This window comes from Chiloscyllium plagiosum, unplaced genomic scaffold (genome assembly GCF_037043375.1).
Source record: "Chiloscyllium plagiosum isolate Xiang-an unplaced genomic scaffold, Cpla_swu_hap1 HiC_scaffold_43, whole genome shotgun sequence".
In the NCBI taxonomy this organism is placed as follows: domain Eukaryota; kingdom Metazoa; phylum Chordata; class Chondrichthyes; order Orectolobiformes; family Hemiscylliidae; genus Chiloscyllium; species Chiloscyllium plagiosum.
Window position 1 is genome coordinate 23,091,565 of NW_028270181.1, and position 144,179 is coordinate 23,235,743.

Below are 144,179 nucleotides of genomic sequence, written 5' to 3' on the forward strand. Positions count from 1 at the left end.
GAGCTAATACGTTTAGGAAGTGCTGACTAACAAACCCAGGCAGGTTGTTGCATTGTATCCAATAGATAGAGGACACAGCTCCCAAAATATAGTTGGGAGTCTCTAAATCACACACGTGGTCCAGGAATCAAACTCCCATTAGATTTTGGTAACACGATGCATCATTCCAATGATGTGATTCTGTTTTCACCAGCATCCAGCCCAGGTATCAGTGTTCTCCATCTGGTGTCTTCGAGCTTTGAATAATATATAACAACTTCAAAAAGGAAAACCAAACACTTGGTGGGCAGATTCTAAAGCTTTATTTAAATTGAGACTTACAAAGCCATCCACTTTGTCGAGAAACCCACCTCCTTTACAGTTCTGTCTGCAATGCACCCATTTGCTCCCTGTCAGCTGCTCCCCGCTCTCAAACTTGGTGGATTTAGGCAAATGCAAGTTCAAGTGTAATGGCATTAACCCCCTCCATAAAGGGAGAAAAATTAAAGTTCAAAAGTAGCCAACAAATGTTCTAGTCAAGGAGTGACTCCATGCTCCTTATAACCCAATGATTCTATCGATGAACTGAGAACCCTTTCCGAAGATGAATTAAAATATAAGAGCAAGCAAACCAGGATGTATTTCTGGGAGAGGAAGTTGCTTGATAGGCCTCACGCAATACTTTACTCTCAGAAACCGGAGACTCTATGCAAAGCCTGTTGGCACTCCCTGGTTTTGTTTGTAGGCACCGCACACTGTATTTCAGACTTGCTGTCCCTGTTGTTGTGCACCAGCAAGTCTCATTTGCTTCAAAGCACAAAAAGACAACCCATCCCCATGCCCTCAGCTGCAAAGGAATGAGCAGTGATAGAGGCAGAAAACCTAGAGACTTCCACCATTCTCTGTCATGCTGTAACCAGCAAAAAAAAATCAGTTTCCTTTTTACTGAAGTGACGTGCCACATGTAAAATTCATGTCCTTAATGCACATCAGAGGCAGTTTAACTAATTCACCACTCTACGTAAAATATCCAAATTGACTCCAGAGTTCCAGCACTCCAGAGAAGGGACAGAGCCTTTTCAGAAGTTTATTAATTTGCATTGTCACCATGTTACATGGTACACCGTGTACCATGTTGTGAAGATGCAATATTTTAGAATCCCTACAGTGTGGCAACAGGCCCTTCGGCCCAACCAGTCCACACTGACCCTCCGAAAAGCAACCCACCCAGACTCATTTCCCTCTGACTAATGCACCTGACACTATGGTCAATTTAGCATGGCCAATTCACCGGACCTGCACATCTTTGGACTGTGGGAGGAAACCGGAGCACCTGGAAGAAACCCACGCAGACACAGGGAGAATGTGCAAACTCCACACAGACAGTTGCCCGAGGCTGGAATTGAACCTGGATCCCTGGTCAGTGCTAACCACTGAGCCACCGTGCCGCCCCATGATCAGGGAGGGCAAAGTTGAGTCTGTTAACACTGTAGAACTGTTGGAGATCGGGGTGAGTTTATGAGAGAATTTGACCCCAAATTAAAGGACTGGTGAGCACGTTCCTTATAAGAGAGTGCGAGTGGTGGAAAATGAATAAAGGTTTGTAAACCTGTTGATTGTCACTGTGTCCTACACCTGCACACACACAACATGGGTGCTGGGGAAAATATAAGCACTACTGCAGTCAGGCGGTAGTGTGTGTGTGTGTGTGGGGGGGGGGGGTGGAAGAGAAAAAGAAAAATAAATCCAAAAGATTTAGAATCTCCTCAGTTTAGGGCACTGACTCTCTTAAAAAAAGATAAAAGAAAGCGAGGAACGAATTGCAGAGATTAGAAAGCCAGGTGGAGTAAAGTGGAAAAAAAGGAACTCAAAATGGTTTAAAAAGGTAGAAAACTCAACAACTGTATTTCTTTTATAATGTATTCATCCCTGTGCTGTGGGCATCGTAAGGCAGGAATTGATTACGGATCCCAGCTTACCCTTGAGGAGATGGTGGTGTTCTCCACCCACCCCAGCCTATCTGGTGCAGATAGGGCCACAGTGCTGATGGGACGGGTGTTCCAGGATTCTCACCCAGCGACAGTGAAGGAATGGTGATCCACATTCATTCAGGACGCAGTGTGATATGAAGGAAAACTTGCAGGCCATGGTGCTTGCACCCACTTCGGATGTTCTTCTCTGCTTGGTGGGACAAAGGCACGCAGGTTGGGGTGGATTGGCCAGGCTAAATTGCCCAGAGTGTGTCCAGGGACGTGCAGACTAGGTGGGTTAGCCAGGGTAAACGCGGGGTGAGATAGGGATAGGGTAGGGGGTGGGCTGGGTCTGAGTGGCACACTCCTTGGAGGGTCAGTGTAGACACAATGGGCCAAATTGCCTCCTTCCACTGTCGGGATTCTCTGGTGGAGAAAATGAATGCTTAAGCCGGTGGATTGAGTGCTTTATGTTAGGATGTATTTGGGTGAAAGTGTCAGCTGATGGAAGGAGTACTCCATTCCAGATACGTTGTTAGATAATGTATTACTGTCATCCAACTGATTTTAGGGAACATTACCTATTGTATCAGCAAGGGAGCTGGTGGGGTGGGGGGGGGGGGGGGGGGGGGGGGGGAGGAGTGGGAGAGGAAACATTAACCAGGGTCCAAGCTCCCACTCACAATGACTGACGAGGGCAGTGGACCAACCAGTGGATAATCAGCAAACAGAAGGGTGATTCCTTGTGCAATGTATCACCAAGCACTGGGGAGGTTGGGGGCACCCACTCCCAGGCCAAATGGAAGAGGAAGAGAAATAGCTGAGGGAGATGGAGAGATTAGACAGGTCGTGAGGTAACTAATAGAGATGAAGACCAACATTCTCATGGCACTGTCCCTGCTCCCCCGCCCAAAGCAAGGAAGTCTGTCCAGCAGTCACAGCAATGATGATTTAGTGATCAACATATTATTTGTTAGTTAGGAATCTCTCAATTATTCAGGCTGTGAGATAATTCTTCTGGCTTCTTTCAGGGAAGTCAGAGTTAGGAAGCAGTCACTTATCTGCCACTACGATGGTAACAGAGCAAAGAGAAATGAAATTGTATAAAATTCAAATTACCTTCTTTAGATTAGATTCCCTGTAGTATGGAAACAGGCCCTTCGACCCACCCCGATCATCCGAAGAGTAACCCACACAGACCCATTCTCCTGCACTATATCTACCCCTGACTAACGCACCTAACACTATAGGCAATTTAGCATGGCCAATTCACCTTGCCAGCACATATTTTAGATTGTGGGAGGAAACCAGAGCACCCAGACAAAACCCACACAGACACAGGAAGAATGTGCAAACTTTACACACACAGTCACCTAATGTGGGAATTGAACTCAGGTCCCTGGCACTGTGAGGCAGCAGTGCTAACCACTGAGCCACCATGCTGCCCAAAAGGAAGAGGGAAGAGGGGTTAAAGGTTAGTACATTGAATAAGGCAGTGGCACAAGCAAAGGAATATCTATTAAAAGTCCCGTGTGGATTAGTTTCCAAAGAATAATCTGGATATAATGCTAAAAATCCCACAACACCAGGTTATAGTCCAACAGGTTTAAGTGGAAGCACTAGCTTTCGGAGCGCTGCTCCTTCATCAACCACCCGATTGTCCAAATAAACCTGTTGGACTATAACCTGGTGGTGTGTGATTTTTAACTTTGTACACCCCAGTCCAACACTCCAAATCCTGGCATCTCCAAATCCTGTATATAATGCAGCATGCTTTTCACTGTTCAGGCAGCAGACAGCAAGAGGGACCCAAAATCAGCATAAATGTAGGTCAAGAAGATAAGGATTTTTAAACCTACAGAGAAACCTGGCAGTTACATCATGCAATGATCCTAGGGGCAAAGAGTTAGAATGAGGAGGCAGCTTTATGAATCCAGTCTCCCGGTTTGATGCCTTACAGGCAGTAGCACATTATCGATAACGCTGCACTTGTGCTCCCCACGGTTTTCCTGCACAGATAAAGTCTGCATTGACTGGAGGAGATTGACACCCTCTGTCCAGGGTCCAAATTTCATCAAGGACCTCTTAAGTGCAAAACGCTGGCAAATAGGACTGGATTAATTGAGGATATCTGGTTGGCATGGACGTCTGGGACTGAAGGACCTGTTTCCGTGCTGCACATCTCCATGATTTCAGCATTTCAGCATTCCCAAGTTTATTCAACTATCACTCGAGGTCTCCCGCACTCCTCAGTGGGAAAAGTAAACAGCAGTGGCAAAGCATGGAATTAACACAAAGATCTGGCAACAAATTTAAGTCGAGAGAGCTGACACAGACACAAATTCCATTTCCCAGCCGCACATTTGCGTTAGTCTCACAAAAATCACCACCATGTCAATGAAGTTTTCAAAAAATACTGCTTCTGCTACAGTGGCTAAACAATTTGGTATGAAAGAGCTTTAAAAATGCCCTAAGCATTAGAAAATAATAGACTAGAAAATTATTCCGCGCCCCATATGATTGAGGCCAGTGTATTCCCGGATAGTTTCATTATTTTTGTTGACCAAAGAATTCCTGTTGCCCAAAAATACAAACTAAGAGTAAACTGTGCGTTGTCTGTGAACATTGCTCCCAGTAAGGCGAACACGGCCTCCAAACAGTGGATACAGTCTCTAGCCATCGCGCTGACTCACAAATCACGCGCCATCTCACATCGGCACGTAATCTGCTTCAATCTTCCTCAGTCGCTTGTTGTCGTCCACCTGGAGAGGGTAAAAGGTGTTGGAAGAGAGGTGTGTGAGAGGAAAACCACCAGGCTTGGATCACTCATGTAAAAAAAGATTAAAAAAAAAACATTCAGAATGTGAGCCTTCGAGTGAATCATTCGAAGCCAGCCTTCCTTCAGAGAGTGTACTTGCCAGGCCACAAGTGTCTTTACAATGCGTGGGAGATTTTGTTTACACAAGAGAGATTCAAGACTTATTTTTCTTTGAGGAAAACTCTGCACTTCAAATCTCTAAGGCAAAGCGAACGATGCTGTTTCAGCTCTTCCTGATCCCTGCTTGAGGGAATGCTTCACTTCTGCAGCCACCTTCATATGGGCTGCTGTTAATTACTTGCTCAGAGCCCAACCCGAAGCACATTGGGATCCATTCTGCTCCAGTGTTGGAGTTGGACTAGCCCCCAGAGTTACAGCCAAACTTCCATCACTGAAGCCAAGTGTTAAGGTGGGAAACTCCCAAGAGGATCTAAGGCTGCCCACTCATTAGACAGAGACAATTGGTAGCGAGTTTAACCCGAGGGTTATCACGCCCCAGGTGAGGGGCGTGGTTGAGAAAATGGGGCTTCCAGGGTAACCGCAGCCAGCATCAGAATTGAACCTATGTTGTTGACGTCACTCTGCATCATAAATCAACTGTCCAACTAGCTGAGCTAACTGACCTCCAATATTTCAACACCGGCGATAAAATTTGCTACCTCTTGGGTCACACGTGATCTTTACTAGTTTTGAGCATGATAAAAACCCTCTTCAGGGGGGCCCTCCTGCAGTACAGTGGTAGTGTCCCTACTCCCGAACCGAGACACCCGACGGGGTTCAAGACCCACCTGCTCCAGAGGTGGAAAATGATATGTCCATTAGAAAATTAGGTTAACTAACAAAAAAAAAACCACAAGTCTCTTGATTATTCATCCGTTCCATGAACCGATAGCGTGTTATATTTTGAGTAAAGCAACAACTCACGTCATAGCCTCGGAGGACAGCGAGGTGGAAGGCGAGAAGCTGGAGAGGGATAACACTGAGGATTCCCTGCAGGCAATCCACTGTGTGGGGAACTTTGATCGCACGGTAAGCATTCTTCATCGTCTCCTCATCGTTCTTCTCACAGATCAGGATGGGCCGCCCCTATGGAATACAAACTACAGAGTAAACGTCACCCAATCCCTGCCCTGCCTGTCCTACCAGCCACACCTTTCCCGATTATGATCCCAATCCCAGGAAACAGCTCACACTCCACAATTACAGGAACCATCCCAAAATCTTCAAGGTTACGAATAGCAAAACAATTTAGGAGATGAATCAGGTTTACCAGGATGTTGCCGGCTATGGAAGGTTTGAGCTATAAAGGAAGGCTGATAGACTAGGACCTTTTTCTTCATTGGTCAGAAGTCACACAACACGAGGTGATAGTCCAACAGGTTTATTTGAAATCCCAACTTTTGGAGGGCTGCTCCAAACTGCACCTGACGAAAGAGCAGCGCTCCGAAAGCTTGTGATTTCAAATAAACCGGCTGGACTATAATCTGGTGTGGTGTAGCTTCTGACCTTGCCCACCCCAGTCCAACACTGACACCTTTTTCACATTTTGCCACTGGAGTGCAAGAGGTTGAGACTGTCAGAAGTTTATAAAATAACAAGGGGTTATTGGTACGAGTTAATGGTACTCGTCTTTTCCCTAGGATAGGAGATTTCAACATGAGGGGGCACAGTTTTAAGGTGAGAGGAGAGAGATTTAAAAAAAGACATGAGGGGCAATTATTTTCTTTACACAGAGAGTGGTTTATGTGTGGAATGAACTTCCAGAGGAAGTGGTGGATGTAGGCACAATTACAATGTTTAAAAGACATTTGGATAAGTACATGAATAGGAAAGGCTTAGAGGGATATGGACCAAGAACAGACAGGTGGAACTAGTTTGGTTTGGGATTATGTTCAGCATGGACTGGTTGGACCAAAGGGTCTGTTTCCATGCTGTATGACTTGATGATGACTCTACAAGTGCTGGGTAAATTCACCCTGGCTAATTCATACATGATCAAGGTACATACAATGTCACATTGGGTAATTAGGGGCGGCACGGTGGCTCAGTGGTTAGCACTGCTGCCTTACAGTGCCAGGGATCCAGGCTCGGTTCCAGCCTTGGGCGACTGTCTGTGTGGAGCTTGCACATTCTCCCTGTGTCCGTGTGGGTTTCCTCCAAAGATGCACAGGTGGATTGGCCATGTTAAATTGCTCATAGTGTTCAGGGATGTGTAGGTTAGGTGCATTAGTCAGGGGTCAATGTAGAGTAATAGGGTAGGGAAATGGGTCTGGGTGGGTTACTCTTCGGAAGGTCGGTGTGAACTTGTTGGGCCAAAGGGCCTGTTTCCACACTGTAGGGATCCTATTCTATTCTAATTCCAATGTTCTGGACTGACCACCAGTCAGCAGAATGATGGCTGGTCTGTCAAGGATTAAAGCAGGTCTGGTCGGAATTTTACATGGAAACATAGAAAATAGGTTCAGGATTACACCATTCGGCCCCTCGAGCCTGTATGACCATTCAATATCATCATGGCTGATCATACAATTACAGTATCCTGTTCTCACATTCTCTCCATACCCCTTGATCCCTTGAGCTGCAAGAGCCATGTCCAGCTCCCTCTTGAATATATCTGATGAACTGGCCCCAACGGCTTCCTGTGGGAGAGAATTCCACAGGTTCACAACTCTCTGAGGGAAGAAATTCTTCCTCATCTCAGTCCTGAATGGCTGACCCCTTACCTCTGGTGATTTTGACCTGCATTCACTGTTAATGCTCGACTGGAACTGACAACAACTTTGGGAGTCAGCGCATATGCAGAATAACACGGAAATCCAGAAGCTGCTGTCAGTGATTCCATGGGATTCCAACAGGGGAGACTCTGCAGTTGTCCATCCAGACTGCTAACCTGAGGCAGCATTGACGTCACATAAACCTTTACTTTCACATTGTCAGTCTGGTTAGAAGCAGCTTGGAAAACATTATATCTGATCAAATAAGTCAAAACTGGGTTTTTAAAACAACATTCTAAGTTAATAATTTCTACTAAGCAGTCTCGTTGATCCTAAAACCTAATTTCAGATTAGGTGCGGCTGAGCTATGACCCTACTGAATGGCCTACTCATCCCTACTTCTTAATCAGGTCTCAAGGCCTGTCAAATTATCCTTTGCAGTGGACGGGTGGATGGTGTGGAGGGATATCGGGTAAAGGCAGGAGATTAGCACTAGGTATCAAGAACCAGCACAGGCATAATAGGCTGAATGGCCTCTTTCTGCACTGCAACAATTCTGTAAAGTGCCATAACTTTTAACAACCCACACTTTTATGATATGATAATATCAGCGTTTCACTATCTAAAGTCATGTAATAAAACTGAAGGATAGTCAGTGCTTTTAGTGACAGAGTTGCAGTCTGTGGGAGTATCTCAATGTGATTGGTGGCTCAGCTTTCTCATTGACATCTCTAAGCTGTTGCTCCAATAGGGCAAATCCAAGCCTGAGAGATTGTTAACTCCTTTCAGGCAACTGGCTTTGGCTTAATGACTGCCCACAAAAGTCAGCTGTTGGGAGTCGAAGACGTTGCTAGATTGGTTACATGAGGCTGGAATCTGCACACTATCCCCGATTTTGAAGTCCACGGTGCCTGATCAATTTTGATAATTCTACTCCCCGCCCCCCCTCTCCCCCTTGCACTCCTCCTAATAAAGGAAACGCATCTTGCCCAGTCTCTCCAGCGCCACCTTCTGAACACTTCCACCATTGTCTGGTGGACGTTTCAACTACACGGTAAAAACAATGACTGCAGATGCTGGAAACCAGATTCTGGATCAGTGGTGCTGGAAGAGCACAGCAATTCAGGCAGCATCCGAGGACAGGCAAAATCTGTTTCAACTACACCCCCTACCTCAGTTCCTCCAACAGCCCCCTACAAACTGTCACTATGTGGACAACCACAGACATTTCCTGCAACCTACTGCCTGGAAATGAGAGCAACACGTGTCTATAAACTTGTGGGTTGACATGTGACAGGTCCAATGGGAGGTAGGGTCTCACAGTCATGGAGCTCCCAACCCCTCACAAGACAGCACAGGGCACCTTCAATGGGTATCATTTAGGATAAGCTAGTTTGAGGTGGAATGATGCATGAATACTGAGAAATGTTGGAGGTTTGATCAGTAGGTTCACAAATGACACGGAAGTAAACACGGTGAGGGAATACATGGACGATGGACAGTCAGACCCTAAAAAGTGTAGAGGATTTACAGGATCTTGGTATGCATATCCATTGACCCTAGAGGCAGCAGGACAGATAGATAGAGTGATTAAGAAGGCACGTGGGATACATGTCTTGAACAGTCACAGAATCATACAGCTTGGAAACAGACCCTTTGGTCCAACTTGTCCATGTTGACCAGCTATCCTAAGCTCTGCAATTTTGAAGGAACAGAATGCTGAGGCACTGAATAGAAAAGCAGGAAGGTTGTGAAGGAACTGTGTAAGATGTTAGCGAGAGCATAGCAAAGTATTGTGTCGTCACATTATCGGAAGGATGCGATGGCATTAGAGAGACAGTAGGAGATCAGCCATGATCCAGATAAGTAGTTGTACAGATTCAAGAGGCAGAATCGGCCAATCCCTGCTCCTATTTTCTTTATTCTACATTGCGAAGATGTGATTTGATCTGGGAGTGCAAATCTGTAACACTGTAGAAGTGTCGGAGATCAAGGTGAGTTTATGGGAGAATTTGACCGCGAATTAAAGGATCATTGAGGATGTCGCTTATAAGGGATTAGAAAGCCATGTGGAGAAAAGTGGAAAGAAAGGATCTCAAGATGGCAGAATCACCTATCCCTGCTGCTATTTTCTGTGTTCTATGTTGCAGATGTCACCCTGCAGCTGTACAGGACTGTAGAGGTTTATAAAATCGTGAGGGGCATGGATATGATGAATCACAAAGGTCTTTTCCCCAGGGTAGGGATGACCAAAACTAGAGGGCATAAGTTTGGGGTGAGGGGGAAAATATTTGAAAGGGACCTGACAGGCAGCTTTTATATGCAGAGGGTGGTGCGTGCATGGGATGAGCTGCCAGAGGAAGTGGTGGAGGCTGGTACAATTCCAACATTTAAAAGGCATCTGGATTGGTACATGAATAGGAAGGGTTTACAGCGATATGGGCCAAATGCTGGCAAATGGGACGAGATCAATTTAGGATATCAGGTCAGCATGGACGAGTGGGAGCGAAAGGTCTGTTTCTGCCCTGGCTAACACTGTGACTCTAAATTACAAGGGACAAGGGCACTCTCAGAATCTGCTCTCTCAACTGCTTTGTTTTGTTAAACACAAAGCCACACAAATTTCAGGAAAAGAAATCCAAACGTTGGAAAACCCCTGGACAGCTGCAGTCACTAAAATCGCAATTCCATCTCGGAGCCTACTCTCTTGGACTTGGCAGGTCAGACCATGGAAATGGTTTCAGCCATCTTTGCTGAATGGGGAGCAAGCTTACACAGATCACGGAGGGCTCGAATGTCTTTCCTTCTCCAGACTTTGTGAATGGTTCTGGCATGGTGTGAGCTCACTGTTGGCTGCCACATGCCTGGATCGCATGCAGTCAAGCAAAGAAGAGATTTTTGAAATCCTGCTCTGACATCAGTCACTAAGTTGCCAAGGCACGTCAATGATCGGAGGGAGGATTGTGGTAAACTTTAGGCACCTCTGACTTTCCATCTGTTCATTTTATATGGATGTTGGGTGGGTGAACATTACACAGTTGTCATAAACATGTTGAGGGTCATACAGGCCGTTTCCTGTGCTTTAAACAAACAAGAGGCATTTTGGGTAAAAACCCTGCCTCTTACTGATAAACTCTGATTTCTGGGAGGCGTTCCATAACATGGCCAATTAAATTGAGAATCAAACTGCAAATCACATGGCAACAATGGATGGCAAGAGCATGAGAGATTCTCAGAAAAGACACATAATGGAAAGTAATCAGAACTCGGCCATCACTATCCACAGCTCCCGATTACAAGCTTAAAAAATGCCATGTTGCCACAGCAACCCGAGTGACGTGTACCACTGCAGTTTCGGAGAGGTGATGGGTTAGTGGCATTATTGCTCGATTATTAATCCAGAGACTCAGCTAGTGTTCTGGGGACCCAGATGGTGAAATTTGAATTCAATAAAAATTCAGATATAGGTCCTAATGATGATTGACCATTGACAGGAACAACCCATTTGGTGTACTAAGGTCCAGCAAGGAAGGAAATCTACCATCCTTACCCAGTCTGGCCTGCATGTGACTCCAGGCCCACAGACTCTCAAACTGCCCTCTCGGGATTGGCAATATTCATAGAATAGAAGAATCAAACACTCCTTACTGTATGGAAGCAGGCCATTCAGCCCACTGAGTCCACACTAACCCTCTGAAGAGCGTCCCACCCAGACTCACCCCAACCCTGAAACCCTGTATTGCTCATGGCCAATCCACCTAAGCTGCACATCTTTGGACTGTGGGAGGAAACCAGTGCACCCGGAGGAAAGCCATGCAGACACGGGGAGAATGTGCAAACTCCTCACAGACAAGACACCCAAGGTGGGATTGAACCCAGGTCCCTGGCATTGAGCCAGCAATCACGTTCCCAGCGATGCCCACATCCCATGAATGAATAAAATAATTCCCTAGCTGGGAGAGCTTGGAGCCCCTAGCACACAGCCAGCCCCCCTCTGTATCCCCCAAACCACCAAAACCAAACGTTACCTGACGGGCCACCACTTGCTGCAATGCATTCTGACACTTGACGAAGGTGGGGTCTCTCATGACCACCATGATGACAGGCATCCGATGGTCCACCAGTGCCAAGGGCCCGTGCTTCAGCTCTCCGGCCAGGATTCCCTCCGAGTGCATGAAAGTAATCTCCTTAATTTTCTGCAACACATAGTCATAGAGTCATACAGCTCAGAAACACAACCTTCGGTCTAACTCGCTGACATCCCATTCTGACCTAGTCCCATTTGCTTGTATTAGGCCCATATCCCTCTCAACCCTTTCTATTCACGTAGCCATCCAGATGCCTTTTAAACATTGTAATTGTACCAGTTTAAAAAGAGCCAAGCGTTCATTTCCACGGTGTATACCGGTGACACTGAGAGAGCCTCACAGTACCATGTAAAAGGAAATACATGACTCATACTTATTAGTGATCAGCCGAGGACAAAATAAGGCATTTAATAAATTTGCTGCTCTTCAGCATTATCTTTATCATGGCTTGAAGACAACACCTACACTAACAAGTCCTCTGACTTAAGAATATCACGGCAGAGATTTTAACATAGATATTACACCAACTCAGCTGAGCTATTGAAAGGTGTTACCCACAGTGGAATTTGTCTCTCTGCAGAATCGATTGGCCCTGACTGAAACTTGAGCGTTACTCACCAACGCCCCCTCCAGGCAAGTGGCATAATGATAACCACGGCCCATAATGAGCACGGACTTCTGCTGATACAGCTCGCTTGCTAATCTCTGGATCTCCTCGTCTGAGCTGAGAACTTCCTTTATTTGCTCTAGAAAAACAGCAGTCAGGGAACAAAAACAGTAATCAGGATTACTGTCAAGCAGCAGCTGATGTTTCTGTCTGAAAAGCAAAGGGAAGGGTTCTCTTTAACATGAGATGCAGCAGCGCACTCTCAGCAGCAGTATGGGGCATTGTAATCTGCCAAAAAAAGGTTTCGACCACTGAGTATTGATATGCATCCAAGGCTGCAAAATATTATTATAACAACTTGCAATTATATCATCCTGTTGCAAAGAATCCCAAAAAGTTTACTAACTCTCAATCCAACAGTTCCCAAACAAAGTGAGTTTTGGAAGATTAAACCAATGCATCAGCTATCTCACTCGCCACTTATTTTAAGACCCTCGGATGAAGCCCATCAGGACTCATTGCTTGTTAACACTTAGCTCCAACAATGCAGTAAGTGTCACTTCTCTGGTGATTGTGATTTTTCTGTGTTCCACCCTCTCTTCCACTTCCCAGAAGCAGCAGGAAATGGGAGGGATGAACTCTACAAACCCGGGGCTTTAACTTCTGTCAGAGGGAAAGTGTTAGAGGTTATCACAGGGCATGTAGAGTCATGTTGAAGTTGTACAGGATGTTAGTGAGACTGCTTCTGGAATACTATGCCGAGTTATAGTCACCCTGTTATAGGAAGGATATGATTAAAATGGACAGGGTTCAGAATGCGCTTCACTAGGATGTTGCTGGTAATGGAGAGTTTGATTTATAAAAATAGGCTGGGACTTTTTCCACTGGAGAGTAGGAGGCTGAGGGGTGACCGTATAGAGGTTTATAAAATCATGAGGAGCATGGATAGGGTGAACAGCCAAGGTCTTTTCCCTAAGGTAGGGAATTTCAAAACTAGGTGGCATTGTTTCAAGGTGAGGGGAGAAGGTTTTAAAAAGGACAATGTGGGGCAATTATTTTTTTCCAACAGAGTGATAGGTGTTATCACACAAAAGGTAGTGAGTTTGGAATATTGCATACAGTTCTGGTCACCACTCTACCAGAGGGAAGTGGATACTTTGGAGAGGTTACAGGAAAGGTTTACCAGGATGTTGCCTGGTATAGAGGATTTGAGCTATGAAGAAAGGTTCTGGATCAATGGTGCTGGAAGAGCACAGCAGTTCAGGCAGCATCCGAGGAGCTTCAGCAAAATCGACGTTTCGGGCAAAAGCCCTTCATCAGGAATAAAGGCAGAGAGCCTGAAGCGTGGAGAGATAAGCTAGAGGAGGGTGGGGGTGGGGAGAGAGTAGCATAGAGTACAATAGGTCAGTGGGGGAGGAGATGAAGGTGATAGGTCAGGGAGGAGAGGGTGAAGTGGATAGGTGGAAAAGGAGCTGGGCAGGTCGGACAAGTCCGGACAAGACAAGGGGACAGTGTTGAGCTGGAGGTTTGAGACTAGGATGAGGTGGGGGAAGGGGAAATGAGGAAGCTGTTGAAGTCCACATTGATGCCCTGGGGTTGAAGTGTTCCGAGGCGGAAGATGAGGCGTTCTTCCTCCATGCGTCTGGTGGTGAGGGAGCGGCGGTGGAGGAGGCCCAGCACCTCCATATCCTCGGCAGAGTGGGAGGGAGAGTTGAAATGTTGGGCCACGGGGCGGTTTGGTTGATTGGTGCGGGTGTCTCCGAGATGTTCCCTAAAGCGCTCTGCTAGGAGGTGCCCAGTCTCCCCAATGTAGAGGAGACCGCATCGGGAGCAACGGATACAATAAATGATATTAGTGGATGTGCAGGTAAAATTTTGATAGATATGGAAGGCTCCTTTAGGGCCTTGGATAGAGGCGAGGGAGGTGGTGTGGGCACAGGTTTTACAGTTCTTGCGGTGGCAGGGGAAAGTGCCAGGATGGGAGGGTGGATCGTAGGGGGGCATGGACCTGACCAGGTAGTCACGGAGGGAACGGTCTTTGAGGAAGGTGGAAAGGGGTGGGGAGGGAAATATATCCCTAGTGGTGGGGTCTGTTTGGAGGTGGCGGAAATGTCGGCGTTCTGTCCTTGTTACGTTGGAGGGGTGGGGTCTGAGGGCGGAGGTGTGGGATGTAGACGAGATGTGTTGGAGGGCATCTTTAACCACGTGGGAAGGGAAATTGCGGTCTCTAAAGTAGGAGGCCATCTGGTGTGTTCTATGGTGGAACTGGTCCTCCTGGGAGCAGATACGGCGGAGGCGGAGGAATTGGGAATACGGGATGGCATTTTTGCAAGAGATAGGGTGGGAAGAGGTGTAATCCAGGTAGCTGTGGGAGTCGGTGGGTCCGTGACTACCTGGTCAGGTCCACGCCCCCCCTACGACCCACCCTCCCATCCTGGAAGCAGACACAATAGCAGCATTCAAGCAGCACCTGGACAAACACATGAATAGGAAGGGAATAGAGGGATACGGATCCTGTAAGTGAAGACAGTTTTAATATGGAAGGGCAAAATGTTTGGATGTGGGCTTGGAGGGCCGAAGGACCTTTTGTGGTGCTATATTGTTGTGTGTGTGAAATGAACTGGCAGCGGAAGTGGTGGATGTGGGTACAGTTACAATGTTTAAGAGACATTTGGATAGGTACATGAATATAGGACATAAAACACCGAACAGTGTTTGGTACAGTGGTTAGCACTACTGCCTCACAGTGCCAGAGACCCGGATTCAATTCCCGCCTCAGGCAACTGTCTGTGTGGAGTTTGCACATTCTCCCCGTGTCTGCGTGGGTTTTCTCTGGGTGCTCCAGTTTCCTCCCACAGTCCAAAAATGTGTAGGTCAGGTGAATTGGCCGTAGTGTTAGATGTAGGGGAATGAGTTTGGGTGGGTTTCTCTTTGGAGGGTCGGTGTGGACTTGTTGGGCCAAAGGGCCCGTTTCCACACTAAGTAATCTGATCAGTACAGCACAGGCCCTTCAGCCCTCAATGTTGTACTGACCTTTTGTCCTACTCTAAGATCAGACAAACCTACATACTCATCATTGTACTATCTAAGAGTCGCTTAAATGTCCCTAATATGTATCTGACTCTACTGCCACCACTAGCAGTGCATTCCACGCACCCACTACTCTGTGTAAAGAACCCGACCTCTGACATCTCCCCAAAACCTTCCTCCAATCACCTTAAAATTATGCCCCCTTGTGATAGCCATTTCTGCCCTGGATTATAGAGTCCTGGAAGGAGATGAAAACTGAAATTATTGTGAAAGCCTTCAAAAATGTGGAATTTCTAATGTTTTAGATGGGACGGAAGATGATTATTTATGGTCAGATGGAAGGGATGACAAATCAATTGATGATCCCCTTGAGAGTGCAGATGAAAATGATCCATACAATGAGATGTTTGACCCAGACAACGGGAATGAATTATTCAGTGGTGCAACTGAGGAGGACAGTGAATCTGAAGGATTCCAATGGACTTTTACGTGTACCGGTAACTTTTGTTTTAAGCAACTATCCCTGAATATTTGGGGGATACGGTGAGAAGAGCTTTTTGCTGCAAACATTAGTGTTTTGATGTCAAGTGTTTATCATATATTATTAACAGCTTCATGTGGTCTTTGTTTAATAAAATAATATCAAAATATTTTTCGGTTTTTACTGCTCCTCTGATTTTATTTCATGAACCGTGTGTTGTACAAATACCCCGGTAGACAGCCTGACCACTTACAAATATGCCTATTAACCTTTGCACGCATGTGTAGACCTACATGCACTTTATGGTACTGGCAACTGAATCCAGTATGACCGTACTGTTCTACTGCAGCAGGCAAAATGGAGACAGTTATTTTGTAGATAAATGGCCATAATTCTTTTCCCTTTTGTTGTTTATTATTTTATAGTGTGTTCTGGCTCTTGTTTGTCCATTTTTTTGACTCATTCCAAACATGAATTTCATCCTCTCGAAAACAATACCTCGTGTATAAGTCGATCCCCTAATTTCAGCCTTTTAAGGGTTAGACAAAGGGATGGAAGATACGGGTGCAAGGTTTGCTGATATAAACGTAAGTAGTGAAGAGGGCACAAGGACAATGCAGGGGAGATACAAACAAAGTAAGCGACTGGGCAATGAGTTGGAGTATGTGGGAACATGTGAAATTGTCTACTTGGAAGAATAAAAAAAAAGCATATTATCGAAATAGAGATTGCAGAGGGATATGGGCGCCCTAATGCCCTAGACTCCAAAGGTTCGTGTGCAGGTACAGCAAGTAATTAGGAATTGCCATAGAAGGTTATCTTTAATGCAAGAGCAATTGACTACAAATGTGGGAAGGTTACCGTTCAGTTGAATAGGACATGGTTGAGACCACATCTGCAGTTCTGTGCACCCATTTTTAAGGGAGGATATCGCTATATTAGAAGCTCAGGGAAGGTTTGCCAGATGAATACCTGGATTGGGAAGGTTGGCTTATCAGGAAAAATTGGGAGAGACTTGCTTGCATCTGCTGCAGTTAGAAAATTAATGAATGACTTGATTGATGTGCACAATATCCTAAGGGGGTTTGACAGGTTGGATATTGAGATGTGAAAACAAAAATAAATGCTAGAAATCATAGCATGTCAGGCAGCATCTGTGGAGGGAGCGCATTCTAATGATTCGAGTCTGCTCAAAATGTTAGTTCGCTCTCTCTCCATGGATGTTGCCTGACCCGCTGTGATTTCCAACATTTTTTGTTTTCAGTAGAGATTCCAGCATCTGCAGTAATTTGTTTCTGCCAGATATTAAGGCATAGGGGTCACTGTTCAAAAACCAGTGGTCACCTATTTAAAACAGGTGGGTTGAACTTTTTTACCCCCCCTCTCAAGAGTTGAGTCTTTTGACCACTCTTCCTGGAAACACTGGTGGAAGCCAAGGGCTTGACTATTTTTAAGGCAGAGTGGAGAGATTCTTGTTAAGTAAGGAGCCTAATCGGTTTCAGGAGTAGGAGAGTTTGAGGTTGCAATCGGATCAGCCATGATCTTATAGAGTGCAGAAGGATTGAGGGGCAGAAAGCCTACTCCTAGCTTTATTGTACATTCCAAAGGTGCTTCATTCAAATGAAATCAAATAAACAATAACATCAAATCAAAGCAACTATTAAGAGGGATGACATGAACTTTGGTCAAAGTTGTAGGTTTAAACAGAACTACAGAGGCAGAGACTGTGGGGTGGGACTGCTAGAGGTGGGGGTGGCTTTTCCAAAGAGCAGGGCCGGTATAATCGATAGAGCAACAGAAAGGTTGGAATGCAGAATAATCAGAGTCTTAGAGTCATACGGCATGGAAACAGACACTGTAGTGTCCAACTCGTCCCCACTGACCAGACATTCCAATCTGACCTACTCCCATTTGCCAGCATTTGGCTCATATCCTCGAAACCTTTCCTATTCATATACCCATCTGAACGCCTTTTAAAAGGTTAATTGTACCCGCCTCTACCACTTCCTCTGTCAGCTCATTCCATAAGCTATTTAAAACTTCTGGCATTGTTCAACCGTTTGCTTCTCATTCACTCAGCCTTTATCGGTGTTTACTTAAGTTTTGCACTTTTGTTTCCAACCCATGTTTCTCACTCTCAAACTGAATACTAAATTCATGGTCACTGGTCCCGAGGATGATCTCTTACTCGGTGATAATTGATTAAATTGGTCACATTACATAACACCACAGCCAAAACAGCTGATCCTATTTGGATTCAGGAAATGGTTCCAAAGACAGTCAATGAATTCTTCCCCATCACTACCTTTGCCAATTTGATCTTCATATAGACTGGGAAAATCAAAGTCACCCACACATGCTGCCTTATTGATGTGTCAACTTTGATGTCTTTGTAACCATATCTCCATAATGGCTATGACATCATAGCTTTATTCATGCTGTTCATTCATTTATTTTATTTTCAGCACTTCGAACATTTACGCAGACAGCCATTAATTTTGCCTTTTCATCATTTCACCCCCCCTCCTTCTTTCGATTCTATTTGCAGCTGTTTTTTTCTCCATGTTGTAGTAGAGTTGTAGGAGGATACCAACACAGGAAGGGGGGTGGTGAGGATTTGGATGGCTTTAATAAGAATTTTAAAAGGAGGAAGAGTGCTGGATGCCTAGAATAATGGCCTCAACTGTAAACTGCAAAGAAAACATGCAGCCAAATATCTGCAAATATACCTGACTAAAATTGTTATAGGAGGAATATGATTAAGCTGGAGAGGGTTCAGAAGAGATTTATCAGGACATTGCCAGGTATGGAAGGTTTAACTTATAAAGAAAGGCTGCGACTTTTTTTCACGGGAGCGTAAGAGGTGACCTTATGGAGGTTTATAAAATCATGAGGTGGATAGATAGGGTTAATAGTAGTTGTCTTGTCCCTAGGATGAGGGATTTCAAAACTCGGGGGCACATTTTTTAAGGTGTGAGGAGACAGATTTAAAAAAGACATGAGGGGCAAATTATTTTTATACAGGTAGTGGTTTGTGTGGGGAATAAACTTCTCAAGCAAGTGAAGGATGCAGGAACAATGACAACATTTAAAAGACATTTGGATAACTACATAAATAGGAAAGGTTTGGAGGGATATAGGCCAGGAATGGGCAAGTGGGACTAACTTAGTTTGGGATTATGTTCGACACGGACCGGTTGGGCCAAAGGGTCTGCTTCTGTGCTTTATGTGTGACTCTACATTGCAACAGCAACCAAGAAATGTACACATTCAGAGGAAAGATTCCACTGGGAACGTCGAAGCTAGTTAACGTTTTTTTGACAAATGCAGGGTTATAGCTGAATTCCTTTCTAACATTGCTGCAAAATATGGAATTGCAGCAAGTTTTACCCCTACCCGAGAAACACAAGCAGGATTAGAGAACGCTGGGTGTTCTTGCAGGCATTCGTTACCTGGAAGATTCTGTAGGCCCTGAATAATCTCCTTGCGTCGCTGCTGCATGGAAATCCGATCCTCAGACATCATGAGGGCAAACATCACGAGAGCCACAAACTGGCTTGTGTAAACCTGGAGAGAATAGAATGTGGTAATAAAGTCACTCGTTTAGTTTCACAATTTATCAGGAATAGCACTTTCTAACCTGATTTCAGTTCCCAGCAGTTAAAAACAAATCACGTTCTTGAGAACGATAAAATACCCCATCTGGTTAAGGCATTTGTCACAAACTTTGAAAATTTATGCCTTTTTTTTCTCAAAAAAAGACTACAGTTAAAGCCCAAGGCATGGTGGCTCAGTGGTTAGCACTGCTGCCTCACAGCACCAGGGACCTGGCTTCGAATCCAGCCTCAGGCAAGTGCCAACATGGAGTTTGCACCTTCTCCCTGTGCACGCATGGGTTCTCTCCAGGAGCTGTTGTTTCCTCCCGCAGTCCAAAGATGTGCAGGTTAGATGGATTGGCTGGGCTAAATTGCCCAAAGTGTCCAGGGACGTGTGGGCGAGGTGGATTAGCCTTTGGAAATATAGAGAGGGGGTAGGGATGCTCTTTGGAGAGTTAGTATAGAGTCGATGGGCTGAAACACCATAGGAATTCTATGTACCTTTCTGGAGGGGAGATCAATGGGCACAATTTTTGCATTTTTTTTGTATTCCAAAAGGTTCAGGGAAGATTTGCTGGCACTGGAGGGTTTGGGATCGTGAGGGGCATGGATAGAGTGAGTAGCAGGGTCTGTTCCCTAGGGTGGAGCTTCATGGGACACCCTCAAAGTCTCAGTGGGTGGGGCGTGACATTCCCACAGACACCTGGGAATCACCGGCCCAAGGCCGTCCAAAATGGAGGAGGAGAATCTGGGAAGGCGTGGGAAAAAGCCGGACGCAAACAGCGAAAGGAGTGCACCGCCGCACCAATGCCCCACCCTGTGCCCACCATCTGTCCCAGGTGTAACAGAGCCTGTGGTCGCCGCATTGGTCTGTACAGCCACATAGGGACTCACCCTGGGAGTGGGAGAGAGTCATCCCTGTCTGTGAGGGACCGCCGATGAATGAATGAAATTCTCTAGGATGGGGCAGTTCGAAACTGAGGGGTATTTTTAAGGTGAGAGGAGAAAGATTTGGGGAAGACATGGGCAGGGGTCACTTTTTCCACACAGACGGTAGTTTGTGTGGGGGCTGAACTGCTAGAGGAAGTGGTAGATGCAGCTACATTTACATTTAAAAGAACTTGCGTAGCTTCGTGGAAAGGTTTGAGGGATATGGGCCAAATGCAGGCAAGTAGGACTAGTTTAGTTTGGGGAACTAGTTCGGCATGGACAAGTTGGACTGAAGGGTCTCTGTCATAATGCACTGATAGAGTGGGAGCACTTCCACACACAACGGGGGGGGGGGGTAGATGTTTGGAACTCTCTTCCACAAATATTTTTTTTTTTTAAGATTCCCTACAGTGTGGAAACAGGCCCTTCAGCCCAAGTCTACACCGACCCTCCGAAGAGCAATCCACCCAGACCCATTGCCCTACATTCACCCCTGACTAATGCACCTAACAATGCAGGCAATTTAGCATGGCCAATTCACCTAACATGCACATCTTTTGGAATGGGGGAGGAAACCGGAGCACCCGGAGGAAACCCACACAGACACGGGGAGAATGTTCAAACTCTACACAGACAGTTGCCCAAGGCGGGAATTGAACCCGGGTCCCTGGCACTGTGAGGCAGCAATGCTAACCACTGAGCCACCATGCCACCTCGGCAGTGGATCAATTATTAATGTTAAATCTGAAGTAGATACATTTTTGTTAAGCAACATTAAGGAATATGGGCCAGAGGTAGATATATGGAATTAGTCCAGAGGTGAGAAACAGGTTCAAGGGGCTGAATGGCCTACTCCTGTTCTTATGATCCTATTGGTTTATTTGGCAAGCTCCTGAACCACAACAGCATTCAGGAAGCATAGCCTTTGAAATGTGATCAATAAACTGAGAGACCCCCAGGCTGGCATTCTCCACTTGTTTTGGTTAGAAATCTACACTCTGAATATCAATCAACCCAGATCCCCTTGGTGGCACTACCAGGGGAGGCGGTGCACACAGTGTAGCTGGGCAGTGGTTGCAATTAGTCAAAGCTGGAAGAATCATCCTCATGGTTCGGAAAACACGTGTTTTACATTACGACCTTCATATTCTTGGAACAGTGCATATTTTCCGAAAAATGTCATCACCCGGATGCCTCTGCTCATCGAGTGATCCTGAGACAGAAAGGTGGAAGTGAGCAACTAGGAAAGAGTCGCAAGACCAAACTGTAGTGGGTTCCCTTTGCAAGCTCTGGGTCAGCTTTCTGCTGGTGTTACTAACTAACGGTGCTCTGCATGGGAAAAGGAAACCATTAGCCCGAGAACTGGGACTAAGTGTTGTGAAGGGCTACTGCAAGTCACAATAAAGAGAGATACAAAGCTGTAAATATACTGGAGGCTACCATAAACAGAAATTTAACTGCAAGCAGATGTGCTCAGAGCGGTCAGAACCCTCACTGGGATTGAACCACCAATCAGCCTCTGTTTCACATTAAATACAGGAAGCCAAATCTTGCTGAATACGGTCTTTATTGTGTAATCTTCTGTGCAGTCACAAACTCCTCACAACACCAAGTTCACATCGACTGAAGTTATTTTTAAGCAACCCTTTGCTCCCTCCCAATTACTGGCAAAACTGATCTCAAACAAAAGTTTAAAAAAAAAGCCAAATTTTCTTAATTCAAGACTGAGAATTTACACCAGAACATGACGCCAGAATGACTGTAACAACCACATTTACGTAACTGACCAGAAACTAGTCGAGTAGAAACTTAGCTTACTGCTCTGTCTCTTTGAAACCAGATGATGATGGGTTCAAACTACCAGACCAGAGCACATTAATCAATGTGGACGGTACGACAGCACTGAGGGAATGCTGCATTGCCCAAGGTGCTAATTTTTTGTAATGGAACAATGAAATGCCTTCTGTTTGGTCAGGTAGGACGGTGGAATTCTAGCCGATGGGTGGCAGAATGGCTGAGTGGTTAGCACTGCTGCCTCAGTGCCAGAGACCCGGGTTCAATCCCATCCACTGTCTGTGTGGAGTTTGCACATTACCCTACAGTCCACGTGGGCTTCCTCCCACAGTCCACATGCAGCTTAGGTGGACTGGCCCTGCTCAGCTGTCCCATTGTGTCCAGGGACGTGCAGGCTGGGTGCGTTAGCCATGGGAGATGCAGAGTTACAGGGATTGGGTTGGAGGCTGGGTCTGGGTGGGATGCTCTTCGGAGGGTTGGTGTGGACTCGACGGGCTGAATGGCGTGCTTCCACACTGTAGGGATTCTATGATTCCTCCCTCAGCCACCACCATCCAAAGTCACACTGGAAGAACGGTGCTTATGTATCAAACAGCTTGACTAGTTTACCAACATTGCTTGGACAGTGAAAAGTTCAAGCATCTCAAAACAAAAAGCTTTTCTTTAAAATCAGGAGCTTTTAGCTTCCACCCCAGTTCAGATTTCAGGAGGGGAATTTCTCTCTGACATTCTCTGCTACTTTCGCACTCGATTAATTAGTTCCAGCCTCCATATTCTGAAGTCCCACTATCTCAGGCCAGCCTGCTACTCGTCTGTTGCCATGGTGACATACCCCACACTGCACACGGCAACACAAGTGTCTCTCTGAGGCTCTGCCAGATCAGAACATGCAATGACTCTGTGCACTCCCAGTGTTAACTGGGAGCCCAGAACTCCTGTAGCACGTTAGGCAGCCAAGGAGGAGATGGAGAGTTGATTCTGGATTTGCAGAGAACATAGTGTAACCAAGGGTTATCATCAAAAACGTCGAATCTCCTGTACCCTGGATGCTGCCTGACCTGCTGTGCTGTTCCAGCAATAAAGTTTCAACTTTGATCTCCAGCATCTGCAGACCTCACTTTCTCCTCCTTATCATCAAACACTAAGTTACTGCAAACGTTAGTTTGGACTCCGAATCGTGTAGATTACATGAGAAGGTAATTACCTCACTGCACACGGGTTTCTGAATTAGACACTGGCTTAGATTCATTTTCCTGTCCCTGCCATTTTAAATACAAAGGTCACAGAGATTTAGACAAACAGCTTGCCCCGTCACTGGGATTTACACAAACAACGTGCCCCGTCACCGGGATTTACACAAACAACGTGCCCCGTCACCGGGATTTACACAAACAACGTGCCCCGTCACTGAGATTTACACAAACAACATGCCCCACCACGGGGATTTACACAAACAACGTGCCCCGTCACCGGGATTTACACAAACAACGTGCCCCACCACGGGGATTTACACAAACAACGTGCCCCCTCACCGGGATTTAGACAAACAGCTTGCCCCGTCACTGAGATTTACACAAACAACATGCCCCACCACGGGGATTTACACAAACAACGTGCCCCGTCACCGGGATTTACACAAACAACGTGCCCTGTCACCGGGATTTACACAAACAACGTGCCCAGTCACCAGGATTTACACAAAGAACGTGCCCCCTCACCGGGATTTACACAAACAACGTGCCCCGTCACTGAGATTTACACAAACAACATGCCCCACCACGGGGATTTACACAAACAACGTGCCCCGTCACCGGGATTTACACAAACAACGTGCCCCACCACGGGGATTTACACAAACAACGTGCCCCGTCACCGGGATTTACACAAACAACGTGCCCAGTCACCAGGATTTACACAAACAATGTGCCCCATCACCGGGATTTACACAGTGTGTCCCGTCACCAGGATTTACACAAGCAACGTGCCCCGTCACCGGGATTTACACAAACAATGTGCCCCCTCACCGGGATTTACACAAACAACGTGCCCCGTCACCGGGATTTACACAAACAAGGTGCCCCGTCACCGGGATTTACACAAGCAATGTGCCCCGTCACCGGGATTTACACAAACAATGTGCCCCCTCACCGGGATTTTCATAGTGTGTCCCATCACCAGGACTTACACAAACAACTTGCCCGTCACCGGGATTTACACAGTGTGCCCCGTCACCGGGTTTTACACAGTGTGTCCCGTCACCGGGATTTACACAAACAACGTGCCCCATCACCAGGATTTACACAAACAAGATGCCCCGTCACCAGGATTTACACAAAGAATGCACCCCATCACCGGGATTTACACAGTGTGCCCCATCACCGGGATTTACACAAACAACGTGCCCCATCACTGGGATTTACACAAACAACTTCCCCCGTCACCGGGATTTACACAGTGTGCCCCGTCACCGGGATTTACACAAACAACATGTCTCGTCACTAGGATTTACACAAACAACTTGCCCCGTCACCAGGATTTACACAGTGTGCCCCGTCACCAGGATTTACACAAACAACGTGCCCCGTCACCGGGATTTACACAAACAACGTGCCCCGTCACCGAGATTTACACAAACAGTGTGCCCCGTCACCGGGAATCACACAAACGTGCCCCGTCACCGGGATTTACACAATGTGTCCAGTCACAGGGATTTACACAAACGACGTGCCCAGTCACCGGGATTTACACAAACAGGATGCCCAGTCACAGGGATTTACCACAAACAGCGTCCTCCATCACTGGGATTTACACAAACAGGATGCCCCGTCACTGGGAGTTACACAAACAACGTGCCCAGTCACAGGGATTTCCACAAACAGCATCCCCTATCACCGGGATTTACACAAATAGCGTCCCCCATCACTGGGATTTACACAAACAGGACACCCCATCACCGGGATTTACACAAACAACGTGCCCCATCACCAGGATTTACACAAACAGTGTGCCCCATCACTGGGATTTACACAAACAACGTGCCCCATCACCAGGATTTACACAAACAGTGTGCCCCATCACTGGGATTTACACAAACAAGATGCCCCGTCACCGGGATTTACACAAACAACGTGCCCCATCACCAGGATTTACACAAACAGTGTGCCCCATCACTGGGATTTACACAAACAAGATGCCCCGTCACCGGGATTTACACAAACAACGTGCCCTGTCACCGGGATTTACACAAACAACGTGCCCAGTCACAGGGATTTACACAAACAGCGTGCCCAGTCACAGGGATTTACCACAAACAACGTGCCCCGTCACCGGGATTTACACAAACAACGTGCCCCGTCACCGGGATTTACACAAACAACGTGCCCCGTCACCGGGATTTACACAAACAACGTGCCCAGTCACCGGGATTTACACAAACAACGTGCCCCATCTCCTGGATTTTCATAGTGTGTCCCATCACCAGGATTTACACAAACAACTTGCCCGTCACCGGGATTTACACAGTGTGCCCCGTCACCGGGTTTTACACAGTGTGTCCCGTCACCGGGATTTACACAAACAACGTGCCCCATCACCAGGATTTACACAAACAACGTGCCCCGTCACCGGGATTTACACAAACAACGTGCCCAGTCACCGGGATTTACACAAACAACGTGCCCCCTCACCGGGATTTTCATAGTGTGTCCCATCACCAGGATTTACACAAACAACTTGCCCGTCACCGGGATTTACACAGTGTGCCCCGTCACCGGGTTTTACACAGTGTTTCCGTCACCGGGTTTTACACAGTGTGTCCCGTCACCGGGATTTACACAAACAACGTGCCCCATCACCAGGATTTACACAAACAAGATGCCCCGTCACCAGGATTTACACAAACAAGATGCCCCGTCACCAGGATTTACACAAAGAATGCACCCCATCACCGGGATTTACACAGTGTGCCCTATCTCCGGGATTTACACAAACAACGTGCCCCATCACTGGGATTTACACAAACAAGATGCCCTGTCACCAGGATTTACACAAACAACGTGCCCCATCACCGGGATTTACACAAACAACTTCCCCCGTCACCGGGATTTACACAGTGTGCCCCGTCACCGGGATTTACACAAACAACATGTCTCGTCACTAGGATTTACACAAACAACTTGCCCCGTCACCAGGATTTACACAAACAACGTGCCCCGTCACCAGGATTTACACAAACAACGTGCCCCGTCACCGAGATTTACACAAACAGTGTGCCCAGTCACCGGGATTTACACAAACAGTGTGCCCCGTCACCGGGAATCACACAAACGTGCCCCATCACCGGGATTTACACAGTGTGTCCAGTCACAGGGATTTACACAAACGACGTGCCCAGTCACCGGGATTTACACAAACAGGATGCCCAGTCACAGGGATTTACCACAAACAGCGTCCCCCATCACTGGGATTTACACAAACAGAATGCCCCATCACCGGATTTACACAAACAACGTGCCCCGTCACCGGGATTTACACAAACAACGTGCCCCGTCACCGAGATTTACACAAACAGTGTGCCCCGTCGCCGGGATTTACACAAACAGTGTGCCCCGTCACCGGGAATCTCACAAACGTGCCCCGTCACCGGGATTTACACAGTGTGTCCAGTCACAGGGATTTACACAAACGACATGCCCAGTCACCGGGATTTACACAAACAGGATGCCCAGTCACAGGGATTTACCACAAACAGCGTCCTCCATCACTGGGATTTACACAAACAGGATGCCCCGTCACTGGGATTTACACAAACAGCGTTCCCCATCCCTGGGATTTCCACCAACAGAATGCCCCATCACTGGGAGTTACACAAACAACATGCCCCGTCACTGGGATTTACACAAACAACGTGCCCTGTCACCGGGATTTACACAAACAGTGTGCCCCATCACTGGGATTTACACAAACAAGATGCCCCGTCACCGGGATTTACACAAACAACGTGCCGTGTCACCGGGATTTACACAAACAACGTGCCCAGTCACAGGGATTTACACAAACAATGTGCCCAGTCACAGGGATTTACACAAACAGCGTGCCCAGTCACAGGGATTTACCACAAACAACGTGCCCAGTCACAGGGATTTACACAAACAACGTGCCCCGTCACCGGGATTTACACAAACAACGTGCCCAGTCACAGGGATTTACACAAACAACGTGCCCAGTCACAGGGATTTACCACAAACAGTGTGCCCAGCCACTGGGATTTACACAAACAGCGTGCGGCCACATGACCTGAACATATTGCACAAATGAATTGTCCTGACAGGCAGTTTGTTTCAGGTCTGAGCAGAACACTGGTGGGAACCCTTTCTGTTGCTGACTACTGGATTCAAGTCTGAAAGCGCCCACTGGACAGACAGCTCAGACACAAGACTTCAGTCAAAAACTGTCTTCAGCTGAGCTGACACAATGAAGTGAGAAATCAGACAGAAATTCCCAAGAAATGCAAGGGGGAGCAGGAAGTAAAGGGCAGGACTAGAAAGCAGTAAGTAATAAAGAGTGAAAACATTCTTCAAATGGTTTGGCTATGCTTGATTCTCCGAAACACATTAAGGCCATAAACACATCAGTTTCTTGTCTTGACATAAATCATTTTTCAGCGAGGGTTGTATCTTAAATCTAAAACTTGAGTTTCTGGTGGGAAGTGATTAGTCCATGGTGGTTGGGCAACCGCAGAGCAAAACTATAATCGAAATGCAACGAAAATAGGCAACTTTACTTTCCATTTTAAGTTTATAACGTACTTATTATTTAAAAAGGGCATTAAATCAGACAGAGCACTTACAATACAGTCACCAGAATGATACCCATGGCGTGAAAGGTATGGTTCTAAGGAAAGCTTTACAGGAAGATAGTCGCATGCAGGCAATGTCACGACATTAGCAATTCAAAGGCCCAGACTAATTCTCTTCGACAAGGAGTCAAATTCAAATCAAATCCAGAAAATAAAACTAGTTGCAATAATGGGGCCTTGACAAGTACCAATATTTGATCCAAAGATGTGCATGTTAGGTGGGTTGACCATGCTAAGTTGCTCCATAGTGTCCAGGGGTATGCAAGCTCGGTGGATTGGCCGTGGGAAATGCAGGGCTACGGAAGTAGGGCAAGCGGCCAGACCTCTTGAGATGGGATACTCTTCGGAGGGCTGGTGCAGACTTGAGGAGGCCATTTGGCCCAATCTGCACTGTAGGGATTGTATGATTTGTTGTAAAACTTCCAGGAAGGACGTACGCCATCTTGTATGGCCTACATGTGATTCCAGATTGACAAAAACACGGCTGATTTTCATCCTCCCTCTGAAATGAACGTGGTTTATATTTGTATTTCAATCTTATATCTTAATATCTTCTGTAAGTAAAAATGGCTCGAAAACATGGTGATATATTACACTTTTCACTGTATTTATTTGTTAAGTGACAATAAATCACTCAATTGAATAGTGGCTGAACATGCCTCTCAATTCAAGGTCAATTAGGGATGGGCACAAAATGCTGGTCATGATAATGAATAGGGAAAGACTCCAATAGGAAAGAATCCATCCAAAAGGTTTTTCATTTAATGTTATTACAAAGAATTTGGGGTCAGCACAAATTTCCTCACAGAGGGTCACTGTTGCTCAGGATAACACCTTGCAGCATTTCAGAATTGCACATAATCAGAATGAGATATGCCCTAGGACAATTTTGCAAAGCTCCATTAGACTAGTACCTCTGGGCTGAGGTGACCCTGATGGAGTCAAAAGGATGTGGGGGTGGGGAGGGGGGCATATCTGACTGAAACTTACAGAATGGGGCCTGGACAGAGTGGACGTGAAGACAATGTTTCCACTGGTAGGAGAGACTAGGACCCGTGAGCACAGCCTCAGAGTGAAGAGATGACACTTTAGAATGGAGAGGAGGAGGAATTTCTTCAGCCAGAGGGTGGTTGGAGCAGAGGGCTTTGGAGGCCAAGTCATTGAGTGTATTTAAGACAGAGATAAAATATGTTCTTGATTAGTAAAGGTTATGTGGAGAAGGCAGGAGAATGTGGTTGTGAAACATACCTGCCATGGTTGAATGGTAGAGCAGATGTGATGAGCTCCTATATCTTATGGTCTTACTTGTCAACGTAGCTCAAATGCCTAAGATTCAGTTCTTTGCTGCCAATGCAAAGAATCTCCAATTCTTACAGCCTGCCTCCACCGAGCACCTGAGTGTAACAAGTTAATGGTGCACAGCAGCCTCTAAATACAGCCTTCCATCAGTCCTCTCAGTCAGTGGTCAGAGACTGACTGTTGGGCAAAACATTAAAGGCCTCCGCTCCCTCACAAGTATGCATTATGTTACTTGGCTTGGCGTGTTGTCAGGGAGGAGAACGTGAGGACGGCAGAAGCTGGAGATCAGAGTCAAAACGTGTGGTGCTGGAAAAGCACAGCCGGTCAGGCAGCATCCAAGGAAGCAGGAGAGTCGACAATTCAGGCATAAGCACATTCCTGATGAAGGGCTTATGCTCAAAACGTTGACTCTCCTGCTCCTCGGATGCTGCCTGACTGGCTGTGCTTTTCCAGCACCGCAGGTGTTGGCACACTGATGTTGGGTTTGGAAGACACTGATGTGTACAGACCTCAGAGACCTGCTGATGACCAACACTATTATCATCCTTCGGGTTACCATGGCCAGAAACTGAACTGGACTAGCCATACAAATACTGTGGCAATAACAGCAGATCAAAGGCTAGGAATCCTGCAGCGAATAACTTCCCTCCTACCCTCCCCCCTCCAAAAGCCTGCCCACCCAGGAGTGTGATGGAATACTCCCCACTTGCCTGGATGGGTGGTGCTTCAACAACGTTCTATCACCTTATACATTCACTCTCTCCATCACTGACACACAGTGTGACATGGGTAGCTTATACTGCAACATCACAGCAAGCTTCCTTAAAGAGTCACTTCCAAGCCTTTGATCTCTATCACATCTAGAATGACAAAGGTAGCAGATGTACAGGACCTTGGTGAGGCCTTTTCTGGAGTACTGTGTCCAGTTCTGGTCATCCTGCTATAGGAAGATTATGAATAAACTGGAGAGGGTTCAGAAGAGATTTATCAGGATGTTGCTGGGAATAGAAGGCTTGAGTTATCAAAAAAGGCTGGATAGGCTGCGACCTTTTTTCACTGGAGAGGTTGAAAGGTGACCTTATAGAAGTCTATAAAATCTTGAGGGGTTTCGATAGGGTTGACAGTAGGTGTCTTTTCTCAAGGATGGGAGATTTGAAGACTGGGGGAGGTGCATATTTGTAAGGTATGAGGAGAGAAACTAAAATTAAAGACATGAGGGGCAAATGTTTTTACACAGAGGGTGGTTCCCAAATGGAATGACCTTCCTGAGGAAGTGGTGGATGCGAGTGCTATTGCAACGTTTAAAAGACATTTGGATAAGTCCATGAATAGGAAAGGTTGGGAGGGATATTGGCCTGGAGCAGGCAGGTGGGACTAGTTTAGTTTGGGATTGTGGTTGGCATGGACTGGTTGGACCAAAGGGTCTGTTTCCGTTGCTGTATGACTCTATATATGGAAACACTACCAGCTTGCCCTCCAAGCCACACATCATTCTGACTTGGGAATAGATTGCAATTCCGTCACTGTCACGGGGTGAAAATGTTGGAACTCCCATCCTAACAGTATTGCAAGTCACGATGGCTGAGTGGTTAGCACTGCTGCCTCAAAGCGCTAGGGATCCGGGTTCGACTCCATACTGGGACAACTGTCTGCGTGGAGTTTGCACATTCTCCCCATGTCTGCTTGAGTTTCCTCCAGGTGCTCTGGATTCCTCCCACAATCCAAAGATGTGCAGGTTAGGTGAATTGGACATGCTAAAGTTGCCCATAGTGTTCAGGGATGTGTAGGTTAGGTGCATTAGTTAGGGGTAAATGTAGAGTAATAGGGTAGAGGAATGGGTCTGGGTGGATTACTGTTCACAGGGTTGGTGTGGACTTGTAGGGCTGAATGACCTGTTTCCATACTATAGGGATTCTATGATTTTTTTCAAACAAACATGGAATGCACTCCCTTCTCAAGGGCATCCAGAGATGGGCATCAGATACAATCACATTTCATTAAGGAAAAGCACAGAGGGTAATTGTCATTACAGGGCAGTTGGAAACTTTACATGTTGTCTCCAGCAATCCTGCAATTTTCATTCAACCCTGTAATGGGAATGAAAAAACATTAAATCTCCCTGTACTGATGTCCTTTGTCTAATACAACAGCAGGAAACACTCCTCTATTTTCTGAAAAACAACCATGTACAAAGTTGCATCACGTGTATGGAATGAGCTGCCAAAGGATGTGGTGGAGGCTGATACAATTGCAACATTTAAGAGGCATTTGGATGGGTATATAAATAGGAAGGGTTTGGAGGGATATGGGCCGGGTGATGGCAGGTGGGACTAGATTGGGTTGGGATATCTGGTCGGCATGGACGGGTTGGACTGAAGGGTCTGTTTCCATGCTGTACATCTCGATGACTCTATTACAATATAATGAGGATTGATACAGGAAATTTTATGATGACATTTTGCCTTTGTAGTTCACCCCAACAGTTCTAAGTAACAGGGAACCCTGGAGAGGAGACAGAATTTAGAATGTGGTTCATGGTATCAGTCAATGAAGAACAGGGGTTTTGAACACTGAACTGAGAATAGCAAACTGACCGAAAATTCAAGCATTTACTTTAGAGCTGCTGGTAAAAAAGAATAACAAGTAGGACTTTATGTACAGTGACATTTAAACAACAGCGAGTTATAGTAAATAGAAAATTAATCATGGGTTAGACTGCAGCTATAAACAGTGCCCAGTTCTGGGCATCATACTTTTGGAATGACGTCAAGTTCTTGGTGAGAGTGTAGAGATTTACTCGAGTTAAAATAGGGGTCATAGAGTCAGAGGTCTGCAGAACAGAAAAAGGCCCTTCGGCCCATCGAGTGTGCGCCAAAGGCAACCATCTAACTATTCTATCCCCATTTTGCAGCACTTAGACCCACAGCCTTCGCATTGCACCTGTATATCTAAATACTTCTTAAATGTTGAGGGTTTCTAACCAGCCATACCATGAACCACATTCTAAACTCTGTCTCCACTCCAGAGCTCCCTGTTACTTAGAGTTACTATGAATTCCAAATTCCCACCACTCTCTGAGATGCTTCAGTAACAGAGATAAGTACAGAGGGTAAAAGGGTTATTTGACTGAAGGGCTCAAACAGATAATGCTTTGTGGCAGAGTTTGTGGGCGTAATGACTCCATTAGATAGAATCGGTAATGAAAGCAGCAGATAGACAACAGATTGAACATAAACAATAGAAGAACCAGAGGTCCAATGGCTCAGTGGTGAGCACTTAAGGGAGTAGTGATGCGTCTTGTCTTTCACAAAGATCAACAGAACCAAGATTAGTGACTGCAGTTTTGAAGTGATGTCGCATTAACTACAAGAAAAGTGGGCATGGGTTTTATGAGGAATCTATTCTATTAAAGAGGACATGTGAGACAATTCTACTGTGAGCTCGAGAGAAGGTAGTCCCTAGGACACGACAGTAGATAGTCTGGGATATTTGGCGGCATGATAGCACTGCTGCCTCAAAGTGCCAGGGACTCTGGTTTGGTTCCATCCTCGGGTGACTGTCTGCGTGGAGTTTGCGCATTCTCCTCGTGTCTGCATGGGTTTGCTCCGGTTTCCTCCCACAGTCCAAAGATGTGCAGGTTAGGTGAACTGGCCATGCTAAATTGCCCCTAGTGTCCAGGGAAGTGTAGGTTAGGTAGAATAGCCATGGGTTACAGGGATAGAGGGTTCTGGGTGGGATGCTCTTCGGAGGGTTGGTATGAACTCAATGGGCCGAAAGGCCTGTTGCCACACTGTGGAGATTCTAAGATTTTCGGGAGTAGAGAACAAATTTATTTTTGACATGCAGCAATTTACCAACCAGGTAAGGACAGTGGAAGCAGATTACATATTAACTTTGATAAGGGATTTAGATAGGTGCTTGCAAGAAATTCAGGGCACTGAGACAAGGCAGGAGGAATAGGACCAACTGGATCATTTCTTTGAAGTGCAGGCAAAGGCAGAATGGATTGCATGGCCCCTACTGTGCTTTAAGATTCCAACCCACAAACAAATTAACTGGAGCCAAACATCTCCCAATTGCATCGAGGTGACTGGTTTAACCGGTCATCCTGCCTGACCACACAAGAGATATTTGTGTGTGCAAAGCCCCATACCTTGGTACTCGCCACACCGATTTCTGGTCCAGCGTTGATGTGGACACCACAGTCGGTCTCTCGGGAGATCGAACTGCCCACTGTGTTGGTGATGCCAACAGTCAGGGTGCGTCTCCCTTTGCAGTATCTCAAGGCCATTAAAGTGTCTGCGGTTTCACCTGGAGAACAATAAAGTGCAGGTTAACCAGCCGCCGTGCTGAGAAATTAATTAAGATCGCTCTCCACAGCATCCCATCAGCCTCAAGACTGCATCGATAAAGACACTTTAAAACATTAGGCAGCAGTTCAGCACACAAAAACAAACTAAGATAGATCTTTATGTCTCTCTTTTAGCAACTTACATTTATATCGTGCCATTACTGCAACAAGACATCGCAAGAAAACACATTGACACTGAGCCACAGACAAAGAAGTATTGGGACTGGAGATCAAATATATTTATACAACACTTAAAAGATGAAAAAAAATTACACAAAGGAACTTCAAAGGAGCTCTATAAAGCAGGATTTGATGCTAAGTCACACAAGGCAATATTAGGCAAGGTGACTGACATCTCGGTCAAAGGATAGACCTTAAGGAGCATTTTAAAGTGAGTCTTATGGAGGGATACTGGGGGTTCAGACTCTCAGCAGCTGAAAACATGGCCAAAATGAACTAATTAAAATCTGTGATGGGCCAGAATTGGATGCGTACAGATATTTTGGACAATTGAGTGGCAGAAGGAGATTACAGAGATAAATAGCAATGGGCAAGGTCACAAATAGACAAGAAAACAAGAACGAGAATTTTTTAAAAAACGTGTTGTGCAGGAGCCCGAGAGCAGAAAGGTAAGGGGGTGTACAGTAGTTTTGGAGAACATACAGTCTGAGGGTCTGTGCACAGTTCGCCCTGTTGACTTCTGAGCCGAGGTTGCTGCTGCTGCTGCGCACAGACTTTGAATGTAAGCATTTTGCAGGTATGCTGCCGTGGGTGAACAGGCTCCTGCACAGTGCCAAGGAGGGGAGGATCCCATGGTGTCAAAGTTAAAAACCACACAACACCAGGCTGTAGCCCAACAGGTTTAACTGGAAGCACTAGCTTTTGAAGTGCTGCTCCTTCACCAGGTCGAAGGAGCAGTGCTCTGACAGCTAGTGTGTCCAAATAAACCTGCTAGACTGGTGCCATGGCCCAACCCATGGTGTCAGCAAGTCTTCACTGAGCTGCACACACAGCCGTAGGAGTAAATGGGCAGGTTTATTCAGGGGGCACTGGGCTTCCCAAAGGCTGGAGGCAGCAACACCACTGGGAAGCTGGAGCGCCTGGCCGAGTGCGAATGGACCTGCAACTCCATTCCCCTCACCTTTGGGTCCAACAAACAGTGAGGGCAACAGGGGAACAAGGAATGTTGTCCTCACTGAGGCAGCCGTTCCTCATGAGGAGGCAGGACAGTGTCAGCAGATATACAATCAGAGGTGGAACCACATGTATGCACTGCCCCCACCCAACCCGTCCACCCCTGCCCGCCTCTGAGCCAATGTGGAAGGTCAAGCTGAGGAGGGTGCCCACCTCAGGACGCCTGTGCCCCCTCAACACACCACGCCCCTGGGATCAAAACTCAATTTGCAAAACCGTATGCCCACTATTACACAGGATTCCACAGTTGGTCAGAAATTGCTGAACAATCCCAAGTGAACAAGCAATTTCAGACAAGCTCATAACATGGAGGAGAAAGTGAGGACTGCAGATGCTGGAGATCAGAGCTGAAAATGTGTTGCTGGAAAAGCGCAGCAGGTCAGGCAGCATCCAAGGAGCAGGAGAATCGACGTTTCGGGCATGAGCCCTTCTTCAGAAATGAGCCATTCCTGAAGAAGGGCTCATGCCCGAAACGTCGATTCTCCTGTTCCTTTGATGCTGCCTGACCTGCTGCGCTTTTCCAGCAACACATTTTCAAGCTCATAACATGGCTCATTTCTGGTCGGAGAAAGTGAGGACTGCAGATGCTGGGGATCAGAGCTTAAAAATGTGTTGCTGGAAAAGCGCAGGTCAGGCAGCATCGAAGGAAAAGGAGAATCGACATTTCGGGTATAAGCCCTTCTTCAGGAAGGGCTTATGCCCAAAACGTCGATTCTCCTTCTCCTTTGATGCTGCCTGACCTTCTGCGCTTTTACAGCAACACATTTTTAAGCTCATTTCTGCTCGCCAAGAGCAACATACATTCATGCACAGGGACCCATTCAGCACCTTTTCCTCCTGCAATATAAAAATTGTTGTGATCTATTAAAATTTAGCATTCTTGCATTTGCCCTGATGTAAGACAAAAACATTTCAAATAAATATCTCGCTTTTCTACAGTATTCAACTTCTTTCAATGTAACTTGTTTTATTCATTTGGTTCCAGGCACCTTGAAAATGGACCAATTTACATAAGCCTAAATTCGTGTTGTGTCCAAAACGCAAAATCCAAAAGCTTTTTAATCCAAAGAAAGCACATGATAATCACAAGGCCATTAAATATATCAAACCTGCTTTCACCTGGTTAGGTTTTGACATGATTAAACGAGGGGTATAAATCGAGTTAATAGTCATTGCCTTTGCCCTCAGATGAAGGATTTCAAGATTGGGGGCACATTTTTAAGGTGAGAGGAGAGAGATTTAAAAAAGACAAAAAAGACAGGTATATTTCCCTCCCCACCGCATCCACTTTCTGTAAAGACCATTCCCTCCGCGACTCCCTTGTCAGGTCTACGCCCCCTACCAACCCACCCTCCCCTCCCAACACCTTCCCCTTCCACCGCAAGAATTGCAAAACCTGTGCCCACACCTCTCCCTCACCTCCATCCAAGACCCCAAAGGAGCCTTCCATATCCATCAGAGTTTTTCCTGCACTTCCACACACATCATTTACTGTACTTGTTGCTCCTGATGTGGCCTCCTCTACGTTGGGGAGACAGGACGCCTACTCGCAGAGCTTCAGAGAACATCTCCGGGAAACCTGCACCAACCAACACCATCGCCCCGTGGCCGAACATTTCAACTTCCCCTCCCACTCCGCCGAGGACATGCAGGTCCTGGGCCTGCTCCATCACCAAATCCCTACCACCTGACACCTGGAGGAAAAACGCCTCATATTCCGCCTTGGGAACCTCCAACCCCAAGGCATCAATGTGGACTTCACCAGTTTCCTCATTTCCCCTCCCCCCACCTTATCCCACTTCCAACCTTGCAGCTCAGCACCGTCCTCATGACCTGTCCTACCTGTCCATCTTCCTTCCCACCTATCCGCTCCAAACTCCTCTCCGACCTATCACCATTACCCCCACCTCCATCTACCTATCGGACTCTCAGCTACCATCCCCCCCAGTCGCAACCCCATCCCATTTATCCCTCCACCCACGAGGCTAACAAGTCTCATTCCTGATAAAGAGTTCTTGCCCGAAACGTTGATTCGCCTGCTCCTCGGATGCTGCCTGATCTGCTTTCCTTTTCCAACACCACACTCTTGACTTATATCTGCTGCAGCTTAGAAGTGACTTGAGTGGAATGTATGACACGGAGGGAGTCTTGTCATGATAGATGTGGACTGGATGGTCTCCTTTCCCAGCATTATCAAAACTGCGATGTCACGGTTTAAAAATCAGGGGGAGCCCATTTTAAACAGAGATAAGGTGAATACTTTCTTTCCGAGGGCTTTAGACCTTTCATTCTGAAACAAAATTCTAAAATATCTTAAAGGGAAAGCTGAATGGATTATTTTTAAATAAGGGAATGTAAAGTTATCAGGAGTGGCGGGAAGGTGGATTTGAGGTTATAATCAATTCAGCTAGGTTGAATTTGAGGTTATAATCAATTCACCCTTTATTCTTAAATTATTCAAAATGGCACCATTTTGTGGTAACAAATGAATGCTTTTCACTGTATTTTGTTGTACACGTTGTTGTATGTCATGTACACATAACAATAAGATCAAAACAAGGGGCTGAATAGACTACTCGTAGTTTGTGTGCGCGCAGAACAAATGCACAGCAGAACTTCGAGTAGGGTCTGCCGTCACATTCCCAGGGAACGGAGGACGGGCAATAAATCCTGCTTTTACCAGCCATGAGCAATTCTCGGAAAATCTATGCACGGAGAAAAGTCCAGGAGTGGTCCAGTGCCGGATAACCTTCATAAATGTGGACCATCCGTGTTGAAAACCAGCACCTGTCTCAAAGACTGCATTATAAATGCTGCGCGGTACCTGATTGGCTGAGGAAAAAGCACACGTCATCCCGGAATACGGGCATACTACGATCCAGGAAGTCGCTAGAAAGTTCCACCGTGACTGGCAGCTCCGTCAGCTCCTCCAGAATTTGTCGTGTCTGAGAGAGGAACCAAGGCATAGAGAGAGAAGTTAGGCCAAAGCCTTCAGGTCCAGGACAGGACACACATTTTGCATGCTCTGCACCATCCCTCCCCTTCTGAAGAAGGGGACATCTGAATCATAGAATCCCTATAGTGTGGAAACTGGCCATTTGGCCCATTGAGTGCACACTGACCCTCCAAAGAGTATTTCACCCAGGCCCACCCACTACCCTATGCCTGTAATTCTGCTTTTCTCATGGCTAACCCACCCAATCTGGATACTATGGGTAATTTAACATGGTCAGTCCACCTAACCTGCACATCATTGGACTGTGGGGGGAAACTGGAGCACTCTGAGGAAACCCACGCAGACATGGGGAGAATGTGCAAACTCCACACAGTCACAGAATCCCGACAGGAAACAGGTCATTTGGCCCATTGGGTCCACACTGACCCTCCACAGAGCATCTCACCCTGACCCACATTTACCCCTGACTAATGCACCTAACCTACACATCCCTGAACACTACGGGGCAATTTAGCATGGCCAATTCACCTGACCTCGTTGGATTGTGGGAGGAAATCGGAGCACCCAGAGGAAACCCACGCAGACACGGGGAGAATGTGCAAACTCCACACACACAGTCACCCGAGGATGGAATCAAACCCATGTCCCTGGCGCTGTGAGGCAGCAGTGCTGACCACTGAGCCACCGTGCTGCTAAAACCTACAATATCCCAGACTATCTACCGTCCCGTCCTAGGGACTACCTTCTCTTGAGCTCACGGTAGAATTGGATCACATGTCCTCTTTAATAGAATAGATTTGCTCATATAACCCTTGCCCTTTTTTTTTTGCAGCTAATGCAACACCACTTCAAAGCTGCAGTCACTCATCTTGGTTCTGTTGATCCCTGTGAAATACAAGGGGCATTACTACTCCCATAATGCCAGGTCTTTTAAAAAAAGGTTTCTGACTTTTTTCTAAAAATGTAGCACGTGCAAACTTTAAGCAGCAAGTCCTGCCCCAAAAGCGAAAAAACATAACCCAAGCTAACACTCCAGTGCTACAAGTGTCACTAGAATACTCAGTGCATGCTACACTGTTAATACCATATCTGAAACATGGTGTTTTTTTTAAGTTGGGGTCACCCAGCCCCTAAAACCAGGAGGAGAAAGTGAGGTCTGCAGATGCTGGAGATCAGAGCTGGAAATGTGTTGCTGGAAAAGCGCAGCAGGTCAGGCAGCATCCAGGGAACAGGAGAATCGACGTTTCGGGCATAAGCCCTTCTTCAGGAACCCTAAAACCAGGAACCCACCATGATACTTGTACAAACACTCCACAGAACACTCACAGGTACTTTGCAACAGCGGGTACGCTGAGAGAGAGAACCTTAGCTGTAACTTCAGCAGCCAGGCTCTTTGAAGAATACCAGTGACGGGCATTACCTCCAGCCTGGCACTTGCTGCCAACTGTGAGATTGGCAAACCAGTCATCCAAACTGTGTGGCTAAGGTTTGGTTTGGCAGTGCCGCATCAGCTGGGAACTGGCAGGACTGTATTGATTTGCAGTTTCTTGGCACCCCAGGGTGGGTGGGGATGGGCACCTTTCTCAAGTGGGCACATTCCACGGGCTGTGAGACAAGCAGGGCTGTGGGCAGAAGCATGCTAAGACACCTCTTCTCGGGAGACGATTTGCTCTCCCTGATTGGCCAAGATCTTCAAGGTCTGACAGTTGGCATGAAACACTTCCTGCCACACAGATATCGTCAAGAGTATTCCCAGCACTTTCTGGTTACACTTTATAAATACAGAGCCCAGTCCAGTTCAGCGAGTGGCTGCTTTCGAGTTAGCAAGTCCTCAGGGATCGCTCTTGCTGCAGGAAGTGTGTCTGACATCACTCTCCCAGCAACACTGCTAGAGAAACACTGGATAAAAGGTGGAGGAACACAACAAGTCTTCACTGACATTAACATAGAGCGTTACAGTGCAGTACAGGCCCGTCAGCCCTCAATGTTGCACCGAACTGTGAAATTAATTTGAAGCCTAGTTAACCCACACCGTTCCATTATTATCCATATGTATGTCCAATGTCTATTTAAATGCCCTTAATGTCAGTGAGTCTACTATTACTGCAGGCAGGCCATTCCACACTCCTACTACTCTCTGATTTTGTGTGGTTCCCAGCCATGGGGAGACAGTGGGAGACAGTGGGAGACAGTGGGAGACAGTGGGAGACAGTGGGAGACAGTGGGAGACAGTGGGAGACAGTGGGAGACAGTGGGAGACAGTGGGAGACAGTGGGAGACAGTGGGAGACAGTGGGAGACAGTGGGAGACAGTGGGAGACAGTGGGAGACAGTGGGAGACAGTGGGAGACAGTGGGAGACAGTGGGAGACAGTGGGAGACAGTGGGAGACAGTGGGAGACAGTGGGAGACAGTGGGAGACAGTGGGAGACAGTGGGAGACAGTGGGAGACAGTGGGAGACAGTGGGAGACAGTGGGAGACAGTGGGAGACAGTGGGAGACAGTGGGAGACAGTGGGAGACAGTGGGAGACAGTGGGAGACAGTGGGAGACAGTGGGAGACAGTGGGAGACAGTGATATATCCAGGAAAACCAGTGAAGAACAAAACTTAGCCAACCTCAATTCCTATAGAAAAGATGTTGTGAAACTTGAAAAACTGCAGAAAAGATTTACAAGGATGTTGCCAGGGTTGGAACTTTTGAGCTATCGGGAGAGGCTGAATAGGTTGGAGCTGTTTTCCCTGGAGCGTCGGAGGATGACAGGTGACTTTACAGAGGCTTATAAAATCATGTAGGTCTTTTTCCCTTGGATGAGGGAGTCCAAAGCTAGAGGGCATAGGTTTAAGAGTGAAAGTGGTAAGATTTAAAAGAGAGCTAAAAAGCAACTTTTTCACACAGAGGGCGGTGCGTGTATGGAATGAGCTGCCAGAGGGAGTGGTGGAGGCTGGTACAATTACAGCACTTTTAGATTAGATTAGATTCCCTACAGTGCGGAAACAAGCTCTTCGCCCAACAAGTCCATACCAACCCTCCAAACAGTAACTCACCCAGACCCATTTCCCTCTGACCCATGCACCTATGGGCAATTTTGCATGGCCAATTCACTTGACCTGCACATCTTTGGACTGTGGGAGGAAACCCTCGCAGACACAGGGAGGATATGCAAACTCCACACAGTCACCCAAGGCTGGAATCAAACCTGCAACCCTGGTGCTGTGAGGCAGCAGTGCTAACCACTGACTTAAAAGGCACCCAGATGGCTTTATGAATAGGAAGGGTTCAGAGGGATATGGACCAAATGTTGGCCAATAGGACTAGGTTTATTTAGGATATCTGGTCAGAATGGATGAGTTGGACTGAAGGGTCTGTTTCTGTGCTGTACATCTCTCTGACTCTGTGAACCTGTAGCTTAAAGAAGTAGGGGACAAAGCCAACAGACTCAGTGCTAACACCGTAACAACAAAAAGAAGTGTCACTAACTTGCAGCAGATTTGCCAATTATTTCAGCTTGGTGACAGTGCCTTAGTTTCAGAAGGTGGTGTGTGGCTAGGAGAGAGCAATCACATTGTGGGCCCTAACTGTGTCCTGATTTACATACAAATTTAGTTTCTGGAGAGCTGATTGCCTCATTATAATTAATGAGGCCTGCAGGGCCTGTCAGTGCTCAAGCCAGTTCAAGAGCCCCGCTCTCCATCCAGCCCTCTCCCAACTGGAGCCACGTGTCACGATTAGACATCAGGCAGTGTAGGCTGAGAGAGGTAGGCCCGAGGTACCCAGTCATTGTAAATTAGCCACTAACATGTAAACCCTTCCACACACATTTAACAACAGGAGTAGCCCATCTCCTTCTGGAAGTCTGGAGAAAATTGCAGTGGTTTGTGTCGAGGTTCATGCGAGCAGCTCCATGACGCAGGACGCGGTGCTCTACAAGCTGCTCCCCGGGACGCACACCAAGACAAACATTGACTGCGCCTGTAGGACCATCAACTTGGTGAAAGGCGCTGTTTGGTCTGCCCGAAACCTGTTGTCTTCTAGAGCAAGGAGTTGACCCTGACAGAGTGTTGCAGACTGGCACATTCCAAGCTCCAGGGCTACGTGCTGAGAGATGCACTAAAGCTGCTGCCAAGGCACAGTGGGGAAAGATCACTGTCTGAGGTCTTCCTGCTGAAGGTAAATGGGAGTCTGTTCAGTTATCGGACCCTCCTAGTGCCTCAAATATATGTCAATATAGTCTTGTTCAAGTAAGAAACGCCAGGGTACAGTCAAGCTCCAATGTTTGTTTCTTCATATGTTACTGTACAGAATCAAACTGTTAGTAAGATGTTTAAAGATATTTAATGAATAAAGTAGATTTTTAAATTTTAAAAAATCTGAGAGGGCATTAAAATGAGCAGCACACAGTCAATTACTGGCTGCACAGAATGGAACACAGGATCAGAGGTAGTCCATTTGGCCCCTTTCAAGCTGCTTTCCAATGGAAACACATAGGGAATGAAATTCCAGACTTGGTTGTGATTTGGAGGGTGACTATGCTAATTGGAAACGAGCTGGATCAGACAGAACTCTGTCCCATTGTCATAATGAGCTGCAGTTCCCACTCAGGTGGCCCCTGCACATTCCAGGCAGGAAGCAGCAGCTTTTTCAAAGGTACCAAATCCTTTGAAAGGGACGGCAGCAGCAGCAACGTAAGCCATTGTAAAATCTTTCCCATTCAGAGAGAGCAATGGTGGATCAATGAAAGGAGAGAGCTGCTCAGATTTTGTGCTGCCAACCTGTACTTTCCATCACAAGATCAAGGCCTTGAGTTGGGGGATTGGAGGGGGAAGAGAGCAGGACCCACCCTGTGGAGTGTGTGGAGTGAGCAGCCAGGGTGACAATATCCAGAGCATTGGCATCACAACAAACAGACACTCTAATCCTGCCAGTCCCACAAACACACTCCTACAGACTCTCCCATAGTGTACCCCTGACTGGGACATCCCTTAAACCCAGAGACACACCATCAGAGACAGATAGACAGACAGACAGACAGACAGACAATCTTCTCCCTGCTCTTTGCCACATGTGGTGCATGAACAGAGGAGGGGGAAACAGCAAAGACCCAATCCTTTACTGTCGTCATTGGCTCAGAGGGTAACAGGCACCATGGCAAATGAAGTTGGCACTGCCCACCTGAAGGCAGCTGGCTTCCGATTCCTGCCCCTTCTCGATCAGTTCCTCATCCTCACCCTCAAGGATGTCACGATGGAGCCATCACAGACCTTCTGCTTTCCTCCCCACCTCGCATCCCTCGCCTGTCTTGTGGTTGGGATTATTGGTCGTCATGGGCAACCCTGGCGCCAACACACACGAAAGGGCAAACAGAGGACCAGGGCTCCAGGGAAGATGCACTAATTCGCGCCTCACCTCACATCAGCTCAGACAACGACACTGTGCAAACATTAGAGTCAGTATTGTGTCAGTCACCAGCCAGGGGATATGCCCAGTTGTGGACAAACCCCAGGCAGAGAGTGCAGAGGCCCACTTGCTCTGCTCCCAGGGGCTCCGATGAGCATGTCATCGGGACAGACTAACTGCATGTGCTGGGGCACCTACACCTGGAGACATGGGCGGGGGGGGGGGGGGGGGGGGTGCATTGTCACGGCCTATCAGACATCCCCGCAGTTACTGGCTTGGAGTCCGGTCTTGCCAATGACAAAAGGCCTCAGGTAGATGCTGGAGCCTATGGGGATATGGCAGGAACGTCCTTGGCACTGCCAGACAAACCACACGATGAAGAGCCTGTTGTCTGAGCTGCAGCATGGGAAAATGCACGAAACACACACACCGAATTCCAAAATCAAAAACAGGAGCATACCGCTAGTCCAGAGTGGTAACTGGTTCCACAAGCGATAATTAACAAGCGTCTGCACCTTCTGATTTCTTTAATTGAATCCTTCAGTCCACCGAGGATCACTATGAGACAAGCGAGAAACAAGTTAAAAAACTAAGGCTGAACGAAACACACTGACCAAATTGCATCATGCCACCAGAAAGCAAATGAATCCTCGGCCTCCCCTGAAACCCGAGACTGCAATCTCTTGGTGCACGGTCACCAACGAAAGAGAAAACCCACGTCTTCATCTCAATATGCTATCACCAACCCAAGCAGCTTTTACAAAACTCGCCCAGTCGAATTGGTCATTGGGATTTTGGATGGAGTTGGTGCCATTGAGAAAATTATCAGCCTGGAGTTTCCGTCACATTTGAGCACAGGAACATAGAGTCCTACAGATGCACAGCATAGGAAATAGCACAGACCCTTCAATCCAACCTGTCCATGCTGACCAGATATCTCAATCCAATCTAGTCCCACTTCCCAGCAGCTGGCTCATATTCCTCCAAATCCTTCCTATTCATATACCCATCCAGATGCCTTTTAAATGTTGCAATTGTACCAACCTCCACCACTTTCACTGGCAGCTCATTCCATACACATACCACCCCCTGTGTGAAAAAGTTGCCCCTTAGGTCTCTTTTATATCTTTCCCCTCTCACCCTAAACCTATGCCCTCTTGTTCTGGACTCCCTGACCCCAGGGAAAAGACTTTGCCTATTTATCCTACCCATGCCCCTCGTAATTTTATAAATCTCTGTAAGGTCACCCCTGAGCCTCCGACACTCCAGGCGCAGAAAACAGGAGCAGGGGATAGGCCATTCAGCCCCTCTAACCTGGGCAGCTACTCACCTAGATCATGGCTGATCTTCTGTCTGAACACATCTTCTCACTATATCCCCATTTCCTTTGATGTTTTAATAACTAGACATCAATAAGTTTCTGTGCTGAACATAACTAAACCTCCATAGCCTTCCATGTTCGACAATTTCAAACATTCGCCACTCTTGGTAAAGAATTTCTTTTTCCAAGGATGTTAGTGGTCGAATTGATAAAGGGGAGGCAGTGGACGAGGTTTAACTGGGATTTCCAAAAGATTTTGATAAGGCTACCACATAAGGCATTTACCTGTAAAAATAAAGTACAAGGGATTGGGGGAAGAGTACAAACCCCACGGTTAGAGAATTGGGTTGCAAACAGGAAGCAAGGAGCTGGGATAAATGGGTCTTTTTCCAAGTGAGAAGCAGCGACGAGTGGGGTACTGCAGGGATCAGTGCTAGGGCACCAGCTATCCTCAATATATATGAAGGATTTAGATGAAGGGACTCAATGTCATAACTGGCAGATAACACAAAGCTGGATGGGAGGATGAGCTGTGAGGAGGATGCCTTTGGTGAGAGTGGACAAGCTGAAGGAATGGGCAAATGATTGGCAGGTGAAATACAATGTGAATAAATGAGAGGTTATCCAGTTTGTCGCAAAAACAGGAAGAAACATTCTTTAAAAGGTGATAGATTAGGAAAGAGGTGAGTGCAAAAAGATCTGGTGTCCTTACATACCAGTCACTAAAAGATGCAGCAGGCAGTGAAGGTGGATAGTGGTACGATGGCCCTCTTGGTGGGAGGACTGGAATACGGGATCAGGGAGGCAAAAGTGAGGACTGCAGATGCTGGAGATCAGAGTTAAGGTTAGAGTGGTGCTGGAAAAGCACAGCAGGTCAGGCAGCATCCGAGGAGCAGGAAAATCGATGTTTCGGGCAAAAGCCCTTCATCGGGAATGTTCCTGATGAAGGGCTTTTGCCTGAAACGTTGATTTCCCTGCTCTTCGGATGCTGTCCGACCTGCAGGATAAGGGATGCAATGCTGCAACTGTGCTCGGTGAAACCATAGCTGGAGCACTGAGGGCTATTTTGGCCTCTTTAGGTGAGGGAAGGACATTCCAGAGAGTGCAACAATCACTTAGCAAACCGATTTTTGGGTTCCAAGTACTGATAGATGAAGAGAGACTGAATCGGTTTGGACTAGAACTTGGAAGAATTGGGAGGCTGGAGGGAGGTGTTCCCATAGAAACCTATAAAATTCTAACAGGCCTAGACAGGGGAAATGCGGGGAGGAGGATGTTCTTGGTGTCTGGGAGAAAGTGAGGACTGCAGATGCTAGAGATCAGAGTCAAAAAGTGCGGCGCACAGCCGGTCGGGCAGCATCCGAGGAGCAGGACAGTCGATGTTTCGGGCATAAGCCCTTCATCAGGAATGTGCTCGGTGACTGGTCAGACCAGAACCAAGGCTCTCAGTTTTAGGATACAGAGCATGGGGGGGGGGGGGGGGGGGAGAAAGCATTTAGGAGTGAGGTGAAATGTCTTTACCCACAGAGTGGGGAGCCTGTGGAATTCTCTGCCACTGAAAGCATTGAGGCCAAAACATTGAATCTTTTCATGAAAGCATAACCTACAGCTCTTCAGTCTAAAGGGATTCCGAAGGGCAGGGGGAGAAAACAGGAACAGGGGACTGCATTAGATGATCAACCTTGAACTTATTGATAAAAATCACACAACACCAGGTTATAGTCCAACAGGTTTAGATGGAAGCACTAGCTTTCAGAGCACTGCTCCTTCATCAGGTGGTTGTGAAGGACACAATCGTAATACACAGAATTTATAGCAAACGTTTACAATGTGATGTAATTGAAATTATACATTGAAAGATATCTTGATTGTTTGTTGAGTCTTTCATCTGTTCGAATACCATGATAGTTTCATTTTTTTCATATGAAAATCACAAATTTTTTTTAAAAATGTTATATTCTCAGGTTAACTGTAACAATTGGTGTCAGCCAAATAATATGTTGAAGGTGTTAGCCCCCAGTGTTCCCTGTCTGTGCCATCGTGTTTAGCTGATTCTAATCTAAAAAGTGAGTTCACAGATCTTACATGAATTCATGCAGTTTTTGAGCAAAGTACAATGTAACCCTGCAAGTACAAATTCATCCCACAAAATATATGTGTGCATGTGGGTCTTTGTCTGTCTGTGTCTGTCTGTCTGTCTGGGGTGGGGGTTGTGAGTGTGAGAAAGTGTGTGTGTATGTGAGTATAGAGTGTCTAAGTCCATGAGGGGGTGCATGTGAGTGTGTGGGTGTGTGTGTGTGTGTGTCTGGGGTGGAGGGTTGTGAGTGTCTGTGAGAGAGAGTGCATATGTGTGTGTGTGTGTGTGTCTGTCTGTCTGTAGGGGTGTGTGTGAGTGTATGTGTGCGTGTTTGTGTATACGTGTTTCCATGTGGTTCAAAGGGCCGAATGGCCTACTGCTGCTCCTATTTTCTACAATCTTCTTCATGTTGGTTCTGGGCGGCTTGACTTTATTCTGAGACTGTGTCCTCTGGGTCTTGACCTCCAAATCGTGTATGAAGGAATGCTAACTCCTTGCTTGGCACGATGGCTCAGTGGTTAGCACAGCTGCTTTACAACACCAGGATCACAGGTTCAATTCCAGCCTCAGGCAACTGTTTGTGTGGAGTTTACACATTCTCCTTGTTTCTGCACGGGTGTGTTCCAGTTTCCTCTCGCAGTCCAAAGGAATGCTGGCTCGGTGGATTGGCCATGCTAAATTAATCATAGTGTTCAGGCATGTGCAGGTTAGGTGGATTGGCCATGGGAAATTGCTCATAGTGTTCAGGCATTCAGGCTAGGTGGATTGACCATGGGACATGCGGTGGTGGGGGTGAGAGTATTGGGTGGGACTGCTGAGGGGCAGTTTGGACTTGATGGGGTAAATGGCCTCTTTCCACACTGTTGGGATTCTATGATTCCATGATTCTATGGGTGAGAGTATTGGGTGGGACTGCTGAGGGGCAGTTTGGACTTGATGGGGTAAATGGCCTCTTTCCACACTGTTGGGATTCTATGATTCCAACTCCATCAAACATCCGAAATGATTCAGTCATATAATCCGCACTTTTGCATTTTACACCTAACTCTATTGGAACGGTGCCATAGACAGGACTAACTGTGGTACTCCCAGAGAGGACAACATATATTAGCACTTTTAAGCATCGACTCTCACCTGTGTTATTTTCAAAATTGACTCTTCCCCTCATGGTATTTACCACTGATTCTGGTTGCTCAAAGATTTCTTTCTGCATAAAGGAACTGTAGTTTCCTATGAAAAAGGTCAGGCAGAATAATCACATGAAAATATATTTAATGATAAAAGGTCAGACGATTTGGTGTGGGAAGATAAAGTCTCAAGGCTATGCTTGTAATAATTTATCAGGATGTTGTCTCCAGCTTCTGTTTAGCATTCGTAATTCAGTGTCAAAATCAATCTAAACATCTTAAGGCATGACAATATTGTCTCTTTTCGAGGTGCAGCAGGTTTAGCTCAAGCTGCTATGGAATACGGTGGCTTGGTGAATCTGCAATTTGAGGATCACATTCCTCACGATGGGATAAAAATATCAATATACCGCACCGAGAGAGTGACAACTGACAACGTGGACGGCAGAAACTGCTGAGTTCATCATTAAAAGCCAACCAGCTAATAAGTGCCAAACCTTACCACTACCAGACGCCCTCTCCATTCTCCCAATGGCTAACCAGGAATGCGAAATCTAAAAAAGACAATGTGCATTCACATAGCACCTTTCCATTATCCCAAAGGAGTTCACACTTAGTCAGATCATTTTCGAACGTATGGTCATTGTTGGAGGTTTTGGAAAGACCTCCATTCTCAACCCAATGTCTGAGACTCCTTTCCACTGAGCCAGTTATTTACTTGACCCTCTTTCAAACTAGACTACTACATGCATGGTTCACATGGGGGTCCTCCTGTACACTGGGGATATAGATTGGGTGACCATTTAGTGGGCCATGTTTGACCCAGAGTTTCCTGTCGCTCGCCATTTTAATTTGCCACCTTGCTCTGACCTCTCTGTCCTCGGTCTGTGCAGTTTTCCTGTGAAGCTCGATGCAGTTTTAAACGATCCTCTGCTTCCATCCCCACACTCCACAGCCTTCTGCATTCAATATTAAATCTAACAAATTCAGGTCACAGCCTCTGTCTTCACTTGTGGGGTGTTTTCTTTTCGGGGCTTTTTGGCTGTTTATGAGCAACACAGCCACTAGGTGGAGTAACAAATGTGCATGTGCAGAAAAACAACATGGCCGCAAGGTCTGTCTGGAAGAATTGCTGATTTACGTTATTACAATAAAGAACGTGGAAGGAAAAATTGCCGGGTTTTTTTTGGAAGAACACAATCTTTCTTCTTTAATGTGACATGCAATTTAGAACTTTACTCCAAATGAAATTTTTTTTGTTATGAGGCAGATGGTCCCACAACTTAGCACAGGAAGCAATACACATTGTTGTGTGTTTGTAGTTTATTAATCCAATTTCTGCTGGCTCAGTGGTTAGCACTGCTGCCTCATAACGCCAGGGACCCAGGTTCAACTGCACCCTCGGGCGATTGCCTGTGTGGAGTTTGCACATTCACACTGGGTCTGTGTGGGTTTCCTCTGGGTGCTCCAGTTTTCTCCCACAGTCCAAAGATGTGGAGTCCAGGTGGATTAGCCGTGCGAAGTTGCCCATAGTGACAGGCGATGTAGCAGGTTAGGTGGATTGGGGATAGCGGGGAGTATAGTGGGATGCCCCTTCAGGTCAGTGCGGACTTGCTGGGCTGAATGGCCTGCTTCCTGTAGGGATTCTATACTCCCCTAGTTCGACACACTACATTCAGGAAAACCAGCCGTTATACATCCACCATCTTGAACCCGGCAAAAATGTTGTATTTTTTAATGAGATCATTAATGTCAAGTTGAACCTTCCTTAGCTAGGGAAACTGATAAAATTAACCAGGACTGGGCAATACACTAGTTATTGTACTTGCAACAAGTACTTAAAGGAGCACCTTTGGCCCATCATGTTCCTGGAAGCTCTCAAACAGTTATCCAATTCAATGTAATCCTATTTTCCCATAACCCTGCAAACGTTTCCCTCTCATGTTTAAATCCAACTCCTGCTTTGAAAATTATTATGGAATCTAACTACACTGCAGGTTCAGGATGTGCTATCCTCAACATCAGTAAATTCTGCTCAATTTGGCGGCACGGTGGCTTAGTGGTTAGCACTGCTGCCTAATAGCACCAGGGTCCCAGGTTCGATTCCAGCCTCGGGTGACTGTCTTTGTGGAGTTGCTCCGGGTGCTCCGGTTTCCTCCCACAGTCCAAAAATGTGCGGGTTAGGTGAATTGGCAATGCTAAATTGCCCATAGTGTTAGATGCATTAGTCAGAGGGAAATGGGTCTGGGTGGGTTACTCTTCAGAGGGTCGGTGTGGACTGGTTGGGCGAAAGGGCCTGTTTCCACACTGTAGGGAATCTAATCTAACCTAATCCCTGAGACCAATCCCTCCCAGGAATTGGGTCATAAATCACAGAGAGTAGAAATGAAAAGGAAAGTGACTGACTGAATTAGAAAAGATTCGCAGCATGCAGTAAAACAAACAGCAAAAAGGCAGAAGCGAAGGATTAAAAACAGGTGAAGATCAATGCTCACATCAAACGTTTTAGGAACTATTTGCTCAACAAACATAGCTAGATCGGTTTGGTCTGAAACACTGTCAGGAACTTGAGGAAAGACACAAATTGCAGAACGCTGGCATGCAGTTTCCTAATGTTTGTCTTGTTGAGATGCCTGAGGTTTTGCAAGCAGACAGAGCAGAACTAAAATAAGGTCATCCAATTCCTCCAGGTCATCATTCAGCTTGTATTCTCACTCCTGACTTTATTTAGTACTGCTACTAGATTTATTTGAGTTACCAATCTTTTTTCAAATGTTTTTTTTTCCCTTGGATTTGGTGTCAGTAGCAAGGCCAGGATTCGTCACCCATCCTTAAGTACCCTCAATCAGAGTAGCTTGCTTGGCCATTTCAGAGGGTGACTAAGAGTTAACCAGATTACTGTTGGTCTGGGCCAGGTAAGGATGGCAGATATCCTTCAAGGTTTGTGGAAAGATTTTCTTCCCTCAAGGACGTTATGAGGGAGAGGCAATGGCCTGGTGGTATCATTGATAGACTATTCATAGACCCAGGTAACGTTCTGGGGAGCTGGGTTCAAAACGTGCCATGGCAGATGGTGGAATTTGAATGCAATAAAAATCTGGAAAGAACAGTCGGATAATGACCATGAAGCCATTGTCAAAAAAAAACTCATCTGGTTCACTGATGTCCTTTAAGGAAGGCAATCTGCCATCCTTACCTGGTCTGGCCTACATGTGATTCCAGATCCCGAGCAATGTGGTTGACTTTAATTGCCCTCTTGGATGGGCAATAAATGCTGGCCCAGCTAGAGACACCCCCAATGATAGAAGCACTTCACACACACACTCTTTAGCGCTTGACTTTCAATCAACACCCTCATGTTTTTTGTTTCTTTCACAAGTTGCCCAGATTGGTCTCACTCTTACCTTTCATCATCTGCTGCATCTCCACTTGCAGGGTTTGAATGCCACGTGCCGGGCAGTCACTTGGCGTGCGTTCCACCCGATGAATCGAAAGGCAGCCTGCGACCACCGCTGCCACGTCATTGTCCTCCAGGAAAATCACTCGGTTCGTGTGTTCAATGATGGCGCTGGGGGGGAAAGAAAAACAATCGCCATGGCAACATACTGCCCATTCATCACCAGACCACAGGTCATCATGAACAGTACCTCTGCAAATGCAATGTCTTTAAAACAAAAATACTTAAAATGTGAGGAAGTCCCACTGGGTGTTCTAGTCATAAATAAGCTGAAAAGAAAGTAATTTCTCCTCTTAGCCTGTGAAGCCTTTCCATTCTGTCTGGAGCACATTTATACTTTCCCAGAATTCCTTTTTCTCCATGATGACACCCTCTCCTCTGCCATTTTGTGGCTCATTAGCTGCTCAGGCAGTCAAAATGGCTTAAAAATAATATGATGCTGAAAATATAAAATCACAGCAACGTTTGGTTGCAATCATATTTAATTGATCCTGTTATTGATGTAGCTCAGTATTTACAGACAAACGTTGCAGGACAGTTTTGGCTACTGTGCCAATACCAGCCCTTCCTTGTTACTGGGGGTGGTGATCCAAGATGGTGGTTATTTATAAGCTGGGAAAATGGGTTAATGGAACATTGGTAACGTTAACCTTCTTCTGAAGAGGGGTCACTGGACTCGAAACATTAACTCTGCTATCTCTCACCACAGATGCTGCCAGACCTGCTGAGTTTCCCCAGCAATTTCTGTTTTTTGTTTGAGATTTCTAGTTCTTTGTTTATATGACAGTTTCCGAATACACGTGTGCTGCAAACTGAATGGATTGGTTCTTGCTGGACAATGAACTGACCTCAAATAACCCTCACATTGTCAATTCAGATCTAAGCCAGTCAGGGAGACAGAAACTGAGACATCCACTTCTGCAGACAAAGTTTATGGACTACTTACAACTGCTCCCAATCCCCAGTATTGCAGTTGTTCTCGATGTATGTACATATTTCCCAATCAACCAGTTCAGAGATACATACCTCTGGAGCAGGTGGGGTTTGAACCTGGATCTTCTGGCCCAGCAGTAGGGACACTACCACCGCACCACATCAGCCCCTTTCCCATGTACAGAGATAATTTCTAATCAACCAGTTCAGAGATGTTATGACACACCTCTGGAGTACATGGGACTTCAACCCAAATTTCCTGGCTCAGAGGTAGAGACATTATCACAGCACCACAAGAGCCCCCCTCTCCCCACCCTATGCACACTTTTTTTTTTAAACCTATTTTTCCTATCAACCTGTTCAGTGATGTTATTATACGTCTCTGGAGCAGCTCTATGCACGCTTGCACTGACAATTAAGAGCCACCACCTGTTTCGTGCCAATCTTAAATAAACACATTAAATGAACCAAATGTGATTAACCAAACATTAACACACTCCACCCTGTTCTCTTCTCTCACGCTTTCCCTTCTTATATCCCTTTCTTACTCTCACCTTGCTCCCGCATCTTCACCATTAACGCACTAATAAATTGACAAAAAATACTAACAAGCCAAATACAGAATGGAACCACAATTAACTGAAATCCTTGTTAATTTTTAAACCTTAATAACTGATTATGTCATTTTGTGTTTTTCTGGGGATATATATTTTTTGGCATGATCAGTATCGGTTACCCATCCCTAATTGCCCTTGAACGGAGTGGCTTGCTTGGCTATTTTGGAAAGCAATGAAGAATTTGCTGTGGATCTGGAGTCATATGTAGGCCAGACCAGGTAAGGATGGCAGATTTCCTTCCCTAAAAAGGACATTAGTGAACCAGATGGGTTTTTGCAACAATCACTGGTAGTTTTATGGTTCCAGTTGACGAGATTAGCTTTCAATATCAGAACAGTTATTCACATTTAAATTCTACCAGCTGGGATTTAAATCCAGAAAATGAGCCGCACTTTCAGGATTATTGATTCAGTGACACACTCACTGTGCCATTGTTTCTTGTTATTCATTTTAAAAAGTGTTAACTGATGCCCAAGCAGCTACGTCCCCGTTCGCTCATAGAATCAAGCCATTCAGCCCATCGAGATTACACCGACTGTAGTGATTCGGATCAGCTGTACCTCAGTGATTAGGGTTGTTAAACTGGGCTAATCAGGAAAGCCTTGGTTGGTCAATATTACCAGGAGATCAGAACCTCTCAGTTTGAGAACTGACTCCGAGTTGGCTGTGTACAGTGAGTGTATGGTGGGGAGAAGTCCTCTTGGTCTGGGACATTGTCTTCCTTTTCTTAAAGAAAGGGAAATTACCAGGAGATTAGAATCTCCTCAACTGACTCTGAGCTGGCTGGCTACACCCAGTGTATTGATGCACTAGTGAACAAACGGTGATTTGGTGATGGGATTCGGCCCTGTGCCATTGCTTCAGTGCGTAGGCCTCAGACTGGGCCTGTGTGTGTGGGCCAGGCCTTCAAGCGTGGTCTGACAGCCCTGCATATGATGTCATGTGAATTGAGCTTCAAACCTCAGGCTTCAATTGAATGCACTGCACTGCATTTTTTTTTACTTTTGGAGGAAAATAAACTGAGACAAGTTTGTTTTGAAAGAGTGCAATGGTTTGGATTGTTGATCACACAAGGTTTGATTTTCTTTGTACAACTGGAATTGTATTTAATGGATTGAAACCTATTTATTCAAGGTTTTCTTTGATCTTATTTTTTCTATTCATGTTTGCAAAATATAACCAGGAGATTAAAATCTCCTCAGTTTGAGAACAGACTCCAAGCTGGCTGGTCACAACCAGTGTACTGTGCACTAGTAAATAAAGGGTGACTTAGTATGGGACCCAACCTCTATGTAGTTATTACACCAACCCTCTTCCGTGCAGCCCACCCAGACCCACCCCTGTACCCATAACCCTGCATTTTCCATGTAATCCACCTAACCTGCACTCTATGGGTAATTTAGCACAGCAAATTCACCTAACCTGCACATCTTTGGACTCTGGGAGGAAACCAGAGCACTCAGAGGAAACCCACGCAGACCTGGGGAGAATGTGCAAACTCCATACAGGCAATCACCTGAGGCTGGAATCGAACCCGGGTCCCTGGTGCAGTATCCTATGTTTCAATATCTCTGTCCATGCTGAACGGAAGTACAAAGTAACAGGAGTGGCTATCTGGAGTACCTCAAAATGGAAACCGGCTTTGTGAAATTCCAACAATAGAAGGTACCCATTGGTACAAGAGTTAGAACACCTATCCTGCTCAATTTCAATTCAGAAAAAACTGAGCACTTTCCCCTGAAATGTTGTCAAAGTCTCTATTTCATGAATAGTCCTTATCAGGCAGCAATTGAAGTCGAGCTGACATCTTCATGTCTTTCCTTAACAATCTGACTTTGCAACCTGGATGGTCGACTGATTTAGCAGATTGGTACACGTGCATGAAGTTATACAAGCTGTTTGGGAGACAGTGGTGTAGAGTAATTGCCCTGGAAAAGTAATCCAGAGAGCCATATTGACGCTTGGGGAATGTGGGTTCAAATCTCACCATGGCAACGGGCAGAATGTAGACCTGGAATTACAAGGCTAATCTCAATAATAGCCAACAAACAGTCATTATTGTTAAAAGCCTATCACAGTTCTAGATACGCTGTTTCGGGAAGGAGATCTGCCAACCTTTCCTAATCGGGCCTACACATGACTCTTGATCCACGTCAATGGCAGCTAACTCTTTACTGTCCTCCCAAACAGAGTTCAAGGGTAACAAACGCTGGCCTTGGCAGCGTGCCCACATCCCATGAAAGGCGAATAATAAGTCCTTGTTCTCTTTAAAGAAACCTGGTCTTACTTTACTGAAGCAATACACAGGAGAGAGACCCAGGAGTAAAAAGGTACTTACTGTTTCCCATGATGCTACAAACGGTATTGCTCAGGATGATGCACTTTGATGACTACTCTTAAACAATAAACGGCAATACCTTCCTGCTGGATTTGTGAAACCAGAATTTTACGCGCTTCAATTATCCAACTACAGAGTTAGCATGAAAGCAGTCAGCCGAAAGATTTACGCCAATTAGCAAGGCATTTTCTTAGCTGCTAAACACCATGGGTGGGCTTCATAAAACAGGCCGGAAACACTGCGCGTGATTCACAAATGGAAAGTCTCACACCAACAAGTTACGGCACCCAACTTATCTTGCCCGTCATTCCCCAACTAAACGTGTCTAACTCAACCAAGTTCAGATGAACAAGTGGTTTACCTGGCATCTGATGCAATGTAGTACTCCACAGACTTCTCTTCCCCAACTGGATACAAGGAGGTGTCATCTGAGCGGGAAGCTGGACAGTTTTTTGTCACTTCTTTACCTGCCAAGATCATTCAGATATTTGACATCAAAACTCACAACAGAATGACCTGCTTGCCCTTCTCACAGCTTAATACACAAAGAGAACATAGGCCTTTCAGCCCACTATGTCTGAGCCGACTGTGATGTTATTCTAAGCCTATCCCATCTGCCCACAACAGCCCATATCCCTCTATTCTCTACCTGTTCATATGTTTGTTTGAATGCCGCTTAGACATTTCTATTGTCTTGGTTTCTGCCACCTCCCCTGGGCAGCGCTTTCCTGGCACCTACAACCAGCTGTGCATAAAAACTTGCCCTCGCATCCCTTTTATGCGGAGGTGCCGGTGTTAGACAAAGTCTGAAGTCACACGACACCAGGTTATAGTCCAACAGGTCATTGAAATCACAAGGTTTCAGAACACTGCTCCCTCATCAGCTTTACGTCATAAGCTCCGAAAGCAGTGATTTCAAATAAACCTGTTGGACTGTAAGCTGGTGTTGTGTCACTTCTGATTTTGCACATTCTCTTTAAGCTTTTCCCCTCTCACCTTAAACCTACATCCCTAGTATTTGACAATTCCACTAAGGAAAAAGGACTTGGCCAATCCACATTATCCATGCCCCTCATAATTTGATAGCCTTTATCAGGTCAACCCTCAGCCTCCGACATTCTAGTTTGTCCAACCTCTCCTTATAGCTAATATAATCCAAACCTGGCAACATCAACCGATGGGCATCTTAATAGATGCCACATTGATCGATGAAAGAAGGCACATGGAAAAGAACCCAAAAGGTCTATTTACTGATTGGGTTTGCACTTTTCGTACTGATATATGAGCTGGGTTGATGCATACCATGAGAGGGGAGCCTCTGCACTCGACTGGGGTCATCCTGGGGTCCAGGATGTATTCAGAGCAGTTACTTAACAAATCTTCTCACTTCTCCTTCAGTTACTGTGTTAGTTTCATCAAAAAATTGGAGGTGCAGTGGACAGCGAAGCAGGTTACATCAGATTACAATGGGATCTTGATCAGATGGACCAATGGGCTGAGGACTGGTGGATGGAGTTTAATTTAGATAAATGTGAGGTGCTGCATTTTAGGAAAGCAAATCTTAGCGGGACTTATACACTTAATGGCAAGGTCCTAGGGAGTGTTGCTGAGAGACCTTGGAGTGCAGGTTCATAGCTTCTTGAAAGTGGAGTCGCAGGTAGCTAGGATAGTGAAGAAGGCGTTTGGTATGCTTTCCTTTATTGGTCAGAGTACTGAGTACAGGAGTTGGGAGGTCATGTTGTGGCTGGACAGGACACTGGTTAGGCCACTTTTGGAATGCTGCGTGCAATTCTGGTCTCCTTCCTATCGGAAAGATGTTGTGAAACCTGAAAGGGTTCAGAAAAGATTTACAAGAACAAAGCCAGGGTTGGAGGATTTGAGCTATAGAAAGAGGTTGAATAGGCTGGGGCTGTTTTCCCTGGAGCGTCGGTTTATAAAATCATGAGGGGCATGGATAGTATATATCAACAAAGTCTCTTCCCTGGTGTGGGGGAGTCCAGAACTAGAGGGATTAGGTTTAGGGTGAAAGGGGACAGGTATAAATGATATAAAAATGGTACGTATATGGAATGAGCTGCCAGAGGAAGTGGTGAAGGCTGGTACAATTGCAACATTTAAAAGGCATCTGAATGGGTACGTAATTCAGAAGGGTTTAGAGGGATATGGGCCGGATACTGGCAAGTGGGACTAGATTGGGTTGGGATATCCGATTGGCATGGACAGGTTGGACCGAAGGGTCTGTTTCCGTGCTGTACATCTCTATGACTCTAAGTGCACTCGTATCCCTCTGATTTGTATTCAGTGATCCTACTGCTGGATATTCTTAGAATTTCACCATTACCACTGCAATCCCATTTTCTTTGTGTAAAGCACTGAGATGTATTGAGGTGAGATTTGCCGGTCACGTTAGACTGAGTTAATGCAATATTAAACAGTCACTTGGTACAGAACTCGGTAGTTCTGTGAAAAGATGTAATTTTGCAATTCTGTTCTGGTGAGTAAAAGGTGAACAGCAAGTCTGTTGTACTCCAATCAATATTGTGAAGCATGATACCAAAACCCTAAGACACTTGATAAACAATCTTCTCGGCTTTTTTTATTCATTTACAGGATGTGGTCATCACTGGCTTGGCCAGCATTTATTGCCCAGACATCCGCATTGCTTTGGGTCTGGAATCACACATAGACCCCAGCGGGGTAAAGATGGCAGTCTCCTTCCCTGAAAAGTATATTTGCAAACCAGATGGATTTTTCCAGACAATCGTGATTATCATTAGAGTCTTAATTCCAGGTATTTTTACTGAATTCAAACCCACCATCTGCCCTGATGGGATTCAAACTCAGAGCCCAGAACATTACCTGGGACTCTGGACTAATCTCTAGAACAGAAGCGACTCTACACTGTGCTCCAACAGTACTCACATGTACGATACAGAACTGGGATGTGATCTGTAGAAAGTTTATCATTGCTCCTCACGCCAATCATCAGAGGGCTTCCCCGTCTAAATAGAAAAAATAACATTCCATTTGTGATGCCTACAAATGACACCTTATAAAACAAAAACAAAAACAAAAATAAACAAGAAAAGCAGAGGATTTAGAAGCAAGAGTAGGATTGAACTGCCCTATAATTAAGAATGATCATTCAAATCCACATATAGAGTCATACAGCATGGAAACAGACCCTTCGATCCAACCAGTCCATGCTGATCATAATTCCAAACTAAACTGGTCCGATCTCCCTGCACTTGGCCCATATCCCTCCAAACACTTATTCATGTACTTATCTAAATATCTTTTAAACATTGGAACCATACCCATATATCAATGGGATATGTTGAGTGGTACTCACAGCTGCAGTCAAATTGCCAAACCTCAAGCAAATGAGGTGACACCACTGTCTTTGGTGTTGTTTTTTGAGAGGTAGTAGACCAAGATAGAGAAATTTCCAACTATTCTTCAGAATAGTGCTACAAGACCGACCATGTTTGTAGGCAGAAGCTTGGCTTAACATTTACCTGGGAACTAGCACCCTCAATAGTGCAAGCAATCTCTCAATGCTGCAAAGAACGTCAGTCTAGGTTTCACTCTCAATTCTACAGACTGGGACTTGAAGCCATAACTTGTTGACCCAGAGACAAGCTTTTTGAAGAAAGCATGTTGCATTTCATTCTCAGACAGGACATTCAGCCGTCCAAGAGTCATTTGTGACTGCACTGCTAGAGCTGTTGGAAGGAACCTACACATATACACTGGGAAGATCCCAAAGAAAAGAGAGTCATAGAGGTTTACAGCATGAAAACAGGCCCTTCGGCCCAACTTCTCTATACCGCCCAGTTCCCTCAATTAATCTAGTCTAATTTCCCTGCATTTGGTTCATATCCCTCCGTACCTATCCCATTCATTTACCTGTCTAAATGTTTCTTAAGTGACAAAATTGTACTTGCCATCACCACTACCTCTGGTAGCCCATTCCAGACACTCACTGCCCTCTATGTGAAAAAAATTGTCCTTCTGGACTCTTTTGTACCTCTCCCCTCTCACCTTAAACCTATGCCCTCTGATTTTAGACTCCCTTACCATGGGGAAAAGCTGTTGGCTAGCTACCTTACCTATGCCTTTCATGACTTTATAGACCTCTATAAAAGGTCATCACCTCAATCTCCTACACTCCAGGCAGAAAAATCCCAGTCTTTTCAGCCTCTCCTTATAACTCAAACCTTCCAGTACAGCGAGAATACTAGTAAATCTTTTCTGCACCCTTTCTAGTTTAGTAACATCCTTTCTATAGCAGGGTGACCAGAACTGCATGCAGTACTCCAAATGTGGCCCCACCAGCATCTTGTACAGCTGCAACAGAACAACCCAACTCCTATACTCAAAGCTCAAAATGTGAGAAATGCTAACACTTCAGGGATTGAGGGATGATATCTTAACACTTCCTAGATCTAATCAATTAGAGGTTGGTCTCTAAATTAATTTTAAATGGCAAACACATCTGCTCTAAGCCCCTGTGTTTGAAATGTGGATGGGAGATGCCTTGGGATGGCGTGTGTGAAGAGTTGGTGAGGAGGGTCATTTCATTCAGAAGGAAATTTGAGAGGCAAGATTGGAAATTCTCATGCCAAGGCTTCTGCTGGCGATTCCCAACACTTGGAAAAGCCACTTTAAGTCAAGCCAGCTGTTGATCTCATTACCGAGCAGACTGATGCAAGGGTCTGCTTGGGACCTTACGAAAATCTGAGGTTCATGGTGATTTACCTCAGGTGGAATGGCAGGTTCTGAACCTGATGGATTGTGAGGCCCTCCTCCAAATAAAGAGGAAAACTCAAACCGACATGTCAGAGGAAAGGGTGCTTGCCTCAACTGAGTCGGACATTCACGTTCCACTCCGTAGGTTTGCAATCCAATCCCAGACTGACACTCCACTGTAACGCTGACAGAGTGCAGCACTGTCAGAGCTCCTTTCTCACAGATAAGATGTGAAACTGGGTTAGTTGCCTCCATTACTCAGATCTTTGAGTCTAGGAGTTGGGATGTCATGTTGAGATTGAACAGGTCGTTGGCGAGGCCCTTTCTGGAGTAGTGTGTCCAATTCTGGTTGCTCTGTTAAGTCTTCACACACCCTATCCTGAGGCATCTCCTATCCACATTTCAGGGCGTAGAGCAGATGTGTTTTAAAATTAATTTAGAGACCAACCTCTAATAATTAGATGTAGGAAGTTTTAATTATCATCCCTCAATCTCTGAAATGTTAGCATTTCTCACATTTTGAGCTCTGTTATTATTCAGCCGGAGAGGATTCAAAAGAGAAATACCAGGATGTTGCCAGGATTGGAGGGTTTGAGGTGTAAGGAGAGGCTGGATAGGCTGGGACTTTTTTCACTGGAGTGTAGGAGGTTGAGGGGGAACTTATAGAGGTTGTTAAGATCACGAGGGGTATAGGTAAGGTTAATAGCAGGTGAATTTTCCCTATGGTGGGGGAGTTCAAAACTAGGGGGCATATCTTTAAGTTGGGAGGAGGAAGTTTTAAAGAGAATATGAGGGGCAACTTTTTTTTTAAACAGAGGGTGGTTCGTGTGGAGAATGAACTTTCCAGAGGAAGTGCTGGATGCGTGTACAGTTACAACATTTAAAAGACATCTTGATAAGTACTTGAGCAAATGTTGTGAGGGATATGCCCCAAGCACAGGCAGATAAGAATGGCTTAGTTTGGGAAGATAGTCAGCAGGGAATGGTTGGACCAATGAAGGGTCTGTTTCCGTGCTTTCTGACTGAGACTGACCTGCTGCATGAGCAGACAAGATAAGTGGAGGTGCTGGTGTAGTGGCAATGCCACTGGATTAGCAACCCAAAACCAGAGGCAATGTTTTGGGAACGTGGGCTCGAATCCAACCATAACAGATAACATTTGAATTCAAAGGCGGGGGCGGGGGCGGCTGCACTTTAAAAATTATCTAATCTAATAGATAAAATGTTTTACTGCTGAAATGTTTTACTACCCATCTAGCTCACTCATATTCTTTAGGGGAGGAAATCAATCGTCCTGACAGGGTCTGGCCTACATATGTCTCCAGACCCACAGCAAAGGGATGCCTTTTACCTCTCCACTGGGAAATTAGGGACTGGCAATAGATGCTGGCACAGCCAGCAACACCCACATCCCATGAATGAACTTTTAAAAATCCTGTGATATTCCAAGAACCTAAGAACTAAGAGCCGGAGGTTGCCATTGGACTCATGAAACAGACCCTTCGGTCCAACCCGTCCACGCCGACCAGGTATCCCAACCCAATCTAGTCCCACCTGCCAACACCCGGCCCATATCCCTCCAAACCCTTCCTATTTATACACGCATCCAAATGCCTCTTAAATGTTGCAATTGTACCAGCCTCCACCACTTACTCTGGCAGCTCATTCCATACACGTACCACCCTCTGCGTGAAAAAGTTACTTCTTAGGTCCCTTTTATATCTTTCCCCCCTCACCCTAAACCTGTGCCCTCTAGTTCTGGACTCCCCGACCCCAGGGAAAAGACTTTGTCTATTTACCCTATCCACGCCCCTCAGCCTCTGACGCTCCAGGGAAAACAGCCACAGCCTGTTCAGCCTCTCCCTATAGCTCAAATCCTCCAATCCTGGCAACATCCTTGTAAATCTTTTCTGAACCCTTTCAAGTTTCACAACATCTTTCCCATAGGAAGGAGACCAGAATTGTACACAATATTCCAAAAGTGGCCTAACCAATGTCCTGCACATCCGCAACATGACCTCCCAACTCCTGTATTCAATACTCTGACCAATAAAGGAAAGCATACCAAACGCCGCCATCACTATCCTATCTACCTGCGACTCCACTTTCAAGGAGCTACAAACTTGCACTCCAAGGTCTCTTTGTTTAGCAACACTCCCTAGGACCTTACCATTAAGTGTATAAGTCCTGCTAAGATTTGCTTTCCCAAAATGCAGCACCTTACATTTGTCTAAATTAAACTCCATTTGCCACTTCTCAGCCTATTGGCTCATCTGATCAAGATCCTGTTGTAATCTGTGGTATCCTTCTTCGCTGTCCCTTACACCTCCATTTTTTGAGGTGTTTTGAGACCATTCAGCCCCTCGAGCCTGGTCCGCCATTCAATATGCTCACGGCAGATCTCATCTCGGCCTCAACTCCACTTACCAGCCGTTCCACAAAACCCTTCAAATTATCGAAAATTAAAAATCAGTCTATCTCCATCTTCAAATTTATTCAGTGTCCTGGTGTCCATTGCAATCTGGGGGAGTGAATTCCACAGATTCATGATAATGTAACTTCTCTTCATCTCAGTTTTAAATCCACTATCCCTTACCCAAAGCTGAGAAGTAAGCTCCTGCACCCTAACTACAACTTATTACTTAAATCAATATCACTTAAAATCAATCTATCTGGTTATTTTTAAAAACTTGTGAGAACTTGCTCTGCCAATTCTGATGGTATAGTGGACAGTGAAGGTGGTTATCTCAGATTACAAAGGGGCTTTTACCAAGATCCACTGGGCCAAGGAGTGGCAGATGGAGTTTAATTTGCAGAAATGCGAGGTGCTACATTTTGGTAAAACAAACAAAAACAGGACCTATACAGTTAAATGACAGGGGAGTTGTCAAACAGAGAGACCCAGGGTTCAGCTACATAGTTCTTTGAAAATTATATCACAGGTAGACAGGGTGGTTTGGCATACTTGCCTTCATTGCACAGACCACTGGGGGTTGGAGTTGTGACATCATGTTATGTTCGTATCAGACACTGTGAGGGAACCTTTAGATTACTGCGTACCATTCTGGTTGCCCTGCTGTAGGATCCTAATTTGCTGTCCACCTTGCTACACTTTGACTCCTTTGTCAATCAAAAACTCAAGTCTTCAAATGTTTTTTTAATGATGTTGCCTTCTCCGCTATCTGGGGAAGAAAATTCCAAACAGCATTGACCCTGGTGAAAAAAAACTCTTAATCTTTGCCTTAAATGGAATAACTCCTTATTTTCAAAACTGTATCCCATACTTCATAAGAGGAAACACTCTCTTAGTATTCACCTTGTCAAGTCCCATAGGACTCTAAATAAGACCACCCCTCATTCTTCTAAACTCCAACAGATATAGGCCCAATCTGACCAATCTTTCCTCACAAAACAAGTCCTTCTCTTTGACAAATCACGGTAGGATGCAGTATGGAGAGTGAGGCATGGAAGCAGCTTTCATTACTGGAAAAGAGGTGAAGAGGTCCTGGCACACACTGGCTGAGTTTTACAGCCATGGTCAAGACTAAAGTCCAATTCCTACAAAGCAGGGGGTTAATGTTTTGCAGCCATTTCTGGAAACCCCAAGTGCCCATTAGGCAACAAACTGCCTTCAATCAGAACTATCACCCATTTCAGGATGGCAATCCTAACTCTTGGAGTGGCCAACCCATCACCAATCCAGGCAGCACCAGTCAAAGATAGTGGTTAGTGCTGGTACTGCAGCTAGCCAGTATCAGCAGAATGGAAGAGGCCCTGGAATGGGGGCAAAGTGAGTGGGGCTTACGGGAAGGCTGTGACAAGGGAGAGTTTTGAGGGGAGGGATGCAGTTTGCCAGGGCTCATTTATTATAGTTGGATTGTAGCTAGGACTCCCTTCCTAACAGCCGCGTGGAGTGGGTCTGCACCACAAGGACCACAGTGGTCCGAATGAACAGCTCACTACCACCACCATCACCCGGACCAGGACAATTTGAGGTAAAAAAAAATAAATAGTGGCCTCACCAACAATGTGCCCATTCCAAGAAATCATTAAGAGAAAGCTTATAAGAAAATGTACAAATACCAAGATGGATAACTTCACAACAAATACCAAAAATTGGGAGGGAGAGGACAAAAATCAGAAGAGACTCCTTGCTAAAATGAAGGTTTTATTGAACAGAGGCAGCATTAAATGCCGTACTGTAGGATTCTAGGGGCAGTGAAACTCTGACTTCTGAAAGATTTGCATTGAAAAGCTGAACGGAAATAACTTTAAAGCATTCAAATGCATCCTGAAAATGTTTCTGCTGCTCTTAGGCTCCATTGATCAAACCTTGCAGACTTCAGCTGATCCCTCAGAGATTAGTTTATCTTACTCATACCTCTACAGCAAAAACATACACATCAACCACAGGGGTAAACAGAGAGTGACTGGTTAGGTGGAGACTCTGCTAACATTCCTGTGGATTTGCCAACAGACAGACACACACACATTTTGACAAGAATGGTCATCATTTAGAAGCACCTTCCGTCCAGATTTCCAGTGGAGTACTGGAAGTCAACACGGCCTGAACTCTGAAAGTGCTTTGTGAACAGACTGATATCACATTCAGACAGCTCAGGGCCAAGTAGCAAATAAAATTACTTGTGCCCTTCGTCATTTCAACTTGACAACACACGAGCCAGTAATGGGCCACACGGAGGAACACCAATGAGAGAAGGAGGGAGGCCATTAAGCTGATGAAATCCTTTCATCACATCTCAAATAACTCTAGAGTTTCTCTCTCTCTATCTCTACCTTCTACAAAAATTATCCCAGTTCAATAATCATGCAATTCAAAGTAGTGACTGACATAAATTAGTCTTTTAACCATTTGCATTACACCCCCTGGGCCTGTATTCATAATTTAGCTTGAAATATGAATGCTTTATATAGCATTTAACCCATTCTCACCGATCTACCTTGGTTCCTGGTTAAGCAATGTCTCAATTTTAACATTCTCACTCGGGTACACGGCTTCTGAAATATTTCCTCTAGTTCCTCTTGAACATCTCCAAGAGGATCCATGCTTTCTGCAGCCAAGGCCATAACCTCCCTCTCAACCCTTCCCTCCATCTTCAAGCGGCTACTTAAACCATCTCCTTGACTACCTCCATGCTCACATTACCTTACGTGGCTCAGTGTCAAATGTAGCTACACCACTCTCCTGAGCGGAACCTGGGAATATTTTGTCTCATTCAAAAGGGCTACACAAATGCAAATTGTTGTTTAAAATGCAACACCCAGCAACACTCTGTACTGTATTATATCTCAGTCCTTTGCTGCTTTGTCAGATTTTTAGTGCAGTGACATTTGACACATGTTGATTAGAAACACAGGGATATTAGCACTGACCCCAGGGACACATCACTGGATGGCATGGTGGCTCAGTGCTTAGCAGTGCTGCCTCACAGCACTAGGGACCTGAGTTTGATTCCAGCCTGGGGTAACTGTCTGTGTGGAGTTTGCACATTCGCTCTGAGTCTGCGTGGGTTTCCTTTGGGTGCTCCGGTTTCCTCCCACAGTCCAAAGATGTGCAGGTCAGTGAATTGGTCGTGCCAAAAGGCCCATAGTGTTAGATGCATTAGTCAGAGGGAAATGGGTGACTCTTTGGAGGGTCGGTATGGACTTGTTGAGCCAAAGGGTTTGTTTCCACACTGTGGGGAATCTAATCACACCCAGGATTGACAAGAGGTCATTGACACAAAGCATTCTTACTTTACTCTCTAAACAGATTCTGCCAATCTTACATTCCCATTCATTCCAGGACCTGATCAGGTGTACCCGAGAGCTCTGTGAGAAGCTAGAGAAGTGATTGCTGGGCCTCTTGCTGAGATATTTGTATCATCGATTGTCACAGGTGAGGTGCAGGAAGACTGGAGGTTGGCAAACATGGTGCCACTGTTTAAAAAGGGCAGTAAAGACAAGCCAGGGAACTATAGACCGGTGAGCCTGGCCTCGGTGGTGGGCAAGTTGTTGGAGGGAATCCTGAGGGACAGGATGTACATGTATTTGGAAAGGCAAGGACTGATTAGGGATAGTCAACATGGCTTTGTGCGTGGGAAATCGTCTCACAAACTTGATTGAGTTTTTTGAAGAAGTAACAAAGAAGATTGAAGAGGGCAGAGCAGTAGATGTGATCTATATGGACTTCAGTAAGGCGTTCGACAAGGTTCCCCATGGGAAACTGATTAGCAAGGTTAGATCACATGGAATAAAGGGAGAACTAGCCATTTGGATACAGAACTGGCTCAAAGGTGGAAGACAGAGGGTGGTGGTGGAGGGTTGGTTTTCAGGCTGGAGGCCTGTGACCAGTGGAGTGCTACAAGGATCGGTACTGAGTCCTCTACTTTTTGTCATTTACATAAATGATTTAGATGCGAGCATAAGAGGTACAGTTAGTAAGTTTGCAGATGACACCAAAATTGGAGGTGTAGTGGACAGCGAAGAGGGTTACCACAGGTTACAACAGGATCTGGACCAGATGGGCCAATGGGCTGAGAAGTGGCAGATGGAGTTTAATTCAGATAAATGTAAGGTGCTGCATTTTGGGAAAGCAAATCTTAGCAGGACTTATATACTTAATGGTAAGGTCCTCGGGAGTGTTGCTGAACAAAGAGACCTTGGAGTGCAGATTCATAGCTCCTTGAAAGTGGAATCGCAGGTAGATAGGATAGTGAAGGCTGCGTTTGGTATGCTTTCCTTTATTGGTCAGAGTATTGAGTACAGGAGTTGGGAGATCATGCTGTGGTTGTACAGGACATTAGTTAGGCCACTGTTGGAATATTGCGTGCAATTCTGGTCTCCTTCCTATTGGAAAGATGTCGTGAAACTTGAAAGGGTTCAGAAAAAATTTACAAGGATGTTGCCAGGGTTGGAGAATTTGAGCTATAGGGAGAGGAATAGGCTGTGGCTGTTTTCCCTGGAGTGTCGGAGGCTGAGAGGGTGACCTTATAGAGATTTACAAAATTATGAGGGGCATGGATAGAATAAATAGACAAAGTCTTTTCCCTGGGGTCGGGGAGTCCAGAACTAGAGGGCATAGGTTTAGGGTGAGAGGGGAAAGATATAAAAGAGACCTAAGGGGCAACATTTTCATGCAGAGGGTGGTACGTGTATGGAATGAGCTGCCAGAGGATGTGGTGGAAGCTGGTACAATTGCAACATTTAAGAGGCATTTGGATGGTTATATGAATAGGAAAGGTTTGGAGGGATATGGGCCGGGTGCTGGCAGGTGGGACTAGATTGGGTTGGGATATCTGGTCGGCGTGGACAGGTTGGACCGAAGGGTCTGTTTCCGTGTTGTACATCTCTACGACTCTATGACTGTATTCATGGAACATGGGTGTCACTGGCTAGGCCAGCATTTCCCACCCAAACTGGTCTGCCCAGGAGAAGGTGGTAAGGAGCTACCCGAGTGTTTTCAACATTTTCTGCATGGACTAAAACCAGGTTGGCTATCATTCAGTAAGCCTTTTTTAATTTAAAAAAGACGTGCAAACTTGTCCCTGTCCACAGGCTGAGTGTTTACCTGGTACAAAGTTAAAAATCACACAACATCAGGTTAAAGTCCAACAGGTTTATTTGGAAACACTAGCTTTCAGAGTGCTACTACCTCATCAGGTGGTTGTCACGTAACAACTACCTGATGAAGGAGCAGCGCTCTGAAAGCTAGTGTTTCCAAATAAACCTGTTGGACTATAACCTTTGTACACCCCAGTCCAACACCGGCACCTCCAAATCATGATTACCTGGTACAGACAGCTTGCCCAGGGAAATGAACACTCTTGAACACCAAGGCGAAAGCTCCTTCCTGTTTTAAAACAATATTAACATTCAATAGTATACTTCAACATATATTTGCAAACTAAGTCTGCTCAAACACATCAGGTTTCTTAAACAACAATTTTCACTCAAATTACATTCATTGGAGTCTCTTTCTCCCCACCAAAGTTTTATTTTCTTCCTTTTATTTATTCTTGGGACAGGGTGTCACTGGCAAGGCCAGCATTTGTTGCCCATCGCGAATCACCCTTGAACTGAGTGGCATTGCCCGGCCATATCTGAGGGGCAGGGCAAGAGTTAACTACATTGCTGTGGGTCTGGAGTCCTGACCAGGTAAGGATGGGCTCTTCCCTGAAAAGGACATCAGGGAACCAGGTTAATTTTTTGCAACAATTATGATAATTTCACTGTCACCATCACTGACACTACCTTTCCATACCAGTTTATTGAATCACTTTGAAACTCCGCCAGTAGCTGTCGTGGGATTTGAACCCAGTGTCCCCAGAGCATTAGTTTGGGCCTCTGGATTATTAGTCCACTAACATCATCATGACACCACCATTTCCCACTAAAGCATGTTTTCCAGCCAATTGTAACGGGTATTGGAGCTGATCGGAGAGTATAAGTGACCCGATCTCTGTCCTTAACCAACGCTCAGGTAGATCATAGAATCCCTACAGTGTGGAAACAGGCTATTCAGCCCACTGAGTCCACACTGACCCTCTGTAAAGCATTCCACCCACCTTATTCTTGTAGCCCTACATTTTGTTTCTAATCTCCCAAGCCTGCGCGTCCATGGACACAGTGGGCAATTCAGCATGGTCAGTCCGCCTAAACTGCACATCTTTGGACAGTGGGAGGAAACCCAAGCATACACGGGGAGAACGTGTAATCTCCACACAGACACTCACCCGAGGCTGGAATCGAAACTAGGTCCCTCACACAGTGAGGCAGCAGCACTAACCACTGACCCACCCCAAATGCACTGCGCGCTGCTGAAACACAGCTACCCCCACACAGTCGCCCAAGTCAAAGGTGAAGAGTTAAAGTTCAGGAGCTAGGGCAATCTGAACAGCCTCGACTCTGGCAGAAGCTGCCCACCGGTAGGGAACCTAAAGATAGACCGGCTTGAACGTCTTGGCGAATTCGGCGCAACCACAGTTTCGTTTAGAAAATTCTCCGGCAGGTGTACGCGTGAGTGAAAGGAGCCAGAGAAATTCCAAATTATAAACGGACAAATCCGTAAAATTCCAGAAGGAGGGAAAAAAATGAAATGCCTAAAAACAATCCAAAATTTCAGTTCTCAGAAAGCCTCTTTCAGAGTTTAAAATGCAGCTGATTCGCCCCATCCAGATGTATACTCTACCCACAACATTCCTCCCATTCCTCACCTAACAGTGGATGAGTTTCTTCCTGTGTTCCGTGTGTTAGCAGTAATGACACTGGATAGGCTAGGACATTTGTTTCCCTGGAATGTCGGACCCTATAGAGGTTTTTAAATTCATGAGGGGCATGGATAGGGTAAACAGTCAAGGTCTTTTGTCCTAATGTGGGGGAGTCTAAAACTAGAGGTCATAGGTTTAAAATAAGAGAGAAAAGATTTAAATTGGACCTAAGGGGCAACGTTTTCACACAGAGAGTGGTGCATGTATGGAATGAGGTGCCAGAGTACAATTGCAACATTTAAAAAAGACATTTGGACAGGTACACAACTTGGGAAAGGTTGAGGGGGATATGGGCCAGAGGCGGGCAAATGGGACTCATTCAGTTCAGTTTGGGAAACCTGGTCGACATGAACAAGTTGGGCCGAAGGGCCTGTTTCTGTGCTGTATAGCTCTATGACGTCACCATACTGGAACAGTAGCAGTTCAGCCACAACATCCTGTTCTGCTCAAAGTATGTGGGAATCTGTCAAAGCAGACTTCAGCCTTACTTCCAGGCCCCTGTTGACTACTGATGCCCACTTTGGTGCAAAATACACTACAGTCTGAGGGCACTATGTTACATGCCAGCTCCTTCATATCAATAATCTAAGCACCCCATGACACTATTGTTTAACCTCAAAGCAGCAAATGTCTCTCCAAATAACAACCACTTACCAGTTGCTGGATGACTCTCTCAACCAGAGTAGCAAAGCTAATGTTCTCACTCTCGCTGTTATCGTGGACGTACTTGATCAGCTTTGCAATCGATTCCGTATCCGTTTCAGACTCAAACTCATACCCTTTGCTCTCCTGAAGGTCAAAGCACAAGAAATAATTAACAGACCCGAGTGTAACAATTGCAATTTCTACACATGGAGAGCACCAGGGTGCTTTGTGGGAGGTGTAGAAAGCGGAAGTCAACATTAAGTCAGGATGAGAGATATTTAGAGCAGTGGGCTGAATGAGATGGTTTTTCAGTTGTGGAGGGAGGCGAGTTGGAGCGCTGTGGAGAGAATTCCAGACAGCAGACACTCTAAGGTTCAAACCACCGGAGAGACAAAAGACAGGGTCTGTGCGTAGAACAAAGAACAAAGAACATTACAGCACAGGAACAGGCCGTTTGGCACTCCTGTGCCGATCTTGATCCTCTCTCTAAACCTGTCATCTACTCTCTGAGATCTGCATCCCTCTGCTCCTTCCCCATTCATGTATCTGTCTAGAGACATCTTAAATGACACTACCGTGCCCCACCTCCACTGGAAACACGCTCCAGGCACCCACCATCCACTGTGTAAAGAACTTTCCATGCATACCTCCATTAAGCTTTTCCCCTCTCACTTTGAACTCGTGACCGTTCGCAATCGAGTCCGCACTCTGGGAAAAGGTTTCTTGGTGTCCACCCTGTCTATACCTCTCAATTTTGCTGACCTCTATTGGATCCCCCCTCAACCTCCGTCTTTCTAATAAAAATAATTCTAATCTACTCAACCTCTCTTTGTGGCTAGCGCCCTCCATACCAGGCAACATCCTGGTGAACTGCCTCTGCACCCTCGCCAAAGCATCCACATCCTTTTGGTAGTGTGGCAACCAGAACTGTACACAGTATTCCAAACGCGGCTGAACCAAAGTCTTATACAACTGTAACGTGACCTGCCAACTCTTGTACTCATTACCCAATCCGATGAAGGAAAGCGTGCTGTATGCCTTCTTGACCACATTATCGACCTGCGTGGCCACCTTCGGGGAACAATGGACTCGAACACCCAGATCTCTTAGCACATCAATTTTCCCCAGGACTTTTCCATTTATTGTACAGTTCACTCTTGAATTGCATCTTCCAAAATGCATCACCTCGTGTTTGCCCGGATCAAACTCAAAGTTAATTTGAACTTGTGGTTTGGCAATGCTGTTGAGCAGGATTGGACAGTGTAACTTTTATCACTCATCCCAACAAATCTGCTAAAGGTGCCTTTATCTCACATACCCTGGTTTATTAGCCTAAAAGAATGAACAAGTCAGACATTGATAAACTGTCTTTTGTAGTCTCAGGCTTTCAAGGCAGCTCCTGAGCAATGACTTTGAACTGCAGCCATTGTTGCCACGTAAATAGTAAATCGTGCACAGCAAAATCTCACAATAAATGACCATTTAATATTTCCTTTCATGTTTTGCAGAACACTTATGCTCTGTCGGCAAAAAAGGCCCTGTACTTCCAGCTGCCTGCCACTTCAACACAGACCAGTGTTCCTTGGCCAACACCTCTGTCTCAGGCTCGCTGCAGTGCTCCAGTGAGGCTCAGGACAAGCTGGAAGAAAAGCACCTCATCTTCTACTTGGGGACCCTGTAGCCCTCCAGACCAATATGGAGTTCAATAGTTGTAGGCCCTGAGGAACACTGTCCCAAGTCCTTACCCCAACGCCCGCCCCACACACCAGGCCTTGTTAACACAGTCTCCTATTACACACAACCCACTTAACTGTCCACAAGTTCATTCTGCTCACTTGATCATTATCCACTCCTTTGTCCAACTGTTCTCTCTCTTTGGGCTCTATTCCCACTTAATATCATTTACTCCTCACTCCATCCCCATCTTCTGCATAAAATACAACCCTTTCCTCGCTACCATCAGTTCTGAGGAAGGGTCAGTGGGTTCGGAATGTTAAGTCTGACTTCTCTCCACAGATGCTGCCAGACCTGTTGAATTTCCAGTAATTTCTAATTTTGTTGCTGATTTCCAGCGTCTGCAGTACTTTCAGTTTTTATTTAACGCTTCACCCCTAAGACAACAGGGCGTACAAGAATAATAGGGAAATCCCAAAACCGACAGAGTGACTTGAAGACTATCAAAACCAGATTGGACAACTGCACAGTAGCAGGGAACCCAAGGCAGCAAGAAGCCCTCTATTTCATAAACTACAAAGTACACACATCTATGCTACAAACAAGAGTCTGCTTCTTCACTGTGCAGAATGTTTTAACAGTACATATTCCAAGCTGCAACGCAGACTTAATCCCATAACCTCCTCAGTATTGGTAAGTAATCAACTAAAGAGTCGATTTTTGAGGAAAGTCACAGAACTATAAAAAGGTAAAGGTGCCACAGTCTTACCAGACCACAGAGCTGCTCTCTCATTAGAGAGAGAGAGAGAGAGAGAGAGAGATGTGTGGTGGTGAATTAACCTGGTGGTCACCATGTCTCAGGAGGTTGAGAAGGAGTGTCCTTCATGGTAATCTCAGCCAAGGCTGGAATTCAACCAACGTTGCTGGCATCACTCTGCACAGCAAACTTGGCATCCGGCTAACTGAGCTAAACCACAGAAAACTGAAAGGAGTTGAATCATATAGGTCCATAGGAAGTTACAATACAGAGAGAGGCCATTCAGCCCATTCTGTCAGTGAACGCCAATGAGAACACTGATCTGCTGAGGAGAGCCGAGCAGAAATATGGCAGAAGAGGGAAGATTTTGGGGAAAAATAAACAGCAGCACCATTAGGATCTGTGTCCCGCCGAAACTACGTGAAACCTAATTCCCTGAAGTGCTTCAGATGCCTGCCCTGAAGTTAACTTCGAAAGCTTTTGCTGTAGAAAAAAAAACATCCAGTACAGCAATTTTGCGAAGTAAGACTGCCGAGCACTTACCAGAAACTTTCGCAGGTTTTTGTGGTTTGTAATGATGCCATTGTGAATGACGATAAACTCTGCAATTCAAAAGCAAGCATGAGGCACAGATTAGAAACGCTTGATCAATTCGACAATTCTCAACCCTGGCATCCAGCTCAAATAAACAAAACTGAACATCGGGGAACGTGTGTGTCTGGCTTCTCAGACCTCGGCATCGGAGTTAACGATTGACAGAATTAAGGAAAAGTGACTGGACCCGAAAAACTTGGCTCTCTCGCCACAGACTCTGCCAGACTTGCTGAGCTTTTCCAGCAATTTCTGTTTTTCTTTATCAGGATGCTATGTGGGCTGTGAGGGAAGATCGGATAGGCTGGGGTTATAAGTTGAAAGGTGTGTATAAACATAGAAGATAGGAGTAGGAGGAGGCTATTCAGCCCTTTGAGCCCGCTCTACCATGCATCACAATCATGGCTGAACATCTGACTCAATAGCCTAATCCTGCTTTCTCCCCATAACCTTTGACCCCATTTGCCCTACATGCTATACCTAGTTGTCTCTTGAATATATTCAATGTTTTGGCATCGACTACTTCCTGTGGTAATGCATTCCACAGGCTCACCACTCCGTGTGTGAAAAAATGCCTCCTCATCCCTGAATTCTCAGACTGTAACCACAACACCTACCATCAGGAATATCCTCCCTACATCTACCCTGACTAGTCCGGTTAGAATTTTATAAGTCTCTACAAGACCCCCCTCTCACCCGAACTCCAGCGGAAACAATCCTAATAAGAACAAGAGGAGCATAAACAGATGGATAAGAAAGCACGTTTTCTATTTACAGAGATGTCTATAACCAGGGGAAGAGATTTAAGTGAAGAGGTAGAAGGTTAAAGAAGAAAGTTGAGGAGAAACATTTTCACTCAGAAGATGGTGAGAGTATAGAATTCGCTACGAAGAGGGTGTTTGGATTAGAAACTCTCGATGTACAAGCATTATTTAAAACATTCACTCATGTTGCCGTTGCCTCCAGGGCTGAAGTCATGAGCTAGCCAATGGGATTAATGCAATCAGATCTTTGTTGACTGATGCGGAGATGACTGGCTTCCTCCTGTGCTGTCTAAGTCTACGTTGTGAGAATTGTCGGGAGTGGAGAGTCAGAGGGAGTTCACTAATCTCCAAACACCTCGCTCACTAGACCCTGTGCCACATGCAGGTCCCACACTGGAACAGCCCGGTGCCTAACACCATCATTAAAAATGAAACTTCCTCCAAAGAAGTCAATCTGAAACAGTCTATAGGGACAAGGCCATGCCTTCTGAAAAAGAATTGAAAGATATAGCTCATCGAGTATAATCAGCAGTTATGAATGGTGGGACGATGGTTAGTGCCACTGCCTCACAGCGCTAGGGACCCAGGTTCAATTCTATCCTCGGGTGACTGTCTGTGTGGAGTTTGTACAATCTTCCAGTGTCTGTGCGGGATTCGTCCGGGTGCTCCAGTTTCCTCCCACAGTCCAAAGATGTACAGGTCAGGGTGGATTGGCCATGCTACATTGCCCATAGAGTTCAGGGATGTGCGGACTAGATGGGTTAGCCATGGGAAATGTAGGGTTCTGGGGCAGTGGGGTAGGTCTGGGTGGGATGCTTTTCAGAGGGTTGGTGTAGACTCGATGGGCCTACTTCCACACTGTAGGGATTCTATGAAGTAGCAGATTAATAATAACATCATGACAGCAAGACAGATAACAAAACATTGCAAAGGGCTCATTCCATGAAGGCTTCAGATCAGAAGCATAAGAGCTTTCACTGACCTTTCGAAAGAGGAGAGACTCTTGGGAGAAGTTAATAAGAATCAATTTCATGCCATTGTTAAAAAAGGCAAGGCAATGCCTTATGTCCTTATCCATCATCAAAGGCAGAGTTAACCCTCCCTCTGAACACAGGGCTCTGCAGCCTCAGGCAGACTGACATTTCACTGTCGCTGAGACACCCCGTTGTCAGGTATTTGAGACCTGTAGAAGGCTTGTCTGATCCTGTTTGCACTACAAGCTGATCAGCAGAACCAGGATACAGGAGGTAAAATAATATCTCAGATTTCAATCACATCTGGAGCGCTCTGTCTACCTGTAGGATGAATGATATTGATAGGAGGTTGAGGAAAGTAAATACCTAGGGTTCTAGGAATGAGGAAAGTGAGACTGACTGGAATTATTCATCAGAGAGCTAGCAGAGTTTTGACGGTCTCACTGTGACAGGATGACAAAGAGTCATTGAAGATTGGCTACCCAAAGAACAAAAGGCGGCCATTCAGCTCATCAAGTCTGTTATGGACCAGATGAGACCCCCCTCAAATATATTATGAAGGTAGCCTCGACCCTACCTTTTTCTTATTTTACAAGGTAGGTGAGATGTGCTGGGTTCCAAATACAATTTGATAGGCCAAATAACTCATGTTAAGCAATACATAATGTATTCAAACACCATGGTTAAATTAAAACAAAAGAAAGAGGAACTTGGAATAACAACTCGACTGGAAACCTTAACAGAGTGATAGATTATATTACTAATAAACAGTAACTGTTCCAATATAGCAATATCCCGTAAACATACCCTGGGAAAAAGGCACATTCCAAAAACAGATTGTCTCATATGAAGTTCTCCAATCTAAGAGGAAGGAATATCGAAATACAATCCTGAGACAGCGAAAGGAGCAGTTGTGAGAGATTCACCACCTTCCAGTCCTGACGAGACCCCAGCAACATCTGCTGAAAGCTGAACCTGAAAACCCTGGCTCTGTTGGTGGGAGTTTGACCCCACCCAGCCAGGCCGCTTCTATTGTTCCGGCTTTCAAAAAAAAACCCAAGGCTTCACAAGTTGTTTATCATCTCATAAACAGCTCAGCACCTGTCCCCCAATCTCTCTCTGAAAGAAACCAGGTCAAAACACACCTCTTACAGCCACAGTATTGTCACAAGTCCATTCCATGATTTTATTAGATCAGGCTCCATACTACCTCCATATTTCTTGAAATAGTCACCCAAGAAAATTCTGTTTATTTCACACCTGCAAATTCAGTATCCATAACCTTTTACTGGACTGAACTCCAAACGTATGTTGCCTTTTGTATAAACAGGTGCTTCTTGATTTCATATCTATTGGGCCTGGATCCAATTTTAATATTGATTTAGATTTAGATTTTATTGTCACATGTAGTCATGTACAGGAGTACAGTGAAACGTGTATAATGTTACCCTGCATGGTGCCACCTGAGGGACAAAATACTTAGGTACAAAGTAGTAACAGAAATTAGAGTTTAAAAAGTACAGTTGAAAAATAAAGAAATACATAATAGTTGACATTTTCATAGTTTAAATGGCGAAAATGAAGGAATAAGTTAAACACTCAACAGGCCTGAGGCCAGCTGGTGTCACGACTGGACAGGTCAGATCTCAGAATGAGAAGTGACTTTATAAATCATTTTCTTTTTTAAATTCACTGAGACACAGCTCACAAGGCTGTAGATTTTCTTTAACAATAAAACTGAAGCTCACTACATAAAAGGAACAGAGTAAAACAAACCAAATTATCTAAACATAGAAAGAAGTTTGGAAAAGTCTTTAAACACAAAGCAAAACAAAATATTCTCACATGCCATCACTTTAATCCTGAGAAAACGTCCCCTTGTTTCACAATTTTAAGCTCAACACAAATAATTTATCTCAATTCTTTCCTGTAAAGTCTTCTGACATGAAACGTTCACAAAACAGGATACTTATACTTCCTCAGTCTTTATTTAATCGACTCATTTCTAACTAAACACTCCTGGACTGGAAGCTTCACAAGCTAAAAGCTTTCTATTAAAAAGGTAACTTGTTCCTTGGACTGTTCGCTTTCTTAGAAAGGAACCATATTGTGTTTCTACTCCAGTCAGGTCTCCTCCAAAACTATTCAAAAACTTCCACTCCATGGGTTCCCCAAACCAAAATCAATCCCTGCTTATCGTCATCCAAAACCAAGCCAACAGGCCTCAACATCAACTCCTGGTCGTAAACCCAGTGTTGTACAAACAATCTTCCATTAACACTCCAAAAGTCCCTATTCTGGGACTGGATTAGGTCAACGTTGGGGAAAGACTGAGTTTTTAAACCTTCACAACAGTAAACACCATCCATAAACCACTGTTTTGAATACCAAATTCTTTAAAAGAAGATATAAAAACCAAACGCCTTACATTATATCCCTTTGTTCTAAATTTCACGCCAAGACAAATAGTTTCTCCACAAGCAGCTTTGCCACTTCCATCTAGAAGGACAAGGGCAACAGACACATAGGAATACCACTTACAAGTTGCCCTCCAAGCTGCTTACCATCCTGATTTGGAAATATATCGCCATTCCTTCAGGGTCGCCGGATCAAAATCCTGGAATTCCCTCTCCACGAACATTGTAGGTCTACCCACAGTACGTGGACAGCAGAAGTTCAAGAAGACAGCTCACTGCCGCCTTGCCAAAGTAGAGTAGGAATGGGCAAAGAAGTACTGGCCCAGCTAGCGATGCTCATGTGCCATGAGTGAACTCTCAAAATCCCTTCATTATTTTAAAGGCCTCAATTCAAGTCACCCTTCAGTCAATTTGTGTTTTCGCCTTATTTTGTCATGGTACGAAGGCATCATCGGCAAGGTTAGTACTTGATAATCCTTAATAGCTCTCAAACTGAGACACTAGCTATGAAGAGAGGTTGAGTGGGTTAGGATTATTTTCATTAGAAAAAAGGAGATTGAGAGGGGACCTGATTGAAATCTACAAAATCATGAAGGGTATAGACAGGGTAGATAGAGATAAGCTTTTTCCCAGGGTGAGGGATTCCGTAACGAGGGATCACACATTCAAGGTGAGAGGTGAAAGGTTTAAGGAGAATACACGTGACAAGTACTTTACACAGACGATGGTAGGTGCCTGGAACGATTGCCAGCCGAGGTAGGAGTGGCAGGCACGGTAGATTCATTTAAGGTACGTCTGGACAGATGCATGAGTAGGTGGGGAGCAGAGAGATACAGATGCTTAGGAATTGGGTGATAGGTTTGGACAGTGGTTTTGGATCGACTCAGGCTTGGAGGGCTGAAAGGCCTGTTCCTGGGTTGTAAATTTTCTTTGTTCTTTATTTAGCCATTTCAGTAGGCAAGTAAAAGTCAATCATATTGCCATGAGCCTAGAGGCACATGTAGGCTGGGATAGCAAGGTAGACAGGCAGGAGGCTGGAAGAACACAGCAAGCCAGGTGGCATCAGGAGGGGGAGAATTCGATGTTTTGGGTGTAACCCTTCTTCAGGACTCAAACAAGAGACCCAAATCATTGACTTATCCATCTCCTGATGCTGCCTGGCATCCTGTGTTCTTCCAGCCTCCTGCCTGCCAGACTCGTCAGACCCCTTGGCATCTTGGTAGCCCACAAACTCACCAACACACTAAAACAGCAGCTAATGAACTTGAAAGATCCTATAGAGATAATGAGCAAAACTCATGTCTTTTACAAAATACTGTACAAGAACTATAACAAACATTACATTGGACAGACAGAAAACTAGCCTTCCAGATTCATGAATACCAACTAGTCACAAAAAGACATGACCCTCTCTCACTAGTATCCTCACATACAGATGAGGAAGGACACCACTTCGACTGGGACAACACATCCATCCTAGGACAAGCCAAACAAAGATACGCACGAAAATTCCTCAAAGCATGACATTCCAACCAGAACTCTATCAACAAACACGCCAAGTTAGACCCCCATCTACCACCCGCTGAGAAAAAGAACAGGAAGTGATCTCACCACAGGAAGTGACTTCACCACAGGAAATAACATTACCAACCCAAAGAAACCCAAACATACAAATAGAAAGCAGGAATTTTCAGCATTGCTTCGCCTGAGGCCCACTGAAGATGCTATCTAGTAAGGTAACGAAACCTCTGGAAATTAGCCTTCCAGCTCAGCAGGCAAACCTACATCCAAAACCTCAACCTGAGCTACAAGTCTTCTCAAAACTCGCTAAGGCCTCCATGTTTTAAAAAAATTAATTCACAGGATGAGGACATTCCTGGCTCGGCCAGTGTTTATTGCCCATCCCTAATTGTCCAGGGGGCAGTTCAGGGTCAACCACATTGCTGTGGGTCTGGAGTCACATGTAGGCCAGGCCAGGTAAGGATTGCAATTTCCTTCCCTAAAGAACACCAAGTGAAGCAGACAATTTCTGACATTGGCAATGGTTGTGTGATCACAATTTTTATTGAGCATTATCTGGGTCTCCGGATTAATGGCCCAGCGATAATACCGTGAGGCCATTACTCCCCCCAGCGAATATTCAAGTATAATCCTCTAACTCCCAAGTTCATACTCAAAGGATGGGGGAGCTTAATTTGCACAATTCCAAGCCAATGATATTGAACTTCAGAAAAAGGAGGAACTCACTGTTGAAGCTTTTCACCTTGCTCTCATCAAGTCAGTACTGCAAGAATACACAAACTCAAAGAGAAAAAGAACTTAAACTGTGCGATAACTGTAGATTTGTTTACAGCATGTCACCCTTCAAAGCCTTGTGCTGTCAGCCTTTACATTTTCTTGCTGGTGCACTGCAGTCTTGTAAACAGGAGGAGTTGGGAAAGAAAAAAATCCCAGAAAGTTTGTCCTGTTGGCTCAATGGACAAATGCACCACTATGTCTGGCATGGAGTCACAAAACAGACAGGGCCCCCACGTGGTGTGCTGATCTGAAGTTTCAAGAGCAGTCTGTTCAAGAGCATTGCTGTTATGGCCAGCATTTATTGCATTTCCCATAAAAGCCTTTGAATGAATTGCTTTTTCAGAGGGGCATTAAGTGTCAACTACTTTGGGAGTTCAGAGTCTAGGCAGCATAAAGTTTACCTTCCAATGACAGTGTGAAGCAAATCAGGAACAGACAACAGAGAAGATTCTTGTGTACAGAAGTCAACTATAGAAGTGTTTCAATCTGGTACGTTCGCTGTCATTGGTTTTTGGCATTCTTGCAATTCTGTCCTGATTAGTGCAAGTTGAAAAGCTTCAAAAGATATGGGGTGGCACGGTGGCTCAGTGGCTAGCACTGTTGCCTCACAGCATGAGAGTTCCAGGTTCGATTCCATTCTCAGATGACTGTCTGTGTGGAGTTTGCATATTCTCCCTGTGTCTGTGTGGGTTTCCTCCAGGTGCTCTGGTTTCCTCCCACAGTCCAAAGATGTGCAGGTCAGGTGAATTGACCATGTTAAATTGCCCATAGTGTTAGGTGGACTAGTCAGAAGGAATTGGGTCTGAGTGGGTTACTCTTAGGAGGGTCGGTGTGGACTGGTTGGGTCGAAGGGCGTGCTTTCACACTGTAGGGAATCTAATCAAAATACCTTTGTAAATGATGTTATATAATCCATATCTGATATTAATATGTTGTAATCTCAGAACAATTTTAATTATAAAAAGGTGTTTCATATTGTACCACAGAAAGCATAAAATCATTGACCATTTTTCAGTACCCAATGTTGAATACAAAAAAAAGTTACAAATTTGCATGAACTCAATACTTTGCCATAAATGCCTTCGATTGCACAAATCTTTTATCTCAAAAGCACAACCAAATGGTTTTGTTTGTTACAACATTATCACGATACAGAGGAAACTCACCATTGTCTTTATCAGACCTCTGGGGATGACTATTAACAATATTCGGAACACCATGTGTTGCCCAGCGGGTATGTGCTATACCAAAATGTGTTTCAAACTCAGCATCAAAGTCAACATCTTCTTGTTCTAAAGCAAGGTGGGAACAATATTAACACATGCTGCAATGAAATTATCCCAGAACATTAGGTACAGAAGACAAAACGTTGAGACAGACAATTATAGAAGTGTTTCAAACTGATACATTCAAAGTCATTGGCATTCAATATAACCCAAAATACCAATAAAGGGAAGTGTAAGAATTGAGTGAAGCTACTGTCCCCAGCACCAGGTGGTCTTCAGATGCAGTAGGTAATGTCTTTACCTTTGGGCCAGAAGTTTGGATTCAAGTCCACCTTGCTGGTCATAGAGGGGTCATTCATGACATTGCTCAACGGCCCAACAGTAACAGCCTGGCAGAGGAGGCTCAAAGGATCGAATCCTGTTCCTATTGTCTAATCAACCTGGGAATCCTTCGCCCACCTCCCAACTATAACCACAAAGGAAAAGAGAAGTATGCTTGAAGATTTGCTTAAATAAATCCCTACAGCAAAGCACAAAAGCCAGTATATTCCTTTTGAAGTTTGATACTCTGTTTCTTATGGTTCCATTTCTGGAGGTTCTAGTACGGTGCGCAATACACCAGGGTCATTGATTAAAGGGTGTATTTGCTGACACACTAAGTTAGGGAGCACAGTCACTGCCCAGACCCAATGCCAGTGATGTCACTGACAAAGACATCACAGGTCTTTTACTACATGAAAGGGTAGGGCTGTCCAAACGATTGTTCCTGCGGTTGTTAGAATTCCTCAATGAAATGTACTCCTTTTCAAATAAATCTCTGATTTGCACAGTCACACAACATAGAAGAAGTTGGCGCATCAAGTTTGTGCCAACTTATTTGCACTAATCCCACTTTCCAGCACTTGGCCTTGAAAGTTGCAGCAATTCAAGTGCTCATCCACATTCTATTTAAAACATTGTGTGGCTTCCCATCTCCACTAGCTCCAGACCTCCTCCATCCTCAAATCCCTTCAACTTAAGAGTTATGACTCCTTGTTATTGACTATTTAACTCAAGGGGAAAAAAACTCCTTCCTATCCACGCCCCTCATAGTTTCATACATAACACAGAATTTTAAATCTTGTGTGACCTTACTGCGCCAGTCTAATATAATGATTCAGAGCCGTAGTCATTACAGAGACAAGCGGGAGAGTGTGCCAGGCGCCACAGCAACAGATCTGTGAGCGGAGTGCCAGAGTGGGGCTGTGAGTACAACACCGACGTCAGCTGCTAACTTCCTGTATCTGGTGCACATCAATGATGTCGGTGGCATGGACTTCCTGTGCGAGAGAAACGGGGAGATCCACCACAATATATACCAGGAAAATAGGTAGGTATTCCAAAATAGGATATGCTGACCTTGGAGAGGGTCCACAGTAGGTGTACAAGAATGATCTTGGGTCTGAAGGGCTTGTCACATGAGGAGCAGTTTGGAACTGTCGGTCTATCCTTAATGGAATTTAGAAGGATGGGGGGGGGGGGGAATCTCATTGAAACTTACAGATTACTGAGGCGCCTGGATATGGAGAAGATATTTCCATTGGTAGGAGAGACTAGGACCTCGATGGCACAGCCTCAGAGTGAGGAGATAACCCCTTAGAACCGAGATGAGGAGGAATCAGAACAGCACGATGGTTCACTGGTTAGCACTGCTGCCGCACAGCACCAGGGACCTGGGTTTAATTCCACCCTCAGGTGACTATGCAAACTCCACACCTTCTCCCCGTGTCTGCATGGGTTTCCTCCGGGTGCTCTGGTTTCCTCCAACAGTCCAAAGATGTGCAGGTTAGGTGGATTGGCCATGGGAAATGTAGACGGCCAGGGGTAGGTCAGGGAGGGATGCTCTTCAGAGCGTCGGTGTGGACTCGATGGGCCAAATGGCCTGCTTCCGCACTGTCGAGATTTTATAAAGAAATCTCTTCAGCCAGTGGGTGATGAATCTCGAACTCATTGCTGCAGACTTAGAGGCCAAGTCATTGAGTGTCTTTAAGACAGAGAAGTTGATTAGGATGGGGTCAAGGGTTACAGAGAAAAAGGCAGGGGAATAGTTTGAGAAACATACCAAGCATGATCAAATGGCAGAGAACTCTCGAAGGGGTGAATGGCCTAATTCTGCTCTTCTCTCTCTTTTATGGTCTTAAGGTGTCCCAACAGCAATCCCTACAGAATTCAACTATAAAGCTTGTGTCGATCCAGAAAACACCCATTCATCACTACTCTTTGGTCCCCAGCCAATCTCAAATCCATGTTGTAATTGCCCAAAGTATACCCAAAGCTTTAGCATTGCGCACACATCAGTTGTGAGCCACCTTATGAAATTTGGAAGCCCATACATACCACATCAACTGTATGACCATCATCAAACGGTGGCACAGTGGTTAGCACTGCTGCCTCACAGCGCCAGAGACCCGGGTTCAATTCCCGACTCAGGCGACTGACAGTGTGGAGTTTGCACGTTCTCCCCGTGTCTGCGTGGGTTTCCTCCGGGTGCTCCGGTTTCCTCCCACAGTCCAAAGATGTGCGGGTCAGGTGAATTGGCCATGCTAAATTGCCCGTAGTGTTAGGTTAAAGGGGTAAATGTAGGGGTATGGGTGGGTTGCGCTTCAGCGGGTCGGTGTGGACTTGTTGGGCCGAAGGGCCTGTTTCCACACTGTAAGTAATCTAATCTAATCTAATCTAAACAGAAGAACGGGCAGGGAGATGGGAGGAGTTGAGTGTGGGATACAAACACCAGCACGGATCAACCGGGCTGAATGATCGTAGTCTGTGCTGTTAAAGGCCATTTTACAAAAATGAATCTCAATAATTTAAAAGCCTATTAAAGAGGGAATATGTTCTTCAGGGACCCTGCATCTCAACGCATGTGAAACTTACTGTTTACTTCCTCTTCCAAGGTCTTTATTTTCCCATTTCTTTTAATGATAGAGATTTGTTTCCCTTTGTCTTCCCACTCCTTGTTGTTACCTCTGTCAATTCCAATGCCTGGTAAGAAATTCACAAGAGATATTTGTATTCAACAATTTGCATTCATATAGCAGCCAATACACCAAAACAGCCTTAAATCAACTCACATGGGACTCAAGGTCCAAATAACCTACTGCAACATATTTGACATTGGACGAGAAGGGAAATTAAAATTGAAAAGACAGGGCAGTTTGGCCATTGAAGAATGGCCAAGAATCTGAACCACTGGGTGAGTTGGAGGGGGGAGGGGTGCATCTCAATTGCCTCCAACTCTCTCTTCCAATACAGCCTTTATCTTAGGTCCATATATTCCTCCATAACAGCAGTGTGTGTGCGTGTGCGCGCGCATATATACCAGCTGCTCATGTCCGGCTTCAGTTCAAGAAAAACGGGTGGGCGGAGTCCAGAACTAGAGGGCATAGGTTTAGGGTGAGAGGGAAAAGATATAAAAGAGACCGAAGGGGCAATTTTTTCACGCAGAGGGTGGTACGTGTATGGAATGAGCTGCCAGAGGAAGTGGTGGAGGTTGGTACAATTGCAACATTTAAAAGGCATCTGGGTCGGTATATGAATAGGAAGGGTTTGGAGGGATATGGGCCGGGTGTTGGCAGGTGGGACTAGGTTGGGATATCTCGCTGGCATGGACAAGTTGAACTGAAGGGTCTGTTTCCGTGCTGTACAGCTTTATGAGTCTATGACTCTAAACGAAGGGGGCAAGAAAAACTGCCACAGTATTGAGTCAGTTCCAGCACACAGATTTCTTCATTTGCAATTTGGTGTCTTCTACAAGGAATCTATGATGTCCAGCAGCAGACAAAATGGTCAGTCAAATTTAAGGAGCTTTGAAAGGCAGCAAATCAGGGACTATAAATCACACATTATATCACTGCAATGAAACCAAAATAATGATTTGAACAAACAAACTGAGCTGAAAGGGAAGCATAAATATGGGTTCATTTTTAAAAGCAAATGTATTTTATTGAGGAAAAAGAAACAGTTTTGAATGTTCTGAGAGAATGATGCTCCACACTTGTAAAAGTGAGTTTTTTCCCTTGGATTAGAGGTTAGTTAGCATTATTTTATGCTTTAATATGCCATGGGAAAATTGGGTACTCTTGATTGAACAAGACTGAACATTTTTAATGGTTTTCACAGTTCATTGCTCAGGTTAGAGATTTAACCCGTACCACGCTCGAACCATCAGCCAATCGATATAACTGGTCATAGAGTCCTGCAGCACAGAAACAGACCCTGCAGTCCAACCAGTCAATGCTGACTGTAATCCCAAATTAAACTTATCCCACCTGCCTGTGCTTGGCCCAACTTCCTCCAAATATTTCTTATTCATTTAATTATCTAAATGTCTTTTAAACGTTGCACCTGTACCCACACCCATCACTTCCCCAAGAAGTGGCAAATGGAGTACAGCATGGGAAAGTGTGAGGTCATGCACTTTGGTAGGAAGAATAGAAGCATAGACTATCTTCTAAATGGGAAGAAAATTCAGAAGTCTGAAGCACAAAGAGACTTGGGAGTTCTAGTCCAGGATTCTCTCAAGGTAAACTTGCAGGTTGAGTCAGTAGTTAAGAAGGCAAATGCAATGATGGCATTTATCTGGAGAGGACTTGAATATAAAAGCAGGGATGTACTTCTGAGGCTCTGGTCAGATCACATTTGGAGTATTGTGTGCACTTTTGGGCCCCATGTCTCAGGAAGGATGTACTGGCCTCGGAACAGGTTCGGAGGAGGTTCACAAGAAAAGTCCCAGGAATGAAAAGCTTAACAGATGAGGAATGTTTGAGGACTCTGGGTCTATAAGGTATTCTGTGGAGTTTAGAAGGAGGAGGGGGATCTAATTGAAACATACAGAATACTGAATGGGTGGATATTGAGAAGATGTTTCCATTGGTAGGAGAGACTGGTTGGACTGAAGGGCCTGTTTCTGTGCTGTATGACTCTACGACCTGTAAGGGGCCAGTTCTATTGGTTGGCTGATAGTTAAGAGTGTGGTAGAGGTTAAATCTCTAACCTGAGGGCATAGCCTTAGAGTAAAGGGAAGATCTTTTATAACAGAGGTAAAGAGAAACATCTTCAACCAGACAGTGGTGAATCTATGGAATTCACTGCCACAGAAGGCTGTGGAGGTCAGGTCATTGAGTATATTTAAGATGGAGAGAGATAGGCTCTTGATTGTCAAAGGGATCAAGGGTTACAGGGAGAAATTGGAGAATGGGGTTGAGAGACTTGTCAGCCATGATTGAATGGCGGAACAGACTCAATGGGCTGAATGGCCTAATTTCTGCTCCAATGTCTTATGGTCTTAAGTTCATTCCATACACACACCACTCTCTGTAAAAAAGAAAGTTACCGCTCATGTCCTTTTTAAAAATTCTCCTCTCACCTTAAAAGTAAGTTTGGAAATCCCCTATCCTAAGGGGAAAGGCACCTGCAATTCACCTTCTCTATACCCCTCATGATATTACATACCTCTGTATGGTCCCCTCAACCTCCCACACTTCAGTGAATAAGGTCCCAGCCTATCCAGTCCCTCCATACAACTAAAACCCTCCATTCCCATTCTGGTAAATCTCTTCTGAACCCTCTTCAGCTTAATAACATCCTTCCTATAACAGGGCGACCAGAGCTGCACACTGCACTCCAGAAGAGGCCTCACCAATATCCTGTACAACGTTAAGAGATTAGGGTCACTAGGAGATTTTAGTTGCTGCAATAGATGGAGTTAATGCTTTTGTTCTACACTGAAGAACTGGAACGAAGCCAACACACTTTTCATTAACAATGTGTTTGTGTGTGACCAGAGTTAACCGTTCCTTTTTCTTCTTAAATTAAAACATTGGTTGGTTTCACTTTCACAACACATAATTCGTATTGCCTCGCAGCTCACAAACCTTCAACAGAATACTTATAGCAAGGTACAAACAAATAACAGCATCACAAAGTTGCAACACTTCTAGTGCCTCAGTGGTAGCCTGATTGCCTGCAAGTTATGGGCTCAAGTTGCAGTCAGGACATTTGAACGTCAATATTTCACTGAGGGACTGCTGCGCTGATGGCTGCATCACTTGGGGCAGTGCTTCATGGAGAGCTCCAGCTCAATTGGATGTGAAGCATCTCTGGGCACGACTGAAAGAGGAACCTGGTCCAGAAGCTAAATTCCAGCAACGCTGGGATCCCAACAGGAAAATGCCAGAAGTTCTCAGCAGGTCTTACAGTCTCGGTTATTCCCCAGAACTTCCTGACGAAAGGAACATTAACTGCAACGTTAACTCTTGTTCCCAAACCGGCTCAGCACTTCCAGCACACCCTGATCTTCTCAGTGAAGGAGAGGCTGTCCTAGCCAATCCCCTCAATCAACACCGTAAAAATAAAACCGCATTCTTTTCACTGTGGGATACGAGATCAGTAACTGCATTTCCCCACCCCCCACCCCCAACAGTGAACCCCATTTGTTAAGTGTTTCAGAATGACAGGAGGACGTGAAAGGTGCTATGTAAACGCATTTTTACTTTTCCCCAAGATCATTATTTAAGACAAAACTAACTCACCTGCAGAATCGTACCCTCTGTATTCTAGTCTCTGCAGTCCCTTAAACAAAGTTTCAATAATCTCTCTTCTCGTCTGCGGTACGTGATAGTTGAGGTAGGCAAAAATTCCTTGAAAATATAAAGGATGACTGAACTGTTAAGTTTCAGGAGTAATTCTGTTCAAAATCATTTTGTTGATAGATACAGCTCAACGTCCTACTTTGTTGCAAGTTAATTACCTCATGGAACATTGCATTTGTACATTTTGATGACAATAAGAACAGCAATGCCCAGGATACATTGTATATTATTATATTCTGAATATTATTACACACACAAAAAAAAATCTCCATGTTGTAGAAATGACAATACAGTCTGACTAATAAAACCCCAAGAATACATCCACCCTTCCCACAGCAAGATGCAGTTCCACAAGGAACGGTGGGCGGCACAGTGGTTAGCACTGCTGCCTCACAGCGCCAGAGACCCGGGTTCAATTCCCGCCTCAGGCGACTGACTGTGTGGAGTTTGCACGTTCTCCCCGTGTCTGCGTGGGTTTCCTCCGGGTGCTCCGGTTTCCTCCCACAGTCCAAAGATGTGCAGGTCAGGTGAATTGGCCATGCTAAATTGCCCGTAGTGTCAGATAAGGGGTAAATGTAGGGGTATGGGTGGGTTGCGCTTCGGCGGGGCGGTGTGGACTTGTTGGGCCGAAGGGCCTGTTTCCATACTGTAAGTAATCTAATCTAATCTAATCTAATCTAATCTAATCTAATCTAAAAAGGATTGATCCCAAGAGATGCCATCCAAGTTAATTGCATGTGGGTTACCCCAGCTAATCCCCCTAAGCAGGATAAACGGGGGCAAACTGGTCATTCATCTCATTGTTATTTGTCGGGTCTTGCTGGGCAAAATATTTGCCCTATAAAACTCACGATGTGGAGATGCTGGAGTTGGACTAGGTGGACATAATCAGAAGTCACACGCCTCCAGGTTATAGTCCAACAGCTTTATTTGAAATAGGTTTATTTACCTGACGTAGGAGTAGCGTTCTGAAAGCTTGTGATTTCAAAATAAACCTGTTGGACCAAAACCTGGTGTCATGTGACTTCTGACTTTCTCCATAAAACATAGACATTCCAAAGTGTTGTCGCTAAGAGGCTTGATGAGATGCTAAACAGTTAGAAGCTGTTTTTTACTTCATTTTGTTACTATTGATCCCCGGAAATATTAAGCCAATGGTTCCCGAACCTTTTACCACTTTGACCTAATTTTGGGGTCAACGTTGCTGTGACCTCAGAGTGACAGGCAGGGGTGGCAGTGGTGAGAGCTGGGAGCTATGCTGGTATTTAAACTGCAGGATTTTTAAAGGGAAATACAACTACCTTCCGAATGGCTCTTTTGGAGCAGAAGTATAAGATCAGTCAGTTAGGCTGTACCCGCCATTGTTGAAAATTTTAAAAGGGACCTTGCGGCCATTAACGCTCAGTCGGAGCCATCCCTGCTTTGATTTGACTTATTACTTATACTGTACCTTGGTACACACGACAAGTGTTGTTTTGTGTGCTATACAGGCAGATTGTTACATTCAAAATCCTTCAGGGAAAGAGAACAGAGCGCAGGAAACAGAGTTACAGGTGCAGAGAGAGAGAGAATTCAGAAATTACCTTGGAGAGAGTTCATTCAACACTCTTGATAACAGTGGGGAAGAAGCTTTTCTTGAATCTGTTTGCACCTGCATGCAAACTTTTTATAATCTTCTGCCTGATGGAAGGGAGTGGACAAGAGTATAACCGGGATGGGGGAGGGGTTTGTGATTATGTTGGTTACTTTCCTGAGGCAACAGGAAGTATAGATGGAGTCAATGATGGAAGGCTGGCTTGCATGGTGGACTAGACTATATGCACAACTCCCTGTAATTTCTTGCAGTCCTGTTTTTTGGAGGGTCGGTGCAGACTCAAGGGTCGATGGTCTTTATCTACATTGTGGGGATTCTACAATTCTACAAACAGTAACTGCCTGCTCCCCACAAATTTATTTTGTGCATCTGCATCTTCTCTCATCTAAAATCTATCAACATCATCCTTAATTCATTTTTCCTCTTGGATGCCTATCTCGCCTCCACTGGCTATTACTAATGATTTCATTTTAGAGTAATATCGTCGCAACTTGCAGTCAACCCTGAGAGCTCTGCAGATTTTTAGACGTTATCGAAGGAGAGTTGCCTTCAGAATGACAGCTCCTTTCTGCTGCTGGTCCTAATGTGACAGAATTGGCCACAGATCTCAACGCACAGATCTTTGAGCACATGGGTGGGATATCCCATGAGGTAGTGGGACCTGAGGAGCAGCATTTGCCTCTCATTTTTTCCTTCTCTGCGTCACCATTAAGTATAAAGTGGCTTGATGGACAAGTCTTCAGCATCTTGAACACCAGTGCTGCCACGCTTTGAGGACAGCGTCAGAGTGTTTTTGGAGCATTCTCTCAATCCTCCTTTAGAACGTTGGCCAATTGGGAGTTTGATCAAACATGTCTGAATCACACTTGATTCGATTTGATTCATTATTGTCACATGTACCAAGGTACAGTGAAGAGCGCTGTCTTGCTTTATAGGCAGATTGAAGTTTGCAAGTGCACCAGGGTAACAGAATAGCGTACAGGATACAATGTTACAGCTGCTAAGAGGGTGCAGAGAGAGATCAATACTAACATTAAAGGGAGGCATTCAAAAGTCCGATAACAATGGGGAAGAAGCTGTTTTGAAGATTCAAGGGTCACAATGGTGGGATAGTTAGAGAGGCAGTAGCAAAATTACCCTCCTGAGGGTAGCAATTATCAGTTGGTGAACACAGAATGGAAGGGGTGGATTGCAACTGTCCCATCGCAGACACACCATAATGATATAGAATGATCATCTAATTCATCCAAGTCTGAGGAAGGACATTTCTGCTATTGAGGGAGTCCAGCAAAGGTTCACCAGATCGAGTCCTGGGGATGATAAAACAACACGTGAGGAAAGACTGGGTCGGCTGGACTTGTACTCACTGGAATGTAGGAAAATGAGGGGGGGAATCTCATAGAAAGATATAAAATCTGATGGGACTGTTCAGACTAAATGTTGGAAGAATGTTCCTGACGTTGGGGAAGTCCAGAACTAGGGCTCACAGTCGAAGAATATAGGGTAAGCCCTTCAGGACTGGGAGGAGAAAGAATTGCTTCAGAGTTGTGAACTTGTGGAATTCTCGTCCACAGGAAACTGTTGGGGCCAGTTCATTAGATAGATTCAAGAAGGAGCTGGAAGCGGCTAAAGGGATTGATGGAGAGAAAGCAGGAGTGGGATACTGAGACTGCATGAACAGCCATGACCATGTTAAACGCACCTATTTTCTATGTTCTATCCAATCATTTATAATAACTAAAATAGTTATTGCTAAACTGTCTACCTCCCTACAATCAAGTATTCATCTGGGAGAATCATCCAGGGATAGGGAGGCAGAGCAGATGTTTCAGGAAATGCCTTTCTGGGATTTACACATATTCAGTGTCTCAGGGAATTGATTGACATGGAGGGCAGACAGGAAAGTGGAGATCTAAGTTTAAGATTAGCCGTAGCTGAAAATGTGTTGCTGGAAAAGCGCAGCAGGTCAGGCAGCATCCAAGGAACAGGAGAATTGACGTTTCGGGCTGATGCCCGAAACGTCGATTCTCCTGTTCCTTGGATGCTGCCTGACCTGCTGCGCTTTTCCAGCAACACATTTTCAGCTCTGATCTCCAGTCCTCACTTTCTCCTCTAAGACTAGCCACAGTCATGTTGGTTTGTGCAGCAGCAGACTCTACGCCAGCTCCTATCGTGTTTCACCAGACAAATAAAGCTTATCCAAAACAAAAGTTACATAAACCAAATGCGATATGTATAACTAGCTCAGTTAACATGATGTAACCTCTACCCAGTCAAGAACCAGTCTAACTTGTATCTAACAGCTAAGTCAACTCTCATCAAGTAATCTGGCAGTATGTCCTGAAGCTCCCCACTCCTAAATTGTGACCTACAAATTAGGTGACATCAGTAATCATGTTCTTCAAGCCTGTTCCATCATTTGAAAAGATCATGGCAAATTTGTCTGTAGCCCAAATTGAGAATCTCTGATTCCCTTGCCTGATTAAAAAAAAATCTACCTCTGTCCAATCTGTTCACGTCCTTTCTAGATGTGAGGCACCTAGAACCACACACAGCTGAGATTTAACTAGTTCAGCATCACATTCCTGCTCTTCTACTACTGCATTAAGTGTATGGCTATTCACCCTGAACATCAAGTCTTGTTTGATAACACTCCAGTGGATTAATTATTCTGACAAAAGATACCGCACAAATGCAAGTTGTTGTACAGCTATGATTTGCAGGCGTGTTAATGGTAAAATTGCCAACTACCCATAGCCACTGACAACTACAACACTAAAGAATGGACTGATACTTTCATAGGAAGCCTACCAGTGGTCCTGGATATCAGGAGGTTAAATAAACCTGAGCCACAAATCGACCACAACCTCACTGCTCACAGCATACATTCCACTTTTAAGTTTAAAAGTTACAGTTTCAAGTCACTACATATTCAAGCACTTGAGACAAAGCATGTTTAAGACCCTGCAAACATGGGAGTTTTTCAATTGTTCATGTTTCTTATGCCAACACCACAAAAAAAACCCCAAAACATCAGAAAACACAGAGTATGTCCCATGAGAATAACATTAGGGGGTGGGGGAAAATCAATTGAATAGTAGAAAATGACTTCAGTCCCTTTTATTTTCTGCTGCTGAAAATCTAGGTTTTCTCTGCTCAGGAATCTATAGGAAACTCAAGCTAGTATAATTCAAAGGCAGGTCCACTTTACACATGACCATGCACTTAGGTATCAGGACACAGTCAAAAGATGAGGAGATTTTTTTGGGTTTATTGCACTTAGTTAAAATTCTATCTCATTTCCGCCTGACATAGTTACAAGGGGAAAAAAAAGCCCAATGCCCAGAAGGCCATTCTGGCCCACTGTGTTTATGCTGGTTTTAAGAGCAATCCAGACTATCTAATCTTGTGATTTTTAATCCCTGGTTTTTTAGGCCACTGCATGTTAAGTGCACGTCTGAGTGTTGCTCAAGGGTTTCTGACCCTATCACCCTTTCAGTTTTCCAAACATCCACCACCCCTCTAGATGAAGAAAAGTTCAATTCATACTTCCACCAATTAGTTTGAAACTTTATTTACATGCATCCTTGCTAACAAACAGGGTCTGGATGTAAAGGAGGTATCTAGGCCTCTCAATTTTGTGCAGCCGAATTAACTGTATCCTCCGGCCCCGCCTCTACCCCACTACTCAGCCACAAAAGAAACTAACGCCTAATTTCGGGTGCAAACGTGTGGACTCTCATTCCATAATCTCTTAGCTGCCTAGAGTGCCCATTACAATCAGTTTCGTTGTCCAAAGTTGTCAGTGTTGTTTCCCACTGACCAGTAGTCAGTTTGCTCTGAAATCTATTCATAACATGCCTTACCATATGGAAAGTCGAGAAAAAGCTAGTGCTCAAATTCTCAAATTTCAAAACCGAAGCTCCATTCTGGTTCACTGTCTTTCCCACCTCTGTCTCTTTAGAGTTTGCAAATTCTGTACCGTCTCAAACAAAAACAAAGGGCGAGAGAAACCGTACCCTGTAAGGACCCTGAATGCAGGCCGGAGGAGAGTTGAGGCAAATGGGGGATTCAGTTAGAAGCTCCCTCAGAGTAACTGGCATCAACAGACGCCGATGCACAGGGCCCTCACAGAACAGCCAGGAAAAGCTGGTCTGAAAGTGGCTGAGGATACTTTTAAGAAATGAGACACATGTCCTTAGAAAGGACGGGCTTTTGTTATTTTTACCCCTATGCCCGGGGTAGGAGGGCTGGGTTCTGAGTGGAGGGTGAGAGGTGCCTGTCCAGATGGAGCCTCAGGCTCTGCCCAGCGATCCTTACCGCACATAGTTGGTTTCGAACGCTCACACTCCTTTGTCACGGCGGTTGCTGCGCGACGTCTGGCAACTTTCTGTCACAACATTCTACGTGCTGAAGGGGCACGTCACAGCTGGGGCTCCACCTCCGGAGACGAATGCGAAATCTGCAAGACTGCCTCCTCTCGGTCAGGTTTAAAATCTACAAGACTGCCTCCTCTCTCAGGATTAAAATCTACAAGACTGCCTCCACTCGGTCAGGTTTCAAATCTGCAAGACTGCCTCCTCTCGGTCAGGTTTAAAATCTACAAGACTGCCTCCTCTCGGTCAGGATTAAAATCTACAAGAATGCCTCCTCTCTCACAGGTTTAAAATCTACAAGAATGCCTCCTCTCTCAGGTTTAAAATCTGTAAGACGGCCTCCTCTCTCTCTCAGGTTTAAAATCTACAAGACTGCCTCCTCACTCTCACCCTCTCAGGTTTAAAATCTGCAAGACTGCCTCCTCTCTCTCTCAGGTTTAAAATCTACAAGACTGCCTCCTCTCTCTCAGGGTTAAAATCTACAAGACTGCCTCCTCACTCTCACGTTTAAATTCTGCAAGACTGCCTCCTCACTCTCAGGTTTAAAATCTACAAGACTGCCTCCTCACTCTCCCCCTCTCAGCTTTAAAATCTGCAAGACTGCCTTCGCACTCTCCCTCTCTCAGGTTTAAAATCTGCAAGACTGCCTCCTCACTCCCCCACTCTCAGGTTTAAAATCTACAAGACTGCCTCCTCTCTCACAGGTTTAAAATCTACAAGAATACCTCCTCTCTCAGGTTTAAAATCTGTAAGACGGCCTCCTCTCTCTCTCAGGTTTAAAATCTACAAGACTGCCTCCTCACTCTCACCCTCTCAGGTTTAAAATCTGCAAGACTGCCTCCTCTCTCTCTCAGGTTTAAAATCTACAAGACTGCCTCCTCTCTCTCAGGGTTAAAATCTATAAGACTGCCTCCTCACTCTCACGTTAAAATTCTGCAAGACTGCCTCCTCACTCTCAGGTTTAAAATCTGCAAGACTGCCTTCACACTCTCCCCCTCTCAGGTTTAAAATCTACAAGACTGCCTCCTCACTCCCCCACTCTCAGGTTTAAAATCTACAAGACTGCCTCCTCTAGCACAGGTTTAAAATCTACAAGACTGCCTCCTCTCGCTCAGGTTTAAAATCTACAAGACTGCCTCCTCACTCTCAGGTTTAAAAGCTGCAAGACTGCCTCCTCACTCTCAGGTTTAAAACCAGCAAGACTGCCTCCTCACTCCCCACTCTCAGGTTTAAAATCTACAAGACTGCCTCCTCACTCCCCACTCTCAGGTTTAAAATCTACAAGACTGCCTCCTCTCTCTCAGGTTTAAAATCTACAAGACTGCCTCCTCACTCTCAGATTTAAAATCTACAAGACTGCCTCCTCACTCTCAGGTGTAAAATCTACAAGACTGCCTCCTCTCTCTCAGGTTTAAAATCTACAAGACTTCCTCCTCACTCTCCCACTCTCAGGTTTAAAATCTACAAGACTGCCTCCTCTCTCGCTCAGGTTTAAAACCTGCAAGACTGCCTGCTCTCTCTCGCTCAGGTTTAAAATCTGCAAGACTGCCTCCTCACTCTCAGGTTTAACACCTGCAAGACTTCCTCCTCACTCTCCCACTCTCAGGTTTAAAATCTACAAGACTGCCTCCTCACTCTCAGGTTTAAAATCTACAAGACTGCCTCCTCTCCCTCAGGTTTAAAATCTACAAGACTGCCTACTCACTGTCAGGTGTAAAGTCTACCAGACTGCCTCCTCACTCTCCCCCTCTCAGGTTTAAAATCTACAAGACTGCCTCCTCACTCTCAGGTTTAAAATCTGCAAGACTGCCTCCTCACTCTCAGGTTTAAAACCTGCAAGACTGCCTCCTCACTCTCCCACTCACAGGTTTAAAATCTACAAGACTGCCTCCTTACTCTCAGGTTTAAAACCTGCAAGACTGCCTCCTCACTCTCCCACTCTCAGGTTTAAAATCTACAAGACTGCCTCCTCACTCTCAGGTTTAAAATCTACAAGACTGCCTCCTCTCTCTCAGGTTTAAAATCTACAAGACTGCCTCCTCACTCTCAGGTTTAAAATCTACAAGACTGTCTCCTCACTCTCAGGTTTAAAATCTACAAGACTGCCTCCTCTCTCTCAGGTTTAAAATGTACAAGACTGCCACCTCTCTCTCAGGTTTAAAATCTACAAGACTGCCTCCTCACTCTCAGGTTTAAAACCTGCAAGACTGCCTCTTCACTCTCCCCCTCTCAGGTTTAAAATCTCCAAGACTGCCTCCTCACTCTCCTCACTCTCAGGTTTAAAATCTACAAGACTGCGTCCTCACTCTCAGGTTTAAAATCTACAAGACTGCCTCCTCACTCTCAGGTTTAAAACCTGCAAGACTGCCTCCTCACTCTCCCATTCTCAGGTTTAAAATGTACAAGACTGCCTCCTCACTCTCCCCCTCTCAGGTTTAAAATCTACAAGACTGCCTCCTCACTCTCCCCCTCTCAGGTTTAAAATCTACAAGACTGCCTCCTCTCGCTCAGGTTTAAAATCTACAAGACTGCCTCCTCACTCTCCCCCTCTCAGGTTTAAAATCTACAAGACTGCCTCCTCACTCTCCCACTCTCAGGTTTAAAATCTACAAGACTGCCTCCTCACTCTCAGGTTTAAAATCTACAAGACTGCCTCCTCACTCTCAGGTTTAAAAGCTACAAGACTGCCTCCTCTACCTCAGGTTTAAAATCTACAAGACTGCCTCCTCTCTCTCAGTTTTAAAATCTGCAAGACTGCCTCCTCACTGTCCCCCTCTCAGGTTTAAAATCTACAAGACTGCCTCCTCACTCTCCCCCTCTCAGGTTTAAAATCTACAAGACTGCCTTCGCACTCTCCCTCTCTCAGGTTTAAAATCTGCAAGACTGCCTCCTCATTCTCCCTCACTCAGGTTTAAAATCTGCAAGACTGCCTCCTCACTCACAGGTTTAAAATCTCCAAGACTGTCTATTCACTCTCAGGTTTAAAATCTACAAGAATGCCTCCTCTAGATCAGGTTTAAAATCTACAAGACTGCCTTCTCTCTCTCCCTCTCTCAGGTTTATAATCTACAACACTGCCTCCTCACTCTCAGGTTTAAAATCTACAAGACTGCCTCCTCACTCTCAGGTTTAAAATCTACAAGAATGCCTCCTCACTCGCCCCCTCTCAGGTTTAAAATCTGCAAGACTGCCTCCTCACTCTCCCCCTCTCAGGTTTAAAATCTACAAGACTGCCTTCTCACACTCCCCATCTCAGGTTTAAAATCTACAAGACTGCCTCCTCACTCTCCCCCTCTCAGGTTTAAAATCTACAAGACTGCCTCCTCACTCTCAGGTGTAAAATCTACAAGACTGCCTCCTCTCTCTCAGGTTTAAAATCTACAAGACTTCCTCCTCACTCTCCCACTCTCAGGTTTAAAATCTACAAGACTGCCTCCTCTCTCGCTCAGGTTTAAAACCTGCAAGACTGCCTGCTCTCTCTCGCTCAGGTTTAAAATCTGCAAGACTGCCTCCTCACTCTCAGGTTTAAAACCTGCAAGACTTCCTCCTCACTCTCCCACTCTCAGGTTTAAAATCTACAAGACTGCCTCCTCACTCTCAGGTTTAAAATCTACAAGACTGCCTCCTCTCCCTCAGGTTTAAAATCTACAAGACTGCCTACTCACTGTCAGGTGTAAAGTCTACCAGACTGCCTCCTCACTCTCCCCCTCTCAGGTTTAAAATCTACAAGACTGCCTCCTCACTCTCAGGTTTAAAATCTGCAAGACTGCCTCCTCACTCTCAGGTTTAAAACCTGCAAGACTGCCTCCTCACTCTCCCACTCACAGGTTTAAAATCTACAAGACTGCCTCCTTACTCTCAGGTTTAAAACCTGCAAGACTGCCTCCTCACTCTCCCACTCTCAGGTTTAAAATCTACAAGACTGCCTCCTCACTCTCAGGTTTAAAATCTACAAGACTGCCTCCTCTCTCTCAGGTTTAAAATCTACAAGACTGCCTCCTCACTCTCAGGTTTAAAATCTACAAGACTGTCTCCTCACTCTCAGGTTTAAAATCTACAAGACTGCCTCCTCTCTCTCAGGTTTAAAATGTACAAGACTGCCACCTCTCTCTCAGGTTTAAAATCTACAAGACTGCCTCCTCTCTCTCAGGTTTAAAATCTACAAGACTGCCTCCTCACTCTCAGGTTTAAAACCTGCAAGACTGCCTCTTCACTCTCCCCCTCTCAGGTTTAAAATCTCCAAGACTGCCTCCTCACTCTCCTCACTCTCAGGTTTAAAATCTACAAGACTGCGTCCTCACTCTCAGGTTTAAAATCTACAAGACTGCCTCCTCACTCTCAGGTTTAAAACCTGCAAGACTGCCTCCTCACTCTCCCATTCTCAGGTTTAAAATGTACAAGACTGCCTCCTCACTCTCCCCCTCTCAGGTTTAAAATCTACAAGACTGCCTCCTCACTCTCCCCCTCTCAGGTTTAAAATCTACAAGACTGCCTCCTCTCGCTCAGGTTTAAAATCTACAAGACTGCCTCCTCACTCTCCCCCTCTCAGGTTTAAAATCTACAAGACTGCCTCCTCACTCTCCCACTCTCAGGTTTAAAATCTACAAGACTGCCTCCTCACTCTCAGGTTTAAAATCTACAAGACTGCCTCCTCACTCTCAGGTTTAAAAGCTACAAGACTGCCTCCTCTAGCTCAGGTTTAAAATCTACAAGACTGCCTCCTCTCTCTCAGTTTTAAAATCTGCAAGACTGCCTCCTCACTGTCCCCCTCTCAGGTTTAAAATCTACAAGACTGCCTCCTCACTCTCCCCCTCTCAGGTTTAAAATCTACAAGACTGCCTTCGCACTCTCCCTCTCTCAGGTTTAAAATCTGCAAGACTGCCTCCTCATTCTCCCTCACTCAGGTTTAAAATCTGCAAGACTGCCTCCTCACTCACAGGTTTAAAATCTCCAAGACTGTCTATTCACTCTCAGGTTTAAAATCTACAAGAATGCCTCCTCTAGATCAGGTTTAAAATCTACAAGACTGCCTTCTCTCTCTCCCTCTCTCAGGTTTATAATCTACAACACTGCCTCCTCACTCTCAGGTTTAAAATCTACAAGACTGCCTCCTCACTCTCAGGTTTAAAATCTACAAGAATGCCTCCTCACTCGCCCCCTCTCAGGTTTAAAATCTGCAAGACTGCCTCCTCACTCTCCCCCTCTCAGGTTTAAAATCTACAAGACTGCCTTCTCACACTCCCCATCTCAGGTTTAAAATCTACAAGACTGCCTCCTCACTCTCCCCCTCTCAGGTTTAAAATCTACAAGACTGCCTCCTCACTCTCCCCCTCTCAGGTTTAAAATCTACAAGACTGCCTCCTCACTCTCCCCCTCTCAGGTTTAAAATCTACAAGACTGCCTCCTCACTCTCCCTTTCTCAGGTTTAAAATCTGCAAGACTGCCTCCTCACTCTCCCCTTCTCAGGGTTAAAATCTACAAGACTGCCTCCTCACTCTCTCAGGTTTAAAATCTGCAAGACTGCCTCCTCACTCTCCCCCTCACAGGGTTAAAATCTACAAGACTGCCTCCTCACTCTCAGGTTTAAAATTTGCAAGACTGCCTCCTCACTCTCCCCCTCTCAGGTTTAAAATCTACAAGACTGCCTCCTCACTCTCAGGTGTAAAGTCTACCAGACTGCCTCCTGACTCTCCCCCTCTCAGGTTTAACATCTACAAGACTGCCTCCTCACTCTCAGGTTTAAAATCTACAAGACTGCCTTCTCGCTGTTCCCCTCTCAGGTTTAAATTATGCAAGAATGCCTCGTCACTCTCCCTCTCTCAGGTTTAAAATCTACAAGACAGCCTCCTCACTCTCCCTCTCTCAGGTTTAAAATCTACAAGACTGCCTTCTCGCTCTCCCCCTCTCAGATTTAAAATCTACAAGACTGCCTCCTCATTCTCCCTCTCTCAGGTTTAAAATCTACAAGACTGCCTCCTCACTCTCAGGTTTAAAATCTACAAGACTGCCTCCTCACTCTCCCTCTTTCAGGTTTAAAATCTACAAGACTGCCTCCTCACTCTCAGGTTTAAAATCTACAAGACAGCCTCCTCACTCTCCCTCTCTCAGGTTTAAAATCTCCAAGACTGCCTTCTCACTCTCCCCCTCTCAGGTTTAAAATCTACAAGACTGCCTCCTCACTCTCCCCCTCTCAGGTTTAAAATCTACAAGACTGCCTCCTCACTCTCAGGTTTAAAATCTACAAGAATGCCTCCTCACTCGCCCCCTCTCAGGTTTAAAATCTGCAAGACTGCCTCCTCACTCTCCCCCTCTCAGGTATAAAATCTACAAGACTGCCTCCTCACTGTCCCCCTCTCAGGTTTAAAATCTACAAGACTGCCTCCTCACTCTCCCTTTCTCAGGTTTAAAATCTGCAAGACTGCCTCCTCACTCTCCCCTTCTCAGGGTTAAAATCTACAAGACTGCCTCCTCACTCTCCCTCTCTCAGGTTTACAATTTGCAAGACTGCCTCCTCACTCTCCCCCTCTCAGTGTTAAAATCTACAAGACTGCCTCCTCACTCTCAGGTTTAAAATTTGCAAGACTGCCTCCTCTCTCTCTCAGGTTTAAAATCTACAAGACTGCCTCCTCACTCTCCCTCTCTCAGGTTTAAAATCTGCAAGACTGCCTTCTCACGCTCCCTCTCTCAGGTTTAAAATCTGTAAGATTGCATCCTCACTCTCTCAGGTTTAAAATCTACAGACTGCCTCCTCACTCTCCCCCTCTCAGCTTTAAAATCTGCAAGACTGCCTCCTCACTCCCCCACTCTCAGGTTTAAAATCTACAAGACTGCCTCCTCTCTCACAGGTTTAAAATCTACAAGAATGCCTCCTCTCTCAGGTTTAAAATCTGTAAGACGGCCTCCTCTCTCTCTCAGGTTTAAAATCTACAAGACTGCCTCCTCACTCTCACCCTCTCAGGTTTAAAATCTGCAAGACTGCCTCCTCTCTCTCTCAGGTTTAAAATCTACAAGACTGCCTCCTCTCTCTCAGGGTTAAAATCTACAAGACTGCCTCCTCACTCTCACGTTAAAATTCTGCAAGACTGCCTCCTCACTCTCAGGTTTAAAATCTGCAAGACTGCCTCCTCACTCTCCCCCTCTCAGGTTTAAAATCTACAAGACTGCCTCCTCACTCTGCCCCTCTCCGGTTTAAAATCTGCAAGACTGCCTTCGCACTCTCCCTCTCTCAGGTTTAAAATCTGCAAGACTGCCTCCTCACTCTCCCTCTCTCAGGTTTAAAATCTACAAGACTGCCTCCTCACTCTCACACTCTCAGGTTTAAAATCTACAAGACTGCCTCCTCACTCTCAGGTTTAAAATCTACAAGACTGCCTCCTCACTCTCCCTCTCTCAGGTTTAAAATCTACAAGACTGCCTCCTCACTCTCCCACTCTCAGGTTTAAAATCTACAAGACTGCCTTCTCACTCTCCCTCTCTCAGGTTAAAATCCACAAGACAGCCTCCTCGCTCTCCCTCTCTCAGGTTTAAAATCTACAAGACTGCCTCCTCACTCTCACACTCTCAGGTTTAAAATCTACAAGACTGCCTCCTCACTCTCAGGTTTAAAATATACAAGACTGCCTCCTCACTCTCCCTCTCTCAGGTTTAAAATCTACAAGACTGCCTCCTCACTCTCCCACTCTCAGGTTTAAAATCTACAAGACTGCCTTCTCACTCTCCCTCTCTCAGGTTAAAATCCACAAGACAGCCTCCTCGCTCTCCCTCTCTCAGGTTTAAAATCTACAAGACTGCCTTCTCACTCTCAGGTTTAAAATCTACAAGACTGCCTCCTCACTCTCAGGTTTAAAATCTACAAGACTGCCTCCTCACTCTCAGGTTTAAAATTTACAAGACTGCCTCCTCACTCTCAGGTTTAAAATCTACAAGACTGCCTCCTCACTCTCCCTCTCTCAGGTTTAAAATCTACAAGACTGCCTCCTCACTCTCCCTCTCTCAGGTTTAAAATCTACAAGACAGCCTCCTCACTCTCCCCATCTCAGGTTTAAAATCTACAGACTGCCTCCTCACTCTCCCTCTCTCAGGTTTAAAATCTACAAGACTGCTTCCTCTCTCTCAGGTTTAAAATGTACAAAACTGCCTCCTCACTCTCAGGTTTAAAATCTACAAGACTGCCTCCTCACTCTCAGGTTTAAAATCTACAAGACTGCCTCCTCACTCTCAGGTTTAAAATCTACAAGACTGCCTCCTCACTCTCAGGTTTAAAATCTACAGACTGCCTCCTCACTCGCCCCCTCTCAGGTTTAAAATCTGCAAGACTGCCTCCTCACTCTCCCCCTCTCAGGTTTAAAATCTACAAGACTGCCTCCTCACTCTCCCCCTCTCAGGTTTAAAATCTACAAGACTGCCTCCTCACTCTCCCCCTCTCAGGTTTAAAATCTGCAAGACTGCCTCCTCACTCTCCCCTTCTCAGGGTTAAAATCTACAAGACTGCGTCCTCACTCTCCCTCTCTCAGGTTTAAAATCTGCAAGACTGCCTCCTCACTCTCAGGTTTAAAATCTACAAGACTGCCTTCTCGCTGTTCCCCTCTCAGGTTTAAAATCTACAAGACTGCCTCCTCACTCTCCCTTTCTCAGGTTTAAAATCTGCAAGACTGCCTCCTCACTCTCCCCCTCTCAGGTATAAAATCTACAAGACTGCCTCCTCACTCTCAGGTGTAAAGTCTACCAGACTGCCTCCTGACTCTCCCCCTCTCAGGTTTAAAATCTGCAAGACTGCCTCCTCACTCTCCCCCTCTCAGGTTTAACATCTACAAGACTGCCTCCTCACTCTCAGGTTTAAAATCTACAAGACTGCCTTCTCGCTGTTCCCCTCTCAGGTTTAAATTATGCAAGAATGCCTCCTCACGCTCCCTCTCTCAGGTTTAAAATCTGCAAGACTGCCTTCTCACTCTCCCTCTCTCAGGTTTAAAATCGGTAAGATTGCATCCTCACTCTCTCAGGTTTAAAATCTACAGACTGCCTCCTCACTCTCCCCCTCTCAGGTTTAAAATCTACAAGACTGCCTCCTCACTCTCAGGTTTAAAATCTACAAGACTGCCTCCTCTCTCTCCCTCTCTCAGGTTTAAAATCTACAAGACTGCCTCCTCACTCTCCCTCTCTCAGGTTTAAATCTACAAGGCTGCCTTCTCTCTCTCAAGTTTAAAATCTACAAGAATGCCTCCTCACTCTCCCTCTCTCAGGTTTAAAATCTACAAGAATGCTTCCTCACTCTCCCTCTCTCAGGTTTAAAATCTACAAGGTAGGCTCCTCACTCTCCCCCTTTCAGGTTTAAATCTACAAGGCTGCCTCCTCTCGCTCAAGTTTAAAATCTACAAGACTGCCTCCTCTCTCTCAGGTGTAAAATCTACAAGACTGCCTCCTCACTCTCCCACTCTCAGGTTTAAAATCTACAAGACTGCCTCCTCACTCTCCCACTCTCAGGTTTAAAATCTACAAGACTGCCTCCTCACTCTCCCTCTCTCAGGTTTAAAATCTACAAGACTGCCTTCTCACTCTCCCCCTCTCAGGTTTAAAATCTACAAGACTGCCTCCTCACTCTCAGGTTTAAAATCTACAAGACTGCCTCCTCACTCTCCCTCTCTCAGGTTTAAAATCTACAAGACTGCCTCCTCACTCTCCCACTCTCAGGTTTAAAATCTACAAGACTGCCTCCTCACTCTCAGGTTTAAAATCTACAAGACTGCCTCCTCACTCTCCCTCTCTCAGGTTTAAAATCTACAAGACTGCCTCCTCACTCTCCCACTCTCAGGTTTAAAATCTACAAGACTGCCTTCTCACTCTCCCTCTCTCAGGTTTAAAATCCACAAGACAGCCTCCTGGCTCTCCCTCTCTCAGGTTTAAAATCTACAAGACTGCCTTCTCACTCTCCCCCTCTCAGGTTTAAAATCTACAAGACTGCCTCCTCACTCTCCTCTCTCTCAGGTTTGAAATCTACAAGACTGCCTCCTTTCTCTCAGGTTTAAAATGTACAAGACTGCCTCCTCACTCTCAGGTTTAAAATCTCCAAGACTGCCTCCTCACTCTCAGGTTTAAAATCTACAAGACTTCCTCCTCACTCTCCCCCTCTAAGGTTTAAAATCTACAAGACTGCCTCCTCACTCTCCTCTCTCTCAGGTTTAAAATCTACAAGACTGCCTCCTCACTCTCAGGTTTAAAATCTACAAGACTGCCTCCTCACTCTCCCTCTCTCAGGTTTAAAATCTACAAGACTGCCTCCTCACTCTCAGGTTTAAAATCTACAAGACTGCCTCCTCACTCTCCCTCTCTCAGGTTTAAAATCTACAAGACTGCCTCCTCACTCTCAGGTTTAAAATCTACAAGACTGCCTCCTCACTCTCCCTCTCTCAGGTTTAAAATCTACAAGACAGCCTCCTCACTCTCCCCATCTCAGGTTTAAAATCTACAGACTGCCTCCTCACTCTCCCCCTCTCAGGGTTAAAATCTACAAGACTGCCTCCTCACTCTCCCCCTCTCAGGTTTAAAATCTACAGACTGCCTCCTCACACTCCCCCTCTCAGGTTTAACATCTACAAGACTGCCTCCTCACTCTCAGGTTTAAAATCTACAAGACTGCCTTCTCGCTGTTCCCCTCTCAGGTTTAAATTATGCAAGAATGCCTCCTCACGCTCCCTCTCTCAGGTTTAAAATCTGCAAGACTGCCTTCTCACTCTCCCTCTCTCAGGTTTAAAATCGGTAAGATTGCATCCTCACTCTCTCAGGTTTAAAATCTACAGACTGCCTCCTCACTCTCCCCCTCTCAGGTTTAAAATCTACAAGACTGCCTCCTCACTCTCAGGTTTAAAATCTACAAGACTGCCTCCTCTCTCTCAGGTTTAAAATCTACAAGACTGCCTCCTCACTCTCAGGTTTAAAATCTACAAGACTGCCTTCTCGCTGTTCCCCTCTCAGGTTTAAATTATGCAAGAATGCCTCCTCACTCTCCCTCTCTCTGGTTTAAAATCTACAAGACAGCCTCCTCACTCTCCCTCTCTCAGGTTTAAAATCTACAAGACTGCCTTCTCGCTCTCCCCCTCTCAGGTTTAAAACCTACAAGACTGCCTCCTCACTCTCAGGTTTAAAATCTACAAGACTGCCTCCTCACTCTCCCTCTTTCAGGTTTAAAATCTACAAGACTGCCTCCTCACACTCAGGTTTAAAATCTCCAAGACAGCCTCCTCACTCTCCCTCTCTCAGATTTAAAATCTCCAAGACTGCCTTCTCACTCTCCCCCTCTAAGGTTTAAAATCTACAAGACTGCCTCCTCACTCTCCCCCTCTCAGGTTTAAAATCTACAAGACTGCCTTCTCACTCTCCCTCTCTCAGGTTTAAAATCTGTAAGACTGCCTCCTCACTCTCTCAGGTTTAAAATCTACAGACTGCCTCCTCACTCTCCCACTCTCAGGGTTAAAATCTAGAAGACTGCCTCCTCACTCTCCCCCTCTCAGGGTTAAAATCTACAAGACTGCCTCCTCACTCTCCCCCTCTCAGGTTTAAAATCTACAGACTGCCTCCTCACACTCCCCCTCTCAGGTTTAACATCTACAAGACTGCCTCCTCACTCTCAGGTTTAAAATCTACAAGACTGCCTTCTCGCTGTTCCCCTCTCAGGTTTAAATTATGCAAGAATGCCTCCTCACGCTCCCTCTCTCAGGTTTAAAATCTGCAAGACTGCCTTCTCACTCTCCCTCTCTCAGGTTTAAAATCGGTAAGATTGCATCCTCACTCTCTCAGGTTTAAAATCTACAGACTGCCTCCTCACTCTCCCCCTCTCAGGTTTAAAATCTACAAGACTGCCTCCTCACTCTCAGGTTTAAAATCTACAAGACTGCCTCCTCTCTCTCAGGTTTAAAATCTACAAGACTGCCTCCTCACTCTCAGGTTTAAAATCTACAAGACTGCCTTCTCGCTGTTCCCCTCTCAGGTTTAAATTATGCAAGAATGCCTCCTCACTCTCCCTCTCTCTGGTTTAAAATCTACAAGACAGCCTCCTCACTCTCCCTCTCTCAGGTTTAAAATCTACAAGACTGCCTTCTCGCTCTCCCCCTCTCAGGTTTAAAACCTACAAGACTGCCTCCTCACTCTCAGGTTTAAAATCTACAAGACTGCCTCCTCACTCTCCCTCTTTCAGGTTTAAAATCTACAAGACTGCCTCCTCACACTCAGGTTTAAAATCTCCAAGACAGCCTCCTCACTCTCCCTCTCTCAGATTTAAAATCTCCAAGACTGCCTTCTCACTCTCCCCCTCTAAGGTTTAAAATCTACAAGACTGCCTCCTCACTCTCCCCCTCTCAGGTTTAAAATCTACAAGACTGCCTTCTCACTCTCCCTCTCTCAGGTTTAAAATCTGTAAGACTGCCTCCTCACTCTCTCAGGTTTAAAATCTACAGACTGCCTCCTCACTCTCCCACTCTCAGGGTTAAAATCTAGAAGACTGCCTCCTCACTCTCCCTCTCTCAGGTTTAAAATCTACAAGACTGCCTCCTCACTCTCAGGTTTAAAATCTACAGACTGCCTCCTCACTCTCCCCCTCTCAGGGTTAAAATCTACAAGACTGCCTCCTCACTCTCCCCCTCTCAGGTTTAAAATCTACAAGACTGCCTCCTTACTCTCTCACTCTCAGGTTTAAAATCTACAAGACTGCCTCCTCACTCTCCCCCTCTCAGGTTTAAAATCTGCAAGACTGCCTCCTCAATCTCACCCTCTCAGGTTTAAAATCTACAAGACTGCCTCCTCACTCTCCCCCTCTCAGGTTTAAAATCTACAGACTGCCTCCTCACTCTCCCCATCTCAGGGTTAAAATCTACAAGACTGCCTCCTCACTCTCCCCCTCTCAGGTTTAAAATCTACAAGACTGCCTCCTCACTCTCCCCCTCTCAGGTTTAAAACCTGCAAGACTGCCTTCTCGCTCTCCCCCTCTCAGATTTAAAATCTACAAGGCTGCCTTCTCACTCTCCCCCTCTCAGGGTAAAAATCTGCAAGACTGCCTCTTCTCTCTCAGGTTTAAAATCTACAAGACTGCCTCCTCTGTCTCAGGTTTAAAATCTACAAGACTGCCTCCTCTCTCTCAGGTTTAAAATCTACAAGACTGCCACCTCACTCTCCCCCTCTCAGTTTTAAAATCTACAAGATTGCCTTCTCACTCTCCCCCTCTCAGGTTTAAAATCTACATGACTGCCACCTCACTCTCCCCCTCTCAGTTTTAAAATCTACAAGACTGCCTCCTCACTCTCCCTCTCTCAAATTTAAAATCTACTATTCTGCCTCCTCACTCTCCCTCTCTCAGGTTTAAAATCTGCAAGATTGCATCGTCTCTCTCCCTCTCTCAGGTTTAAAATCTACCAGATTGCCTTCTCGCTCTCCCCCTCTCAGGTTTAAAATCTACAAGACTGCCTCCTCACTCTCTCAGGTTTAAAATCTCCAAGACTGTCTATTCACTCTCTGGTTTAAACTCTACAAGACTGCCTCCTCACTCTCCCCCTCTCAGGTTTAAAATCTACAAGACTGCCTTCTCGCTCTCCCCCTCTCGGGGTATAAATGTGCAAAACTGCCTCCCCATTCTCCCTCTCAGGTTTAAAATCTACAAGACTGCGTCCTCACTCTCAGGATTAAAATCTACAAGACTGCCTCCTCACTCTCCCTCTCTCAGGTTTAAAATCTACAAGACTGCCTCCTCACTCTCAGGTTTAAAATCTACAAGCCTGCCTCCTCACTCTCTCAGGTTTAAAATCTACAAGACTGCCTCCTCACTCTCAGGTTTAAAATCTACAAGACAGCCTCCTCACTCTCCCTCTCTCAGGTTTAAAATCTACAAGACTGCCTTCTCACTCTCCCCCTGTCAGGTTTAAAATCTACAAGACTGCCTCCTCACTCTCCCCCTGTCAGGTTTAAAATCTACAAGACTGCCCTCTCACTCTCCCTCTCTCAGGTTTAAAATCTGTAAGACTGCCTCCTCACTCTCTCAGGTTTAAAATCTACAGACTGCCTCCTCACTCTCCCCCTCTCAGGTTTAAAATCTACAAGACTGCCTCCTCATTCTCCCTCTCTCAAGTTTAAAATCTACAAGACTGCCTCCTCACTCTCAGGTTTAAAATCTACAGACTGCCTCCTCACTCTCCCCCTCTCAGGTTTAAAATCTACAAGGCTGCCTCCTCACACTCCCTCTTTCAGGTTAAAAATCTACAAGACTGCCTCCTCAATCTCAGGTTTAAAATCTACAAGACAGCCTCCTCACTCTCCCTCTCTCAGGTTTAAAATCTACATGACTGCCTTCTCACTCTCCCCCTCTCAGGTTTAAAATCTACAGACAGCCTCCTCACTCTCCCCCTCTCAGGTTTAAAATCTACAAGACTGCCTCCTCACTCTCCCTCGCTCAGGTTTAAAATCTACAAGACTGCCTCCTCACTCTCAGGTTTAAAATCTACAAGACTGCCTTCTCACTCTCCCCCTCTCAGGGTAAAAATCTGCAAGACTGCCTCTTCTCTCTCAGGTTTAAAATCTACAAGACTGCCTCCTCACTCTCCCCCTCTCAGGTTTAAAATCTACAAGACTGCCTTCTCGCTCTCCCCCTCTCAGATTTAAAATCTACAAGACTGCCTTCTCGCTCTCCCCCTCTCGGGGTATAAATGTGCAAAACTGCCTCCCCATTCTCCCTCTCAGGTTTAAAATCTACAAGACTGCCTCCTCTCTCTCAGGTTTAAAATCTACAAGACTGCCTCCTCACTCTCAGGTTTAAAATCTACAAGACTGCCTTCTCTCTCTCAGGTTTAAAATCTACAAGACTGCCTCCTCACTCTCAGGTTTAAAATCTACAAGACTGCCTCCTCACTCTCAGGTTTAAAATCTACAAGACTGCCTCCTCACTCTCCCCCTCTCAGGTTTAAAATCTGCAAGACTGCCTCCTCACTCTCCCCCTCTGAGGTTTAAAATCTACAAGACTGCCTCCTCACTCTCCCCCTCTCAGGTTTAAAATCTACAAGACTGCCTCCTCACTCTCCCTTTCTCAGGTTTAAAATCTGCAAGACTGCCTCCTCACTCTCCCCTTCTCAGGGTTAAAATCTACAAGTCTGCCTCCTCACTCTCCCTCTCTCAGGTTTACAATTTGCAAGACTGCCTCTTCACTCTCCCTCTCTCAGGTTTAAAATCTGCAAAACTGCCTCCTCACTCTCTCAGGTTTAAAATCTGCAAGACTGCCTCCTCACTCTCCCCCTCTCAGGGTTAAAATCTACAAGACTGCCTCCTCACTCTCAGTTTTAAAATTTGCAAGACTGCCTCCTCACTCTCCCTCACTCAGGTTTAAAATCTGCAATACTGCCTTCTCACTCTCCCTCTCTCAGGTTTAAAATCTACAAGACTGCCTTCTCACTCTCCCTCTCTCAGGTTTAAAATCTGTAAGACTGCATCCTCACTCTCTCAGGTTTAAGATCTACAGACTGCCTCCTCACTCTCCCCCTCTCAGGTTTAAAATCTACAAGACTGCGTCCTCTCTCTCAGGCTTAAAATGTCCAAGACTGCCTCCTCACTCTCAGGTTTAAAATCTACATGACTGCCTTCTCGCTCTCCCCCTCTCAGATTTAAAATCTACAAGACTGCCTCCTCACTCTCAGTTTTAAAATCTACAAGACTGCCTCCTCACTCTCCCTCTGTCAGGTTTAAATCGACAAGACTGCCTCCTCACTCTCAGGTTTAAAATCTAATAGACTGCCTCTTCACTCTCAGGTTTAAAATCTACAAGAATGCCTCCTCACTCTCCCTCTCTCAGGTTTAAATCTACAGACTGCCTCCACTCTCGCTCAGGTTTAAAATCTACAAGACTGCCTTCTCTCTCTCCCCCTCTCAGGTTTAAAATCTAAGAGACTGCCTCTTCACTCTCAGGTTTAAAATCTACAAGAATGCCTCCTCACTCTCCCTCTCTCAGGTTTAAAATCTACAAGACTGCCTCCTCACTCTCCCTCTCTCAGGTTTAAATCTACAAGGCTGCCTCCTCTCGCTCAAGTTTAAAATCTACAAGAATGCCTCCTCACTCTCCCTCTCTCAGGTTTAAAATCTACAAGAATGCTTCCTCACTCTCCCTCTCTCAGGTTTAAAATCTACAAGGTAGGCTCCTCACTCTCCCCCTCTCAGGTTTAAATCTACAAGGCTGCCTCCTCTCGCTCAAGTTTAAAATCTACAAGACTGCCTCCTCTCTCTCAGGTGTAAAATCTACAAGACTGCCTCCTCACTCTCCCTCTCTCAGGTTTAAAATCTACAAGACTGCCTTCTCACTCTGCCCCTCTCAGGTTTAAAATCTACAAGACTGCCTCCTCACTCTCAGGTTTAAAATCTACAAGACTGCCTCCTCACTCTCCCTCTCTCAGGTTTAAAATCTACAAGACTGCCTCCTCACTCTCACACTCTCAGGTTTAAAATCTACAAGACTGCCTCCTCACTCTCAGGTTTAAAATCTACAAGACTGCCTCCTCACTCTCCCTCTCTCAGGTTTAAAATCTACAAGACTGCCTCCTCACTCTCCCACTCTCAGGTTTAAAATCTACAAGACTGCCTTCTCACTCTCCCTCTCTCAGGTTAAAATCCACAAGACAGCCTCCTCGCTCTCCCTCTCTCAGGTTTAAAATCTACAAGACTGCCTTCTCACTCTCCCCCTCTCAGGTTTAAAATCTACAAGACTGCCTCCTCACTCTCCTCTCTCTCAGGTTTGAAATCTACAAGACTGCCTCCTCTCTCTCAGGTTTAAAATGTACAAGACTGCCTCCTCACTCTCAGGTTTAAAATCTACAAGACTGCCTCCTCACTCTCAGGTTTAAAATCTACAAGACTTCCTCCTCACTCTCCCCCTCTCAGGTTTAAAATCTACAAGACTGCCTCCTCACTCTCCTCTCTCTCAGGTTTAAAATCTACAAGACTGCCTCCTCACTCTCAGGTTTAAAATCTACAAGACTGCCTCCTCACTCTCCCTCTCTCAGTTTAATATCTACAAGACTGCCTCCTCACTCTCAGGTTTAAAATCTACAAGACTGCCTCCTCACTCTCAGGTTTAAAATCTACAAGACAGCCTCCTCACTCTCCCCATCTCAGGTTTAAGATCTACAGACTGCCTCCTCACTCTCCCTCTCTCAGGTTTAAAATCTACAAGACTGCTTCCTCTCTCTCAGGTTTAAAATGTACAAAACTGCCTCCTCACTCTCAGGTTTAAAATCTACAAGACAGCCTCCTCACTCTCCCCATCTCAGGTTTAAAATCTGCAGACTGCCTCCTCACTCTCCCTCTCTCAGGTTTAAAATCTACAAGACTGCTTCCTCTCTCTCAGGTTTAAAATGTACAAAACTGCCTCCTCACTCTCAGGTTTAAAATCTACAAGACTGCCCCCTCACTCTCAGGTTTAAACCCTGCATGACTGCCACCTCACTCTCCCTCTCTCAGGTTTAAAATCTACAAGACTGCCTCCTCATTCTCAGGTTTAAAATCTACAAGACTGCCTCCTCACTCTCAGGTTTAAAATCTACAAGACTGCCTCCTCACTCTCAGTTTTAAAATCTACAAGACTGCCTCCTCACTCTCCCTCTCTCAGGTTTAAATCTACAAGACTGCCTCCTCACTCTCAGGTTTAAAATCTACAAGACTGCCTCCTCACTCTCAGGTTTAAAATTTACAAGACTGCCTCCTCACTCTCAGGTTTAAAATCTACAAGACTGCCTCCTCACTCTCCCTCTCTCAGGTTTAAAATCTACAAGACTGCCTCCTCACTCTCCCCCTCTCAGGTTTAAAATCTACAAGACAGCCTCCTCACTCTCCCCATCTCAGGTTTAAAATCTACAGACTGCCTCCTCACTCTCCCTCTCTCAGGTTTAAAATCTACAAGACTGCTTCCTCTCTCTCAGGTTTAAAATGTACAAAACTGCCTCCTCACTCTCAGGTTTAAAATCTACAAGACTGCCTCCTCACTCTCAGGTTTAAAATCTACAAGACTGCCTCCTCACTCTCAGGTTTAAAATCTACAAGACTGCCTCCTCACTCTCAGGTTTAAAATCTACAGACTGCCTCCTCACTCGCCCCCTCTCAGGTTTAAAATCTGCAAGACTGCCTCCTCACTCTCCCCCTCTCAGGTTTAAAATCTACAAGACTGCCTCCTCACTCTCCCCCTCTCAGGTTTAAAATCTACAAGACTGCCTCCTCACTCTCCCCCTCTCAGGTTTAAAATCTGCAAGACTGCCTCCTCACTCTCCCCTTCTCAGGGTTAAAATCTACAAGACTGCGTCCTCACTCTCCCTCTCTCAGGTTTAAAATCTGCAAGACTGCCTCCTCACTCTCAGGTTTAAAATCTACAAGACTGCCTTCTCGCTGTTCCCCTCTCAGGTTTAAAATCTACAAGACTGCCTCCTCACTCTCCCTTTCTCAGGTTTAAAATCTGCAAGACTGCCTCCTCACTCTCCCCCTCTCAGGTATAAAATCTACAAGACTGCCTCCTCACTCTCAGGTGTAAAGTCTACCAGACTGCCTCCTGACTCTCCCCCTCTCAGGTTTAAAATCTGCAAGACTGCCTCCTCACTCTCCCCCTCTCAGGTTTAACATCTACAAGACTGCCTCCTCACTCTCAGGTTTAAAATCTACAAGACTGCCTTCTCGCTGTTCCCCTCTCAGGTTTAAATTATGCAAGAATGCCTCCTCACGCTCCCTCTCTCAGGTTTAAAATCTGCAAGACTGCCTTCTCACTCTCCCTCTCTCAGGTTTAAAATCGGTAAGATTGCATCCTCACTCTCTCAGGTTTAAAATCTACAGACTGCCTCCTCACTCTCCCCCTCTCAGGTTTAAAATCTACAAGACTGCCTCCTCACTCTCAGGTTTAAAATCTACAAGACTGCCTCCTCTCTCTCCCTCTCTCAGGTTTAAAATCTACAAGACTGCCTCCTCACTCTCCCTCTCTCAGGTTTAAATCTACAAGGCTGCCTCCTCTCGCTCAAGTTTAAAATCTACAAGAATGCCTCCTCACTCTCCCTCTCTCAGGTTTAAAATCTACAAGAATGCTTCCTCACTCTCCCTCTCTCAGGTTTAAAATCTACAAGGTAGGCTCCTCACTCTCCCCCTTTCAGGTTTAAATCTACAAGGCTGCCTCCTCTCGCTCAAGTTTAAAATCTACAAGACTGCCTCCTCTCTCTCAGGTGTAAAATCTACAAGACTGCCTCCTCACTCTCCCACTCTCAGGTTTAAAATCTACAAGACTGCCTCCTCACTCTCCCACTCTCAGGTTTAAAATCTACAAGACTGCCTCCTCACTCTCCCTCTCTCAGGTTTAAAATCTACAAGACTGCCTTCTCACTCTCCCCCTCTCAGGTTTAAAATCTACAAGACTGCCTCCTCACTCTCAGGTTTAAAATCTACAAGACTGCCTCCTCACTCTCCCTCTCTCAGGTTTAAAATCTACAAGACTGCCTCCTCACTCTCCCACTCTCAGGTTTAAAATCTACAAGACTGCCTCCTCACTCTCAGGTTTAAAATCTACAAGACTGCCTCCTCACTCTCCCTCTCTCAGGTTTAAAATCTACAAGACTGCCTCCTCACTCTCCCACTCTCAGGTTTAAAATCTACAAGACTGCCTTCTCACTCTCCCTCTCTCAGGTTTAAAATCCACAAGACAGCCTCCTGGCTCTCCCTCTCTCAGGTTTAAAATCTACAAGACTGCCTTCTCACTCTCCCCCTCTCAGGTTTAAAATCTACAAGACTGCCTCCTCACTCTCCTCTCTCTCAGGTTTGAAATCTACAAGACTGCCTCCTTTCTCTCAGGTTTAAAATGTACAAGACTGCCTCCTCACTCTCAGGTTTAAAATCTCCAAGACTGCCTCCTCACTCTCAGGTTTAAAATCTACAAGACTTCCTCCTCACTCTCCCCCTCTAAGGTTTAAAATCTACAAGACTGCCTCCTCACTCTCCTCTCTCTCAGGTTTAAAATCTACAAGACTGCCTCCTCACTCTCAGGTTTAAAATCTACAAGACTGCCTCCTCACTCTCCCTCTCTCAGGTTTAAAATCTACAAGACTGCCTCCTCACTCTCAGGTTTAAAATCTACAAGACTGCCTCCTCACTCTCCCTCTCTCAGGTTTAAAATCTACAAGACTGCCTCCTCACTCTCAGGTTTAAAATCTACAAGACTGCCTCCTCACTCTCCCTCTCTCAGGTTTAAAATCTACAAGACAGCCTCCTCACTCTCCCCATCTCAGGTTTAAAATCTACAGACTGCCTCCTCACTCTCCCCCTCTCAGGGTTAAAATCTACAAGACTGCCTCCTCACTCTCCCCCTCTCAGGTATAAAATCTACAAGACTGCCTCCTCACTCTCAGGTGTAAAGTCTACCAGACTGCCTCCTGACACTCCCCCTCTCAGGTTTAACATCTACAAGACTGCCTCCTCACTCTCAGGTTTAAAATCTACAAGACTGCCTTCTCGCTGTTCCCCTCTCAGGTTTAAATTATGCAAGAATGCCTCCTCACGCTCCCTCTCTCAGGTTTAAAATCTGCAAGACTGCCTTCTCACTCTCCCTCTCTCAGGTTTAAAATCGGTAAGATTGCATCCTCACTCTCTCAGGTTTAAAATCTACAGACTGCCTCCTCACTCTCCCCCTCTCAGGTTTAAAATCTACAAGACTGCCTCCTCACTCTCAGGTTTAAAATCTACAAGACTGCCTCCTCTCTCTCAGGTTTAAAATCTACAAGACTGCCTCCTCACTCTCAGGTTTAAAATCTACAAGACTGCCTTCTCGCTGTTCCCCTCTCAGGTTTAAATTATGCAAGAATGCCTCCTCACTCTCCCTCTCTCTGGTTTAAAATCTACAAGACAGCCTCCTCACTCTCCCTCTCTCAGGTTTAAAATCTACAAGACTGCCTTCTCGCTCTCCCCCTCTCAGATTTAAAATCTACAAGACTGCCTCCTCACTCTCCCTCTCTCAGGTTTAAAACCTACAAGACTGCCTCCTCACTCTCAGGTTTAAAATCTACAAGACTGCCTCCTCACTCTCCCTCTTTCAGGTTTAAAATCTACAAGACTGCCTCCTCACACTCAGGTTTAAAATCTCCAAGACAGCCTCCTCACTCTCCCTCTCTCAGATTTAAAATCTCCAAGACTGCCTTCTCACTCTCCCCCTCTAAGGTTTAAAATCTACAAGACTGCCTCCTCACTCTCCCCCTCTCAGGTTTAAAATCTACAAGACTGCCTTCTCACTCTCCCTCTCTCAGGTTTAAAATCTGTAAGACTGCCTCCTCACTCTCTCAGGTTTAAAATCTACAGACTGCCTCCTCACTCTCCCACTCTCAGGGTTAAAATCTAGAAGACTGCCTCCTCACTCTCCCTCTCTCAGGTTTAAAATCTACAAGACTGCCTCCTCACTCTCAGGTTTAAAATCTACAGACTGCCTCCTCACTCTCCCCCTCTCAGGGTTAAAATCTACAAGACTGCCTCCTCACTCTCCCCCTCTCAGGTTTAAAATCTACAAGACTGCCTCCTTACTCTCTCACTCTCAGGTTTAAAATCTACAAGACTGCCTCCTCACTCTCCCCCTCTCAGGTTTAAAATCTGCAAGACTGCCTCCTCAATCTCACCCTCTCAGGTTTAAAATCTACAAGACTGCCTCCTCACTCTCCCCCTCTCAGGTTTAAAATCTACAGACTGCCTCCTCACTCTCCCCATCTCAGGGTTAAAATCTACAAGACTGCCTCCTCACTCTCCCCCTCTCAGGTTTAAAATCTACAAGACTGCCTCCTCACTCTCCCCCTCTCAGGTTTAAAACCTGCAAGACTGCCTTCTCGCTCTCCCCCTCTCAGATTTAAAATCTACAAGGCTGCCTTCTCACTCTCCCCCTCTCAGGGTAAAAATCTGCAAGACTGCCTCTTCTCTCTCAGGTTTAAAATCTACAAGACTGCCTCCTCTGTCTCAGGTTTAAAATCTACAAGACTGCCTCCTCTCTCTCAGGTTTAAAATCTACAAGACTGCCACCTCACTCTCCCCCTCTCAGTTTTAAAATCTACAAGATTGCCTTCTCACTCTCCCCCTCTCAGGTTTAAAATCTACATGACTGCCACCTCACTCTCCCCCTCTCAGTTTTAAAATCTACAAGACTGCCTCCTCACTCTCCCTCTCTCAAATTTAAAATCTACTATTCTGCCTCCTCACTCTCCCTCTCTCAGGTTTAAAATCTGCAAGATTGCATCGTCTCTCTCCCTCTCTCAGGTTTAAAATCTACCAGATTGCCTTCTCGCTCTCCCCCTCTCAGGTTTAAAATCTACAAGACTGCCTCCTCACTCTCTCAGGTTTAAAATCTCCAAGACTGTCTATTCACTCTCTGGTTTAAACTCTACAAGACTGCCTCCTCACTCTCCCCCTCTCAGGTTTAAAATCTACAAGACTGCCTTCTCGCTCTCCCCCTCTCGGGGTATAAATGTGCAAAACTGCCTCCCCATTCTCCCTCTCAGGTTTAAAATCTACAAGACTGCGTCCTCACTCTCAGGATTAAAATCTACAAGACTGCCTCCTCACTCTCCCTCTCTCAGGTTTAAAATCTACAAGACTGCCTCCTCACTCTCAGGTTTAAAATCTACAAGCCTGCCTCCTCACTCTCTCAGGTTTAAAATCTACAAGACTGCCTCCTCACTCTCAGGTTTAAAATCTACAAGACAGCCTCCTCACTCTCCCTCTCTCAGGTTTAAAATCTACAAGACTGCCTTCTCACTCTCCCCCTGTCAGGTTTAAAATCTACAAGACTGCCTCCTCACTCTCCCCCTGTCAGGTTTAAAATCTACAAGACTGCCCTCTCACTCTCCCTCTCTCAGGTTTAAAATCTGTAAGACTGCCTCCTCACTCTCTCAGGTTTAAAATCTACAGACTGCCTCCTCACTCTCCCCCTCTCAGGTTTAAAATCTACAAGACTGCCTCCTCATTCTCCCTCTCTCAAGTTTAAAATCTACAAGACTGCCTCCTCACTCTCAGGTTTAAAATCTACAGACTGCCTCCTCACTCTCCCCCTCTCAGGTTTAAAATCTACAAGGCTGCCTCCTCACACTCCCTCTTTCAGGTTAAAAATCTACAAGACTGCCTCCTCAATCTCAGGTTTAAAATCTACAAGACAGCCACCTCACTCTCCCTCTCTCAGGTTTAAAATCTACAAGACTGCCTTCTCACTCTCCCCCTCTCAGGTTTAAAATCTACAGACAGCCTCCTCACTCTCCCCCTCTCAGGTTTAAAATCTACAAGACTGCCTCCTCACTCTCCCTCGCTCAGGTTTAAAATCTACAAGACTGCCTCCTCACTCTCAGGTTTAAAATCTACAAGACTGCCTTCTCACTCTCCCCCTCTCAGGGTAAAAATCTGCAAGACTGCCTCTTCTCTCTCAGGTTTAAAATCTACAAGACTGCCTCCTCACTCTCCCCCTCTCAGGTTTAAAATCTACAAGACTGCCTTCTCGCTCTCCCCCTCTCAGATTTAAAATCTACAAGACTGCCTTCTCGCTCTCCCCCTCTCGGGGTATAAATGTGCAAAACTGCCTCCCCATTCTCCCTCTCAGGTTTAAAATCTACAAGACTGCCTCCTCTCTCTCAGGTTTAAAATCTACAAGACTGCCTCCTCACTCTCAGGTTTAAAATCTACAAGACTGCCTTCTCTCTCTCAGGTTTAAAATCTACAAGACTGCCTCCTCTCTCTCAGGTTTAAAATCTACAAGACTGCCTCCTCACTCTCAGGTTTAAAATCTACAAGACTGCCTCCTCACTCTCCCCCTCTCAGGTTTAAAATCTGCAAGACTGCCTCCTCACTCTCCCCCTCTGAGGTTTAAAATCTACAAGACTGCCTCCTCACTCTCCCCCTCTCAGGTTTAAAATCTACAAGACTGCCTCCTCACTCTCCCTTTCTCAGGTTTAAAATCTGCAAGACTGCCTCCTCACTCTCCCCTTCTCAGGGTTAAAATCTACAAGTCTGCCTCCTCACTCTCCCTCTCTCAGGTTTACAATTTGCAAGACTGCCTCTTCACTCTCCCTCTCTCAGGTTTAAAATCTGCAAAACTGCCTCCTCACTCTCTCAGGTTTAAAATCTGCAAGACTGCCTCCTCACTCTCCCCCTCTCAGGGTTAAAATCTACAAGACTGCCTCCTCACTCTCAGTTTTAAAATTTGCAAGACTGCCTCCTCACTCTCCCTCACTCAGGTTTAAAATCTGCAATACTGCCTTCTCACTCTCCCTCTCTCAGGTTTAAAATCTACAAGACTGCCTTCTCACTCTCCCTCTCTCAGGTTTAAAATCTGTAAGACTGCATCCTCACTCTCTCAGGTTTAAGATCTACAGACTGCCTCCTCACTCTCCCCCTCTCAGGTTTAAAATCTACAAGACTGCGTCCTCTCTCTCAGGCTTAAAATGTCCAAGACTGCCTCCTCACTCTCAGGTTTAAAATCTACATGACTGCCTTCTCGCTCTCCCCCTCTCAGATTTAAAATCTACAAGACTGCCTCCTCACTCTCAGTTTTAAAATCTACAAGACTGCCTCCTCACTCTCCCTCTGTCAGGTTTAAATCGACAAGACTGCCTCCTCACTCTCAGGTTTAAAATCTAATAGACTGCCTCTTCACTCTCAGGTTTAAAATCTACAAGAATGCCTCCTCACTCTCCCTCTCTCAGGTTTAAATCTACAGACTGCCTCCACTCTCGCTCAGGTTTAAAATCTACAAGACTGCCTTCTCTCTCTCCCCCTCTCAGGTTTAAAATCTAAGAGACTGCCTCTTCACTCTCAGGTTTAAAATCTACAAGAATGCCTCCTCACTCTCCCTCTCTCAGGTTTAAAATCTACAAGACTGCCTCCTCACTCTCCCTCTCTCAGGTTTAAATCTACAAGGCTGCCTCCTCTCGCTCAAGTTTAAAATCTACAAGAATGCCTCCTCACTCTCCCTCTCTCAGGTTTAAAATCTACAAGAATGCTTCCTCACTCTCCCTCTCTCAGGTTTAAAATCTACAAGGTAGGCTCCTCACTCTCCCCCTCTCAGGTTTAAATCTACAAGGCTGCCTCCTCTCGCTCAAGTTTAAAATCTACAAGACTGCCTCCTCTCTCTCAGGTGTAAAATCTACAAGACTGCCTCCTCACTCTCCCTCTCTCAGGTTTAAAATCTACAAGACTGCCTTCTCACGCTGCCCCTCTCAGGTTTAAAATCTACAAGACTGCCTCCTCACTCTCAGGTTTAAAATCTACAAGACTGCCTCCTCACTCTCCCTCTCTCAGGTTTAAAATCTACAAGACTGCCTCCTCACTCTCACACTCTCAGGTTTAAAATCTACAAGACTGCCTCCTCACTCTCAGGTTTAAAATCTACAAGACTGCCTCCTCACTCTCCCTCTCTCAGGTTTAAAATCTACAAGACTGCCTCCTCACTCTCCCACTCTCAGGTTTAAAATCTACAAGACTGCCTTCTCACTCTCCCTCTCTCAGGTTAAAATCCACAAGACAGCCTCCTCGCTCTCCCTCTCTCAGGTTTAAAATCTACAAGACTGCCTTCTCACTCTCCCCCTCTCAGGTTTAAAATCTACAAGACTGCCTCCTCACTCTCCTCTCTCTCAGGTTTGAAATCTACAAGACTGCCTCCTCTCTCTCAGGTTTAAAATGTACAAGACTGCCTCCTCACTCTCAGGTTTAAAATCTACAAGACTGCCTCCTCACTCTCAGGTTTAAAATCTACAAGACTTCCTCCTCACTCTCCCCCTCTCAGGTTTAAAATCTACAAGACTGCCTCCTCACTCTCCTCTCTCTCAGGTTTAAAATCTACAAGACTGCCTCCTCACTCTCAGGTTTAAAATCTACAAGACTGCCTCCTCACTCTCCCTCTCTCAGTTTAATATCTACAAGACTGCCTCCTCACTCTCAGGTTTAAAATCTACAAGACTGCCTCCTCACTCTCAGGTTTAAAATCTACAAGACAGCCTCCTCACTCTCCCCATCTCAGGTTTAAGATCTACAGACTGCCTCCTCACTCTCCCTCTCTCAGGTTTAAAATCTACAAGACTGCTTCCTCTCTCTCAGGTTTAAAATGTACAAAACTGCCTCCTCACTCTCAGGTTTAAAATCTACAAGACAGCCTCCTCACTCTCCCCATCTCAGGTTTAAAATCTGCAGACTGCCTCCTCACTCTCCCTCTCTCAGGTTTAAAATCTACAAGACTGCTTCCTCTCTCTCAGGTTTAAAATGTACAAAACTGCCTCCTCACTCTCAGGTTTAAAATCTACAAGACTGCCCCCTCACTCTCAGGTTTAAACCCTGCATGACTGCCACCTCACTCTCCCTCTCTCAGGTTTAAAATCTACAAGACTGCCTCCTCATTCTCAGGTTTAAAATCTACAAGACTGCCTCCTCATTCTCAGGTTTAAAATCTACAAGACTGCCCCCTCACTCTCAGGTTTAAACCCTGCATGACTGCCACCTCACTCTCCCTCTCTCAGGTTTAAAATCTACAAGACTGCCTCCTCTCTCTCAGGTTCAAAATTTACAAGACTGCCTCCTCTCTCTCAGGTTTAAAATCTACAAGACTGCCTCCTCACTCTCTCAGGTTTAAAATCTACAGACTGCGTCCTCACTCTCCCCCTCTCAGGTTTAAAAACTACAAGACTGCCTCCTCACTCTCACGTTTAAAATCTACAAGTCTGCCTCCTCTCTCTCAGGTTTAAAATCTACAAGACTGCCTCCTCACTCTCAGGTTTAAAATCTACAAGACTGCCTCCTCACTCTCCCCCTCTCAGGTTTAAAATCTACAAGACTGCCTTCTCACTCTCCCCCTCGCAGGGTAAAAATCTGCAAGACTGCCTCTTCTCTCTCAGGTTTAAAATCTACAAGACTGCCTCCTCACTCTCCCCCTCTCAGGTTTAAAATCTACAAGACTGCCTTCTCGCTCTCCCCCTCTCGGGGTATAAATGTGCCAAACTGCCTCCCCATTCTCCCTCTCAGGTTTAAAATCTACAAGACTGCCTCCTCTCTCTCAGGTTTAAAATCTACAAGACTGCCTCCTCACTCTCAGGTTTAAAATCTACAAGACTGCCTTCTCTCTCTCAGGTTTAAAATCTACAAGACTGCCTCCTCTCTCTCAGGTTTAAAATCTACAAGACTGCCTCCTCACTCTCAGGTTTAAAATCTACAAGAATGCCTCCTCACTCGCCCCCTCTCAGGTTTAAAATCTACAAGACTGCCTCCTCACTCTCCCTTTCTCAGGTTTAAAATCTGCAAGACTGCCTCCTCACTCTCCCCTTCTCAGGGTTAAAATCTACAAGACTGCCTCCTCACTCTCCCTCTCTCAGGTTTACAATTTGCAAGACTGCCTCTTCACTCTCCCTCTCTCAGGTTTAAAATCTGCAAGACTGCCTCCTCACTCTCTCAGGTTTAAAATCTGCAAGACTGCCTCCTCACTCTCCCCCTCTCAGGTTTAAAATCTACAAGACTGCCTCCTCACTCTCCCTCGCTCAGGTTTAAAATCTACAAGACTGCCTCCTCACTCTCAGGTTTAAAATCTACAAGACTGCCTTCTCACTCTCCCCCTCTCAGGGTAAAAATCTGCAAGACTGCCTCTTCTCTCTCAGGTTTAAAATCTACAAGACTGCCTCCTCACTCTCCCCCTCTCAGGTTTAAAATCTACAAGACTGCCTTCTCGCTCTCCCCCTCTCAGATTTAAAATCTACAAGACTGCCTTCTCGCTCTCCCCCTCTCGGGGTATAAATGTGCAAAACTGCCTCCCCATTCTCCCTCTCAGGTTTAAAATCTACAAGACTGCCTCCTCTCTCTCAGGTTTAAAATCTACAAGACTGCCTCCTCACTCTCAGGTTTAAAATCTACAAGACTGCCTTCTCTCTCTCAGGTTTAAAATCTACAAGACTGCCTCCTCACTCTCAGGTTTAAAATCTACAAGACTGCCTCCTCACTCTCAGGTTTAAAATCTACAAGAATGCCTCCTCACTCGCCCCCTCTCAGGTTTAAAATCTGCAAGACTGCCTCCTCACTCACCCCCTCTCAGGTTTAAAATCTAGAAGACTGCCTCCTCACTCTCCCCCTCTCAGGTTTAAAATCTACAAGACTGCCTCCTCACTCTCCCTTTCTCAGGTTTAAAATCTGCAAGACTGCCTCCTCACTCTCCCCTTCTCAGGGTTAAAATCTACAAGACTGCCTCCTCACTCTCCCTCTCTCAGGTTTACAATTTGCAAGACTGCCTCTTCACTCTCCCTCTCTCAGGTTTAAAATCTGCAAGACTGCCTCCTCACTCTCTCAGGTTTAAAATCTGCAAGACTGCCTCCTCACTCTCCCCCTCTCAGGGTTAAAATCTACAAGACTGCCTCCTCACTCTCAGTTTTAAAATTTTCAAGACTGCCTCCTCACTCTCCCTCTCTCAGGTTTAAAATCTGCAAGACTGCCTTCTCACTCTCCCTCTCTCAGGTTTAAAATCTACAAGACTGCCTTCTCACTCTCCCTCTCTCAGGTTTAAAATCTGTAAGACTGCATCCTCACTCTCTCAGGTTTAAGATCTACAGACTGCCTCCTCACTCTCCCCCTCTCAGGTTTAAAATCTACAAGACTGCGTCCTCTCTCTCAGGCTTAAAATGTCCAAGACTGCCTCCTCACTCTCTGGTTTAAAATCTGCATGACTGCCTTCTCGCTCTCCCCCTCTCAGATTTAAAATCTACAAGACTGCCTCCTCACTCTCAGTTTTAAAATCTACAAGACTGCCTCCTCACTCTCCCTCTGTCAGGTTTAAATCGACAAGACTGCCTCCTCACTCTCAGGTTTAAAATCTAATAGACTGCCTCTTCACTCTCAGGTTTAAAATCTACAAGAATGCCTCCTCACTCTCCCTCTCTCAGGTTTAAATCTACAGACTGCCTCCACTCTCGCTCAGGTTTAAAATCTACAAGACTGCCTTCTCTCTCTCCCCCTCTCAGGTTTAAAATCTAAGAGACTGCCTCTTCACTCTCAGGTTTAAAATCTACAAGAATGCCTCCTCACTCTCCCTCTCTCAGGTTTAAAATCTACAAGACTGCCTCCTCACTCTCCCTCTCTCAGGTTTAAATCTACAAGGCTGCCTCCTCTCGCTCAAGTTTAAAATCTACAAGAATGCCTCCTCACTCTCCCTCTCTCAGGTTTAAAATCTACAAGAATGCTTCCTCACTCTCCCTCTCTCAGGTTTAAAATCTACAAGGTAGGCTCCTCACTCTCCCCCTCTCAGGTTTAAATCTACAAGGCTGCCTCCTCTCTCTCAGGTGTAAAATCTACAAGACTGCCTCCTCACTCTCCCTCTCTCAGGTTTAAAATCTACAAGACTGCCTTCTCACTCTCCCCCTCTCAGGTTTAAAATCTACAAGACTGCCTCCTCACTCTCCTCTCTCTCAGGTTTGAAATCTACAAGACTGCCTCCTCTCTCTCAGGTTTAAAATGTACAAGACTGCCTCCTCACTCTCAGGTTTAAAATCTACAAGACTGCCTCCTCACTCTCAGGTTTAAAATCTACAAGACTTCCTCCTCACTCTCCCCCTCTCAGGTTTAAAATCTACAAGACTGCCTCCTCACTCTCCTCTCTCTCAGGTTTAAAATCTACAAGACTGCCTCCTCACTTTCAGGTTTAAAATCTACAAGACTGCCTCCTCACTCTCCCTCTCTCAGGTTTAATATCTACAAGACTGCCTCCTCACTCTCAGGTTTAAAATCTACAAGACTGCCTCCTCACTCTCAGGTTTAAAATCTACAAGACTGCCTCCTCACTCTCCCTCTCTCAGGTTTAAAATCTACAAGACAGACTCCTCACTCTCCCCATCTCAGGTTTAAAATCTACAGACTGCCTCCTCACTCTCCCTCTCTCAGGTTTAAAATCTACAAGACTGCTTCCTCTCTCTCAGGTTTAAAATCTACAAGACTGCCCCCTCACTCTCAGGTTTAAACCCTGCATGACTGCCACCTCACTCTCCCTCTCTCAGGTTTAAAATCTACAAGACTGCCTCCTCATTCTCAGGTTTAAAATCTACAAGACTGCCTCCTCATTCTCAGGTTTAAAATCTACAAGACTGCCCCCTCACTCTCAGGTTTAAACCCTGCATGACTGCCACCTCACTCTCCCTCTCTCAGGTTTAAAATCTACAAGACTGCCTCCTCTCTCTCAGGTTCAAAATCTACAAGACTGCCTCCTCTCTCTCAGGTTTAAAATCTACAAGACTGCCTCCTCACTCTCTCAGGTTTAAAATCTACAGACTGCGTCCTCACTCTCCCCCTCTCAGGTTTAAAAACTACAAGACTGCCTCCTCACTCTCACGTTTAAAATCTACAAGTCTGCCTCCTCTCTCTCAGGTTTAAAATCTACAAGACTGCCTCCTCACTCTCAGGTTTAAAATCGACAAGACTGCCTCCTCCCTCTCCCCCTCTCAGGTTTAAAATCTACAAGACTGCCTTCTCACTCTCCCCCTCGCAGGGTAAAAATCTGCAAGACTGCCTCTTCTCTCTCAGGTTTAAAATCTACAAGACTGCCTCCTCACTCTCCCCCTCTCAGGTTTAAAATCTACAAGACTGCCTTCTCGCTCTCCCCCTCTCGGGGTATAAATGTGCCAAACTGCCTCCCCATTCTCCCTCTCAGGTTTAAAATCTACAAGACTGCCTCCTCTCTCTCAGGTTTAAAATCTACAAGACTGCCTCCTCACTCTCAGGTTTAAAATCTACAAGACTGCCTTCTCTCTCTCAGGTTTAAAATCTACAAGACTGCCTCCTCTCTCTCAGGTTTAAAATCTACAAGACTGCCTCCTCACTCTCAGGTTTAAAATCTACAAGAATGCCTCCTCACTCGCCCCCTCTCAGGTTTAAAATCTACAAGACTGCCTCCTCACTCTCCCTTTCTCAGGTTTAAAATCTGCAAGACTGCCTCCTCACTCTCCCCTTCTCAGGGTTAAAATCTACAAGACTGCCTCCTCACTCTCCCTCTCTCAGGTTTACAATTTGCAAGACTGCCTCTTCACTCTCCCTCTCTCAGGTTTAAAATCTGCAAGACTGCCTCCTCACTCTCTCAGGTTTAAAATCTTCAAGACTGCCTCCTCACTCTCCCCCTCTCAGGGTTAAAATCTACAAGACTGCCTCCTCACTCTCAGTTTTAAAATCTGCAAGACTGCCTTCTCACTCTCCCTCTCTCAGGTTTAAAATCTACAAGACTGCCTTCTCACTCTCCCTCTCTCATTTTTAAAATCTGTAAGACTGCATCCTCATTCTCTCAGGTTTAAGATCTACAGACTGCCTCCTCACTCTCCCCCTCTCAGGTTTAAAATCTACAAGACTGCGTCCTCTCTCTCAGGCTTAAAATGTACAAGACTGCCTCCTCACTCTCAGGTTTAAAATCTACAAGACTGCCTCCTCATTCTCAGGTTTAAAATCTACAAGACTGCCTCCTCATTCTCAGGTTTAAAATCTACAAGACTGCCCCCTCACTCTCAGGTTTAAACCCTGCATGACTGCCACCTCACTCTCCCTCTCTCAGGTTTAAAATCTACAAGACTGCCTCCTCTCTCTCAGGTTCAAAATCTACAAGACTGCCTCCTCTCTCTCAGGTTTAAAATCTACAAGACTGCCTCCTCACTCTCTCAGGTTTAAAATCTACAGACTGCGTCCTCACTCTCCCCCTCTCAGGTTTAAAAACTACAAGACTGCCTCCTCACTCTCACGTTTAAAATCTACAAGTCTGCCTCCTCTCTCTCAGGTTTAAAATCTACAAGACTGCCTCCTCACTCTCAGGTTTAAAATCTACAAGACTGCCTCCTCACTCTCCCCCTCTCAGGTTTAAAATCTACAAGACTGCCTTCTCACTCTCCCCCTCTCAGGGTAAAAATCTGCAAGACTGCCTCTTCTCTCTCAGGTTTAAAATCTACAAGACTGCCTCCTCACTCTCCCCCTCTCAGGTTTAAAATCTACAAGACTGCCTTCTCGCTCTCCCCCTCTCAGATTTAAAATCTACAAGACTGCCTTCTCGCTCTCCCCCTCTCGGGGTATAAATGTGCCAAACTGCCTCCCCATTCTCCCTCTCAGGTTTAAAATCTACAAGACTGCCTCCTCTCTCTCAGGTTTAAAATCTACAAGACTGCCTCCTCACTCTCAGGTTTAAAATCTACAAGACTGCCTTCTCTCTCTCAGGTTTAAAATCTACAAGACTGCCTCCTCACTCTCAGGTTTAAAATCTACAAGACTGCCTCCTCACTCTCAGGTTTAAAATCTACAAGAATGCCTCCTCACTCGCCCCCTCTCAGGTTTAAAATCTGCAAGACTGCCTCCTCACTCTCCCCCTCTCAGGTTTAAAATCTACAAGACTGCCTCCTCACTCTCCCCCTCTCAGGTTTAAAATCTACAAGACTGCCTCCTCACTCTCCCTTTCTCAGGTTTAAAATCTGCAAGACTGCCTCCTCACTCTCCCCTTCTCAGGGTTAAAATCTACAAGACTGCCTTCTCACTCTCCCTCTCTCAGGTTTACAATTTGCAAGACTGCCTCTTCACTCTCAGTTTTAAAATCTGCAAGACTGCCTTCTCACTCTCCCTCTCTCAGGTTTAAAATCTACATGACTGCCTTCTCACTCTCCCTCTCTCAGGTTTAAAATCTGTAAGACTGCATCCTCACTCTCTCAGGTTTAAGATCTACAGACTGCCTCCTCACTCTCCCCCTCTCAGGTTTAAAATCTACAAGACTGCGTCCTCTCTCTCAGGCTTAAAATGTACAAGACTGCCTCCTCACTCTCAGGTTTAAAATCTACAAGACTGCCTTCTCGCTCTCCCCCTCTCAGATTTAAAATCTACAAGACTGCCTCCTCACTCTCAGTTTTAAAATCTACAAGACTGCCTCCTCACTCTCCCTCTGTCAGGTTTAAATCGACAAGACTGCCTCTTCACTCTCAGGTTTAAAATCTACAAGAATGCCTCCTCACTCTCCCTCTCTCAGGTTTAAATCTACAGACTGCCTCCACTCTCGCTCAGGTTTAAAATCTACAAGACTGCCTTCTCTCTCTCCCCCTCTCAGGTTTAAAATCTAAGAGACTGCCTCTTCACTCTCAGGTTTAAAATCTACAAGAATGCCTCCTCACTCTCCCTCTCTCAGGTTTAAAATCTACAAGACTGCCTCCTCACTCTCCCTCTCTCAGGTTTAAATCTACAAGGCTGCCTCCTCTCGCTCAGGTTTAAAATCTACAAGAATGCCTCCTCACTCTCCCTCTCTCAGGTTTAAAATCTACAAGAATGCTTCCTCACTCTCCCTCTCTCAGGTTTAAAATCTACAAGACTGCCTCCTCACTGTCCTCTCTCTCAGGTTTGAAATCTACAAGACTGCCTCCTCTCTCTCAGGTTTAAAATGTACAAGACTGCCTCCTCACTCTCAGGTTTAAAATCTACAAGACTGCCTCCTCACTCTCAGGTTTAAAATCTACAAGACTTCCTCCTCACTCTCCCCCTCTCAGGTTTAAAATCTACAAGACTGCCTCCTCACTCTCCTCTCTCTCAGGTTTAAAATCTACAAGACTGCCTCCTGACTCTCAGGTTTAAAATCTACAAGACTGCCTCCTCACTCTCCCTCTCTCAGGTTTAAAATCTACAAGACTGCCTCCTCACTCTCAGGTTTAAAATCTACAAGACTGCCTCCTCACTCTCCCTCTCTCAGGTTTAAAATCTACAAGACTGCCTCCTCACTATCCCCCTCTCAGGTTTAAAATCTACAAGACTGCTTCCTCTCTCTCAGGTTTAAAATGTACAAAACTGCCTCCTCACTCTCAGGTTTAAAATCTACAAGACTGCCTCCTCACTCTCAGGTTTAAAATCTACAAGACTGCCTCCTCACTCTCCCTCTCTCAGGTTTAAAATCTACAAGACAGCCTCCTCACTCTCCCCATCTCAGGTTTAAAATCTACAGACTGCCTCCTCACTCTCCCCCTCTCAGGTTTAAAATCTACAAGACTGCTTCCTCTCTCTCAGGTTTAAAATGTACAAAACTGCCTCCTCACTCTCAGGTTTAAAATCTACAAGACTGCCTCCTCTCTCTCAGGTTTAAAATCTACAAGACTGCCTCCTCACTCTCAGGTTTAAAATCTACAAGACTGCCCCCTCACTCTCAGGTTTAAACCCTGCATGACTGCCACCTCACTCTCCCTCTCTCAGGTTTAAAATCTACAAGACTGCCTCCTCATTCTCAGGTTTAAAATCTACAAGACTGCCTCCTCATTTTCAGGTTTAAAATCTACAAGACTGCCCCCTCACTCTCAGGTTTAAACCCTGCATGACTGCCACCTCACTCTCCCTGTCTCAGGTTTAAAATCTACAAGACTGCCTCCTCTCTCTCAGGTTCAAAATCTACAAGACTGCCTCCTCTCTCTCAGGTTTAAAATCTACAAGACTGCCTCCTCACTCTCTCAGGTTTAAAATCTACAGACTGCCTCCTTACTCTCCCCCTCTCAGGTTTAAAAACTACAAGACTGCCTCCTCACTCTCACGTTTAAAATCTACAAGTCTGCCTCCTCTCTCTCAGGTTTAAAATCTACAAGACTGTCTCCTCATTCTCAGGTTTAAAATCTACAAGACAGCCTTCTGTCTCTCAGGTTTAAAATCTGCAAGAATGCCTCCTCACTCTCCCTCTCTCAGGTTTAAAATCTGCAAGACTGCCTCCTCACTCTCCCTCTCTCAGGTTTAAAATCTACAAGACTGCCTTCTCACTCTCCCTCTCTCAGGTTTACAATTTGCAAGACTGCCTTCTCACTCTCCCTCTCTCAGGTTTAAAATCTACAAGACTGCCTTCTCACTCTCCCTCTCGCAGGTTTAAAATCTGTAAGATTGTCTCCTCACTCTCTCAGGTTTAAAATCTACAGACTACCTCCTCACTCTCCCCCTCTCAGGTTTAAAATCTACAAGACTGCCTCCTGTCTCTCAGGTTTAAAATGTACAAGACTGCCTCCTCACTCTTCCCCTCTCAGGTTTAAAATCTACAAGACAGCCTCCTCACTTTCCCTCTCTCAGGTTTAAAATCTACAAGACTGCCTCCTCACTCTCCCCCTCTCAGGTTTAAAATCTACAAGACTGCCTCCTCACTCTCCCACTCTCAGGTTTAAAATTTAGAAGACTGCCTTCTCACTCTCCCCCTCTCAAGTTTAAAATCTGCAAGACTGCCTCCTCACTCTCAGGTTTAAAATCTACAAGACTGCCTCCTCGCTCTCAGGTTTAAAATGTACAAGACTGCCTCCTCACTCTCCCTCTCTCAGGTTTAAAATCTGCAAGACTGCCTTCTCACTCTCCCCCTCTCAGGTTTAAAATCTACAAGACTGCCTTCTCACTCTCCCTCACTCATGTTTAAAATCTACAAGACTGCCTTCTCACTCTCCCTCTCTCAGGTTTAAAATCTACAAGACTGCCTCCTCGCTGTCCCCTCTCAGGTTTAAATTATGCAAGAATGCCTCCTCACTCTCCCTCTCTCAGGTTTAAAATCTACAAGACAGCCTCCTCACTCTCCCTCTCTCAGGTTTAAAATCGACAAGACTGCCTTCTCACTCTCCCTCTCTCAGGTTTAAAATCTGTAGGACTGCCTTCTCACTCTCCCTCTCTCAGGTTTAAAATCTACAAGGCTGCCTCCTGTCACTCAGGTTTAAAATCTACAAGACTGCCTTCTCACTCTCCCTCTCTCAGGTTTAAAATCTAAAAGACTGCCTCCTCACTCTCAGGTTTAAAATCTACAAGACTGCCTCCTCTCTCTCAGGTTTAAAATCTACAAGACTGCCTCCTCTCTCTCAGGTTTAAAATCTACAAGACTGCCTCCTCACTCTCCCTCTCTCAGGTTTAAAATCTACAAGACTGCCTCCTCACTCTCAGGTGTAAAATCTCCAAGAATGCCTTCTCACTCTCAGGTTTAAAATCTACAAGACTACCACCTCACTCTCCCCCTCTCAGTTTTAAAATCTACAAGACTGCCTCCTCACTCTCAGGTTTAAAATCTACAAGACTGCCACCTCACTCTCCCCCTCTCAGTTTTAAAATCTACAAGACTGCCTTCTCGCTCTCCCCCTCTCAGGTTTAAATTATGCAAGAATGCATCCTCTCTTTCCCTCTCTCAGGTTTAAAATCGACAAGACTGCCTCCTCACTCTCCCCCTCTCAGGTTTAAAATCTACAAGACTGCCTCCTCACTCTCCCTCTTTCAGGTTAAAAATCGACAAGACTGCCTCCTCACTCTCAGGTTTAAAATCTACAAGACAGCCTCCTCACTCTCCCTCTCTCAGGTTTAAAATCTACAAGACTGCCTTCTCACTCTCCCCCTCTCAGGTTTAAAATCTACAGACAGCCTCCTCACTCTCGGCCTCTCAGGTTTAAAATCTACAAGACTGCCTCCTCACTCTCCCTCTCTCAGGTTTAAAATCTACAAGACTGCCTCCTCACTCTCAGGTTTAAAATCTACAAGACTGCCTTCTCACTCTCCCCCTCTCAGGGTAAAAATCTGCAAGACTGCCTCTTCTCTCTCAGGTTTAAAATCTACAAGACTACCTCCTCACTCTCCCCCTCTCAGGTTTAAAATCTACAAGACTGCCTTCTCGCTCTCCCCCTCTCAGATTTAAAATCTACAAGACTGCCTTCTCGCTCTCCCCCTCTCGGGGTATAAATGTGCAAAACTGCCTCCCCATTCTCCCTCTCAGGTTTAAAATCTACAAGACTGCCTCCTCTCTCTCAGGTTTAAAATCTACAAGACTGCCTCCTCACTCTCAGGTTTAAAATCTACAAGACTGCCTTCTCTCTCTCAGGTTTAAAATCTACAAGACTGCCTCCTCACTCTCAGGTTTAAAATCTACAAGAATGCCTCCTCACTCGCCCCCTCTCAGGTTTAAAATCTGCAAGACTGCCTCCTCACTCTCCCCCTCTCAGGTTTAAAATCTACAAGACTGCCTCCTCACTCTCCTCTCTCTCAGGTTTAAAATCTACAAGACTGCCTCCTCACTCTCCCTTTCGCAGGTTTAAAATCTGCAAGACTGCCTCCTCACTCTCCCCTTCTCAGGGTTAAAATCTACAAGACTGCCTCCTCACTCTCCCACTCTCAGGTTTACAATTTGCAAGACTGCCTCTTCACTCTCCCTCTCTCAGGTTTAAAATCTACAAGACTGCCTCCTCACTCTCTCAGGTTTAAAATCTGCAAGACTGCCTCCTCACTCTCCCCCTCTCAGGGTTAAAATCTACAAGACTGCCTCCTCACTCTCAGGTTTAAAATTTGCAAGACTGCCTCCTCACTCTCCCTCTCTCAGGTTTAAAATCTGCAAGACTGCCTTCTCACTCTCCCTCTCTCAGGTTTAAAATCTACAAGACTGCCTTCTCACTCTCCCTCTCTCAGGTTTAAAATCTGTAAGACTGCATCCTCACTCTCTCAGGTTTAAGATCTACAGACTGCCTCCTCACTCTCCCCCTCTCAGGTTTAAAATCTACAAGACTGCGTCCTCTCTCTCAGGCTTAAAATGTGCCAGACTGCCTCCTCACTCTCAGGTTTAAAATCTACAAGACTGCCTTCTCGCTCTCCCCCTCTCAGATTTAAAATCTACAAGACTGCCTCCTCACTCTCAGTTTTAAAATCTACAAGACTGCCTCCTCACTCTCCCTCTGTCAGGTTTAAATCGACAAGACTGCCTCCTCACTCTCAGGTTTAAAATCTAATAGACTGCCTCTTCACTCTCAGGTTTAAAATCTACAAGAATGCCTCCTCACTCTCCCTCTCTCAGGTTTAAATCTACAGACTGCCTCCACTCTCGCTCAGGTTTAAAATCTACAAGACTGCCTTCTCTCTCTCCCCCTCTCAGGTTTAAAATCTAAGAGACTGCCTCTTCACTCTCAGGTTTAAAATCTACAAGAATGCCTCCTCACTCTCCCTCTCTCAGGTTTAAAATCTACAAGACTCCCTCCTCACTCTCCCTCTCTCAGGTTTAAATCTACAAGGCTGCCTCCTCTCGCTCAAGTTTAAAATCTACAAGAATGCCTCCTCACTCTCCCTCTCTCAGGTTTAAAATCTACAAGAATGCTTCCTCACTCTCCCCCTCTCAGGTTTAAAATCTACAGACAGCCTCCTCACTCTCCCCCTCTCAGGTTTAAAATCTACAAGACTGCCTCCTCACTCTCCCTCTCTCAGGTTTAAAATCTACAAGACTGCCTCCTCACTCTCAGGTTTAAAATCTACAAGACTGCCTTCTCACTCTCCCCCTCTCAGGGTAAAAATCTGCAAGACTGCCTCTTCTCTCTCAGGTTTAAAATCTACAAGACTGCCTCCTCACTCTCCCCCTCTCAGGTTTAAAATCTACAAGACTGCCTTCTCGCTCTCCCCCTCTCAGATTTAAAATCTACAAGACTGCCTTCTCGCTCTCCCCCTCTCGGGGTATAAATGTGCAAAACTGCCTCCCCATTCTCCCTCCCAGGTTTAAAATCTACAAGACTGCCTCCTCTCTCTCAGGTTTAAAATCTACAAGACTGCCTCCTCACTCTCAGGTTTAAAATCTACAAGACTGCCTTCTCTCTCTCAGGTTTAAAATCTACAAGACTGCCTCCTCACTCTCAGGTTTAAAATCTACAAGACTGCCTCCTCACTCTCAGGTTTAAAATCTACAAGAATGCCTCCTCACTCGCCCCCTCTCAGGTTTAAAATCTGCAAGACTGCCTCCTCACTCTCCCCCTCTCAGGTTTAAAATCTACAAGACTGCCTCCTCACTCTCCTCTCTCTCAGGTTTAAAATCTACAAGACTGCCTCCTCACTCTCCCTTTCGCAGGTTTAAAATCTGCAAGACTGCCTCCTCACTCTCCCCTTCTCAGGGTTAAAATCTACAAGACTGCCTCCTCACTCTCCCACTCTCAGGTTTACAATTTGCAAGACTGCCTCTTCACTCTCCCTCTCTCAGGTTTAAAATCTACAAGACTGCCTCCTCACTCTCTCAGGTTTAAAATCTGCAAGACTGCCTCCTCACTCTCCCCCTCTCAGGGTTAAAGTCTACAAGACTGCCTCCTCACTCTCAGGTTTAAAATTTGCAAGACTGCCTCCTCACTCTCCCTCTCTCAGGTTTAAAATCTGCAAGACTGCCTTCTCACTCTCCCTCTCTCAGGTTTAAAATCTACAAGACTGCCTTCTCACTCTCCCTCTCTCAGGTTTAAAATCTGTAAGACTGCATCCTCACTCTCTCAGGTTTAAGATCTACAGACTGCCTCCTCACTCTCCCCCTCTCAGGTTTAAAATCTACAAGACTGCGTCCTCTCTCTCAGGCTTAAAATGTGCAAGACTGCCTCCTCACTCTCAGGTTTAAAATCTACAAGACTGCCTTCTCGCTCTCCCCCTCTCAGATTTAAAATCTACAAGACAGCCTCCTCACTCTCAGTTTTAAAATCTACAAGACTGCCTCCTCACTCTCCCTCTGTCAGGTTTAAATCGACAAGACTGCCTCCTCACTCTCAGGTTTAAAATCTAATAGACTGCCTCTTCACTCTCAGGTTTAAAATCTACAAGAATGCCTCCTCACTCTCCCTCTCTCAGGTTTAAATCTACAGACTGCCTCCACTCTCGCTCAGGTTTAAAATCTACAAGACTGCCTTCTCTCTCTCCCCCTCTCAGGTTTAAAATCTAAGAGACTGCCTCTTCACTCTCAGGTTTAAAATCTACAAGAATGCCTCCTCACTCTCCCTCTCTCAGGTTTAAAATCTACAAGACTGCCTCCTCACTCTCCCTCTCTCAGGTTTAAATCTACAAGGCTGCCTCCTCTCGCTCAAGTTTAAAATCTACAAGAGTGCCTCCTCACTCTCCCTCTCAGGTTTAAAATCTACAAGAATGCTTCCTCACTCTCCCTCTCTCAGGTTTAAAATCTACAGACAGCCTCCTCACTCTCCCCCTCTCAGGTTTAAAATCTACAAGACTGCCTCCTCACTCTCCCTCTCTCAGGTTTAAAATCTACAAGACTGCCTCCTCACTCTCAGGTTTAAAATCTACAAGACTGCCTTCTCACTCTCCCCCTCTCAGGGTAAAAATCTGCAAGACTGCCTCTTCTCTCTCAGGTTTAAAATCTACAAGACTGCCTCCTCACTCTCCCCCTCTCAGGTTTAAAATCTACAAGACTGCCTTCTCGCTCTCCCCCTCTCAGATTTAAAATCTACAAGACTGCCTTCTCGCTCTCCCCCTCTCGGGGTATAAATGTGCAAAACTGCCTCCCCATTCTCCCTCCCAGGTTTAAAATCTACAAGACTGCCTCCTCTCTCTCAGGTTTAAAATCTACAAGACTGCCTCCTCACTCTCAGGTTTAAAATCTACAAGACTGCCTTCTCTCTCTCAGGTTTAAAATCTACAAGACTGCCTCCTCACTCTCAGGTTTAAAATCTACAAGACTGCCTCCTCACTCTCAGGTTTAAAATCTACAAGAATGCCTCCTCACTCGCCCCCTCTCAGGTTTAAAATCTGCAAGACTGCCTCCTCACTCTCCCCCTCTCAGGTTTAAAATCTACAAGACTGCCTCCTCACTCTCCCCCTCTCAGGTTCAAAATCTACAAGACTGCCTCCTCACTCTCCCTTTCTCAGATTTAAAATGTACAAGACTGCCTTCTCGCTCTCCCCCTCTCGGGGTATAAATGTGCAAAACTGCCTCCCCATTCTCCCTCTCAGGTTTAAAATCTACAAGACTGCCTCCTCTCTCTCAGGTTTAAAATCTACAAGACTGCCTCCTCACTCTCAGGTTTAAAATCTACAAGACTGCCTTCTCTCTCTCAGGTTTAAAATCTACAAGACTGCCTCCTCACTCTCAGGTTTAAAATCTACAAGACTGCCTCCTCACTCTCAGGTTTAAAATCTACAAGAATGCCTCCTCACTCGCCCCCTCTCAGGTTTAAAATCTGCAAGACTGCCTCCTCACTCTCCCCCTCTCAGGTTTAAAATCTACAAGACTGCCTCCTCACTCTCCCCCTCTCAGGTTTAAAATCTACAAGACTGCCTCCTCACTCTCCCTTTCTCAGGTTTAAAATCTGCAAGACTGCCTCCTCACTCTCCCCTTCTCAGGGTTAAAATCTACAAGACTGCCTCCTCACTCTCCCTCTCTCAGGTTTACAATTTGCAAGACTGCCTCTTCACTCTCCCTCTCTCAGGTTTAAAATCTGCAAGACTGCCTCCTCACTCTCTCAGGTTTAAAATCTGCAAGACTGCCTCCTCACTCTCCCCCTCTCAGGGTTAAAATCTACAAGACTGCCTCCTCACTCTCAGGTTTAAAATTTGCAAGGCTGCCTACTCACTCTCCCTCTCTCAGGTTTAAAATCTGCAAGACTGCCTTCTCACTCTCCCTCTCTCAGGTTTAAAATCTACAAGACTGCCTTCTCACTATCCCTCTCTCAGGTTTAAAATCTGTAAGACTACATCCTCACTCTCTCAGGTTTAAGATCTACAGACTGCCTCCTCACTCTCCCCCTCTCAGGTTTAAAATCTACAAGACTGCGTCCTCTCTCTCAGGCTTAAAATGTACAAGACTGCCTCCTCACTCTCAGGTTTAAAATCTACAAGACTGCCTTCTCGCTCTCCCCCTCTCAGATTTAAAATCTACAAGACTGCCTCCTCACTCTCAGTTTTAAAATCTACAAGACTGCCTCCTCACTCTCCCTCTGTCAGGTTTAAATCGACAAGACTGCCTCCTCACTCTCAGGTTTAAAATCTAATAGACTGCCTCTTCACTCTCAGGTTTAAAATCTACAAGAATGCCTCCTCACTCTCCCTCTCTCAGGTTTAAATCTACAGACTGCCTCCACTCTCGCTCAGGTTTAAAATCTACAAGACTGCCTTCTCTCTCTCCCCCTCTCAGGTTTAAAATCTAAGAGACTGCCTCTTCACTCTCAGGTTTAAAATCTACAAGAATGCCTCCTCACTCTCCCTCTCTCAGGTTTAAAATCTACAAGACTGCCTCCTCACTCTCCCTCTCTCAGGTTTAAATCTACAAGGCTGCCTCCTCTCGCTCAAGTTTAAAATCTACAAGAATGCCTCCTCACTCTCCCTCTCTCAGGTTTAAAATCTACAAGAATGCTTCCTCACTCTCCCTCTCTCAGGTTTATAATCTACAAGGTAGGCTCCTCACTCTCCCCCTCTCAGGTTTAAATCTACAAGGCTGCCTCCTCTCGCTCAAGTTTAAAATCTACAAGACTGCCTCCTCTCTCTCAGGTGTAAAATCTACAAGACTGCCTCCTCACTCTCCCTCTCTCAGGTTTAAAATCTACAAGACTGCCTTCTCACTCTCCCCCTCTCAGGTTTAAAATCTACAAGACTGCCTCCTCACTCTCAGGTTTAAAATCTACAAGACTGCCTCCTCACTCTCCCTCTCTCAGGTTTAAAATCTACAAGACTGCCTCCTCACTCTCACACTCTCAGGTTTAAAATCTACAAGACTGCCTCCTCACTCTCAGGTTTGAAATCTACAAGACTGCCTCCTCACTCTCCCTCTCTCAGGTTTAAAATCTACAAGACTGCCTCCTCACTCTCCCACTCTCAGGTTTAAAATCTACAAGACTGCCTTCTCACTCTCCCTCTCTCAGGTTAAAATCCACAAGACAGCCTCCTCGCTCTCCCTCTCTCAGGTTTAAAATCTACAAGACTGCCTTCTCACTCTCCCCCTCTCAGGTTTAAAATCTACAAGACTGCGTCCTCACTCTCCTCTCTCTCAGGTTTGAAATCTACAAGACTGCCTCCTCTCTCTCAGGTTTAAAATGTCCAAGACTGCCTCCTCACTCTCAGGTTTAAAATCTCCAAGACTGCCTCCTCACTCTCAGGTTTAAAATCTACAAGACTTCCTCCTCACTCTCCCCCTCTCAGGTTTAAAATCTACAAGACTGCCTCCTCACTCTCCTCTCTCTCAGGTTTAAAATCTACAAGACTGCCTCCTCACTCTCCCTCTCTCAGGTTTAAAATCTACAAGACAGCCTCCTCACTCTCCCCATCTCAGGTTTAAAATCTACAGACTGCCTCCTCACTCTCCCTCTCTCAGGTTTAAAATCTACAAGACTGCTTCCTCTCTCTCAGGTTTAAAATGTACAAAACTGCCTCCTCACTCTCAGGTTTAAAATCTACAAGACTGCCCCCTCACTCTCAGGTTTAAAATCTACAAGACTGCCTCCTCACTCTCAGGTTTAAAATCTACAAGACTGCCCCCTCACTCTCAGGTTTAAAATGTACAAAACTGCCTCCTCACTCTCAGGTTTAAAATCTACAAGACTGCCCCCTCACTCTCAGGTTTAAAATGTACAAAACTGCCTCCTCACTCTCAGGTTTAAAATCTACAAGACTGCCCCCTCACTCTCAGGTTTAAACCCTGCATGACTGCCACCTCACTCTCCCTCTCTCAGGTTTAAAATCTACAAGACTGCCTCCTCATTCTCAGGTTTAAAATCTACAACACTGCCCCCTCACCCTCAGGTTTAAACCCTGCATGACTGCCACCTCACTCTCCCTCTCTCAGGTTTAAAATCTACAAGACTGCCTCCTCTCTCTCAGGTTCAAAATCTACAAGACTGCCTCCTCACTCTCTCAGGTTTAAAATCTACAGACTGCGTCCTCACTCTCCCCCTCTCAGGTTTAAAAACTACAAGACTGCCTCCTCACTCTCACGTTTAAAATCTACAAGTCTGCCTCCTCTCTCTCAGGTTTAAAATCTACAAGACTGCCTCCTCACTCTCAGGTTTAAAATCTACATGACTGCCTCCTCACTCTCCCCCTCTCAGGTTTAAAATCTACAAGACTGCCTTCTCACTCTCCCCCTCGCAGGGTAAAAATCTGCAAGACTGCCTCTTCTCTCTCAGGTTTAAAATCTACAAGACTGCCTCCTCACTCTCCCCCTCTCAGGTTTAAAATCTACAAGACTGCCTTCTCGCTCTCCTCCTCTCGGGGTATAAATGTGCCAAACTGCCTCCCCATTCTCCCTCTCAGGTTTAAAATCTACAAGACTGCCTCCTCTCTCTCAGGTTTAAAATCTACAAGACTGCCTCCTCACTCTCAGGTTTAAAATCTACAAGACTGCCTTCTCTCTCTCAGGTTTAAAATCTACAAGACTGCCTCCTCTCTCTCAGGTTTAAAATCTACAAGACTGCCTCCTCACTCTCAGGTTTAAAATCTACAAGAATGCCTCCTCACTCGCCCCCTCTCAGGTTTAAAATCTACAAGACTGCCTCCTCACTCTCCCTTTCTCAGGTTTAAAATCTGCAAGACTGCCTCCTCACTCTCCCCTTCTCAGGGTTAAAATCTACAAGACTGCCTCCTCACTCTCCCTCTCTCAGGTTTACAATTTGCAAGACTGCCTCTTCACTCTCCCTCTCTCAGGTTTAAAATCTGCAAGACTGCCTCCTCACTCTCTCAGGTTTAAAATCTGCAAGACTGCCTCCTCACTCTCCCCCTCTCAGGGTTAAAATCTACAAGACTGCCTCCTCACTCTCAGTTTTAAAATCTGCAAGACTGCCTTCTCACTCTCCCTTTCTCAGGTTTAAAATCTACAAGACTGCCTTCTCACTCTCCCTCTCTCATTTTTAAAATCTGTAAGACTGCATCCTCACTCTCTCAGGTTTAAGATCTACAGACTGCCTCCTCACTCTCCCCCTCTCAGGTTTAAAATCTACAAGACTGCGTCCTCTCTCTCAGGCTTAAAATGTACAAGACTGCCTCCTCACTCTCAGGTTTAAAATCTACAAGACTGCCTCCTCATTCTCAGGTTTAAAATCTACAAGACTGCCTCCTCATTCTCAGGTTTAAAATCTACAAGACTGCCCCCTCACTCTCAGGTTTAAACCCTGCATGACTGCCACCTCACTCTCCCTCTCTCAGGTTTAAAATCTACAAGACTGCCTCCTCTCTCTCAGGTTCAAAATCTACAAGACTGCCTCCTCTCTCTCAGGTTTAAAATCTACAAGACTGCCTCCTCACTCTCTCAGGTTTAAAATCTACAGACTGCGTCCTCACTCTCCCCCTCTCAGGTTTAAAAACTACAAGACTGCCTCCTCACTCTCACGTTTAAAATCTACAAGACAGCCTCCTCACTCTCCCCCTCTCAGGTTTAAAATCTACAAGACGGCCTCCTCACTCTCAGGTTTAAAATCTACAAGACTGCCTCCTCACTCTCCCCCTCTCAGGTTTAAAATCTACAAGACTGCCTTCTCACTCTCCCCCTCTCAGGGCAAAAATCTGCAAGACTGCCTCTTCTCTCTCAGGTTTAAAATCTACAAGACTGCCTCCTCACTCTCCCCCTCTCAGGTTTAAAATCTACAAGACTGCCTTCTCGCTCTCCCCCTCTCAGATTTAAAATCTACAAGACTGCCTTCTCGCTCTCCCCCTCTCGGGGTATGAATGTGCCAAACTGCCTCCCCATTCTCCCTCTCAGGTTTAAAATCTACAAGACTGCCTCCTCTCTCTCAGGTTTAAAATCTACAAGACTGCCTCCTCACTCTCAGGTTTAAAATCTACAAGACTGCCTTCTCTCTCTCAGGTTTAAAATCTACAAGACTGCCTCCTCACTCTCAGGTTTAAAATCTACAAGACTGCCTCCTCACTCTCAGGTTTAAAATCTACAAGAATGCCTCCTCACTCGCCCCCTCTCAGGTTTAAAATCTGCAAGACTGCCTCCTCACTCTACCCCTCTCAGGTTTAAAATCTACAAGACTGCCTCCTCACTCTCCCCCTCTCAGGTTTAAAATCTACAAGACTGCCTCCTCACTCTCCCTTTCTCAGGTTTAAAATCTGCAAGACTGCCTCCTCACTCTCCCCTTCTCAGGGTTAAAATCTACAAGACTGCCTCCTCACTCTCCCTCTCTCAGGTTTACAATTTGCAAGACTGCCTCTTCACTCTCAGTTTTAAAATCTGCAAGACTGCCTTCTCACTCTCCCTCTCTCAGGTTTAAAATCTACAAGACTGCCTTCTCACTCTCCCTCTCTCAGGTTTAAAATCTGTTAGACTGCATCCTCACTCTCTCAGGTTTAAGATCTACAGACTGCCTCCTCACTCTCCCCCTCTCAGGTTTAAAATCTACAAGACTGCGTCCTCTCTCTCAGGCTTAAAATGTACAAGACTGCCTCCTCACTCTCAGGTTTAAAATCTACAAGACTGCCTTCTCGCTCTCCCCCTCTCAGATTTAAAATCTACAAGACTGCCTCCTCACTCTCAGTTTTAAAATCTACAAGACTGCCTCCTCACTCTCCCTCTGTCAGGTTTAAATCGACAAGACTGCCTCCTCACTCTCAGGTTTAAAATCTAATAGACTGCCTCTTCACTCTCAGGTTTAAAATCTACAAGAATGCCTCCTCACTCTCCCTCTCTCAGGTTTAAATCTACAGACTGCCTCCACTCTCGCTCAGGTTTAAAATCTACAAGACTGCCTCCTCTCGCTCAAGTTTAAAATCTACAAGAATGCCTCCTCACTCTCCCTCTCTCAGGTTTAAAATCTACAAGAATGCTTCCTCACTCTCCCTCTCTCAGGTTTAAAATCTACAAGACTGCCTCCTCTCTCTCAGGTTTAAAATGTACAAGACTGCCTCCTCACTCTCAGGTTTAAAATCTACAAGACTGCCTCCTCACTCTCAGGTTTAAAATCTACAAGACTTCCTCCTCACTCTCCCCCTCTCAGGTTTAAAATCTACAAGACTGCCTCCTCACTCTCCTCTCTCTCAGGTTTAAAATCTACAAGACTGCCTCCTCACTCTCAGGTTTAAAATCTACAAGACTGCCTCCTCACTCTCCCTCTCTCAGGTTTAAAATCTACAAGACTGCCTCCTCACTCTCAGGTTTAAAATCTACAAGACTACCTCCTCACTCTCCCTCTCTCAGGTTTAAAATCTACAAGACAGCCTCCTCACTCTCCCCATCTCAGGTTTAAAATCTACAGACTGCCTCCTCACTCTCCCTCTCTCAGGTTTAAAATCTACAAGACTGCCTCCTCACTCTCCCCCTCTCAGGTTTAAAATCTACAAGACTGCTTCCTCTCTCTCAGGTTTAAAATGTACAAAACTGCCTCCTCACTCTCAGGTTTAAAATCTCCAAGACTGCCTCCTCACTCTCAGGTTTAAAATCTACAAGACTGCCTCCTCACTCTCCCTCTCTCAGGTTTAAAATCTACAAGACAGCCTCCTCACTCTCCCCATCTCAGGTTTAAAATCTACAGACTGCCTCCTCACTCTCCCTCTCTCAGGTTTAAAATCTACAAGACTGCTTCCTCTCAGTCAGGTTTAAAATGTACAAAACTGCCTCCTCACTCTCAGGTTTAAAATCTACAAGACTGCCTCCTCTCTCTCAGGTTTAAAATCTACAAGACTGCCTCCTCACTCTCAGGTTTAAAATCTACAAGACTGCCCCCTCACTCTCAGGTTTAAACCCTGCATGACTGCCACCTCACTCTCCCTCTCTCAGGTTTAAAATCTACAAGACTGCCTCCTCATTCTCAGGTTTAAAATCTACAAGACTGCCTCCTCATTTTCAGGTTTAAAATCTACAAGACTGCCCCCTCACTCTCAGGTTTAAACCCTGCATGACTGCCACCTCACTCTCCCTGTCTCAGGTTTAAAATCTACAAGACTGCCTCCTCTCTCTCAGGTTCAAAATCTACAAGACTGCCTCCTCTCTCTCAGGTTTAAAATCTACAAGACTGCCTCCTCACTCTCTCAGGTTTAAAATCGACAGACTGCCTCCTCACTCTCCCCCTCTCAGGTTTAAAAACTACAAGACTGCCTCCTCACTCTCACGTTTAAAATCTACAAGTCTGCCTCCTCCCTCTCGGGTTTAAAATCTACAAGACTGTCTCCTCATTCTCAGGTTTAAAATCTACAAGACAGCCTTCTGTCTCTCAGGTTTAAAATCTGCAAGAATGCCTCCTCACTCTCCCTCTCTCAGGTTTAAAATCTGCAAGACTGCCTCCTCACTCTCCCTCTCTCAGGTTGAAAATCTGTAAGACTGCCTTCTCACTCTCCCTCTCTCAGGTTTAAAATCTGGAAGACTGCCTTCTCACTCTCCCTCTCTCAGGTTTAAAATCTACAAGACTGCCTTCTCACTCTCCCTCTCGCAGGTTTAAAATCTGTAAGATTGTCTCCTCACTCTCTCAGGTTTAAAATCTACAGACTACCTCCTCACTCTCCCCCTCTCAGGTTTAAAATCTACAAGACTGCCTCCTCTCTCTCAGGTTTAAAATGTACAAGACTGCCTTCTCACTCTCAGGTTTAAAATCTACAAGACTGCCTCCTCACTCTCCCCCTCTCAGGTTTAAAATCTACAAGACAGCCTCCTCACTTTCCCTCTCTCAGGTTTAAAATCTACAAGACTGCCTCCTCACTCTCCCCCTCTCAGGTTTAAAATCTACAAGACTGCCTCCTCACTCTCCCACTCTCAGGTTTAAAATTTACAAGACTGCCTTCTCGCTCTCCCCCTCTCAAGTTTAAAATCTGCAAGACTGCCTCCTCACTCTCAGGTTTAAAATCTACAAGACTGCCTCCTCGCTCTCAGGTTTAAAATCTACAAGACTGCCTCCTCACTCTCCCTCTCTCAGGTTTAAAATCTGCAAGACTGCCTTCTCACTCTCCCCCTCTCAGGTTTAAAATCTACAAGACTGCCTTCTCACTCTCCCTCACTCATGTTTAAAATCTACAAGACTGCCTTCTCACTCTCCCTCTCTCAGGTTTAAAATCTACAAGACTGCCTCCTCGCTGTCCCCTCTCAGGTTTAAATTATGCAAGAATGCCTCCTCACTCTCCCTCTCTCAGGTTTAAAATCTACAAGACAGCCTCCTCACTCTCCCTCTCTCAGGTTTAAAATCTACAAGACTGCCTCCTCACTCACCCTCTCTCAGGTTTAAAATCTGTAAGACTGCCTTCTCACTCTCCCTCTCTCAGGTTTAAAATCTGTAAGACTGCCTTCTCACTCTCCCTCTCTCAGGTTTAAAATCTAAAAGACTGCCTCCTCACTCTCAGGTTTAAAATCTACAAGACTGCCTCCTCTCTCTCAGGTTTAAAATCTACAAGACTGCCTCCTCACTCTCCCTCTCTCAGGTTTAAAATCTACAAGACTGCCTCCTCACTCTCAGGTTTAAAATCTACAAGACTGCCTCCTCACTCTCAGGTTTAAAATCTACAAGACTGCCTCCTCACTCTCAGGTTTAAAATCTACAAGACTGCCTCCTCTCTCTCAGGTTTAAAATCTACAAGACTGCCTCCTCACTCTCAGGTGTAAAATCTCCAAGAATGCCTTCTCACTCTCCCCCTCTCAGTTTTAAAATCTACAAGACTGCCTCCTCACTCTCAGGTTTAAAATCTACAAGACTGCCTCCTCACTCTCAGGTGTAAAATCTCCAAGAATGCCTTCTCACTCTCAGGTTTAAAATCTACAAGACTGCCTCCTCACTCTCAGGTTTAAAATCTACAAGACTGCCACCTCACTCTCAGGTTTAAAATCTACAAGACTGCCACCTCACTCTCAGGTTTAAAATCTACAAGACTGCCTCCTCTCTCTCTCAGGTTTAAAATCTACAAGACTGCCACCTCACTCTCCCCCTCTCAGTTTTAAAATCTACAAGACTGCCTTCTCTCTCTCCCCCTCTCAGGTTTAAAATCTAAGAGACTGCCTCTTCACTCTCAGGTTTAAAATCTACAAGAATGCCTCCTCACTCTCCCTCTCTCAGGTTTAAAATCTACAAGACTGCCTCCTCACTCTCCCTCTCTCAGGTTTAAATCTACAAGGCTGCCTCCTCTCGCTCAAGTTTAAAATCTACAAGAATGCCTCCTCACTCTCCCTCTCTCAGGTTTAAAATCTACAAGAATGCTTCCTCACTCTCCCTCTCTCAGGTTTAAAATCTACAAGACTGCCTCCTCACTGTCCTCTCTCTCAGGTTTGAAATCTACAAGACTGCCTCCTCTCTCTCAGGTTTAAAATGTACAAGACTGCCTCCTCACTCTCAGGTTTAAAATCTACAAGACTGCCTCCTCACTCTCAGGTTTAAAATCTACAAGACTTCCTCCTCACTCTCCCCCTCTCAGGTTTAAAATCTACAAGACTGCCTCCTCACTCTCCTCTCTCTCAGGTTTAAAATCTACAAGACTGCCTCCTCACTCTCAGGTTTAAAATCTACAAGACTGCCTCCTCACTCTCCCTCTCTCAGGTTTAAAATCTACAAGACTGCCTCCTCACTCTCAGGTTTAAAATCTACAAGACTGCCTCCTCACTCTCCCTCTCTCAGGTTTATAATCTACAAGACAGCCTCCTCACTCTCCCCATCTCAGGTTTAAAATCTACAGACTGCCTCCTCACTCTCCCTCTCTCAGGTTTAAAATCTACAAGACTGCCTCCTCACTCTCCCCCTCTCAGGTTTAAAATCTACAAGACTGCTTCCTCTCTCTCAGGTTTAAAATGTACAAAACTGCCTCCTCACTCTCAGGTTTAAAATCTACAAGACTGCCTCCTCTCTCTCAGGTTTAAAATCTACAAGACTGCCTCCTCACTCTCAGGTTTAAAATCTACAAGACTGCCCCCTCACTCTCAGGTTTAAACCCTGCATGACTGCCACCTCACTCTCCCTCTCTCAGGTTTAAAATCTACAAGACTGCCTCCTCATTCTCAGGTTTAAAATCTACAAGACTGCCTCCTCATTTTCAGGTTTAAAATCTACAAGACTGCCCCCTCACTCTCAGGTTTAAACCCTGCATGACTGCCACCTCACTCTCCCTGTCTCAGGTTTAAAATCTACAAGACTGCCTCCTCTCTCTCAGGTTCAAAATCTACAAGACTGCCTCCTCTCTCTCAGGTTTAAAATCTACAAGACTGCCTCCTCACTCTCTCAGGTTTAAAATCTACAGACTGCCTCCTCACTCTCCCCCTCTCAGGTTTAAAAACTACAAGACTGCCTCCTCACTCTCACGTTTAAAATCTACAAGTCTGCCTCCTCTCTCTCAGGTTTAAAATCTACAAGACTGACTCCTCATTCTCAGGTTTAAAATCTATAAGACAGCCTTCTGTCTCTCAGGTTTAAAATCTGCAAGAATGCCTCCTCACTCTCCCTCTCTCAGGTTTAAAATCTGCAAGACTGCCTCCTCACTCTCCCTCTCTCAGGTTTAAAATCTGTAAGACTGCCTTCTCACTCTCCCTCTCTCAGGTTTAAAATCTGTAAGACTGCCTTCTCACTCTCCCTCTCTCAGGTTTAAAATCTACAAGACTGCCTTCTCACTCTCCCTCTCGCAGGTTTAAAATCTGTAAGATTGTCTCCTCACTCT

At 45.5% G+C, this 144,179-nt stretch overlaps 1 protein-coding gene across 1 annotated transcript; it reads right to left on the reverse strand.

The window, feature by feature from the left end:
* Positions 1 to 285: 285 nt before the first annotated feature.
* On the reverse strand, positions 286 to 92,946 carry LOC122541799 (glutamine--fructose-6-phosphate aminotransferase [isomerizing] 1-like). The gene is made up of 19 exons (XM_043678794.2): positions 92,839 to 92,946; positions 86,865 to 86,972; positions 83,209 to 83,316; positions 80,236 to 80,361; positions 72,569 to 72,627; positions 69,604 to 69,738; positions 67,471 to 67,532; positions 57,851 to 57,930; positions 55,290 to 55,395; positions 50,988 to 51,151; positions 47,591 to 47,686; positions 43,519 to 43,616; positions 37,533 to 37,653; positions 33,317 to 33,474; positions 19,140 to 19,254; positions 12,188 to 12,315; positions 11,510 to 11,677; positions 5,692 to 5,853; positions 286 to 4,711 (listed from the first exon to the last, which is right to left on the reverse strand). Exons 1-19 carry the CDS (start codon positions 92,843 to 92,845, stop codon positions 4,658 to 4,660), a joined length of 2,055 nt encoding a protein of 684 aa, XP_043534729.2. The 5' UTR covers positions 92,846 to 92,946; the 3' UTR covers positions 286 to 4,657.
* Positions 92,947 to 144,179: the final 51,233 nt, after the last annotated feature.

Coding starts and splice junctions, on each gene's coding strand:
- LOC122541799 (XM_043678794.2), bottom strand. Junction 47,687..50,987: donor GATGCAGCAGATGATGAAAG/GTAAGAGTGAGA, acceptor CCTTTTTCATAG/GAAACTACAGTTCCTTTATG. Junction 19,255..33,316: donor TCGGTGTGGCGAGTACCAAG/GTATGGGGCTTT, acceptor TATTCTCTCCAG/GTTTACACAAGCCAGTTTGT.